This window comes from Ammospiza caudacuta, chromosome 3, assembly GCF_027887145.1.
Source record: "Ammospiza caudacuta isolate bAmmCau1 chromosome 3, bAmmCau1.pri, whole genome shotgun sequence".
NCBI classification, from domain to species: Eukaryota; Metazoa; Chordata; class Aves; order Passeriformes; family Passerellidae; genus Ammospiza; species Ammospiza caudacuta.
Window position 1 is genome coordinate 71165460 of NC_080595.1, and position 144179 is coordinate 71309638.

Below are 144179 nucleotides of genomic sequence, written 5' to 3' on the forward strand. Positions count from 1 at the left end.
TGAAAGTTTAAAACCCAGTTGTTTATATTTTGCTTGCTTTTTTTCTTCTGTCAAAAGCAGTAACTTTAGGTTGCCACAAGCAAATCCAGGTAAGTCTAAATTCACCATTAACCAACAACAGGTGGGCAACAAGACAGAGGTTCCAGAGCTGAACTTTCAGCACTAATGCACAAGCCCAAAAACTGTGAAATCTAGCCTAAGGCATACAGCCTCAAAATGTAACCCCAAAAATTGGACATCTCATGCCAGATAATGGCAGTCAAAACTTCCAGCTCTTGAAATCTTTATTTAAACTTTCTGGTTTTGCTGCATCAAAGAAAGCAACTAAGGGAATATCTGAGCACAGAATAACATCCTCAGATCAAAGCAGTCACATGGTGATCCAGGAGAGGGTGTGAACCACTGACATAATAAGAAGGTAAAAGAATCAAAAAGGAAAGGATATCTTGTATGATGAACAATGTTAAAATCAACTGCTCTGAGAGAGGACTCAGGCTGGAGTGTCTCATGGAAACTGGCAAACAAAAAACTTTTAGATATCTTGACTTGACCCACAGGAAAACCTGCTCTGTCCCAGCAAGCACTGAGAAACCACTGTATGAGGCTCACAGCAATTACTTTTGCCTTTCTGCAAATGCAGTCAAAATGGGAAGTTTCCTTTGTTAAATTTGATGGCCTGTATGAACAATCCACTCTTTCATGCAAATCATAGGATTTGCATGAAAACACAGAGTCCATTTCCAACGTAGCCAAGTGTGATGTGTGCTGCTATGGATACAATAACTGCAGCCACTTCAGCAGCCATGAATATTCCTGTCACACCAGTAAAATTTAAGAAACCACTCTATTGTCTGGTTCAAGCACTTGCAAACCCTGACAAGGTCTGAACCTAGAGCTAGATCATGAGAGACTTTCACAGAAACAGAAAGCAAAAAGCTGTAGCTGTGCTCATCAACTAAAAAAAAAAAAAGAGAAAAGGAAATAGAAGCTTAAAGACAGCTTTTTGCACCCACAAGTAAGAATAAAACCAGAATAGTAATAAAGAAAACTTTTTTGGCAGCTAGAAGTAATTTCTCAGCTGTGGAAACTAATGATAGTCACTAAAGAAAGTGTTGGTTTCCATGAAAAGCACAATGGGAATGGCATCAAAGTGCTAGTGGGTTTAGTGTTGTCTCTAAACCAGGAATTTGGACAAGTGTATTAGATTTTTTGTAAGAAAAATAAATATTGTTTTCTATTCTGTAGCTTCATCAGGAGTTATCAGAATGATGCTGGCTACACAAACCTCGTCTGAACTTCCCATCAATTATGAGGATAATGGCTGATGTTATGGAGACCCAGAATGTGCGATGGAATGATCCAGTAGACTCTGAATCAGGAGGACTAGGACACATCTACTCGTGCTGCTTTTAAAATCAATACAGAACCTGAGAAGTCGGGCTAGACCTCATAGTGTAGAATTGAATCACAGGTGAAATCACTTCATTCTATGTGAGTGAAGACACACTTCTGCTCCACTCTACAGATGGCAGCTTGACTGGATTGCTCCGTTCACTCAGCACATGGCAAAGAGCTCTGTGGGGAGCAGAAGCGGAGCACTGAAACTGGAATGCAAGTGGCATCCATCCACACTCTTCACAGGTTAAAGGCTGTTATTTCAGCTGGTCTGATAGCCTGCAGTTGCAGACTGGTTTACAGTACAGACCCATACAGACAAGGATGACCCATTTAGTAAGGCTGTTAAAACACTTTCAGCTCAGAAATCAGGTCTTTTCACACGCTTCACCTTAATTATGAAGAGCAATTTCTCAAAAAGGTGTTGTCAGCCCAGGCCAGGAGAATCACCTGAGCTCAATGCAAAGCTTAGAGAAACCCAAAGAAATATTTTCAAAGGTATCTAAACAGTCCAATGTTTCTCAAAATGTCAGGTATGTAGCTGTGAGACCTTCCCAGCACGCCTAAACTTCCAATGCACAACTGAGGAGACATAAAAGGGCAGTTTCCCCCAAAAAATGTCATTTGTACCTTCATCAGTGTGTAGCAGATTTGCCTTAAAACTCACCACATCATGTTTGTGATCACCCTGGTTCAAGTTAATAACTTTCTGCTACTTAGAAAAAGCCACCAAGTAAAGCATCTGATTTTTTGCGAAAGGCAAATGACTTATCCTGTTACAGAGAACGTCTGCCTAAGACACCAGAGGAGAATCAGCTGCCCCTGGTCATGCACACAGCCTGTGTACCTAAGGGCAGCTCCCTTGCAGCACTGATCTGCTTGGAGGTTTACACAATGCCTGTCTACATGCATGTGCATTCAGAGCTCCAACAGCTTAATAAAAGTGGACAAAGCAACATGGATTTCCTCACAGCTATGGAAGCAAGTGTCTAAAACTGAAGGGACTTGCTTAATCTTGGAGCTGCCTGACTGCATAGCTAATAGCTTGGCAATTAGGGAGCTACCAGGATTCATTTGTACGTGTGGGTAAGCAACTAAATCAGCCAATTTTCAACATGCATGCACACTGCTCTGTCTGTTGGCTCCATCGTGGCTGGCTGCTGTCATAGCAAAACATTCTGTGCCAGCTGAAAGATGCTGGTGTCTCCTAAACCCTTTTTCATTCTGCTTTACCAGAAAATGCAGCTTTGGTTTATGCAGATTTGTATAATGGCACCAAGTGTGACCCACACATTTGAAAGAAACTTTCTGTGGTACTGGATCTCTCTCAAAACAGCCGACATCCCGAAGCTGCTGTTCTTTTTCCTCAGATCTGGACAGATCTGGGTAGCACTTACGCAATTCATTAGCCATCAAAACTTGCTGTGGAGCCAGTGAGCAGCTGAAATGGTGTAGCTGTTGCTGTCAGCATTTCCTGGCAGTGGGACAGGGGACAGCTGCTCAGCCAGCTCTGCTGCTAACAGACAAGTTGAGGGAGCCGCTATTGTGCCTCCTGTCAAAGAGAATTGTTTTGCTATTCTATTGAATTTGTCACTTGGCCAGGGTGAAAATAACAATAAAATACAAAAAAAGTTTTTAAAAAAATCTGGAAAACAGTGTTTACTGTACATGAAAATAACTTCCATCACCTTTGCTTTTAAGAGAAAATATGAAATTCCTGCAAAACAGTGTGAGAATTTTTGGGGGGTTTTATTGTAGGTCATAGTTTCAAACAAATACTTTTAGCTTATTATGCAAATTAAAACTGTTTTTGATTGCAGTGAAATCAGCAGTACAGTTATGTTCACTTGTGTTTGAGACTTAAATGTCAAGGCCAAATGGGAAGTATAATAAACACAACCATTTTAAAAAAATCTAATTAACTGCCTTCATTCTTTGCCTTTCTCATGTAGAGAGCTTCTATTATTCTGATGCCATTGATTAAGCTCTTTCAGAAAAACTGAGGGAGCTCCAGCTGTCCATCATAATCGGTGAGCTCAGCTAATTGCATCATACTAGCCAGTGCCCTTCATCAGATAGTCAAGACTTTCATGAGCATTCATTTAGTGCCTGCAGACTTGACATTAACAAATTAAGCTGTTCAGGAGTACAGGTGGCAGACTGCAATCAAAATTTATTCCTCCTCCTTGCTTACTGGGCCATTCAGGGGAACTAATTTTAGCATCTAAAACCAATAATCTAAGACAAAGCACCTTCACAGGTCTCTCCACTTAAAAAAAAAAAAATCAGAACTAGAGAAACCAAGCATTTTAAAATATCCCCATCAGATTATATTGACAGGTAATAGGTGTGATACAAAAATCAAGACATGTAAGTCTGGATCTGCCTTGCTGAACTGTTTGTGTTATAGGGAAACATTTCCTTTTCCCATCATAGTAGAAAAGGTTTTTACTGCATTTTAGGCTTGCTATGCAAGGAAACTAAAGCTGACTTTCAAGCACTGCTGGCACAGAGCAATTTTAAAACTGGTGCAATGCTTAAAAAGGGAATAACTGAGCAAAGAGAGCTGGCTGGTGTTGGGATGCCCTCCTATGAGACATGCTAGGTTGGAAAAGAATGTTCTTGCAAGTCTGCTATCTCTACGCTACATCTAGCACAAAGGGACATGTCAGGGGAAGTTCAGTATTTTAAGGAGGCTTTAAACCCCACCAAACTTGCCAGAAAACAAGCTACACCAAGAGCTTTGCTGCCCTAGCTAAACTGTTCTTGATCTCAGTATTGCTTCAGCTCTCTGTTAGATCTCATTTTTGCTGTCAGCTGCAGGCAGCATATTCCTTTTTAGCCACCAGCATATCCTTGGAGGGGATAACTCCAATGGAGTTAAACTTGAAGGGAACTGAGACAATTTCTTCTTTGTGCTGACCTAGGAGGATCCATGGGAAGTATTTTGGCAGTGATCCAGCATATGTACTTTTATATGACTTTATATCCAAGGCTAAGTTAAGCACTGTTGGATTTGGGAGAGTTGTTAGCCAGTTTTCCAGGATCTGGGCTCTTGGGTGTGGCTTTTTTTTCAGTTTTGAAAAGCATTTTTATGGGCATTTCTACAGGGGTTGTAAAGTTCAGTGTGGATTTTTATGCAACGATTTTCTTTTGCCAGTGTTCCATTATTATGATCAAACAACCGATGAGGAAGGGTGGGGAAGCTTCCCAGGAGGGAGAATGAATTTCAAAAAAAAAAAAAGAAAAAATCAGCGATATGCAGCTTGAATTAGACAAACAATTTGGGAGAGAAAGGGAAATGTCTAAAGACTCCAGACAGAGAGGAAAGAGGCCAGCTTAGGTCAAAGGATAATGCATGGGGAAATGCTGCACTGTGGAGGAGTGCACTGTGGCAGTTAATCAGAGCATGAGTACCACAAACAAGTTGAGAATATCTGCTGTAAGTAAGAGTATATAAAGTAAGTATTTTTTTCTTTAATCTTCTTTGGTCTTGTTGTTGTTAGAGTAAACCCTTCCTGTCTTGCCTAGGAAGAGCAGCTAGCCCCTTGTGTCCAAGGTTTCAGAGAAGGAGACAAGATACAGTCAGCAGGAGGAATCGTTCAACTAAGGAATCTCAAAAAGGAACTGCTGTAGATTTGGGGACTCTCCAATAAATCCTCACAGGCAGTGAGGGCACAAGTGACATTATGAAGAATTAAAAAGAAGTACCTTTCTGAAGACTTGGAGAAGATTTACAAAGAAAAGAGCAAAAGGAAAAAATATAAGAAAATCTGAGTTTGGGACAGGTCTTCACTTTAAGAGAACAATTTATCTTATCAGGATCATTGTTAGTCAGGGCCACCTATTCTCTTCTGTGTGACTTAATGTGTTGCTTTTACCTATAAAATCTGTCAACTACTCAAATAAGCTACAAGCTATGCTAAAATGCCACCTCTTTCTCCATCAATGTATCTACTGATACTGATACTGATATTTATACTGATACTAAGCACTGTCATTATCTACAGGCAAAACTTGTCCTATTCCTCCTAATCAAATTCCCTCCAGACTCATACAAACCTACAAGCATATTTGATAAAACTAGGGACAATTCCATTGTAAAAACATTTTTTTAAAATACAACTCTCACATAACATTTTGGTTTGTTCTACCAAAGGTGTCACTTTACTGGCTATAACAGACTGAATTGATTTGTCTTGGCTAATTTTATCTTAACAGATAAGCAGACACACACAGAACTTATATGAGAGACCATCTGGAAATATTAGGTTGTAGATGTGCAAGCCAAAATATCAGAGCAAAACACTGGGTCAAGAAACTGAATGGAATATTACAATGGTTCTCTTGCCACTGCAAGATGGCGTGGGAATTGCAAGAGGAAATGAAAAGATTCAACTGTTTATCCTCAAAAGACTGAAACATGGCTTCCATCCCTGCAAATACCACCTTCATCTCACCAGCCTCACCTCTTCTAGTTCACTTTTTAGCATCTGAGTGTCTTTGCTATTTGTGCAATGCTACATATGATGGTGGTTTCTTTTCTCATACACCCTTCTACATTTGAAGTTAGGCTAGCAGCTCTTACTCACCTCTAAGCAATTTGCTAGAAAAGCTGTATCAGAAGTATACAGAATATTAGAATTCATAAGGAATTAAGTAGATATTATCATTAATGGTAGCATAGCACATCTATAGTTCAGGCCATTCAACAGGAATAATGATATAGCAAGATTATCAGAAGGTTCAGAAAAGACTGTTAAAAATTACCAGAAGTACTAAAAGACTTTCATATTGAAAAACTGTAAAAATATTATTATTACTTATTGGTTGACTCTAGGGAGAGGACACTTGATTGGGAAAGCACTACTCTAAACCTGACTGATTTCTAGCAACCACTGTAGGTTGGGTTTTTCAAGTTATCCAGTATTAGATATGTTGTGGTTCATTCCTAATCTTGCAAGGTCCATACAGTTCCCAATGAGAAGGCTTTTAGCAAGAGAGAGAGAAACACTCGAGATGGAAACCTTCAGACATCCTTCTTGGTAAATAAGGTTGTTTTTAATACTGTAGTAGTAAGGAATTTAGTACTACATTTCCATCAGATTAGCAAGATTTTGGCATGTTTAATTGAAGATTTACAGTGGAGAAATTGGGCAGTGACAAGCATCATTGCACAGAAATACTATGAGGCTGGTCGTAAGCAACATGGAATGAGCCAGATCCCAGTGTTGCCAATAACTAATTACATGAGGGATGAGAACTGTTGGCTTTAAAATGCCTTCATGTGGGAAAATAATTAGCTGATGCCCCTAAATAGTATGGCAAAGAAACAAAGAACATGCTTACATCTCTCTGCAGGGGTACAATTTAAAGTCTGACAGTATGACATCCTTGAACTCTACAGCATAAATTCTACCTTCCACCTGCCAACTGAGATTTCTCCTTGTATGACATAATCCAAAACACATGAAGTAAGTTTTAAAAAGTGACGTTTTGTTTGCATAAGTACAATTCTATTAGCATCTCTCTCTGGCACTAATTGTGGCAGAGAAATTCTTGCTTGATGGATTTGATTGCCGCAGGTTTTTGACTGTAGATAATTCATTTGATGATACAAAGACATGCTGCCAATGTCTTCTAACCTTTAGAAAGTCACTTTGAACACTGGTTCTGAAATATTTTGGATGGCAACATCAGTCAACAGTCAACATTTCCATTGGACCACCATGCAACATTCTCAAATGCTCAACTGGTAACATTTGGCGCTAGAGCTCAACAGGCTGCTTGCAGATGTCCCACTGGGAACTGACAAACCACCAGTGGCCCACACACAAAAGCTTGAGATTGGTTAATTTGGAATATGTTATTTGTAATAAGCCTTCCGCTGGATTCTTCCTGTTGTCTTTCACCAGTTCCACTGTCTATCATAGCCAATCAAAACCAAATGTTAAAGATGGGGGAAAGAACTCGTAAAAAGAACAGAGGATGATACAGTGAAAACAGAAGGAGAAACTCCTGTTTCTGCACTCTGCCATATTGAAGAAGTCCTGTTCCAAGTCTCAGGCTGCTTACACAGCCACATCATCTCAGCCACAGATTAAGAAACTGGAAGTCTATCACAGCATAAATTTAGATTTAAAGGTTTATATTTCATAAGCACTCTATGCATATTTTTAATTTTTTTTCAATTTTTACACAAATCTGCACTTCTTTTAAGAGGAATACAGTCTTTTAAAGTATTTAAAATTAAATGCAGAAAACTGCTTTTTAAGCAGTTAGTTTTTAGCAAGCTATTCCACTGTATAGTGATTTTTAGGGGAATATGTAATATTTTCTGCTAAAAAGTCTTTGGTCATATTTTTTCTTGTATGGGACTAATATATTTGGGGAGACAGATCTTGTGAGCTGTGTTCTATTTCTTATATTTCTTTAGAATAACATATTCACCACTTAATAATTCCACCATTTGAAGATACCTGTATTTCTTTTGTTATATAGAATCACAACATGAAATTTTTCAAAATTTTAATGCCTTAGGCCAGTCTGGGATTTTAAAAAGCTATTAAGCAGACATCTTCCTCCTTTTAGGATTTTGATCCTGAGAATAATTACAGCCTTTCCTCTTTTAAACTGCTGTAAATTAGCGTGGTGAACTCTTCTACAAGGATACAAATATCTTTGTTCTGATTTTACATAAAGAAATAAAACGTATAACAATTTTTTTTCACTTGGTAACTTTTGCCCATTTCAAGAATATATTTTCTCTTTTCTCTAAATGTGTTTCAGGAATTTTGTATTATTATTAACCTACTAGACCAGACACCTTCATCATACTCTGAAGTTCATTTGGTTACTTGCTACGTATATGTAAAAGACACCAGACTTTACTCAAAGAACTTGTAATCTTAGCATCCTTAATGACATTTCTGATGGTATTTCTTGCTCTGGTGAAGCAGATGAATACAGATGCAGATGATGAGGAGTGCCCCTCAATGGAATATGCAGGGTGCAGATGGTCAGTTGTCTGCACAGAGAAAGGCCCAGGATGCTGCTTCCTCCTGACCAGGTGGCCTCTAGAAAACACCCTCAACAGTGCCACCCAAATAAATTCCTACTCATAAGCTCTTGATTCATGCTTCCTCCACCCCTGTGCAGAGCTGCATCCATTCGATTTGCTCTCTCACTTAAAAAGCACCCCCACCACCTCACCTTGCAGGCCTGTGTTTCATTAAATACATGTTCAGCCATGACAGCACCCCAGTCATGCAAGCTATCCCACCACATCTCTAACTGCACCGAAGTCATGGCCCTGTGAGTGTCACGGACCTCTAATTCCTCGTGCTTACTCCCCATGCTGTGTGCCTTGGAGCACAGGCATTTCAGAGGGGTAATGGAGCATGCCAGTTTCTCAGGAGAGGGAGCACAGGAGGTATACACACATTTCAAGCGGTTGGCCTTCTGGTTCTCAGCTTGAGAGGCAACTGAGGAACATTTGCCACTGCTGTGGCTGGCCTGCTTATCCCCACCTGGATGAGATGCTGTGAGCACTGCCACTTTGGGCACCATTCCCCAGGTCTTTCAGTTTAAAGCCTGTCTTATCAAGCTGGCCAGCCAAATGCCTGGGAGCAGACATAGAAGATTGGTTGGTGGTAGGTTTTTCAAAAAACAAAAAACATCCAAAAAATTTTCTCACACATTTTGTGGCAATTTGCTCCACAATTCACTGGGTAGTTAAAAATTTCCACTACCACCATGGGAATTGTGATTCTAACATTTACTTTCAAGATGTTTTGTTCTCTTTCTTAGCCCTGCTTTAATGTCATCTTTACTAATCGAGGTTGCCCCTGTGGCAGAAGGCCTAATGGGATGGTCATGGACTCCTTGCCTGAAGACTCCCTGGTCTTCTGCTTCGTGCTTCAGACCTATTACAGGCCATTTCCAGGACTGCCATTACCGGAAAGAATTAGGGAAGTCCTGGCAGCCGTGACATCTCACCCTTGGGCTCTGGGAGGACTGTGTGCTTGCAATCAGGTCAGGTTCAACTAGCAGAGAGATGCTCTATTCCTCTCAGAATGGAATAACCCTCAGTTACCATTTATATCTTTTATTTCCTGCTCCTAACCTTGGTCTTGAACCTCATACCCTCATGTCACACAGCATCTTCTTTTCTGCTGGGGGAGTACTTTGCCCCACAAGCTTGAGTGGCCTTGCCTGCTCAGCTGTGCCATTTCTGAATCAGGCAGAATTTCTTCACAGTGAACTGCCTTATGTCCCTCTGTACAGAATTTATGGGTCCAAAACTGTGTCTACAGGTGTATGGAAGTTAACAGAGCACCAAAGTCTTCATTTTAGCCTTAAATCTCTACTGGCTGCTTCTTTGGTTGATAATATCTTCAACCAGAAAGGAAAGGTTGAAGGGAGGGAAAAAGAAGAAATCCACTCTGAAGATGAAGCCTCGTGAGCCAATTTCCGCAAAGATTTAAGAAAGAAGCCTGACTGGCCAATGGTGCTACTACTCCCTGCATTCAGGACCACTGATGGACAAGGTGCTGACCTCTTGGCTGGAGCAGTGCACGTTAGTATAATTATACCCTGACTTCATCCCAAAACCTAGCAAGGATTCCTGTCTTGTCTTTTTGAGATCATAGTCACAAAATGAAGTGAGCTGTGGGCAACATATTCAGCTCGCTTCCACATACACACTGCAAGCCTTGTTACCAGGGCCTCACAAAGCATCTCTTGAAAAAGGAATACAAGATGCTCTTTGTAAATAAAAGTTCATGAGTCTGAGGAATGAAGTCATTTTCCAAAATCGCAGTGAACGATATTCTTTTTCATGAGCCAGCGAGAAGCTGAGAGCTGGGCTTGAGGGAAAGGAACTGAATGAAGCATGTTAGAGAAACCACTTAGCCCTCTTAGCCCATGGCACAGCCAGGCTGTCTCCCTCCTCCTCTTCCTCCTCCTCCCGCCCACAGCCTCCCCTCCCCCATGACATAAGAAATGGCTAGTCTAGCGGGTTTTTATTTAATAAATTTGGCACCTTTCTGCCTTCTGCTGAATAAACTGGAGATGTTAAAAAATAAACAGTCAGGAGAGTTAGTGATTTGTTTGGAGCAGTCCGATGGAGTTGTGGGGGGTTGGCGTGGCGAGGAAGGAAAGGGTGATCTCACTTTCTGAACAGTAAAGTTTGAGTGGGAGGGTCTCCACACGAAAGGTAAAAGAGGGAATGATGTGAACATGTGAAGGAAGCCAGAGCACTGAACGGAGCGTCAGTCTTTATCCTGACAGGGGGAGATAAGGTGGCTGGAGAGCTAGCGGTGCTTTCCTGGAATACAATCTCTGTTTGACACTCTCTGCTTAAGCACTGCCCATCTGTATGTTATTGTGCTGGAGCCTCTGGGGAAAAAGAGGAGCCACAGGCACGGAGAGAGAACGAGGGAGGCAGCAAAAGCGTTTTTCTTCCCTTCTTTTCCTTTTATTTTTTTCCTTTTTTTTTTCTTTTTTTTTTTTTCCCTCTTTTAAATCGGGATCCGGTTAGACTGCCTTGAAGTGCCACATCTGGAAACTGAATGCTGAAAGAAAGTTAAAATAACTGAGGCACCACTAAGCCAAGGGGGGCTGATTGCAGAAGAGGGTAAACAATTACTGAGACGCTAGAAGACCACTGCTGGATGTAAGGGGAGGAAATGGCTTTGATCTCCGCCTGGCCCCTCATTTCTCCTGTATTTTTCTTTTTGAGATGCTTCTCCTCCAGCACAGCCTCGAGTGAGGGAAGCGTTTTTCAGTTTGACATTGAAGGTAGCTCAGCGGTCAGCACGCAAGAAGCCACTGTTATCAGAGGGCAGCAGCAGGCAGTAGCTACTGGAAGTTGGGTGCCTTTTGCTGAGGTACAGTAATTCCCTTCTCTCTCTCAGTGTCTGCAATTTTCTGTTTTCACCTGTCTGTGTCAAAGCTCCCATCTGGTAAACGTTAGCTTAATCATTTGAGCCTTAAAGCGATACAGGAGGATTTGGGGGTGAGGGGGGAGGTGGTCTGAGACGCTGCGTTTCGAGACTGCGGAGATACAGCTCAGACTTCCAAATGTACACATGCCCTGCCTGCTGTGAGCAGACAGCTGCTGTACTTTGCAGTGGAGCTGGCTTAGCATGTCTCTGACTTTCCTGCCAACATAACTAAACAGGCCTGTCCAAACAGAGCTATTTTACAAGAGTTAATTGTCACAACACTTTTCTGCTTGCCTTGTAATTCCTGCAATTGTAATTCACTGAAATTTCCCAAAATAGTCTTTCTTTTGATGGCAAACTGTCCTGTAGGAATTTCTGGTTTTGCCTCTGAGTGCCATTCACCTCCAAAATCTGAAGTTTGTTCTCACAGTGAAAGCAGGGGATGATAAATCAAATGCATCTAGGAAACTGCCTGCAGAGAACACACCTGCAGAGATTTCAACTTCCAAAAATTATGTGGTTGGGATTAGTGACAAATTAAATTAGAGAGATCTGAGAAGCAATTTGACAATGCAAAATTTTTTCCTGTTATTTTGGGATTGATTTATACTCTATTTTAGCAACACTGCAAGGGGAATGGGCTACTCAAAAATACATCTTGAGGAAATAATAAATTACTCCAGCATACACAGCAGGGTGGGATAAGGTTGAAAGTAGAGCAGTGGACACAACACAGTAATATCTCATGCATGGTAGATGCAGAGTAGGAGGCTAATTGAGTTCCATAAGGTCATGGGAAGGGAAAGGGTAGCTCTTCTAGCATAACTTCCAAAAATGAGGTGAGATTAGCACAGCTGTGTCACTGTGACAATATCAAGATTGCAATCTCCAATATCACACGGTTGATTTTCCACCTATCCTCCACTTGCCAGAATTAACAGCCATGGAAATAAGTGCATAAAGCCTTCAGACAGGGTTGCTGCTGCAGGGCAGGGCAGAGCTCATTCCCCTGCTCCAAGCAGCTGGACAGCCTCAGGAAACGCCTGCCCACCCTGCCAGAGAGTCCTCATGAAACATGACCTGTGTGAGAAAACTGAAGGTTAAACCCTGCTTTGCTCAGCATAAGGACTCTCAGGAGCCATCCCAGTTTTTGGACAGGCTTCATGGTGTGGGATGTACAGATTTTCTCCTCTGGCCTTGGATCAGCCCAGAGAAGCTGCATTGCCACCTGTTGCTTGCAACATGGAAAGTCCCTCAATGAAATGCCTGACTTAAGAGCTGGATGGGTTTTGTAGCTGCTTTTCATGGGATAATGAGCGTAAGTGATTGTTAGTCTTTCTTGTTATGATAGCATAGTATGGTTTTCCCAAAGATACATTTCACATTTTTTCATGTACATCTATGAGATTTTATCTTGGGAAAGCACTGTGAGATATATTGGATGCTTACAGGGGAATGACATTTTAATTTCCTTCAACCATTTCAATCCTTTCTAAATTTTTGCTCAGGCCAACATAATAGACTCAATAACTGGTGCTTCCTCTGGTAGGTCACTTCAGCCCACGCAATGGCAGCACTTAGACTCTGGATCCCATCTTACCACTGGATGACTGTGCCTGGCATCATCATGCCAAGGCCCTTGGCTGCAGAACACTTTAGTTTCATGAGGAAGAAGCAGGGACTTCAGGACCCCTTGCTGCCTGTATATTTCAGGCCTCACCTCCACGGAAATTTCCAAGGACACCAGGCCCAGTAGGATGCTTTTTTTGGGATAGGACAGATGCCTCTCTAACAGTGAAAACCCACTTACTCATTGATCCATGTGTGTGGTTGGTAACAGGATTTGAGGGATGGGCTTTAAACCTGGAGGTTGATGTAGGGGCCAGACAATGGTGGTTTGGTAACCTCTCATCCGAGGAAGGAGCATTACTTTTGGTCCTCAAAGAGCTTCTCCCTCCCACAGCTCACCTCCCCTTCCTCAGCCTCAGGAACAGGGTTATCCCAGCAGGTTTGGATTTGAATTAGCCTCTCTGGAAGCACGAGTGCTTAACCCAGAGCTCACAGTGAACCGCAGAGTAAACTCCCTTACACAGCGCGGTTTGATTCAGCTCCTTTGTCTAAATATTGACTCAGGCCTACAGCTCCCCCGAGCAGACAGAGGCTGTTAGTCATGTCAAATAGTGCCAAATTATACAAAGGGGGCAGTTTCATAGGGCAGAGTTTCAAAGCCACAGATGGGGCTTCACTGTGGTCTGTGGTGACAGTCAGCTGCAACGTGGAACGTGCCAGTGGGAGTTTCCAAGATGTAACTGGTGGGATGCTCTTAAATCCCAGTAAGAGTTTGACATTATGAACCTATAGAAGAACAGGAGATCTCAATTAATGTAAATATGTATTAGTGAATGTTTCTCAGCTTTCCAATCCTCTTCCTTTACCATGTGTGGCAACCCTAAACTGGGAGGAACTGGGAGAAGCAGTTTAAAAAATCAGAATTAAAGTTCATGAAGAGCTTTGCCTTTTTTGATTTTTGTCACCTGGGATTAGGATGAAAATCTCTTAAGAGAAGAGAACTAGCTACATTCTTAATCCTGATATGGTGTATCCATGCACAGAGAATACTATGAGTCTGAACTGGACTTCAGGCAACATCAGCTACCTTGGTGCCCTCATTCTTAATCGTTATGTGATCCAGAACACTAAATTAGGCACATAAATTGTTTCTAGATGTTTCAAACAGAATCATGGACTGTCTTCAGGTACAAATCCAAATTCCCCATACATTAGTGAAGACAGCAGAATTTTTAAGCCTCTAATTTATAGCAGTGTTCCCTGGAAATGCTCAAAGGAGTCTCTTCCTCTTTAAAAACTTTGTTGGATTCTGGCTTCAGGACAGCTTTATGAAGCAGCTAAAGTAGATGTTTAAATTAGCCAGACTACATTCCACACAATGAAATGTTGTGTTCCCTACATAAGGAGTAGTGACCACAGTGAAATAAGATATCTGCCTCTTATTAAAAAAAAAAAAAATTGCTTATAAATTAATTGAAATTATTCAGAAAAGTATCATGACAAGAAATATCTGCCTCCTATTTAAAAAAAAAACAATTGCTTATAAATTGATTAAAATTATCCAGAAAAGTATCATGACAAGGATTACAGTGTTAGGAATTTAAAGATAGCTGAGAGATTCTGCACTCCAATTTGCCAACTTAGAGGGAGGTTAAGAAAAAAATTTGAATTTACTGTGTAAGTACATACACAAGAAAAAAATAGGCTTGTTGGTCTAATAAATTAAGGTATTGGTATATGCAACAATTGGAAACTGAAGATGACTATGTTGAAAATACAAGTTAAAAATTTTATTTTCAGAAGTGATTAAGCACAGGAGATTTTATTCAGTTGTGTTGGTTTGTCCATGAAGAAGCAGATCAATATGAAAAGCACTCTTAAGTACTCAGAGTACTTGTGTGCTATTCAGGAAAATTAAGTTCCTTGGCTCATCAAGATAATATGAGGAGGTGGGGAGACAGAGAGAAAAAGAGTGAGTGCAGAGCATTGGATCCAGCTCATCAGTGCAACCCAACAGCAGTTGGTGGCGTGAAGTCAGAGATTGGTTTTTCCAAACAAGGACAGATTAAAATATTTTATAAGGAAGATTTGTGAGACATGGAAGCAAAGAACTTAAAACAGGCAGATATCAAATGAAAGCAGATAAGCAAGTGGCAAACATCAGAGCTGTTTGTTTTAGTGTTCCACTCACTAGCTTGGACACAGCAGAAGGAAAGGGAATGGTGAGACACTTCCAGGTTTGGTGAGGCACAGCAGTAAAATTGAAAATCAGAAGTTGTGAGAACAGTTATGTCCCACTCAAATACATGCCTCTAAACTAAAAGGCAGGTCATCCATTACCATTTGGGTCTGAAGCCTGCTACTGTCAACATTTGCGCTTTTAAATTCCACTGATATAATAGTTTTAATTATATAGGCGTGGATTTTGTTCCCCATTAGGAAGAAAGCTCCTTACAGAGTCTAAGGTGAGAGTAAAACATGGTACAAGACTTCAAATACTTGAGAGTATCACAAATGGTTCTCTGTGATTCACATTCTGCTGTCACTCTTCTTAATGTAAAATGAATGTAAGGTGACATCCAGTAAAATGTTCGTTTCATTCTGACATAAATGACTACAAGAGGCCAGAGACCAAGGCTAACACAAATGACTACAGAGGCCAGTATAGGAGATGAGTGTGGGAAGGATTAGGAAAAGAAAGGGAAGACAGACGTTCTGTGGAGACATCTGCCAAGCCAAAAAAAAAGATTATCTCAAATGTCCTCCATGGAAAGAAGTGAAGTAAATAGTGGGAAAGGAAGTAAATTAAAGCAGGAAGACAAAGGAGAGGAAAAAATTAGAGCAAGAATGAGATAATCAAGAGTCTTAAGAGTAAAGGAAAAAAAGAAGTTGGGACAGGGCAGGAAGCCAATTCCCAGACTGAAGGAAGGCATGATATTGTTGGACAGATGGAAGAGGAAAACTGTTTCTAACATCAGTGTTTTTGACTCAGGGGAAAGGCAGAGATGCAAAAGTCCTTTAAAGGAAACAATTATCACAATCAAGTCAAAATTAGCCATTTACTATAAGAGAAAGTAAGAGGCAGAAGTTATCTGATTGAGCTGGTGTGTTAAAAGGAGGTGTTTGACAGTCATTTTTTCCCACCTGACTTTTACCAGCAGCTGCTGATAAAACACAAGAAGCATTATTTGAGAAGCTTGCCTTCTGGTTCTGTAAAGCGATAAGCAGTGATTGGCATGGGACTTGTAACAAACTCACCTCTCTAAAATGGCTCACATTAAATATATAAACTGACAGCAACCATAAGTCCCAGCCACTTGTTAACAAAAACTCAAAATATCTCCAAGTCATCTTCACTCCTTTTCCCCAAAATGGCTGAAACAGAAAATCTTGCAAACTGTTGAGAGAAACCACAATTTGACCCTTACTTGTAGAATTAATCTGTTCAAAACAAGCTAGTACTACAAGAAGCAGCAGAAGACCTAATCCTGACGTGTGAGCCAAAAAGGGTTTTAGCTTGACAGGAACCTTTATATTCTTTAAAGCTAATGTGAACTGCATACACTTTTAAAAGCAGATCTTTAGATTAATTCACTTCAGACCCTTGAGGTTATGTAAGGTTAACTCCTATAATGGGAAATTTGGATTTCTAGCTGCTGTTTTTTTCTCATACAACAAGGTTATGTTCTGAGAAACATCTATTAGTGGGGAGGAAGTTTTACTGCAGATGTTTGTGATTCCAACTTAAGTTTCTCATCAAAACTTTAATGAAAATCAGCTGCTTGGAGTAGTGCCACCAGTCTCCAAACCTTTTGAATCATAGGAGGCTGAAGTAAATGGAAGCACAAAACACAGCAGATGCTCTGTTGGAAGTTTTCTCCAAGAAGATGTGTAAAACACCCACCAGAAAACAAAATTCAAATTCCACTGCAGTGTATTCCCATAAAGTTTTGGGCAAGTGGCCTAAGGCTTATTCTGGGCTGTGAAAACCAATAAAAGGCATTTTATGTCCACTCTTATTCACAACATGGGAAGCAAGGAAGGAATTAAAAGTCCAGTTTTTCCAGGGGGCATGAGAAGAAATGAAAGAACTGCTTTCTGAAGGAAAACTTGGCCTGATTTAAACTGATATCAATTAGAGCTTCTAGTGTTCAAGAGCTGTGTAAAAGAGGTCTAGTTTTTGAGTAACGTATAAGCTGCCACTGATCATTTACAACTTGCTTCTGGACTTCTATTTCAAACACCAAAATATAGACCCTTCAGGTTTTATATTTTAATTGGTACTCTTGAATGTTTGGATCTCATCCCAGTCCATTTTCACACAGCACCATGAGCTGGGGATGTTTGGGTTATGCATCCTAATGCAAGATTCAACAACTGATGAATAACATTATACACAAAGCTGTTAGAGCTCCAAAGTTTTTGAAATCTAATTCTTTGTCATTAAAATCTCAAAGAGATTTTCCTAACTGTCAGTCAGGATACATAAAGTGTGTATTTGATAATGAAAACAGATTGACTAAAATATAGTAAATATGATCTAGCTTTCTAATTCCTTTTTAGCTGTATATTGCAATTCTTTATATAGTTATTTCCTTGAAATAAATACTTCATGAATACTAGAACTCTTTTTTTTTTCTCTTGTGAGAAACCAACAAGAAACAGTGCTAAACCCCACAGCATTCAAGAGTCAAAGAATGAGAGAGGGCTCTGAAAATTATTTTAGAAATTACGATTCCAACATTACAAGACTGTAAGAACAACTATGATGTTAATATTTAGGTCATGGCATGTGGAAGACAGAGAGTATGAGAGGAACTGGCACACCTTAATGACTTTGAAACATAAGCTAATAATTACAAGAAAAAAATACTCTAACTGTATTAACAGCTTTCAATATGTTCTGTAAAAATAGACTTTTTAACTAAAACTGTAATACTCAGGACCACTGTTTGACTCTGCCTACCCAAGAAAATGAATAAAAATTAGTTCATTCAATCTTTGACCATTGCTGCCAGTCTAACTACAGGAAAAGTAGCTGCATAGAACCAGCACCTAAACCAGATAATTTCTGAGCTCTGTTACCAGTTCCCACCCTACAATGGATCTTTTACTCTTTTATGAAAGACCTTCCAAGTGGCAAGAGATTAGCAGACCTTTCTGCCAAGGCTAATGCAAGGCCAGTATGTCCTAGGGTTTCCTTCTGTGGTTTTCCACCTCTGAGCCTGGATGCTAGCCCACAGAGAGCGCAGAGAGCCTGCCATTCACGACTCCCTTATGCTGTGCTCCCCACTCCTGGCTCCAGGGACCCTTCCTCAAAAGCACTTTGTGAAAGGAAGCATTTATCCAGATCCAGTATCCAAAAAAAGAAAATAATAAAAACAAAATCTGGCAGCACAAAATATAACATAACCCTCCCTACCCTTACTATTAGAATCCTTCATGGCCCAGAAAGGCTAACACAGCCTGGTCCATTGAGGGTTGGCAAGGTCTCCAGAGCATCAGTACCTGGCACAGATCCATTCAGGGGGATGTGAGCAGGTATTAGAGGTGTAGACATGGTGTGAGGTCAGGGAATTAGCATACCCTGCCCGGCCTTTTGCAAGTTTGTGGTTTTCTGTGGCTCTCTGCTTCCAGCCAATGGCAAGGATAGTCTGCAGAGGTTCAACAGGGTATCTAAGGCACCAGGTAATTCAGGGTGTTTGGTGATAGATTTCTGTGAGGGGTGAGAAAAGAAATTGTTTTTCTCTTGATACATTAATTCTTCCCTCTCTTTGAGCCAACAGAAAATTTATTTCTTCATTATCAGACTATGTCTATGATGAAACAAGCCCAGACGCATTGAGATATAGAGGCAGGTTACCTCTTCTCCCCATCCCTGGCTCTTCCCCTCTCCTTTCAGAGCACAGCCTCTGCCCAGCTTCATCCTGAATGTATGGCATGCAGTACAAAATTAACCATGCTGGGCTGTCTTACTCCCCTCCCACACATTTGCAAAGTGCTAAAGCAATCCAGGGGGAAAGCCTTATATCTGAGAACTGCCCAGAAACATGGGATTTTCCCATCCCCAGCAGCTGTCTGCCTTGTCCATAGCTGGGCTACCCTTGGGAGGCAGAGAAGGATGAAAGCTATTTCTCTTCATCTTTCAAGATTGTCACATTGGCTTGGGTTTCTTTCTAACAGGCTTTTAATTGATGCCATGGCTATTGGTCAAGCAGATCACTGCTCCTCTCTGCTGTGATTCCAACATTTCAAAGAGATGCAAAATCAAACCAGGAAATACTAGAAATCTGGAAGGGGGGAATTGAAGCTTGAGATTTACCCTCTCAGTATTAACAGTGTCCCACAAGCACATTAGTACTTGCTTTAAAGCCCACTTTTCTTTTTCATCCCTTGAAAATTTTTGTCTCTATCTGTAAATCTCTCAGGGAGTACTGTGGTTTGTCAACTGATTATGTCTCACTTATCTGAGAGACTCAATGACTCAGAATGTACATTTCATGTAAGTGTGGACTGGGTGGAGGGTGGTTAATGAGGAAATAACATAGGTTTATCCCTTTTCCTGTAAATTGAATAAACTTGGCATTTTTTTGAAAGAGGAAAATCAACCAGCTACCATTTCAAGTGCAGATTTTCTATTTCCAACAGCAAACATCTTCTAAGTTTTTCACTCAGTGGCAGTACTAATAAGTAAATTCAAGACTGGTAGTAATATCTGATTCTTAGCCAGGTTCCAGACAGCTAAAACACTTCAGCCCTCCCCCTTTTGAGAGAATGCCTTTTAAGCAGAAGCTTTGTCTTTCCCACTGTATATGGAAAAAATGACTGTGCAGTTCTATGGAGAATGCCTAGCTGAGATATGTTTATGTTGGATCCAACCCCATCTCTGTTGCTGAATGCCAGTTTGTTTTCCACTTGAACTGGGGAAGGGATAACAGTCTGGAAACTTTTTCAACACAGGAAATTTTTTAAAAATTTAATACAATTACTTAGTCAAGGTAAAAGATAATGTTGTTGTTCTGCATAAAGCCATCTGGCTTTCAGCTGTTTCTTGTTTTTGGGAGTCCCCATCAGTCTGTCACTGCTGCAATGGAGGCTCACACAAGCCCACCCAAGGAATCAGAATACAGAGTGACAGTGGGCTGGGGAAAGGGTTCCTTGTCATTTTTTTCTGTGTGCCAAGCTCTGCTTTGCTTACTGGTTTGGAGGTTACCCATGTGCAATTAGCCACACTCACTGTCTCTCTGACTGCCAGCTCTACCATGCCATGGGGAGAAATGGAGGTAAGATTTTTTTTTCTGTGACCTCCTGCTAGCCAGATTTTATCTACTACTAACTACTTTCAGTCTTGCAAGTTTTAGTTTTAGTTTTAGTGATCTGATTTTTGCACCTAAAACTTTGAGAAGAAGGTTTCCACCAGCTTCATAACCTGTCCTTTATTATCATCTGAAATAAACTTCTCTTTTGGAAGCTGATGAGTTGATAACTCATCAGGTAATACATAAATAATCCAAATTGTCATGGATAAGTCAGCAAGTGAAGTTTTCAAGTTAAAAATTTTGAAGTTAGTGTCTTGTCCTGTGTCCCTTAAGGCAACCACAACTTTTCCAGTAAATTCTGAGGAGGGCTCAACCCCTCTGTATATATAAACGATGGAGAACTTCTAGTGTTTAGTCGCTGTTTAAGACAGCAACAATTGGAAAACCAGACTAAATTCAATAGTCAGATGCACTCTTCAGCAGCTGCAGACTGGCCAGACATGGTGTGCCTGGCTCCAGACCAGCCCTGTGCTCTCAGGTGGGAGCATCACTGGGAATGCTGGAAAAAAAGAACAATATTGAGATCTATGCACAGGGGATGACAGAAAGGACACTGGTAACAGAAAATAATGCTTCATTTGTTTCACCACTTGTTAAGCAGTTCATTTACTGAAAAATGTTGTATTTTCACAACCAGTGTCTCTGCTTTATTTGTTGTTCTTTTGGTGTTTGAAGATTCAAATTACTCAGATTCACAAAAATACACTGCTGCACATTTAATGATCATTTCATATCACTTATCCAGAACACTCCAATAACTTGCCCAGATCTATGACAAATGCACTCATTGAGGTTTTTTATCAAAGCTATCTCATGTGAGAATTTCATTTAAAAATAACAATATGCAAAAATATTGGAGGGCTCAACTGAATGACAATTTAAGCAGGAAAGAATTTGCTTTAACATTTGTAATTTAAATAACAAAACACAAACCTTGTTAGTGTGCAATTATTACCTTAGCTTGCAGTCTCATTAAATGCAATTAGAACAGCGATACCTTTCAAGATAAGTGGATAAAAAAAGATTACCAGCATTGTGCCCAAATCTCTTCACCAACTTCTGGTTAATTTCTAATTTACAACATCAGTGGAACACAGGAACTAATAAATATTTCACAGTTAACAGTGTCAGAAATTTAAAAGAAAAATATAGGGATTTAATGGACTACACCAGGGTGCTTATTATAAAACTATCATAAATATTGATTTGGAGACTAAGCTAAAAAATGTGTTCCTCTCAGGAATGTTTAAAGTTTTAAAAATAAATTTGAAATTGCAAATGGCTAATTTGCATGAGGTTTCTGCCTTTGAAATGGTAAATACTACAGAGTGGCTTTTTGCATGCAGACAGTTCCCTAACAGCTGTAGTGTCCTATTGAATGGAGTAATTAACTGTCTAGCTGTGATGTCACACACTGAATTCATTTCTTCAGTAATAATAGTTAGAATGTGACCTTTCTTCAGAAGAAGAATTTGATACAGTAGACCAGAGGTAATGAAGGCTTATAGAAATTATAAATAGAGCTTGGAGGCCTAGGGGAAGCTGGTGTACAAGCTTGTTTGTTTTTAATTCTCTATTTTGCAAGGCTTCAAAGCTCAGATAAATTTAGCAAAAACTCAACAGAGAATAAATAAAATTGCAGAGCAGATGTCCCCTTTTGCCTGCACATTTTGGGGTACTTCATGGTGGAGAGCAGAACTTCTGTCTCTCTCTCTTTGTGACCACTTTGATGGTAGAACTTTGGCCAACAGGTCAGTTATTCACTTCTGAGGGCCTCATTCTCCAGAGGAAGACAAAGATCCTTCTGAAATGTCACTCCATAGGGATTTATATGTTCAAGTACAAAGGCAATCTTGAATTTATTACTCACGGTCTGGGAATTTAAAGTCCATTTATTTCTTCAAATGATAACTTAGAGTGAAGCATGACAACTCTGTGAAAGGGCACCATGAGGGCATTTTATTTTTAAAATTAGTTATAGTTTACCTCAGTGGTTGGAAAAATTCACAGAAATCTCCTCCTTAGCCAAGGCCTGGTCTAGGAAGATGCATGGAATAAATTAAGAGAAAATAATAGGACAGATAAAGGGGAAATTACCAGCAGAATTAATGTTCTTTGTACCTTAAATAAGAGCTCCTACTCTTAATTTGGTTTTTTTTTGATAAGAGAAAAATGCTTTCATCATTGTATTTAACAGAAACAAATACCACAGATGATATTTTAAAAAAACAACTATATCAAATATTTTTCCATATTCATGTTTCCTTCCTTGTATGAAAAAAAAAAACATATTTTCCTTAAATATCTGAAAAGCTTCCTTACATAGTTAGTTTGAAGCTTTCATGGGACATTTTATCACTGAAATGTAGTTCTTTCTCTCTATACTCTTTGACTAATCCTTTTCCTATATCTGGTAAGCTCTGGCAGTAAATCATTGCAAGTTACTCATAAAAGTCACCCTCAAATGCAAGACTGAGGTCTAGCCCTAAGAAAGAATGGTGGGAAAAATGGGGAAGGCAGCACAATGCCAAGCAGTGCTGTCCACATATCAAAATGTCTTCAAACTATGGCTGTTTAGCTGAAGGCCAAAAACATTCTTTCAGCACGGCATTAAGAAATTCTTGGGTCCAGAAACAGCTGTATATTCACTGCAGACATCTGGAATAAGCAAAACACAGCTACCCAAAACGTCTGGTCACATGGGAATATTCAGTATTCCTGGTGGTTCTGACCAATTCTCTTAAAGGACGTGAAGCTTCGGAGGAGTGTCCCTTTGGGTACACTGGGTACATCTGGGACACTGGGATCACACTGTGTGCTCTGCCATGGGTTGCACTGGGTACATCTGGATACAGTCCCAGATAATCAGCTCAAGGCAACCCTGCTTGGACCAGCCGACCTCCAGAAGTCCCTTCCAGCCTCTTCTGTGATTCTGCATGGCTGTGGTCATTATTCCATTTTACTGACTGAGGAACAGAATGAAAGAGTAATGTTCATTTTCACACAAGACATGGGCAGAAGAATGTATTTTCTTGAGTCCCAGTATTCTTATGAGCATAATTAGAGAGAGAGAGCAGCTCCTGCATGGAAACAAGGTGATGAGTTTCTTTGATGTTCAGTGAGAAGGAATATTTTATGTTATGTTAACTTCAAACAGTATAATGAAACTATTGCGGTGGAGGTGTTGTAGATTAGAGGTGAAGCCTATGTAATAAAGTGGATGAGTGGCTGGGACCAGGTGCAGGGATAGGCAGGGATAGCAAAGATAGGAGAAGAGGAGTAGGAGGACAAATGGAAAGCAGAACAGGGAGGACACAAGCATGAATAGAGAATAAGGCCACAACAGAATGGCTGTGGGAGCCAACAGGGGCAGGTGGAGATCCAAACCCTTCAGTGTAATGTTCAGTTGCTCCATTAATAGATACAGCCCAGGAGAAGCACCGAGGCCTCCCCCAAGAAGGGCCAATGAACAATCATCTCATCTGGTTGGCATTTACTGTAAGACTGTTTAAACGATATTCAAGCCTCATTGCCAACAAGAGAGACATATAATATAGACAAGACTAAAAGGTAACCTATAAATAAAAGCTAGGGTGAGCTATAAATACAAACTGAGGAGCCATGGATTTGATCAATGCCTCACAACATACAAACAGACTTCTTGGAAAATACTCTCTGCAGCAAACCCCTCATTGCTACAAGTACTCACTGTGCTTCTGAGGAAATTGTGACTGCCCAAATATACTTTGGCAAATTCAAGTCCACACAAATTTTGGGAACACAAGGTCTAGAAGAAATTAATAAACAAATGATTCACAACTACATAGTTACTATTGTAAAAATGTGGCAGCAGCATGAATGACAGTCAAAACAATATCAGAGCTGTCATCAAGTACTTGTATATAAAGAGGCCAAGGACACCTTCTAGAAATGCTTTCTCCCTTGTGTCTCAAAAAAACAGAACACAACAAAGCAGAGAAAATTTAATTACACAAATTCTACCCCGAGTCATACACTTCAGGATCCCTCAGATCATAGAGTCATGGAATGTGAAGAGTTTGAAGGGACCTTCAAGATCATGTAATCCCAACCCCCCTGCCATGGTTAGCATTGTTGGAGGAGCAATAAAAATCAAAGTGTTTCAATACAGCCATCTGTTATCTCAAACTTTTCAGCCGTTGAGAGGTAAAGACCACCATGTCAAGCCTCTTTCTTACAAGGTATTATGTGAAAAAATGCAGAGTTGTACTTTGCATTTTTTGATTGCACTTTGCTGATGAGCTCATGAACAGTCTGGTGTTCACGTGTCAAACAGATGAGAGTAAAAACTGTGAAGAAGAGGAGCAATGCCAAACAATATTCAAAATAGAAAATAATACTATGAGCACTGTTTTCATGCAGTTATCTCTCATGGGCCTAGTCTTTTGGAAAACAGGAATCAGGAGCCATGCAGAGGCAGCTGGAAGCATCTGGTGGTGGGTTCAGTGATTTGTTATCTCCTAGTCAAGAAATATGGCAAGTCAGCCTTTCATGGTTAGCTAGGCCAAATTAGAAAGATGGATTGCCTGCTGAGGCACACTGCTCAGGTATCATACATGTACCTGTAAAATATATACTGTCTCCTGGGCACACATAAAAACAGCAGAGTTCTAACTTTAAATGCATCCCAAAATTTTCTTAGCAGTGTTTCTCAGCTATAGTCAATATTTTGTCCCAAAGCATTTGCAGCAAGAACCAGTGAGCTGGCACCACTGGGATCCTCATCCAAAAATGTGGAAAAGTCTAGGTATAAAGAGCACCAAAGTGCATTAATTAATAAACACTTTATCAGTCCAGTAAAGTCAATCTATGATGGACTCAGGTTTTTCCTCTCTGCTGACCCTATGCAGTAAGTGCAGTTCATTTGTTTTCTAGTGAACATGTAAGTCTGTCCAATCCTCTGGGACCAGGGCAAAAACCAACATGTCTCAGACAGCAGCAGAGCCCTGCAGAGCAGATATAGGTATATCCTGTTCTCCCTTGTCCATCCCATTGTACCCATACACTTCTGAAACCCCACACAGTGAAAAGATATTCCTAAAAACTACGCATACTGAATTCTCAACTCGAAATTTAGCCTCCAGCAGTTAAGCACCTTTTCTGTGATCAATAAAGTGCATGTTGGCTGTGTAAGGCAGCCAGGCCTCCTGAATGTGCTGCACACCAGTACAGAGGCTGACACCAAGCTAGAGTTGCACACAGTGCTTTCTGTCCATCTGCTGGGTTTTATATTTTGGCAACAAATGGAGAGAGGTTTCTTCTGCAGGTCACCAAAGGCAGGAGGGTCAGGAGAGTGGGATACAGTGTTATCACAGCTCTTTTTGTTTGCATAAAGTTTCTCAGCAGGCTGAAGAAGAACTAAATCTTTGTGTCTATGCTTATGAATACCACATCTTTGACCTAAGGAATTTGAAATGTCTATTAGTTTGCTCCCAGGAAGCAAGAAGCAGTCAAATGACCATCAATCTACAGCTGGAAGACTGGATTTGAGAAATCCATGCTTAAATGCACTGGAAGTCAATTATGTCCCAAGCTGAAAAGCAGATGGGAAAGTCACATTGCTGTCCTCAGTATCTTTTAATGAATGAAATACCAGAAGTATATTTGTATATCCATCCAAGGTAAAGAAGACAGTTTTTTAGTTAATGATTTCCAAGCATGATAAGCCATAGATTTTGTGCCTGCCCAGAGTGGTTTTAAGACAGGATGTCCATGGATTCAAACACTTTGTATATTTACATCCAAATTTGGCTAAGCATTATTTTTAGCATGCCTTTTGGAAGGACCCAGAAAGCGTCCTTAGAATGGGGTCATTCTTCTTTCTAGGCTAGATCTTCCCTGCACTTATGTAGAGAATTGTTTGGATCTGTCAGACATCAAGATTTTCTTCGTATCTGTCCACTATCTCTACCTGAACATACTGACTTGTGAAACAGACTCTGAGGAGACTTTGCACTTCTCCAAGGACACAGCACTTTGGCCAGATCTGTGGCATAGCTGTTGCAGCCTGGACACTTCTGTAATCCACAGCATATCTGACATGTGCAATAGGCTTCATCCCACGGAGTTTGTATACAGGGCTGGCACCTACACATGAGCCACCCTGCACGTCCCTCTACGCTGTTAGGAGAGAGCAGCAGGCCCAGCTGACCGAATTTAGATACATTTCCGTATACAAGAAATCAAACCACACCACGGGTGTCCAGCTGGCTTCTGGCCACATGGCATCCCATGTGGAAGTCTCCCTGTGGATGAGTCCCAGCTTGCTGTGGTTTAGCCTCCCTGCACAGGCACGCAGCTGCCAAGGCCGGCTCACCCTCACACCAGCGCGGCCCCAGCTGCGTTAGCTCAGCGCTGCGCCGGGGCACAGAGCTCCTCAGGGCCTCAGCCTGGGACTGCCTGCAGGGCTCACACAGACCTGCTGAGTGCCGAATGCTTGGCAAGGTTTCTGTGAGCTCTTGGCTGGGGATTGAAAGTGGAGTCCCTGTTATAGGTGATCAAAACCAGCAATCTCTTTGGAAAAGAGTCCCGCCTGTTCTGAGGAAGCCAGAGAAACTGAAATAACATCAAATGTACAGTAGAGGACTGCTTTCTCAGGCTTGTTTCTCTAATGTTCCTATTTCTAATAAACAATTGCATAAATGAAAGTACTGGGAGATATTCAAGCAGGAAAACATCTTTATTTTTAGGAAGGCCAATAGGCTATTTATCTCAAGTTGGCCTAAGCAAACAAACTTCAAAAAGGCCTCAGAACTGTAGCTGCCAGTTTCAAATAGTGCTTATAAAGACAAATAAACAAAAGCAAGCATGCTTGGGTTGGGTTGGGAAATGTCCTCAAGGAGCAGAGGACTGATGTTTCCATGGTAATGCCATGTACTTCTAGCAGACTGGTCTCTGCTCTAGAGACAAAGACTGTAAAATGAATGGAGGTGGTTTCAAGTATTCACTCATCTCTACATAGCAAAAGATATAGAGTTTCAGAGATTTGATATAACTTTGAGTCCAAAACCTGTTTTTCTAAACTGTTCCTTCCATATGTATAAACATTACACATTGATCTGAAGCTGCCAAGAGGGGACATTGCTCCACTCAATTTGTCTGATTGATTTCATCAATGCATTGAAAATATGGACTTAAATTATCCATGTGTCCTACTTTTACAGGTGTCTGTGGCTGATATGATGCCTGTTATATCAGAGGAGCAACACTTTTCTGTTTTCTTTTCCCTGTGTTCTGATTATGAAGAAAAGCTTCATAATGTTCAAGTAGAATTTTTTTCTTTTCTTCTTCATTCTTTTCTTTCATTCCATAAGAGACAATGGGGACCTCTAAGGGTCCTACAGTTCCAAAATTATTACTCAATCTATGTCAAGTGATAAACATTATTATTCAAATAATTTACAATATGTGTCACAGTTCTCCATAAATGTTTTGACTGAGAGATAGCCTCTCAGGCTGGATTTCACACTCCTCAAACTATGACTTCCTTAGGTTTATATCTTTTTATAATATTTTTACTACCTTTACAGAAGAGATCAGATGGCAGAAAAATGAAAACTGGAATCCACAAATATATTTTCAAGATTAAACTACGTGGCAAATTCAATTTCATCAAGATAAAGAAAGTAAACAAACTCTGGTATGTCAGCTTGACCAGAGATAGCTATGTATGTACTTGGCCAAAATCAGATGACAGGTAATGAGAATTAATTATATTCTCTTCCACTGAAGGCTAAAAGAACATGATCAGTAACAGTTTCTAAGACTTGAATAGCATATCATTAATGATGCTAGAGTATTTAATCTAACCCCTATGAAGAAGGGGTTAAATTATATGAAGAAGTAATGTGTCGAGGCTTCCAGAAACTAAGATAATGTGCATTTTCTCCTCTTGCCATCAAAAATCACCCTTCTACACAAAACACAGTGTTTGCAATACAGGATAGATCTTATTTGTATTTTTGCAGCTAGATCTAGGACATTATGTTAATTAAGTTAGTTTTCATTTCATCATGAGCCCATGAGTTCATCAGGCTCTGCTGTGCCCAGACTGCATTGACTTTTAATATCCTGACCAGACCTTTCTCTCCAGTAGTGAGACTCTACCAAGTAATACCATAATGTTTGACCTTTGCCTCATGCCTGAGCATCCATGTAGCTCCCTGAGGATCTTTCTGAGACCTGGAAGGAAGCACACCTTTGGACACTCTCTAGCAGCAAAGACCATAACACTGCTGAGAGCTACAAACGAGGCTTTACTGGCACTGAACTTAGAAGCGACTTGGCAGCTGATGTGCAATGGCAACTACTTTGAGCGCTGTTCCTTAGATTCAGTTCCCCACGTGCACCTCTTTCACAACGGTCCTGGAGGACAGCACCATCTTTTTCTTCTGGGGTTTATTTTTTGGACCAGATGTGATGGGATTTCTGGTCCAAGACTGAAAATAGCATCATGGATGTAACACAAGCTGAAATGTCCATTAAATGTCTATAAATGCAGACCATTTAACCCTGAATACACACGCTCTTGTGTACCTCAGCACTTGGGAGGAAACTCTGTAAATAACAAGCACTGGTGCGGATCCAAGGGAGCCTTTTATTGTGGAAGAGAGCTTTTGTGTGTTTACATACTCACAAGTCACAATTTCCAGTACTAACTAAAGATACATGCCATGTTTTCTTACCATTAGATGAGAGAGTCAATAGCTACATCTGAAGTACAGAATAAAGCAGTTTTGGGACCTCCTAGTCAAACAGAATAACACACCCTGTGTCCATGTGCTGAAACACCCCCTGTGCTTGCCCAGAGAAGGGTAGTCCTGTAAAAACTGAATCCTGGGAGCATATCCTAACAGATGCCATGCCCTGAGCTGGCATGGTCATTGGGAGGAAAATCAGAGTCTGTCAAGGAGCAAGGTCAAGGCCTGAAACCACACCTTGCCTTTCTTCAGCTGGCCAGTGCAGATGTGACCACAGAGAATGCTCTGCGTGTGTTACCAGCACAACATTCTTCTTTTGGGGAAAGCAAACCAGAAGAGGCAGGTTCAGAGCAAACACCCACCCCAGCACAGCTGCACCACTCCTGAGCTGGCAGCAAGGAAGGAATGGGGGATCTGGCTCTGCCCTCAGTTTGCAGGTGCAGATCAGGAACAGCTACAATGAAATTGATGGAACTGCTTGAATATAATATGGGAGTAAATTCATTCTCTGTGTATGTGAATTGTCTTCCATCTTCAGTCCCATATTGCACCCAGACCAGCAGAAAGGTCTGAAGAAGCAGAAAATTGCTACAGGCTCCCCAGCACTTTCAGCATGCAGCTGGTTCTTGTTTTTAAGTAATGCAATCATTCAACCCAGATGCAGGGCGGGAGCAGGGGGATAAATGCCCCACGGGTGCAGAGATTTTTCAGGAGATCAGCAAGGCCAAGATTTGACCGGACTTTTCAACTTGAACTGGAACAAACTTTTTCCCTCAGGGAAAAAAATATCTAATAATTGTGAAGACATAATTGCTAAAGCAGACCTAAGATTTTGGCCTTCTAATTGTCTTCACCATTCAGAAACAGACAGTGGACGGAAATGTTCCTCACTCAATTGCCTACATAACTATTTTACAGGGAGGGTATTTCCATTTTGTTCCAGTCCTGTTTCTGCTTTGTGTGCAATAATTTTGTGCTTCCAGAACATTCAGCAATTTGAATCCCTCAATTAGCTCAACACTCTGACACTTCTTTTTATAAATATGACGTTGGCTCAAGCTCTGGAACAACCAACCAATCACTCCATTATCACTAGTAGAGCAAGGAGCAACAAAAATATATCAGAATAATTGAGAATGCCTGAGAAAACTTCAGAGCCCAAAGGAAGTCTGGATCCCATTTTCCCTTCATTCCCCTGTCCCTCATACCATTGATTGTCAATATCTCATTTCTGGTTTACATTGATGCATCTTATGGTTTTAAATTACTGTTTTAAAATAGTGAGCATCAGCACCTTCCAAGTTTTTGTGATTAATTGAATAACATGGGGGGGAAAGGCTATGAAAAAAATACCCAGATGACTTCCCCACATCTCATTTTGAAGTGGGGCTCTGACAATGAAAATAGAGGGACCCAGACTTGAGGCAGATGTCCTAAGGAACTCAGAAGTGTGCCTGCTAATAGTAGGAGGTAAACTGCTTCCCAGTGGACCTTAGCAAAGTCTGTTCAGCCCTTGCCCTTAATGCTAAAACCAACAATGTAGTACTGACCTGCACCAACTTCTTACTGCTGGGTGTGTGGACAGGATGGAAGCTCTCTCGTGGCTGCCGTGCAGGCACACCATCAGTTGAAGTATAAATGAGATTATCATTATGGCAGACTAAAGGATTTTCATAGACACCTTTACAAGCATTCCAACATTTCCATTGTCCATATGGACTATCATAAGTAAAAATCATTTTGCTTAGAGCTGCAAAACCAAGAAAGCTTTTGGGCTAGAGGAGCGCAGCTAGGACCACCCACCAGCTCTGTTCATCAGAGAATATAACAAGCTTTAGATCTGTATGGGTGGAAAGAAATATTGCAAAGGCAGACATTGCGACAAGAGTCTGTTTTCAATTTAGAAACTAACTGTCTCCCTTCCACAGTGTGTGGTGTAATCATTGAGCTGCAATCCTTAGTCTGGCGGGAGCCAGTCCTACCGCTGTGCAAAGACTAAACAACTGAAAGAAACAAGCTGTAGAAATAGACAGTATTTCTGCTGTCCCAAAGAGTCTGTGGTCTGAAGACTTTGCCTCCTAGGAGTTATTATCAAAAAAGTGTTTCCAAAACAAACCAGATAAAATTCTGTGCACAAGAATGGTAAAGGCAACTGAGTTTTCCATTTATGTTCATCTCCACTTCTCAGAGCTCTCTGGGATAAGATGGGACCAGTGATTAATTTCTAAACCTCATTTTTAAAGCCTGCTGTTAGTCATCTCCTAAGATGTTGTTTTCTAAGCAAGCAGCCTGTCTGGCTGGACCTATCCACACTTGGGAATGGAAGTTAACACGCAGCCAAGACTCAGGATTGCTGGCTCTTGCTACCCAGAGCTCCCCAGCTGTAACTGCAGCCCAATGCAGACATGTGAGTGCAGGTCCCAGGAGTGACGAGGTCACAGCATGGTGCCAGGGCTGGCTAGCCCCAGCCACCAGCAGGGACATTTGGCACTGCTGCTCACAGGCCAGTTTCTGCAGGTAGGAAGGTATCACTGTGAGGGTCTGCGTTTGGTACTGCTTACCTGCCGTTCTGCCATAGCTTACCTGGGCATGAGAAACTACAGGTGCTAAACTATTTTTCTACACAGTGCAGAAAAATACCTCATCCTTGATTTGAGGGCAACCCAGGAAAGTAAGGAATAGGAAGATACAAAGGAAGCCTCTTAGCTCATACAAATGCAAGACACACACCCTTCTGAGTTATTTGAACTTTACACTTTTCCCACTTTTTCCAAGGGTAGGTAACCTCAAGAGCCACAGAATAAAAAAAGTTCTGTACAGAGAGCCACGAAAAATATTACAGGAAAGTCTGGCATACCTTAAGCTCTAACAGCCACCTCAGGGATGCTGTTTGCAAGTGATAGCAGAAACATCACTGTTGGCAAATCACTGGTGTGGCAAATAATTTTCAGAGCACTAAATGACATGCCAGTGTCTTTACATCAGCTCTGCAACAATATTGCAAGACTTACACAAGAGTGAGAAATTTAGGATCCAAAAATTCATTAATCTAGCATAATACATGTGACACAGAGAGACTGAACAGGGCAAGCAGGGTGACACACGGTACCTGAGCTAACAGAGATTATTGATGAGATCAGCCTGTGTACATTTCACCAGCTCTGCATAATGAGGGAGAAGTTCTTCAGCAAAGAACAAGAATTTATACTCAACACAAGAAAAACTATCCACTTTAATTTTCTTTTTATTTTTCAGTCTTTGAAGGGTATCTTAATAGTTTTGTGTTTCTGATTCCTTATATTATTGCTGTAATTATTATTCAAAAGAAGGTGATCCAGATGTTTAAAATTTCTTTTTCATTTTGGTTAGCTCTGGTAAATTATCAAAATTACTAAATTATATAAACAGGCAAAGCCACACATTTATTCAAAAGGGCATTGATCTTTGTAAGTATGTTTGTTTCCCATAGGTTATTCATCCAAATCTAATCAAAACTTTGATGTAAAGTACATTTTCTAAAGCTTTTGTCCTTTCCTTTTCTTTTTTCTTTTCTTTTCTTTTCTTTTCTTTTCTTTTCTTTTCTTTTCTTTTCTTTTCTTTTCTTTTCTTTTCTTTTCTTTTCTCTTTTCTTTTCTTTTCTTTTCTTTTCTTTTCTTTTCTTTTCTTTTCTTTTCTTTTCTTTTCTTTTCTTTTCTTTTCTTTTCTTTTCCTTCAGTAAAAGCTATTCCTTTTCTATAAATACACCTTCTTTACCAAATAAGGATTATGGTTTTTGGTTAACTCATCCTCTAGTACAACATGCAGTAAGAATCTGCCAGCTCCACACCCAGAGCTTGTCAGGGACAGGACACAGGCAGGAATGCTGACAGCTTTAACACTCTGAGGCAAAAAACCAAGCACCAGGACAGAGTGAAAGAACAGAGTCAAGTTCAGCAGTGTGTGTGTGTGGTCTGCTATGGAGGGGTTGTGCACTGTGCTCTGGGGAGACCTGATGGCTGTAGCCTTGCTTTCCTCTCCTCTCAAGAAACCTAATTCTCCAGCCACATATGCATAGGAAACACTTTTTTTTCTCTCATTGCAGGGATGCCAAGAAGGATTTTATCGTACCAGCTCAGGAAAATGCTCCCCTTGCAACTGTAATGGTAATGCAAACAGATGCCTTGATGGATCTGGAATCTGTGTGGTAAGGAATTCCTCTGTTCTCTGTCTGACTTTTCATACCAATGCTCAGTTTCAATATAATGCAAAAGCAGTGTCTGTACCACAGGAGCTTTTTGCTGAAGAAAGATCATAAGTAGGGCCAAGATCAATACCGTAATAAATTGTCCTGGCTAAAATTAATTCTCACTTAAATTATCTCTGCAGATTCAAAACACTTCCCTCATGCAGTATTTGTGACAGTTAGCATGTGGAAAATTTTTAGTCCATCAGAAATATGGAAAGAGTTTTGTATACCTCTGAGAAAATAAATGTATAAATTCAAACACATTCCTTTCTCCCCTTTATGAATACAGTGCTGTGTATAATATAAACAATTTACAGTGGTGAGTGACCCCTGTGAGTGTATATACATGTGTTACCCAGAGCAATTCAAATGCCAAGGAACAACATGAGAAGGTTGAAACAAAACACCAGGGGAATAGTGTGTTGAATTCCAAGGTATTGTTACAATTTCCCATATGTTCAATCTGACTCAGAATCACCTCATACAGAAAGCTGTGTGTTAGTAATAGCAGTCAAACATTTGTAGCTCCAGAGCAAAAATCAGCCCAGTAAAACTAATCCCAACTACTAGTGGGCAATTAGGGCACTAACTCACTAAAAAATGATGGAAGCTAATACTGTTTAAACCACATAGCAAGAGTTAGGCACTAGTACACTCTTTGCAGGCTCGTAAAGAGTATAGCTTGTAAGAGCCCAGAACCCCTTGCTCTGCCATGTGTTACTTTTGACAAGTCATAAACCTTTGCCCTCAGTTTATCTCTTCATAAAATGAACTCATAATATTCACATACTTTGCTTTGTTGCAACCACTATCAAGTTTTCAGTTATTCAAATACATCAATTCAAGTTCCATGGCATATTTCCTACCATTTTTATTTCTGTGGGAAGAAGACTGTGCAGCTGTTCAGGACAAGAAAAATTGCTATGGCTTGGCCATTGTAATGTGCTTAGAATTGGCTGGTTTCTGCAGAACACATATTGGCTTACTTTTTATGATTAAATTTTCAAAAGTGGTTTCAGACTCCCAGGCATTCCCAGCTTTTCTCTTTCACATGCACAAGGCTTTTGGCTCATGGGATCATGGTCCCCTTCATGACAATGTCAAGTGACAGTGATGCCAAGGGGAAACTTCTGATGGATGACTTGGGAACCAGATAGCTGGTCACACGTCTGCTTCTGATGGCTCTGGTCACCAGAGAGCTTCTGGAGTAGAGTATATGAGTTAAGAAATTATTATATTCTCAGGTTACAAACACAACAGAAGACCTGTTTCCTGTCTTCTACAAAAATATGGCTGAAGTCAAGGGTTCCAGACAAACAAACAAACAAAACCAGAAAATTTACAGTATCAGGAAGAAATGATCTGAAAGTAAATGTACATTCCTGATTGGTGTTTCATCTCTTGGAACCAGCTAGGTAGTAAGGAGTAAAACAAAAAGCTAAACCTTAATTTACTGTTTGAGTTCAAATTGCCTTTTGATAGCTTGTCTGAAGGATTTTAAAAGCCACCAAGCTCAGATCATTTACTTCTGAATAAAAAGTGAAAAGGCTTAAGTGAAATAAAAGTGAAAGGTAGAGGAAAAGTGCAGAATGAAAAGGAGGTTTAAAGGTTTGATAGCATAAACCAGAACCAGAGATGCCCATGGAGACGGCAGTAACAGGACCTTCAGGAAGAGTCAGAAATTTCCAGAGAAGTTTGGAAGACTAATGAAATTGGTAAACAGCAAAACATGACTGAGAAAGCCTGGGAGAAGAAAAGTTTAGAGAGAGAAAGACATAACTTGAATTACAGCAGGAAGAAGCACATTAGATTAATGAATTAATTCAATTTAGGAAAAGGTGACTTGATGGTTGGTAATGTGACTTGTATTAGAATCAGTGGACAAAGCAACCTTCCCCAAGAGTAGGAGAAGGACATGTGCGTATCTGGGCAAAGCCTGCTGAGGCAGAAATGAGTCAATACCTCTATATCTGGGAGTTCCCGTGAAGAGATAGGACCATGTGGTATGGAGAACTCACCATTCTCCCTATTCTCGAATTTTAAGGCCATTTACTCCAATAAGTCTTGCAGTGGAAACCACCACACGTGACAGTTAGACAAAAATTCCTGCATTCAATTAGTTTTTAATGAGCTGTGGCATAAATCTGTATTTATCCCACATTATTATTGTAGTCATCCTCTATTTCCATGATTATGAACTTGCTATCTCCCTGCTTCCATGATGCAACAGCATTCTGAAGTTTCATCACATTTGGACTCTCCACCATAACCACATCTTACCTTAACCCTGAGCCATAGATTCAAACCATCTTTAGCAGCAGATCTTTAGAAGAACAGATATTCCCCAAAGTTAAAGTTTTCTATATCTCCATATTTATCAACATAAGGAAATGAGTTGAACATTAAAAAAAAATCACTTTTTAAAGTTAACTCTGCTAACAATGCTGGAAGCTATGATAACATGGAAGCAATAATAACACTGTGTTTGGTTGGTAGATATTTTTTATAGTCTAAGTAATAACTAAGCTGTAAGACATGAATAAATAAACAAGGCAGTATGAAAAGGAAAAAGTACTCTGCTTCAAAAGGGATGAAAATCAAGGTTTGGGCCCCATATGATGCTCTGAGGCCATCATATTATGCAAATCCCTCAAATCAATTTGGCAAATGTAGTTCCCACAGCATACAAATTAATGAAATTTTCATTGGCCTGTGCCCTAAATTCAAAATCAAATAAAATTACCCCTTTTTAATGATGCCTTAAGGTAGAGTGCTCATATCTTTAATTTCTGCTGACATATATATCTTGAGGTTCTGTTTCAGAACTTCTCTCAGCTTATTCATAGAGTGCAAATCACATCCACGAGTCATTAAAAGCTTATTGAATGAAACAGTCAATGAATCAACAATCTCCTTAGGTAACCAGACAGAAGAAATTATTGCAGACAGGGCCTTCCTTGCATAGATGTCCACATAAAAACAGTACAGAAATCAGTCATGTGACCCTGGGACTAAAATTGAAGAGACACAGAGTCCATTTTGTTAGGATAGAAAATCACCCAAGTGTTACAAGAAGAATAGCCAACACAGCATAAGCTCTACTAATGATATATTAAAAGAGAGATGTCAAATAATGCTTCATTTCAAGGAACGCTATCTGGTGATGCATGTAAGGCCAGTAGGGGAAGAAACTTGCATAGGATTGTGCAAGTAGTACAATTCACAGGGCTTTACCATACTTAAAAATTTGATTGCACAGTCTAGGGAAGCAAGTTGCTTGAGGTTACTGCAATATTATGGCAATGACTCCAAAAGAACATGACAAAATGAATGGAAAGGCAGAAAGTTCTTTAAAAATGCCGAGCTGTTTATCCAGGCAAAAATTTTGTAAGACTGAGTTATCAGTGTCTTACATGAGGTGTCTATTGTTAATGGAGATTAGATCTTCTTTGATGCATGAAAACACAGAACAAAAGAAGTAAGTCTGGAGAAAGCATTACAGCAGAAGGTGAAGGTAAATTTCTTGCTGTCTCCCTAGAAACCTTTAAGTGGCTTGTTATCACTTCAGTTCCATGTATTTGGCTGGTCTTTATGTAAGGCATCCAAATACTCATAAGGAAATAAATAAATAAATGTGACCATTTTGGAACAGGAAAGACCAAATGATCCTAACAGTGGAGAGGATAAATCCACCAGTATCCTTTCCAGCCTTTTATGGATTTTTTTACAATAGAGCATATTGTTGTGTAAGTGATTTGTGTTTAAGCATTTGGGTTTACAGCTGAGTGGAAAGGTTGGAACAGATTTGGCAGCTCTGCCCAAGAGGATAATATGTTCCACATGGTTGCCAAGGCTGGTCTGGAGAACTGCCAGTGGATCTACAACCATCCATCAGGCATGAGCAAAAAGCAGTAGGGAGCTAGCAAAACTCCCCAGCTCGTTAGGTACTTCTGCCTTCACAAGGAGCCTTGCTGCTTATAGCTCACTGCAGAGATGGGCTGCAGATATCTACACAGCACTGGTGACATATGTTTGAAAATCTGACCAGAATGCAGTGTTGGTATGCAGTGATTGCCAAAAACATTAGTGTTAGTCAACATATTTTCTCAGGTATAGATATTTCCCTCTCTCTTAGCTAAGTTTAAAGTTAGTATTTGTTATCCCTCCCAGTTCACTGTTGAAAACATGCGACAGTGATCCGCAATGTGTGAGCATTTGTTTCCACTCCTGCACAGCCAGTGCAAGAGGCATGAAGGAAATCAGGCCCGGACTGCGAGGAGGGGCTGCTGCTGCTCTCCCACCTGCTCAGCCACATTTGTCACAGTTAGCTACACCAGGTGATGGGTTGAGAAAGCAGTGGGCCAGGTGCTTTGGCAAGGCATCAGCTCCCACTTCACTAATACAGGACAAGGTCTATAAATCAAAACTTTGACATAGAGGGGGTATTTTGACCCAAACCACATCAGAAAATTAGTTATATAGCTATTCTCTTTTTTTTTTTTTTTTTTTTTTACTTAGGTGTCTCTACTCTAGTGAAAAATTGCACAATACTTTGTGTTTACTTTAAGTGCCTCATCTCCTTCTTCCATATGAAATTCTGAAAACTAATACTGCATCTCACCCACAATGGCTGGAGAGAGAAAGCTTGAAACCCTAAACCTCAGAGATGGAAAAGATAAAACATGTACAACTCTTGGCTTTCAAGTCATTATGATACACCCTGGTTTTATTACTATTATTTTGGAATAGCAACAAATTCTGGTGTGCTAGCGGGGGCCATGCTATGCAGTTCTGTAACCTCAGATGTGAGAGCATATTTAAGGGGAAGTCTAAATCTACCTCCAAATGCAGACTGCACAGCCATGTAAGCCACCTGCATCTCTTTATCTATACAATTTATTTATCCTTGTGCAATCTCCTGCATTAACAGTTGGTAAAAGACTATCTCTCAGAAGGACAAGCAATAAGGAAGAAAAAAGGTAAACAAACAGACAATTCCTAATACATTGCAACAATAACTGTTTCCATCTCCAAAGTAGTAAGATTGTCAAAGTTGGAGGACCCTTCCAGATTTCACAGACAATATTTAAGACTCTGTTATTCTAGGGGATTTTATTTGAGGTTTTGGAGAGGTGGGGGAGTTGTTGTTGTACTAACTTACGAGAGGCAGGCCTGAGTATTAACTTTTGATTGCCCCTGGAGTGCTTCCATGCCATCCAGCATCAGGTGTCTAATAGGTGCTCTGCACCACTCTGTGGCAGGTCCTGTCTTTCTTCAACTTTAGAGGGTACACAGAAAACACAATCTGGTACACAGAAAATACTATCTGCTACCTATTTCCTATGGAGAAGGCCCAGATTGCCTAAATTGTACATTGTTATCCCTCAGATGAAGTAATTTCACTAAAACTGCATAAGTGGCAGATTTAATGAAGTTGGTGCCTTTGAACACCATCAGAATGAACGCTTTTCTTGCAAGTTCAGGTTCCTAAGTGAAACTGGGGCAGATTCATGCCTCAATTTTTCAGTTATATTAATTGACACAAGCACGCTTGTCTTGTGCTGGGAAATTTGTCCTAGTACTATTGCCTGAAGAGAAACAACAAACTTTTCATTATTATTCCTGCACAAATGTATGTACTGAGAAGAACTGCATCACATGAAGTGTTCTGTGGTAGTTCCAGCTTTACTTCCTATCAAATGGGTCTAGGAGCTCAGCATTGACAATCATTTCCAAGTAACACCACACACCCCCCACACTCACTCATAGCACCAGTCCATGTTCTTTTCATGTGTGCACTAATAGTTACAGTAAGAGCCAGGTGAAAATGCTCACACTGATCATTGGCACTCAGTGAGAGTGCCAGAGAGGAGTACCAGGACCAGCTAAGACATTTTCTTGCACAGGCAAATACAATCCAGCTGCTCTGTCATCAGAGAAGCTGCTGGTGTACTGAAGGATGAGTGATTTCATGCTGTAGACTCATCTAGAAGCCTTTAGAAGCCAGGCTGCTGCTGATCATCCGCTCAAAATGATCCCCAGAGAAGCAAAACACTTTTCTCAAACTAGCACACCAGTGTCATCCAGTGCTGAGAATCACCCATTAGCTGCAGGGAGGGCGTTCTCCCTGCTCTCTTGGGCTTAATGCACTCAGCAGTTTAGTTGTAGATGCAAAATAATGGAACATAAAATATTAGGACACTTTTTCTATCACTGTAAAAATGTGGCTCTAAATACACACAGAAGATCTGTCTTGCTAAATAAGATAAAGTCATTTTTACTTGATCACTAACCAGATAATGGGGTATCTGTGGTAAGAGAGACCTTTTCACTTCCCTTCAGTTTAGATACAAAAGTGCAGATTTGAGGAGCAACATTTGCTGTCTTGCTCTGTTCATTGCAGTCATATTTGAGCTTTGGAAAGCAGGAGCAGATTTACTCTGTTAATACCCATGTGCTGTGAGCTGAGGACAAACAAGGTGAAGTGAATTGATCAAACACAGTGAAGGCCACACCAAACACATCCAAGGCCTCTGCCAGTGCTTCAGACAAGGGTGGCTCAAGCACTTCAAGTGCTCAGTGCCCACGCTCTCCCGTCTCTCTGGTGGTACATTAACATCATTTTTTCATTGGATAATGACAAATGAAAAATATCTTTAAAATTGTATTAGCCTTCTGGCTCTCCCCACGTGCCCCATGGTTAGTGCACTTCTTTCCTCCTCCTCCCCTTCCTCCTATTCAAACTTTCTCCTATTATTCTCCCATTTTAGAGCCTCTTAATTAAAATAACCTTCTGGTTTTCCATGCACTAAATATTTTATTCCTTACAGCAAATACGACTAAGTAAAACCACCTTTAGCTCTAAAACTACTATTGACTAATCTAGTTAAAGATCTGTGAAATAAAAATTGACTTTTTTTCCTTTTTCTCATCACATTCTACTTGCTGTAGAGTTCTCTGGCCAAATGACAGCCTTGCACAAAGAATAATTTCTGGGAAATGTGTTCTCCAAGACTATAAAGCATGCAGGAAGCAAGACAAGCAAAGTCTTTCAGAATCAAAATGGATCTGAGCCCTAATTGGGGATCCTTTATGGAATTCAAATAAGGAATATTGGGTAAAAAAAAAAAATATGTGTTTTCACAAGCAAAACCAAAAACATCAATGTTGCCAGGACAAAATTCTGCTACTAAATCAAAGTCACAGCATGAGGATACAAAACTAATTTAGGAATGCCTGTGCAAGTGAAGCTTGACTATTTATTTTCATTACATGTCTTCCCTAATCACATTCCTCTCTTCTCATACTCTTTCTCCAAAGAACACACCATGTTTGGAGAAGAAAGTGATTGTCAAATCTGCAGGTGAACAGTTGGTTGGCTGGGCTCCCTTACCCCACCCCAGGGCTGCTGAAGATATTCCAGCCACAGAGACACCAAGGTGCCCCTTGCCCCAGGCTAAGGAGCTCCCTGCCCTTTGGAGCACTCCAAGGAATCCCTTTTTGTCCCTGCAAGTACTCTCACCTCCTGGCAAAAAGTAGCAGCAGTCTATGTTCTGTGTAGGGAAGCACCTTTTTAAATCAGTGTCCTCAATTCTTGTATTGTAGAATTTGGGTGAACTATTGTATTGCATTCAGCTTATTTGCAAACTTTTGAATTATACATAACCCAAACACACCCTCCTGCCTTTCTGTCCCAGCTGAACAGCCCTACATTTTCTATCTCTTTAAAACACTGGTGAATACTGAACAAAATTCATATCAGCACCAAGGCTTAGGTGGTGATCTGAACAGTGACTCTTCCCACACTGAAAATTTACTGTTATATCCTACCCTAATTTCCTACCCTCTGTCAGCTTTCCTTTTGCAAAAGAAACTTTTTTTCAAGTATCCTGTCAACTTAGTTGATCTTTTATGGGAGTCATGATAGATTACATCCTCTGATTCCCCTTGCTTAATTGCACCATTATTCAGTAGATAGTGAAACAGGAATTCCTGAATCAGTTGATGCTTATTCATATACTCAGAGGTCTTTTTCTTTATTATAGACATTGTCATTTTCTCAGGGATGGAAATCCAATCTGTCAGTATGCATTTTCCATGATCCTTGGTATTAGCTCAGAAGAGGAAAGAATCAAGGAAGCTCGGCCAAACCTACAGCAAACATGCACTGATAGAGTATTTCTCCACATGTGTCTGCCATGGATCTATTTCCTTGCTGTCTTAAGCCTGCCATAGCTGCTCACATCTGTACTGTGTCCATACAAATTTCTGTAATGGGAGAGTTCTGATTCAGGGACACAAAAACTCCTTGCACAGTTGCAAGAGTGGAAACCCTCACTGTATCCTTCCTACTCTTCTAAAGTAGCTTGGTGAGACAGCTGCCTGTGCTCTTTTCCAGAAGCAGTTTTGCTGAAGCCTGTGTCTTGGCTCAGGTTTATTGACAATATTTATCAGCTGATACCTTTTATTTGGTTTTGGAGTCATTAAAGGGGTTTTTTCCTTTTTGGCACATGCAGTTCAAAACAGGGTTGGCAGCTACACCTGAGTACCTCTGACACTTCTGCACCAGCACCTTCCAGCCTCGTATGTCTGTTTTGTCCTGTACAGCACCTTGTCAACCCTTGCTGCTGGTCACTGTAATCATTTATAGGATTTTTATTTGCAGCTGTGTTAGCTTGTTTGCCCAAATCAGTCAATACCTTGCAAGGTCAAGGTGTGGCATCAGCCACTCCTCTGCTTGGCCAGGTCTTAGCTAAGTGATCTTTTTCTGAATTAGGCAGCACCTCCATTTAACTTTCCCCGCTCTGTCTCCTTGCCCTGCAGGACTGCCAGAGGAACACAACAGGGCAGCACTGCGAGCAGTGTCCCGATGGCTTCATTGGCGACGTTGTCAGGGGAGTGCCCACCTTCTGCCAGCCCTGCCCCTGCCCCCTGCCAGCACTGGCCAAGTATGTAAAGACTCTCTGCTTCTCTTCCATTTGGCTTGAATTTGGCCTTTTCCAAGGTGGGGCCAGCATCCCTTCCTGAATGCAGGAGACAAAGTTTGCTGCCCTTGGCAAACACAGGGGTAATGAGAGGACTACCATCTGCTCATGTTTACAACCACAGGAAACAGCATTTCATTTAGAAAGTGTAAAATATTTTTAAATGCTCATAACAATTCTTACCAAGAGAAAGTTCAAGTTCACCCTTTTATGTAAAGAGATTATTCTGTTGTGTGGTTGCTTTTTAAAATCCCATAAAGAACAATTCTCAAGAAAGGCAGCATCAGAGATTTATGTGGTTGAGACAGAAAAAAAAAGACAGACAGAAAGTTCAATCCATGTCACCTGAAGGGTAAAACCAAACACAAAAAAGCCTGAGTTTGCAGTCCCCTGAATCTACAGCAGCTGGATCTGGTTAGCACACTAACAGTTCAAAGGAAAGTGCTGGAGCATCCTGTGATAGAATGCCCCTTCAGCTAATGCCCAGCTACTTTTGGGTAAGAAATTATGAAGCCTGACAGAAAACCAAGACCAAGTCAAAGAACTCCAAATGTTGTGTGCTTTGTGGGAAGAAGAAAAGAAAAGAAAAGAAAAGAAGAAAAGAAAAGAAAAGAAAAGAAAAGAAAAGAAAAGAAAAGAAAAGAAAAGAAAAGAAAAGAAAAGAAAAGAAAAGAAAAGAAAAGAAAAGAAAAGAAAAGAAAAGAAAAGAAAAGAAAAGAAAAGAAAAGAAAGAAAAGAAAAGGGACTACAAGCCACAGCCAGCCATTAGAAACAATTAGTGGCATGTCAGTAATGCAGCTGAAAGAAATTATCAGCTTCCTCTTGCTCAGATTCATGCTCTGGGAGAGAGGTATCTATGTGAATCCCACCACAGGGAGATGCTAGTAAGTAGATGCCAAGAGGCTGATGCTGGTTTTCAGGGAGCTAGCTATTAGTGTTGTTTCCCATCCTGCTTTCATCAGGACGTCACAGCAAAGGGAATTTCATCCTTACTGTATTTGTTTGCTGTTGCTATAGGATCACTCACATGACCTTAAGGTGGGATGAGCTCCATTTTGCTCATCTTCTCAGGGCTCAAACTGGCAAAGGAACAAAATCATTCCTGCCAAATTCCCGCAGATCCCTTCTTGGCTTTTGTGGTGGGCTGCAGACATGTGAGAAGGGCCATGGGTTCTCTCATATTGTTGAAAAACTTCAGCTTTGCCTGGATTACAGAGAAAATCCTCCAGAGACAGTGGAAGAACCTGGTTTTGCTGACATGTAGAAAGGCTTAGGAGTGAGCAAGCTCACAGATGAAGCCAACTATTCCTTCCAGTTTCAGTAGCAGCTGTAATGCCTGAAAAATTAGAAATACAACAATCAGGAGCAGTGCTTTTTTCCTTGGCAAAGTGGGTTTTTGTAACCTGTTGGGCACAGAGCAGCCACTTTGGTGTAAGAAGCTGTTCTCTGAGCCACAACCTGGGCTGCACATGCCTGAGGCACTTCCACATGAGCCTCAGGCTCTACCAAGCCAGGTCAGTCAGGCAAGGTCTGGTCTGTGCTCCCTAGAGCTCCATTTGACAAGGGTGGCTGGGTCTGCACTCACCCAGACCGTGCCCCATGCTGCAGCCCAAAGGCTCTGCAGAGGTGCTCCCTGACAGCAGGGAGCTGCATGGACCAGCAGGCCACTGAGCAGGCCTCAGTGCAGTGGGGCCAGCAGGGACTGTGGCTACAGCTTTTCTCTGCCAGCGCTGTGGGAGATGGCAGCTGAGGCCAAGGAGCATTCCCAATTCCTTAACTAGCAATATTATGCCTCTCCAGTTCCAGACCACAATGGAGAAGAAAACCCCAAACCCAAAACTCAGCAGCATGGGGTTGGGAAGGGAGAACAAATGTTGAAAGAAACCTGACTGCGGATGCCTCAATATTAGCAGCAATACATGGCTTGGACTTGCTGAGCCTCAAGGGTCCCTTCATCTCAGAATATTCAATGTTCCATGAATTGTCTCCCCTTTGAAACTACATCAGTGAAAATTCACTGTGCTTCCTTGGTTCCCCTCAGAAATGTCCTGAAGGTAGTAATTAAAGGAATGTCCCATCCCAAGTTGCCTCATACCCCTGTTTAAATAATGTGCAGAAATTGCCTGTTCAGCTTCTTGCATGAGACAGACCTGACCACAGAAATAGTCTTCAGCTGGGGCTGGGGCTGGAACAGGCAAAAAAAAAAAAAAACAATTGAGCAACATTAAGCTTTACCAAAGCTTAACTAAATTCAAAGAAAAAATGTTCTTTATTCGTTGGAATTTTTTTTCAATTTTCCTTCATTAATCCTACTACATATAAAGAATAAGGCAAAACAATAACTCTACCAGAAGCAGAGAAGCATTAAATGGCTTAAAAACATTCAAAGGATGTTGCTTTCTAGCCTGTTTTACTTTGGAAATAGAATACCAAATCTGTAAACTGACAGACTCACCAGATAAGTATTTTTTCCAGGAATTCAGCAGTGTCTCTTGATTTTCTGACCAAGCTGTCCTCATATCTTCTATCCTAGGAAATTTTGGAGTAACTTTTGGACATTACACATGAAGTGTAATGTCATCTCTTTGGAACAAAAAAAAGGAGGATGGAGGTTGTTTCACAGTCCAGGAGATGTTACTTCTTTTCAAACCCAAGGAATTATAAAGCTTTTTTTTCCCCCTAAAAGTTCACAAAAAGTATAAAACTTGAGGAAGATTTCGGTCCTACTTCATAACTTAGATCCACAATGTGGTTTTTGCAACTACGTGAAGGAATTAGACTTGGTTAAAGAAGAGGAAGCCTGCCAAACTATTGTGACTTTCTCAACATGTTCTTGTAAAAGCCACATAGCAGTTAATTTGTAAATTCTGTGAGAAAAATCTCATTTTATGTTCTCTCTGGTTATACCAAATATTTTGAGACAACAGAGATCCAGACAGATTTTTTGCCTCTGGTTGTCCAGCCAGTTGAGAAACACTGGCAGGAACTGAAATTATGTGGGAATTCTCATCAGCTTTCAATGCTGTTTGTTCCTGGAACAAGCAGTGCATGGATTATGCACTTTCCCACTGCTCTGAGTCTTTTGTCCTGTGTGAAATGGATGCAACCCAACCACAGCCGCCCAGCACCATATGACTGAGGAGCTATGTTTTAGCAATCATGGGCCTGCAGCTGGAAACTGCTGCTACTCACTGCTCTGGTTGCATTCTAGTGCTGGCAGAAATTTATTCACACATATTGCAAACTAACTAGAAACATCTTAGGACTGTATTTCTTTTTTCCTATAAATGTATTTAAGCCAAGCCCATCACCGTTTTTGAAATACACATAAAATTTACACTTTTCACATCTGGCTACTGCTCTTTCTTGGGTCTCATATTTATTTGAATATTTGTTAAATCCTAAAAACATGAGAAAACAAAGCAATCCATGATTAGGAATAAGAGCAGTAGAAATTACAGCCCAAGCCATTACTGCAGTCAGCATCACTACTTGGCATGTTGGTCTCAGAAGAGGCTGCAGACTCTTTCCAGCTTACTTGGAAAGATGGTGGAGCAGCTCTGGTTACTGTACACTCAGTTCCTCTGGATGAGGACAGCATTACTGAGGTCAGTCTTCATCACTAGGAACTTCCAGACTGGAATTTGAGAAAAACTGTGGGATTTGCATAGGAAACTGCTGCACCCGTTCCAAAATCTCAGTTCTTGAATTGACACTGCAGTGTCTTCCACAAACAATATTTTATCCATTAGGATAGTAGACAGGAAACAATTAGGTTCATATGACATACACATTTGTGTTAAGTCCCTTGTCTAAAGTGTGTGTATCAAAACCTGCAGATGTGTCTGATCTGCACTGCAAGATGACTTTCATACCTATACATCTGTATTTATGTAGCTCCATAGTTCTATACACTAAATAGTGCTTCCTAAACTAATTTAAAGTCTAAACAAGGGGTATAACATAAATTATGTAAAGAGCTTAACACTCATTCAGCAATGAACAACCAAGAGCCAGAGTTCACATTGAGACATGTCCATACTGTAACAAAGAAGCATTCCCACGTGTCTGTCATTGCCTGGTATTCTAACTATTCATCCTGATGAAATTCCAGCTTTGCGGTCTCCTGTCACAGAAAAAGTGGAAGTGTGCGTTGTGTCTGCAAGGAAAACTATGCAGGACCCAACTGTGAAAGGTAAGGAACTCATAGGATGACTTGCTGGTCAGCAATACTGAAGTCCAGAATTTTTTTCAGAGAATCTTGCCATACTGGGGAGAAATCTTATGCACGTGTGTTCATCAGGAAGAATTGTGTCTGTTAAAAGATCTTGTTAATTTCCTATTAAAAAGCACTTAAATTTGCTGTGGAGAAGTGTTAGCATAAGACAGACATTTACATATTATGTATTTTGATCTAGCTCTTGCACTTTGTGTACCTTCAAGTGGTGATCTGCCTAAACGGAATGCAATTTAAAAGTAAAAAATACAAATCAGAAACAGCAGCTGAAGTGAAAAATATCCACCACATTGATTCTTCCTGCAATTTACCCCCTAAAATATGTAGCAGGTTTCTACCAAACAATTTTTACAAAATCAAAGGAGAAAATCCACTGTTGAGTCAAATTCTTAAAGCAGATGCAGCTTTTTTCATTGCATTTTAAATGCACTTCACAGGCATAATTCAATAAAGTCAAGCAAACAATTATAGGCCAGTGCTGCTTTTCAAATTTCCCTTATGTCCATAAACAATTTCCAGTAAATATTCCCTAAATAACCAAGGACACAAATAAATTGAATTATACAGCAGAAATATAACTTCACAAGTAAGAAAGCCTGTAAGAGGCTTTCTTACTTGTTATGAACACACATGGTTGATGTTTCAATGAATGTCAAGGGCCTGATTATAATTCAGAAATTGTCCTCGAGCAGTCAATAAATTAAAACAGCTCTAGCACAAAGACTGAGGGATATAGGATGGCTCAGACAATGGCTTCCTGAACATTTCCTTTTGTTTTCCCTTAAAGCCCCTGAAGTATTTAAGTCTTTAGTCATCTGTCAACAATGGGCAAGCCTGGAATTCAAATGATACTTAATGTAACTGTCAGAGAAGGGAGAAAAGGGATGCTTAAGATGCAAAGACAAATCAAAATGAAAAAGGTAAGATGAACAATGAACATCATCCTTACAGATGATGCAAAATCATCAGTCAATTACCTCCACATCACTAACATCATGACAGCAACAGTGAAAGCAGATGGCACAAAAATAAAAAGCCCACCCTTGTTTACAGGCCCACGGCTGTATTCTTTTGTTCCTTCAAAATGTCAGGTTTATACACAAAGGATAATGCAGACAATTAAAAGGTCATTGAGGTTCCTTAATGGTTATTAAAATGTCAACCCAGACTACAAGCAATACAAATCCTATTAAATGGGCAGCAGTAACACAGAAACAGCAGAAAATAACATCAGCTTTGTTTTCTAAGGGCCACTCCCCAGCCTGACACAGTGCATCTGTCTCAAGGAAGGCAAAGCTGTGTAGAAAAAGCTACAGAAAGGAATCAGCCTGTCCTGGTCACTATGTTAAGAGCTTGGCTGATGGCTGGGGTAAGGTGCAAGCAGTGACAGGCAGGACTTGCCTTCTGGTCCTACTCCCATTTGTATCAGAAATGTCCAAAAGTGTTTCAAATCTGGATGATGCAGTGCTTGCCCCTGCTCACTTGCTAAAGAGCAGGTCCCTACTTGAAATTTAGGAATTAATCATTTTTCTCCTGGACTTCAGCAGTAAGGCATCAGGGTGGTAACTGATGCCATGCAGGTTTTGTTAATGCACAAATGTCAAAAAGAACAACTGAACAAATTACAATTTACCATCCAAAGCAAATAGATGAAAAAGGTTCTTTTGGCATTGCCAGAGAAGAGGAAGTTGATTTCTTACTCACTTATAATTACAGGAAGCAGTTATGGCTGCAGAATGAAACAAAGACAACTTTGCAGTTTTATAATGGGAGAGGAAATATTCTTTTTTAGCAAAAAAGAGTCATTTATTGATACAATCTAGGAAAAGACATTTACTCCAGGCCTCTGAACTTTTTCAGGCCGTAAAGTGAAGAGATGGAGCAGAACACTTCCAGTCTGCTCTTCTCACATCCTACCCACAATTCAAAAGAGGTTAAATGCCTCAGTACTATGAAACGTACTGAGTGGCAAAGAGAAGAGTGAAGGTAAAACATTTATTTTCAGCTCTGAAAGTTTCTTTTTGCTCTAAACAGCTGCTCCAGATGAGAAGTTATGGCTAATAACAGTGAGTCATAGAAGAGTTCAGGATGGGAGGGACCTTAAAAGTCATCTGGTTCCAACCCCCTGCCATGGGTGGGGACACCTTCCACTAGAGCAGGTTGCTCCATCCAGCCTGGCCCTGAATGCTCCCAGGGATGGGGCATCCTCAGCTTCTCTGGGCAACCTGTTCTGGTGCCTCAGGTGGTCATAAAAAACAGCACTTGTAAAATGTATCTGTGGGGAAATGTCCTCTACATTCCCGGCAAGTGAACTGAACAGTTTATTTCGGAAAAGAAGGGGGAATGGCCTTGTCCTGATGAGGACAGGACAGACATGGCAGGGCTGGTGGGGATAGCACGCTGTTGTTGGTAGATGTGAGCAGCAGTGAGCAAAAGGCTGGTCTGACCCCAGCCCTACTCAGTGGCCTCTGTGCATGAAGATGGTGGCCATGTTAGACAGATGATCATTTGGAAAATACCTGACTACAGAAAACAAAAAACTGAAATTTTAGACAATTGCAGCAAGACTTCTGGCATGACTGACTAGCAGGTTTACCCATCACTGCCTGCTCTAACTCCCACAGGAACAGGGAATGATTCGACCAAATCATAATCATAAAGGACACTCTGCAGTCAGTGTTGCACTCACAGTTCTTCAGGGGGTGCACAGAACTCCTGGCCACACTTTAATTCTTTACATCTGGGTCACCCAAATGATAAAATCTGCACCAAAGATTCTGGCAGTGCTGCAAAGAGACAAAAAGAGCCTTTGTCATTGACAAAAGCAGTGTTTGAGGCAGCCAAGTGGTTTATATTAAGATGCTTTAAATTTTATGTGTTTCTACTGTGAGGATTCAGGACTGGAACATGAACAAAGCAGTGTTGAGGAAATTACTCTATCCAAAAAAAAATAAAATAAAATAAAATTAAAAAAAAAAAAAAAAAAAAACAGAAAATATAGGAACAGATCAAAATGTGAAGCTTTTATCAGATCTCACACATTTTCAGGGTTCAGACATGGCAGAACCTGAATTTGACTGTGTTCAGATTTTAGAAGACAACTGACCTTGATTAAGGTACCGAGCCAGAATCTGGGAAAATTAATCTGAACTGCCTGTAGTGCTCACCCTCCCTGCTTACCAACAGCAGACAGAAAAAACAGCATCTTAAACAGGAATTTGGATGGGAGACAAGGATAACATGGTGATAAAACAGAATTAACTACAATAAATACTTCTTACCTAAATCATTGAAGCAACTATTCAATCCTCCAGTTCCTTCAGCCAGCAATTGTTACACCAGCCAGTTATTCCCTTCCTGTCAGGAATTCTTCATTTCCAGTTTTGGGGTATGAGTCCCTGATCTCTGAGCTCCAGGCTTCTGCATCATGGGCATTAGTACTCCATGCCCACCCCATTACTAGTTCTCCTTGTGTCAATGGTTGTTTTGCAAAAGCTCCCCTTGCTTGTAGGATTAAGCACATTCCCTGATATCAGCAGAAACATCTTTAACTGAGACTATTTCCTTTCCAAATAACCAAATCTGTTACAACCTCTTTGCTTAGGGCCACTGATCCATCCAGGAGTGTTGCATTGCTGGTGTCTCTGTACTCTGAAAAACCACCATAATATCAACATGTGTCTCATTTTAAGATGTAGAAATTTCTCAACTGAAATGCTTCCCAAACATAAAAAGACATGATAAGAAATTTGGACCTATTTCAGGCCTTCACTGGGGTGCCTGGTACCCACCTCCCTCTCTCCCTCTGCAGACCAAGAGAGGAATCCTCCCTGGTGACTGCTCTCAGCCTTTTACCCTCATCCAACAGGATAACATCAAACAGATCTGAAAAACAGAGTCTGGTTCAGGGCCTATTCTGTTTTGTAAAAACCAGAAGCCACCCCAATACCTCACCATAGAAATATTTCTAGAAACCTTTCCTGGGCAGTACTTTTTATGTACATTTATAATAGAAATAAAGTCTGAACTTCCTCTGAGTTTCAGCATCCTGAAATGTGGCCTCTTACCCCAGTTTCTTATATAACACAATATAGTTGGTGAGATACAGAGCTGAAAGAGATCAAAACAAACACTGTAGAGCTGCCTTGCTGCCAAGGCAATTCTGTCACAGATTTTAAAACAATAGGGAGAAAATAATTTCACTGCCAAAGGAAGACAGAAAAAATAAATTAATGCAGACTGGTATGCTTGAGATACCGGGGATGTTCCAGAAGGGGAAAATATATACCAGTACAGATTGAGATTAGAGAACAAAATAGCCTTGTAGGAGTAAAGCTCCTAATTAGCTCTCTGTCTATTAGAAGCTGCAGATAATGATTAATTCCTGGTAACACAAATAAGGTCAGAGAAAAAAAGGTGTCACAGATTGGAATGTCATTGTTCGTCATTGCCGGTGCTGCTCTTCCTTTCAGGTGTGCCCCTGGTTACTATGGAAACCCTTTGCTAATTGGAAGCACTTGTAAAAAATGTGACTGCAATGGCAACTCAGACCCAAATCTGATTTTTGAAGACTGTGATGAAGTGACCGGCCAGTGCCGCAACTGCCTGCACCACACCAGCGGCTTCAACTGCGAACGGTGCGCGCCGGGCTACTACGGGGACGCCAGATTGGCTAAAAACTGCACAGGTACTGTCTGCAGTCTGGTACCACAGAGCTGAGCAGCACAGCACGGCTGTGGGTGATCTCCCAGAAATCAGAGATGCCTGATACCTGGGTTGTCAGATACCTGGGGCTCTGGGAGGCAGGTGATGGGATAATTTGGATGCCTGTTCAGTTGAATCATCCCAGGCACCAGAGAAATATCTCTTTCCATCTCCCATGACCAAGTCTCAGACTCCAGACTCCAACATCTCTAGTGCCTGAAAAGGTTTAATGGAGGCACTGTTGTGTTCTCCTGAATCTTGTTTTACATAAGGTCCTCTAGGAGTTCTTTGGGCAAAGTCCTCATCTTTGTGCTTGTCCACACCATGACCATTCAGACTGATGGTGCTGAAAGACTTGAAAGTATTTTTTATGGGAACAGGATCATCCTTCCTGTCCTGACCCAATACCCACTCACTTTCTGCTGTTTTCCACATTCTGCATTTCCTACAAGTCTGTGTAATCTTGCTCATTGCTGTATTTTCACACAAGAGGTACTTTCAGGGTCTGGTAAAGTGCTACCCAGAGTGCCTCAGCCAAAGATACCTGCACAGAGGGGTCACAAAGTTTTGTGTCCTCTAATATTGTCTTAATTTACATGGAGTTCAATCCAAACAGGGCTTTTACCTCATACATTTTATCCTTGCTTTGGCTCTGGAAGTGAAGCTTACATCCTCTTTCAAAGCACTTTGGAACAGCCACTGCTAATGGCAAAATGCAGGTGCTCAGAGCAAGCACCTTGGGGCTCCCTCCCAAATTCTTCAGCAGGGGTCCCTCAAGGACCAGAACACAAAGGAGAGAGACAAAGTATTTCTACCTCAGCCTGACTCAAAAGTAAGACAGTTGAAGCACACACTCAACTTGGGCCTCAGAAGTGCTCCAGGGCCTCCAGGTACAGAGCTACAGGCCTCAGGGACTTAGCAATGTTTTGATCCTTCTTGCAACTCACTGTGTTCTTGGACTTTGTTTTTTACTTCCTTATTATAAAGTGTTTTGGGACACACAGGATGTGATGCGTCCCAAAACACTTTATAATAAGGATGCTGTGAGGATGCTGTGCAACCACATGCCCTTTGTGCTGCTATCTTCACTTGTAGGGGGCCATATATGATGCCATGATGCCACTACTGGTCCTTTCTGGTTTTATAGTCCAGTGACAGCTGAAATTTGAGTGTCCATCTCCAGGATGTAACTCACATCACAAAGTCACATGGTTGAATTCCATTTATGCTGAACAGGAAGAGATGATACTCATGCACAGTGATCCCAAAAGCCAAAGCCATGTATCCCAACCAGCTAAAAAGACATCAGCTGTGAGAAACAGCATGTCCCAAAACTCACCCCCTGCCTGGATTCAGGTAGCCAAGATGTTCATAAAATACAGCATGTCTGTGATTTTGAGGTGGCAAAAAAAAATCTTGTCTAAAAACTTCACTGCCTGAGATGACTTAACTGCAGATGTCCAGGAAGGAATGATAGGATCCAGTCTGTGGGTCCTGAATTCCATGAGGCAGAGGAAAACACCCAGCCCTTCAACTCTGCAAACCGCAGCAATTTTGCCCTGCCCATGGCCAAAAGCTTCGAACACCTAAGAGTAATTTTGCCAGAAGTCTGAGAGCCAAGGCATTCCAAGTGTCTGAGCAGGTTATGCAATAATGATTTTGGAAGGTACCTCTGAAAGTGCAGTTTCAAAACTCAAACTTTCATCACCTCAGTACAGTTTTTTTGTTTGCACCCTTAACGAGGTACACAGGAGTTCTCTGTACAGGCTGTTCACACAGACTTCAAATCAGTGTGGTAATTCTCTTCATTAGCAGATTTCCTTGCAGTGTTTCATCTTTGCTAGAAATAAAAAGTGCTTGGGTGCTAGAGTATGTTGTAAGAGGTACAGCTTTTCTCTTTTCAGAAGTGAATTTAATCTTGAAGTTCACTCTAGCAAATCCTGATTTTGCAGTATTATGTTTCAGAGAATTACACACTTCTTGTTTCATCTTCATTTCTGCTGAGCACCACAATGTGCTGTACTCGACAGTACTGTGAGATTGCAGTGCATCAATACATCCACAATATTCAAACTATTTCTCTAGTTCACAGGGAAAGCTTATCCTTTGTTTGGCTTTTTGGGAAAATTAGGAACTATTGCTTAGAATTTACTCTGAAATAAGTCAAATATCTTCTTTAAACTAAAAATAGAGAAACAAAATTATTGTATGAATCAAGCCAGTCTGCATATTTCCATAGAGCATCTCAAAGGGTATATAAAAAAAAAAGGCAAGACCACTAAATTGACAAACAGCTCTACCAGTTCAAATCTTTTTTTTTCCTTTTGAGTGGAAGACAAAAATCTGGGTAGCTGTGAATGGTAGCTTTAAGCAACTTTTTTTTTTAATCACAAATCCTTTAGCCATGGTTCAAAGCTCTCCACAAATGGCCCTCAGAAGTAAAGATAAGTTTAGAAGTTTTCCCCACCAGCAAACTATGGTATCATTGAAAGTCTTAATTCCCTATTAAAAATGTGGTACCTCTTAAACCAGTAGCTGAAAAATAGTCCAAACTACTTTTGAAATTAATTTGCTATAAGATTTAGAGTAGCAGACTCACAGGTATTCATTTAAATAAGAAGACACTATTTTATTATCTTGTGCACCAATCTCATTGAAATTTTAACCTTTTAAGTTTAATATTGATACCTGGCAATAGCCCAGTCCCCATGATATAGGTAGAGAAATCTCTACTTTCAACTGATACTTTTCTTAAAAAAAAGAAATAACAAATTAAAAGTAATCATAGATCCAAAAGCTGGAAGGCACAGATTGTGATAAGGTCAAAATGCTGACCAAAATGCTGAATTCTCATATCAGAGAATTCATAGCCAATTTCTGTTCTTACATTAGTACAAAAACTGTACTAAAACAGTACAAAACTACTGACAGTGTTTTACTAACACTGGTCCACTTACACAAAATTATTCTGACATCAGTGCAGGATGTTGTCTTTGAAGCTGTTTTACGTATTTTCTCTTGACAAATCCTTGAACGTGCAATGGGAAATGTAAATACAAGGGAAATTCATACATAACAATTAATGGGCTGCAATAAAATATTTTGTTATATGAGATTCTGCTGAAACCATTAATCACAAGACCAAAATAAATTCCAGATAGATTACTGCTGTTTTTATGTTCTGCTTGAGCTTTTGTTATTGTATTGAAGTGTTCCAAGAATATTTTAGTCTTTAAAATAATATATTTTAAAAGGCCAATTAAACCTTGAAAGAGGTTTAGAGATGTTAGATTAAAAATTGGGCTTTTTAAAAAGCCACTCGTGCTGGCAATAAAAGTGTTGCTTTCTCAAGTTTGAAAAAATATAAAACGTCATTTATTCTTCATTGTAAGTGGTAGGAGATATTTACTTTTTGATATGTTCAAGCTGACAGTGTAACTGGAGTCCACAATCAATTCCTGATAGCTGCAAAGCCTTTTTAGTGACAGCCTGACAGAGTGCTGAAAAATTCCACAGGGCTGTGGAGAGATTTGTAACTAATAATTAACTTTAGTTGCCCCACTGTTCTTAATACATCTCCTAAATGTCACACTCTCTAGACATTGATGTACAATGGCCCTTCTGGGCAGCTCTGGCCTCGCTGACTCATGAGCAAGCTTTGAACAAGTAATTTCAGCAGAGGTATTCTCACTCTTCTCTGGAAACAGGTGTTTCCACTTCATACTTTATTTGTTCAAATTTCACCAGTGCAAGAAATGCCTTTTCCAAGTACTGAAAGGAAAATCAGTCCAATAAGTTCTTCATATTGATTTGAATACCCACACACAATCCTAAGTATTATAATTTCTCTAGTCTTGGGAAGGGGAGTTGTACATTTTGAAGATTCTTCTTTCAAAAGTCCTTTCTTTTTCCCCAGCATGTAACTGTGGAGGCAGAATGTGTGACAGCCAGACTGGAGAGTGCCTCGCAGACAGTCCTGAAGTTTCTACTGACACAGACTGCCCGACCATCAGTAAGAACGTTATCATGAAAACACCAACAATTAATGCTGCTCTTGTATTTATAGCTTACAAATAGTAACTTAAGAGCTTGGTACTCCAGTGGGCTCAGGATTTTGATGGTGGTCCCACAGGGCATTAAGTGTGTGAATATACACAATGTCCTGCTGATTGAGTACTTCAGCATGTTCTCACACATCTGAGTACAGGCATATTTCCAACTCTGTTATGCAGACTACACACTCAGGTCCAAACTGCAGAGCATCAGGGAAGTATCACCAAAGCCACTTCCATAGACCTTGAGACACACTGCCTGAAAAATAATATTCTGGCCCTAAAAGCTGTCCTCACAACTTTAACTTTGACATCTTGCATATAATTTATGGTTTTCTAGTTGTGGTTTAACTCCATCAACAACACAGCCACACACTCCAACAGAAACAGGGAGAGAATCAGAAGGCTAAAAGCCAGAAAAATTGTGCACACACAAGCTACACACACTTTTGCAAACAAAGCAAAACAATTAATTCATTCACTAATTCTCATGGGCAGACAGGCATTCAGCCATCTCCAGGAGAGCTGGACCCCATCACTCATAATATTTACTTGGGAAGAAAAATGCTATCACTCCAAATGTCCCCCCTGCCTTCCTCCTTCTTTTCCCCACTGTATTTACTGAGCATGATATCACACAGTCTGGAATATCCCTTTGGTCAGCTGGGGTCACCTGTCCTGGCTGTGTCTCCTCCCAGTTTCCAGCACATCCCTAGTCTCATCACCAGCATGGCAGTACAAAAAGCAGAAAGGGTCTTGGTTCTGTGTAAACCCTGCTCAGCAACAACAAAAACATCTCCACATTATCAACTCTGTGTTCAGCACAAATCCAAAACATGGCCCCATACTAGCCACTGAAATTAACTGTGCAGAAAATTACCCCAGTCAAAGCCAGTACAACATCTAATATAGATTGCTGCTGTTGACAACTTGGCATTTATCCATCAGTCAGTTCCATGCCCGCTATCTCCCATACCCTAATGATGGGAAGCCTGGGGAGTTTCCAGGAGTACTATGTTGTAGCTATTGGTAACCACAGGTATTTTTTAAATGTTTGTGTATTTATACCTGTATATAATGCAGAGTGTGTAGCACACATGCATTCCTGAACGAGCTCCCAAGAAGAGGGGTCATGTGCCTGAAGAGCAACCAGAAGGAAAACATTTCTGGGATCTACTAAAATATCAAGCAAAAGTATCTGTAGGAATCTGTGTTTCACATTCACCTAAGTCTCTTGCATTCAGTGTTGGCACCAGTGTCACTATAAACAAGGTGGCACTGCAATCATTCAGCAGGAACAAGGATATAATTCTGCCAAAGCACTTTCCAAGCACATTATAACATTATAACTTTTAGAAGTTGTCCTCGTAACCAAGTAGGTGGTCAAGAGCCCATGTGCTGGACATCCTTATTTCTCATACCCTAAGTTTTAAATATCAAGTTTGAGGTTCTGACAAAATGCAGTTGGTTTTGTTTGGCCTTCATCTGTTGTCCTTCAGGCCACAAACATGTAGCGCCTAGGGAATAGCCAGGAAATACCTCTCCCTCGCTCCCAACTGATTACAGAATCCCTGTGTCAGCCTCTTTGAGCAGTCCCATCTGGTGCTGCTCAGCTACAAATGTCATAACTGTACTGTAGAAATAACCTTGGAAGTGGGAGGATGAAATTGAAAGAAAAGGGGTATCCACCAGCAAGCATCACTGACAAAGAGAGTGAACACCATGGGTCAAGAGCACTATTACATGAATTTTAGATACTTGCTGTAGCTGACACAAACACAAAAGAAAAATTATGCTATCTTATTTTCTTATCAGGCTGCGATAAATGCATTTGGGATTTGACAGATGACATCCGGTTGTCAGTTCTGACGATCGACGAAAGCAAATCCACTTTGCTGAGCATTTCTACAGGTGTTGCAGCTCAAAGGCGTTTGAATGACCTGAACCTCACTACCACTCATCTCCAGGTACAAACATTGATGATTTTTCATTTTTTTCATGTAGTTTGAATCTTTGAATTTCCACTCCATTCCTGTAAATTTCAATCTCTGCCTTCACTAGAGAAGGAGTTTGTTTTCAGATGCCCTGACTTTTTTTCTCACATACAGGAGGCAATATCCAAAAAGAAGAATCATGCTACCCTTTGGACCATCCAGGTTGATGATGCTGCAGATGAGATGAATGATCTTGTCAGAGAAGCAGAAACACTTGATGAACAGGTTTGTTTACAGCCTTCTGCCAAAGATCTGAGGGTTTGCACTTGTCATATTCACCTGTTGGCATAAGAGGCAAGTACAGAATAGTCCCAGTTGGAAGAGACCTAAAATGATCATCTGGTCCAACTGTCTGAGCAATACAGGACCCACCAAAAGTTAAAGCATCTTATTAAGAGCATTGTTCAAATGCCTCTTAAATCCTGACAGACGTGGGGCATCAATCATCTTTCTAGGAAACCTGGCCCAGAGTTTGACTCCTCTTCATATAAAAACATTTCTTAACATTTACTCTGACACTTTAGGTTCACCAAACAAGAGTGGGTGTGCCCTGACAGCTGGAAGAACCTTCTATTTCTATTTCTATTTCTATTTCTATTTTTTAAATTTCTACTTTAAATATGAATTAAAAGCATAAATGAATTATCGAGTCTTCTTTGCAGAAAAGGAAGGAGGTAAAAAGTGTGTTGAGTATGGTTGGAGGTTTGTCACCACTCACAAAAATCTTCCCCTCAGGATCTGAGTTCCCATCTATCCCCTACACAACATGTTTGATCTGAGATAGACACATTGCCTTTCTCATTCACATTTTGATTTCTAAGTGAAGTAACCAACATTAAACTAATGCAGATTGATTTTGGGAGCATTTGTACTATATTTTTTTTACTTGCATGCTCTCTTAAATTTAAATTAGTCCCAGTTGGACATTTCAAAATATGTTTCAAAACTCCCAGTTTAAAAGATTTTTCATGTACCCACTGAGATGGGAGCTTGATCAGCACTCAAGATATTTTTAATACAATTACAATCATAAATGTTGCATCCGCATTCAGCTGCCAGGCTATAAAATTAAGTTTATCAGCTCTCATCTCCCACAACGCTTTCATTGCATCCTAGAAGAATACTATATATGCTATGATATATTTAAAGAGAAGAAATAGGGTCTAAAATTGCTTATCCTCTATTTTAAAAAGCTAATATTAAACATCTTTCTGTTGCTGCAACATACGTATATTAGTAAAATACATCACTCCAAGTTATTATCAAAGATAGCTGCAGCTGCCATATAACTAGATTATATTTCATGCTTATTGCAAAGTGCCAGACCTCATATTCCCTTTACCAATTCCTTCACAAGACAAATTAAAATTGCACCTTAAACTAAAACTCAAATATAGGAGCAGGCAGGGGGCAAAAAAAGCAACACAAAGGAAAGGGGAAGAGAAAATTTAGGTTTGTGTGTTTTTAATCAACATTTACGTAGCAGAAAGGGCTAAGTAAGTGTTGGTTAAAAACACATATAAGATTTATACAGACTATGCCTATGTTCAAGAGAGCTTTTATTAAACCAACTCACAGTCTCAGCTCCGTACCTGTGAATATCTGTCTGAGCTGACATGCCTCAGTGTCTCTCTCTGTAGCTGGCAGGCAGACTGATTAAGGCATTTGGTTTTCTATGAATATTTAGTGAGTTTGGATAATAACATTTCATTTGCAGTACTATCTGGGGATTTCTTTCCTCATTCCTCAGTTTTACTGTCCCTGAGCAAATAAATTCAGCATTTCCTCTGGTCTGTTCTTCCTGGTTACTGTTAATGCTAGTTCCACATCAATACTTGTAGTTGCTTGTAGGGCAAGGAAATAATGACCCCAGACTCTGACAGTGGAAGACCACAATACTAACTCTGCATATATTGAGCTTTTGCTATTTCAGAGTACATTTATGGAAAATGGGTGCTAGGGCTTAAGTGGGTTTTGCCAAGTCACCCAGCATTTTCTGTTCAGAGCATCTTATGTGCATGTCCCTACATCTAGGGGATGGGTTGCTGCAGATTCTGATCTAAAACACAAAGGCAGGGTGAATGGACCAACGGTAGGCAAATCGTCCAGCTAAATATAGCTCCTGTAACTCCCAGTCCGCATGGGATGAGCTTTGAGTAAAACAGCACATAGCTTGATCCTGAATATTTGGAAGATGGGAACCAGGAACATTTCTACTAACCGTTACACTTATTTTATCAGTCTCATAACCCTTATAATTTGTTTTATCATTATGCTCATCCCTTTTAGTGGTGCTGCCCACCCTGGCCCTGCCTTCAAATGCCACCTGGGGCCTCCACAAACCCTGAGTAAGGGAACACAATACAGAGTGCAGCCCCCAACACAATGCAGTACAGGATCGTGTCTGTGCTATTCAGAGTATTTTCAATCCTTGGGCTTTTCCTTTTCTTTAACAAGTTGCAGGGCTGGGGACCTCGCTTGAGGGAGACACAGATCTAAAAAGAGTTGAGAGCTTGACACCTTTTGCCTCATTCTATTTGCTTACTCAGAAAATGCCATACCCAGCAACAAAATGAGCCAGCTCCACTGAATGCCTCAGGAGACTCAGTAGATGGAGTTTTACAACTGAACATAATTTATGGAAGTTTTATTGCAGCAAACGATGGATAAATATGAAACAGGATTTAATCTGTCACTCTGAAATTCTGAAAACACTGACAAGACAGATCTTCACTTTGAACACCTTTAAATACTACTTTATATGATAAAAAGGACTTCCACATGCTCACCAGGAGAAAGCAAAATGTGTGTTTATACTGCCCATCCTCACATCTGAAAAGAAATCTAATGTTCACCTCTCATGGTTTATTCATAGGGAAATGAAGCATCCAGCAAAGGACGCCTGGTACAGAAGGAAACCACGGAGATCAACAGCCGTGCTTCCCAGCTTGTGCAGCAGCTCAATGATATAAGAGATAACATTGAAGGTAAACAGATTCATTCCTGGTTCATTTCAGTGTCAAGAATGCATTAATGAAACCTTCATGTATTAATGGATCAAGAATTTTTACTGTCCTATATATCAAAGGAAAATCTGATATATTGGACAATACGTAATTTATGGCAACAGTGAACACCCTCTCAAGCAGAACTGCACTCAAAAAAGATTTCCTAGTCAGAGATAATCATCTTCATCTGGAATATCTGTGACATACCATTACCATCCTGAAATATAAAAATGAGATTGAACCAGCTGCAGCCTCTTCTTCAGTACCTGCAGAAAGCAATGAAATCAATGTACTCAAAAACATCCCTGTCCCCTGTACACCTGTGACATGAAAGCCTCCATCCTGCTGCAGAACAGATTTTCCCCAGTCTTCAGCAAAGCCAACTGTAGGCAAAAGCAGTCCATGGCACCAGAATAGAAATGCTGACTGGTAGCTGAGGTTAAACAGCCCTTTTCCAATTGAAAATATTTGATTAATAGACCTGATTAGTTCTATCTTGGCAGTTATTGCAAGCCATCTGGCAGCTTGTGTAAGGAAGAGTGGTTACATATCAACTGTTATCCCTGCTTATCCTTACCTCCACAGGTGCTCCATTAATTTCTCTCAGGAAACATGGTTAATATGTCCTATCACAAAAAAGAGCCAGGCTAAGACCATGTAGTATGCTTTATTTGTACTGTCTTTTTACACCTCTGATGCTAAAAAAACATTAACTGTCTGGCCATCTATCACATTTTATTTCTACAATTTGTGAGTAAAAGTGTCAGCATGAGCCTCACTGCACGTCACTAACAATCATGGGTGGTGTCTGTAGATCATCCTTTTGTATGAATTGGTTTGGAACAGGACATAAGGGAGATATGTATCTAATTTGGCACACAAATAGCACAATTGCATTAAGCTGTTATAGAAGAAAAACTGTTAATGGCTGTGAATAGAATGAAAACAGTTGGAAACAAGTAGATGAAAATCATTTCCACCATGCTCAAAACTGTTCTTCTACTGAGGCACAACCCATGTGCACACACACACATGTGCCAGCATAAGGAAATAGAAATCCATGGTCATCATCAGTTTCTGCTCAGTATGAGCCCTTAAATCTCCTCTAATGAGCTCAGGGTCCAGAAAGAGCAGACATACAGACACTCTGCCAAAAAACCAGTGGTGCCACAATTACCCACCTATTTTTTATTAAAATCTTCCATAAGAATAATGCTGGTTTTGCCAACTTTGTTTACCCACAAAGCTAGTGACAAACGCTAGCGAAAGGCACACACGTCACAGGACATAGAAGAGGAGGTGATTGGTATTCAAGGCCAGGGAGTGAGAGGTGAGTAAACTTTGTAATGATTACAATGGGAATGGGTAAACTCAATTTCAGCTGCAGGGGTAAAACAATGTTTTTTGAACTGAGGCCAAAACCTTAAAATAGTATCTATCTCCAAACCAGCTAGGCCAGAAGCCATATGTTACCTCCTTAGGGTGCCTCAAACTTCTGCAGATGGAAAATGAGGTTACTTCAGTCTCCTTAGCATTGTTATTATCTTATAAACAGCAGCACTTGAAAACCATGATCCCAGATGAAATCCCCAGCCTGCTACATGCCACAGAATCCAAAATAAAATTATTATCTCAGCCTATAAGAAATGTCAAGACAAATAATGCACACAACCCACATCTGCTTAATCCCATCCTCTTCTGTTGAGACCTCCACATGTGACAGAATATGTGAATTATTTACAGGTTTAATATTAAGATTGGATTAAACATAATGATTATCTACTATGGAGTTGAAGATAATTAAAACTTTGTTTTGCCATCAGTATCATAATTCACAAAAGTAAAAGTAGTCCACAGTATTTATTTCTCTGTAGTCATACTGAATCGACCATCTGCTCCCTTTTCCCCCTAGAAATCAGCAGCAAGTCAAAATACTATGCAATTCAACAAGAGCTGAGCCCTGAAGAAATTGCCCAGAAGCGCAGCGTGGCTGAGGAGATGTTGAAGGAGATCAAACGCCGAAAGCCTTTCACTAATCAGAGGCAACTTGCAGATGAGGAGGAAAAGGCAGCAGAGGAGTGTGAGTTTTAAGTCAGGTTTCCATTCAGCCACGTGCTGATGCTCAGCTGGCAGGTGTTGGGCAGCTCTGGGTGTACTGCTGAGCCCTGGGGAGGACCAGCAGGCACTTGGCAAGCACCAGCTGGAGATGCTGCTGCTCCCAAATTCCTGCCCCAAGTCCCTGCTCGTGCTTGGTGCTCCTCACAGCAGAACGGGGAGGAAAAGGTCTGTGTGTCTGTGTGTGCCCGTGCACTGCAGCACCTCAACAACAGCTGCTCAGGAAGGTTCATGGCAGGGCTGGCATTGCTCATGTGAGCATCATCCCCCCTGCCAGCTCTGCTATGGGGGCAGCAAACACCAGCAGAGAGGGAAAAGCTGCTAACATGGGAAAAAGTGGCAGCCCAATTCTCACAGCTCAGTGAATATGAGTCAGAATATGAGGCATAAAGACTGTCTTCTCCAGAACAGGCTGCCTAGGTTTAACAATGAAAAACAAATTAAAAGCAGGCAAAGACAGACCTGGTTTCTTTTAATAAAATATATTTCAGAGGGGAAGTAATAGGATTAAAATGAAATAGTGAAATGAGAGGCATCTTTCCTTCTCAAAAGACAAAGGAAAATTATAATCTAGGTATATAATCTTTCAAGTGAACTTTACAAAATGTGTTTCACTGTCGCCTTAGTAACAGCAAAGAAATTGCTGTACAGGTAAGTTCTGTCAGAAATGCAAGCTTTGGATTTATTGGCCTCCTATTTTTCTCCCAGTGCTACAGCAAATGGAAGCATTTCACGAGAAGCACAATGACACCAGATCCCTGGTAACTGATGTGCTGGAGCAGCTCAGCGAACAGGACGTGAAGCTGTCAGACCTGGAGGAGGCATTAGGCGAGGCGCTTGGCTATGTTACGCAAACAGAGGATATAAACAGGGAAAACACAGCCAGGCTCCAAAGGCAGGAGGTACTGTGCACCACATTTATCATAAGTGTTGGCTGTGAACACTCCACCTCTGCCACTGCTTCAAACAGTAGATTGCACACAATTTAGATTCAGGAATCACCACAGCAAAAAAGAATTTCTTGGAGCACTCAGCAGGATAAGTTTGACTCTTCAGTTCTAAGAAACAGCTTGCAGAAGTGCAAGGTACTATTATCTATTTGTGGAGTGGCAATAAATGAGAAGCTTTGGCAGGTCATGCCTCATGAGACCGAGGAAGAGATGGATATTTATGCCTAGACTAGAAAGGCATGTTACAGTAAAACTCAAGCAGCTTGAAATTTCAGGTAGCATGGCTGCTACAAATATTGTGTCCTGACTTATAATGTGGGTGGGCCTCATGTTCACAAAACTAATTCTGTTCTAAGAAAATAATTACTTATAAAGACTCTGCCCTGGACTGAGTGCATCCATGCTGTCTGATCCAAACTTCCTCTAAACCACTTTAAACAAAATATATCCCCACTTTTTCAGGAGGAGTTGACAGTTGCCCTTGAATCTTCAAGCCCAAATCCATTGTCTAACTGCTCCACAATAGGTACCTTGAAATTTGGTTTCCTACTTGCTAGGTGAACTTGCTAGCTTAGCTATAAGCCTACAACAGTTTTCCCCTGTTCCCTGTCCAAATTAACAGTTTCAGGGTTTTGAACAAAGTAGAGCTTCAGCTCAGAGGTGACCTGTCCCCTTCTCTTCAGAGCAGTTCTGTGATTCTTTCCCTGTTTTCATAAATTTCATTTAAGGAATTCAAAACCATAATATCCCACCTAAAACTTTAAATTTATTTTTTCAGCAAGGAAAAAAAAATTACAAAAAGAACAATTTGGGGCCATTCAAATCAAACTGTTTTCATTTCAAAGGCTGAAATTGTTTGTGTTCTGGAGAAGAGGGCATTAGTGAGCAATTTTGTGATTTGAAGAAGGATCCTACAAATTCAGGCCAACCTCTGTGTTTCATAGCATCAGTGGCAGAGTTTGACTTCTTGAAATTTGCAGTGCTAGAAGTTCATGCTGATATGGAAGGTGTAAAAATTCAATAGAGAAATCAGGAGTGCTCTTCTAGTGAATCCTTTCACAAGAGATTGAGATCCTTAAGTACAAAACCTCTTCTGTTCCTCCATTGTTCCATAATTACAGTGCCAAGCTGCAGCTTGTCTCACAGTTATGAAGCAAAGCCTGAAGTGTGTAGATGTATTTGTTCACTGTTCTTAACCATTTGGATCTCCATTATTCCTCACAATGAAGGCAGATGCTGTACAAAAGAGATTGTTCACACTGGCTTTACTACGGACAAGGATAAGAGATCTCTGTACTGTAGATTTAAAAAAAACTCCAGAAAAATTTAGTCTCCAGATGACTATGAAAAATCCATGTTTAATTTGTCTCTGCTGTGCACTGAATAGTGCTTCATTCCAATAGCTTCTTAGGCTGTAACATAAAATGAAATTAATATTTTTTTTCAAATCATCCAACATTTTTTTCACAAAACAAACAAACAAAAAGTAATTCACATCATAATATGTAGCAATTAGACCTGTCTTGGAAAATCCGACTTCTGATATGTCTAAAATCTATTTAGCTCACCGCTACCTTTGAATTAACTCCAGCACATTTAACAAAAATGATTAGCACACATCAAAGCACAAATGGTATTGGACACAATTTATGTTTTGAGCTTTCTTTTTAGAAACAACATGAGAAGACAAAAGAGCAAATGGATGAAGTGAACAGCATTCTGCTCAGTGCCACAACTATTTTGGAAGAACCACAGAAGGTCAATTCTGAGTTAAGTGAAGTAATAAAGGTAAGTGCTTCAGTGGCTGGTTTAAATGATACATCCAGATTTTTTGAAGTCATGTTTAGATCACTAATGGAAAAGCTCTTCTTCTTCATACTGCTTCAGTGAAACACTGGTTAATATTCCCTGAAAAAGTAGATGGTTTTCTTGGATGAAAAGCTCTGTTATTACAATTTACTGTAAAAAAAAATAATTCTAATATAAGGACACATTACTGTAGGCAAAGCATAATGAAAGATTATGATGTAGAGTTCTCAATTATTTCATTCATAGGCAGCTGCCTAAAGATGTTCTGGTAAAATACTGCATTATATGCTAAATTCCTTTTCTAGTGCCTATGAGTGATCATGGAGGAACACTAAAGATCCAGATACCAGAATTAGAACAACGCACTGTGTCAAACATATAAAACCAGATTGTTGTATAGAAATCCTTTTCTGGAGCCTTAGACTACTATTCAGTGTTTTAAATCAGACATGGTGCTGAAGGAAATGTGTAGATATTTTCGGCGTTTGGCTTTTCTAAGAGAAAATAAAGAAAATAAAAATAGGAATTTGCTAAGTAAAATATTTACCAAAACTGCTTTCTTTCTTCATGACTTACGTTAAAATTTTGAAATAGCTGAAGAAAAAATAAAATCTTCCACAAGCATTCATTTTGGTCATAGTTGCCCACTTCTTGACACAAAAGCATTTATCAAAATTAATTAATTTTTCTTTGAAAAAAATAATTTGAGAAAACAGAAAGACAACTTACTTTGCAATCATCCCTGTGTTCAAGAAGTACATTGGAGTTTTCCTCTGGTGTTGTTTTGTCCAAAACAAATTGCTGCAGTTTATCATTTTGGGTTCCCCATTGAGGATGTTCACACTGCAGGGAAGGAAGTAAAAACATTATACATTGTCCATCCTCATCAGCAACAAGTATTTTCATATTTCACCCATTCACCCTTTTTCCCTCCCTCAGTTTCATTCTTTTTCATGTATTTTGTATTTATAATCACATGTTGCCACATTTTTAATATTCAAATACATCAGCAAGCTTGTGTACTGGAGAGAAGGTGAATCTGGTCTTTCCACAAGTACTTCATAAAAGGAAGAAACATGGCTAAGGCAAAGGGATTCCACTTCTCTTTGCCTATACATACATAGGTAGCATTTAGGTGGACTGATTTGCAAATTAGACTAATCCAAGATGTCTTAGCATGAGGAATGTCTCTGTGCAAGAAGGCAGAAAGGGGACTTCACTCTAAAAGACTTGTCATTGGCACAATTCTGGAGCAAATGTACAAGACATTTGTAGTAAGACATACAGTAAGACATATAGTAAGACTTTTACCACTTTTCTTTTTTATTTTATGCATCTCTCTCCAATGTCTTCCTAAGTGATTTCTGGAATTTTTGTTGATTTTTATCTTCCTGCATTTGTCTCCATACTTGCACTCACCATTAGATCTTTCCCTTTTTTCTTTTAAAGATGTAAAATAAAACAACTCTACCAGAAATAAAGGAACATTGTAATAACATAAAGGGTGAAAAAACCCTTAATAATTAAAATGCAGACTTGATTTTTACAGCTTTCATCTTCTCTCCTCCCTTCCCCGTTTTGTTCAGAATGCATCAGGGTTCTACGCAGAAATAGATGGAGCAAAAAAGGAACTGCAAGAAAAAATAGCCAACCTGTCCCTGTTTGATGATGAACTGGTAGAGAACGCTATGCATCATGCACAAAACCTAAGAAGACTTGCTGATGAGCTGGATGGGTAAAATTTAACTTCAGCAGATTCTGTTCATACAAGTGCCACTTTCTGAACAGCTGAAGAGACAAGCAGAAGCACAGTGACAATGAACAGGCACTAAACAAATCAGTGTTAAGTCTTGTGTGGAAGGACTTGTCATGGTCCACAGAGAACAGCTGAAGTTGAACTAGGCAAAATCTATGGAATTTTTTAAAGAACAAGAATATATCTTGCATGACATTCTCTCTAGTCTAAATGGGCATGTTCTCCTCTTCCTATAGCAAAATAAGAAAGGTGGACTAGTGAAAAATAGCATAATACAAGCAAGATTAAATGGGGTCTGCAGAAACTGCTCATGCCAGTAAGTTCATTTACATTAAAAAGATGCTTAGCGTTACAGGGTACAAAATGAGCTTTGAGATAATTTTATTCCAAGAACAGTTTTACAGATGGAGCAGTTCTGATGCTTAGTAGGTTCTGCCCCAATGAAACTGGCTCACAACAATATCAAAAACTTACTGTATGTCATTATATTTTGCTGGAAGATACTAAATGCATCAACATTGCACCAATTTACTAAAAAATCACTTGTAGGTAAATTTAATTTTTTTTTTTTTTGCAATTGGGACTATCCATGAAAAAAATCACTGCTGTAAATGAATTCTTAAATAAAATATGTCACCAAATTCTACCTTAAGTAATATCATAGGCATATGCTTTTGGAAGATAAGCTTACAACTACTCTTCAAGTATATTATCTAAATACCAGTTGTTTCTTAATATTCGTATGCCCTAGATAGGAGATTAAAATAGAGAAAAAAAACCACCAGATGGTCTTCTTTTATGCAATTGTTTAAAGCTGACATCTGAAACTGTTCTATAATATCACAGAAACTACAGAAACATAAAAACCAAACAATATGTTCAGTCTGAGATCAGCTAACTGAGGACAGCAGACTAACCAGAAAAAAATACCCCATATAGCTACCCTTCCTCCCTTACCAAAATAATTTAAAAATTATTAACAAGTCCAACACATTAGGAATTTCACAAAAAGCAAACAAAAGTAATTATAAAATACCCATATGGAATAATGCTGACTCCATTGTTTGTTGAGAAGATTGTCCTGCAGTGAAACTTTAATCCTTTAAAACATTTAGCCTGTCTTCAAAACATCTTGGTTTTATAGGTTTGCTTTATTAGCCTGTTAGGCTTTTATTTGATAGAGTTTATTGTTTTGCCTTAAGGGACTTTAGCAGAAAATTCTTTAAATAATGCTGAATCTGGAAATTTAATAATCTCTCAGTGTGCAAACACTTTGAAGTGAATGCACACATGTGCAAATACATCTATATTTAGAATCTATTTCTAAAATATTCTTTGAAATCTGCTTATCACCAGAACATAAAAAAATAATATCTGTTCAAAATTGTTAACAGATTAATGTTGAGTCCTGAATTATCTTCTGTTTGGAATCTCCCCTGAAGATCAGTTATCACCTAATACGCAGATCAAAACCATGACATGAAAGGTTTCTTTCAGTCTAGCTTCCTGCAAATTCTCATGGCTAGGGGTAGTTCTTCATCTGATTCTCCCCCTTTTCCCACTTACCTTTGGAATATATAGACAGGACAGTGACACAGCTATCCTGGTCACTGGAACACATAGGTCTTTCCATTCATGGATAGGAATTATTCCTGAAGAAGGATTACTGATAGACCTGTTATTCTGTTAATTTATGGGATATCTAATCTAGAAGAAAAAAAAAAGTAAAAGCTGAGTAGTCATTTGTTGCTGCTCACATAAATGTTAAGGACAAAATTCTCAGAGTTAAGTGGCAGGGAAGACTCTTCTATCCACACAGTTTTCACCTGCTTCAGATTGGTCAGACCCAACAAAGAGAATACCAGTTAGACCAAGCACATTTATGTGTGTGATTATGTAGTCAGAAACTACTTTGATTCAGTTTGGTTTCTTTCACCTTTTGCTCTCTTTTTAACAGGAATTTGTACGGTGTTGATTCAAATGGTTTGGTACAAAGGGCAATCAATGCTTCAAATGTGTATGAAAACATTGCTGGTTATATTGAAGAAGCCAATGAAGTTGCATTGTTGGCACTGAACACAACAAACCGCGTCAAGGATGTAAGTAATTTTCATACCAGTTTTTACTTTACAATGTTTCAGAGACTCCAGGCACCTAAGTATAAAGAAAAAACAATTTATCTTAACTGGCAGTATTGAACTTCTCACTGCACAGTTTTTTCCTTTATTATTTCCTGAATTAAATCCCATGTAGTTAATTATTCTTCCAGTCTGAAGTCCCCTGGTATTTAAAAGACACAATAGGATCTTCTGTCCCTGTCCCATAGGGTGATGCTGCTCTGTGTTGTCACTCACACTGAGACATTTCTGTGAAATTACAGACAACTTCCTGCTCCTGCAGGAACCTGAGCTGGCATTTAGTGCTGGAGTCCTCCTGCTTCACTCAGTGCCATGTGGCAGGAAATGTGGTCAAGTCATCACTGCACCTCGTAGAAAATCAGGCTGAAATGGGACAAAGCCCACTCATGCACTCAGTGTAAGGAGTAGGATGCTAATTTTTTCTCTGGTCTTTCTATTCAAAAATACTTTCTACAACTACAAACATATTTTTTGTATGCCTGTAGTTACCAACCCGTATACATGTTATTTACCAGCAATTTATTAGTAGGACAGTGAGAGGATTTGGGTAGATTGAAGGGGTCTGCACCCCAGAGCGCTGAGGGATTTCAAGTCCAGCCCTCTGTTTCCAGCATACTGCTACAGACTGCAAGGCAGCTCCCCATGAAGTGAAAGCATTAATCACCTATCTGAGATGACAGTAGAAATTAACAGTCACAGAGCCTAAATAACATGCAGCATTTAGTCACATGGACTAAACTGGAGCTGATAAATTACAAAGATTTTCTCCATCTTTGCTACTCAATACTGTTGTTTAGAAAACCATACATTTCTCTAAACTTTCTTGAAACAGAAAACTTTGCTTTTCAGACTTTTTCTCCAATCCAACTGCCAATCTTAAATGTTAACAAAGCAAAGAAACTCAGTGACTTTTCAGTTGCATTTATATGCAGGTAAAATATTGTCCACAATTAATCACAATAAAGTGGAATATTTGATAAGGATTATTCTGACTTTCTTTTTTGGAACATGCTTGTAGGCTGCAGTTGGAATTGATACTCAGGTCATTTACCATAAAGGTAAAAGTGAAGAACTTCTCATCCGAGCCATGCAGCTACAACGGACAGCACATGACAGTAAATATACATCCTTTCTACTTTCCCAATCCGCATATAGCCATTAAAATAAATTTCAGAAGCACATCACTAAGCAGAATTACTGCTGCAACAGAATAGGTTATTGATTGAATTTACCCCACAAAGTACTTGAAATGGCCTTGGGCACAGTTTGAGTAGCTCATGTTTTCTCATCCTACTAGATACTGATAGTTTATTTCATTCATGAAAAGTCCATTTCAGATACAACTACCATTTTAAATGTGACCCTGCAAACTGTTGTTCACTGGTAAATATACTCAATTAAGTAGTTTAATTAAAATCAAATCACAGCAGCTTAAATGTTCAGAAAGCTGGATTTCACCAGTGGAGGGTAATAATAAATGTTAAAGTAGTTTGGCCTTTCTTCACTGTAAATGAAAGAAATATCTAGAATTACAGAATTGCTTTTTAAAATTTTGAGGACAATTTGAGACTATTCCTGTGTAACAGTTGCAGCTATTCTCAGCACTTCTGGTAAAGCAAGGACAAAGAGTACTGACTGCAACACAGCTCTCCAGGATTTTGGAAGACACCCTGTGGCAAGCAGGGGTGCTGCAGGGCTGGTTTTCCCTTTAGATTATGTAAAGTCAGGAGTGCAAGTAGGTCATAAATTAAAAGAGGCCATGCTATACTGTCCATGGCATAGTAAATGCCTAAGGACATACCTCCCAGGACTGAATTTACCTTTTCAGACACCACTTGGACGCCCCTCAGCTGTACCTCCCTTCTGTCCCCACAGGCAGCGGTTACACCATTGCAGACACCAGCTGGCAAGTCAATGGCACTTTTGCCAGAATGAACGCCCTGCGGAGCCAGCTGATGAGAGCCATCGCAAAAATGCAGTCAGCAGAGACAGGTTGGAAGAGGAACTTCATCTCTGCGATGTCTTATCTTCATACATTCATCTCTGTGATGCTTTATCTTCATACATTCAAGAGCAAATTTTTATCTTCGAATGTGGATGTGAAGTTGCTACTAAGAGTTCGGCACTGTGGGCACTTAAAAGAGTTTGGCTGAAACTACTAGACCTAGATATCAAATATCCAGCCTTAACACTTTCATAATGACATTAAATGCTTTGTCACTGAAATTATTACCATTCTACTTGTGCTGGTCCTGGCTGCAGTAGAGTTAATTTTCTTCACAGTGGCTAGCATGGGGCTGTGTTTTGGATTTTTGTTGAACACAGAGTTGATATTACAGAGGTGTTTTTGTTGCTACTGAGCAGGGCTTACACAGAGCCAAGGCCTTTTCTACTTTTCATGCTGGTGAGGATACTGGGGATGCATGGGAGGCTAAGAAGGAGCACAGTCAGGACATCTGACCCCAACTGACCAAAAGAATATTCCATTCAATACAGCATCATGCTCAGTGTATATAAACAGAAGGGAAGAAGAGAAAAGGGAAGGGGAAGACAGAGAGTGGGAAGGCATGGGACACACAACACACTTGAATATTTGAAAGAGCTCATTTCCTATCCTTCCCTATTTGTTCTGTAGAGGAGACCAGAGAGCGTTTGGAGCAAGCTCAGCTGAAGACTGCAGAGGCTGTAAGTGCTGCCACGACAGTGACACAGGCTACCACCCCCATGGATGAGAACGTGAGGCTGTGGTCCCAAAACCTGCAAGACTTCCAGCACAATTCACAGGCATACGACAGTGCTGTGCATTCAGCTGGGGATGCAGGTAGGGTGACCTGAAGTTTGCCATTCCTCAGTGTTAAAAAGTCAGGAAATCACTGCAATAACATGTTGTATGAATTGTTTACGTTGCACATTCATCGTGTATAATCTTCTACCATTTGGCCTCCATGAAAATTTTCACAAATTAGCAGTTGTCTAGGTCTTGACTATATTTTAAGAACACTGGATCCTCAGGGACGTCCAAAAATTGTTTAAACACTTAAGTGCTGAAGACTTGCTGAATTCTCGTTCATTTTTATCAGGGTACCAAGGTCACACTGAATGGTAAACAGCTTGTTTAAACACTTCTTCCTATTATGGTTGGTGAATTAGGGGTTTTTATTTGTTTGCTTTTTAACATTGAGAAGCATTTGAAAACAGAGCCCTTTTGTCTTCAGGAGTACAAACATGGAGAAGAAATGGTCCCTCACTTGATGAGCTTGTAGTCTAAACAAAGGGGTCAAAGAGGATAAAAGAGGAAATAAAATATTTAAGCAGGGTGATTTCTGGAGAAGCTTGTAAACATCACATTAATTCCACTTTTATTATTGGAAACACTGGAAAACGTATTATGAAAAAAAATTAAGGGAACTAAAAAGACAAAAGAAAAGCTAAGGCAGACAACAAAATTAAAATGAAGATGATAGGCAAGAGTAGAAAAAGAGATGTGAAAATGAAGCTGAAATGAAGTGACTGCAGAAAGAAGGAAAAGAATAATTGGGGAAGAAAATATACAATTTAGAAATTAAAATATTTTTAATAAAAAAAATTGATTACAGCACCACTATTTATTGCTCCATGTATCCTTGACTCTGCTCAGGAGGCTCACTAATTCTAAGATATTTATGGCTAGGGCGGTTGGAAGTCCAGAACAAGTCATTTCCTTCACGCTTTTGGTGATACCATCACCTGCAAACTTGTTCAGTGATGTCTTTCCTCCTACCATCACCTGCAAACTTGTTCAGTGATGTCTTTCCTCCTAAAAGTGCCCCAGAGAAATTCCATAACCTCATTGACTCTGACTCCAGACAGTCTGAATCTCAGCTCTACTGCCCTAAATCCTTTCCCCTTCTGTCAGGAAGTTTGCAACTCAAGTGTCATTTTACTGCAAATAGTGTTATGAATATCAAACTCAACATTGTTTCTAGTGTTCCAAAGTCACAGTCTTCCCTCTCAGCTGGGGAATCCCAAGAGTCATTATTTTCAGAATTCCCTGACCCATAAGACCCTTACCCCTAGTATTTTTGGTTAAGTGAGTGCTACCAAGAACTGGTATAGAGTGATTCCCTTTACAAGAAGAAATTCAGTGCTATTCAATATCCCAATTTCTGGCTCCAGAACTGGAGGAAACTCAGATTTCTCTGAGCTTTTCATCAAAAGGAAACAGTGAACCTGTCCCTCTGGGAATGAGTAAGCTCACTGCTAGTCACTGCACAGAGCTCCACAAGAGTGTAGTTAATATAACAGCACTTGGATTGCATTCCTGTAAAATGTTTTTGATCGCCATAGAGTAGTTTAGGCTATGAGCTCTAATTACCATGTAAAATCATGCAAATGTGGATATGATTGGCCTCCCAGGAGGGAATGGTACAATGAAAAATTTCCAAGAGAAACAGCTGTAGCTTACACATGAGGCTGTTTTTATTCACCTTTACACTTGATTTACATTTAACATTTTCCCTTCCCAGCTTAGTGGGTAGAGCAGCAACACAGACTGCATTTGGCTCTTCATGCTCAAAATGTCAGCAGACATACAGGATTCAAAAAAATCTGCTCATACTAGCTCTTGTACTGGAGGAAATATTTCCAGCATCATTTGAGGGGCTCTGTAAGAGTGAACAGAGTTAAAATGGCTAGCTCTCCCTTGGTTATGTTCCTAAAAAGGAACAAGAACAGCTCCTAGGTGACGTGCTGGGAAAAAATGTCTTCTCTGTGATGGTGGGTTTGCAGGTCAGGAGTCACCTTGAAAATATTTGTTCCTATCTGAGCTCCTGGAGGGCCTGCTGACCACAAACTAACTGTTGTAGAGATGCCAATATCCAAACTACAGCAAAGTGTGCCCCAGTACATTTGTGGAGGAAGCTTTCCCATGGCACTTTTGCTCTGAAGGCATTTGATTTGTTTGTTTAAAGCTATGATGAGATGTTTTTGCCAGAAAAATCAGTTGGAAATATCTGAGAATAGAGATCAGTGCCACACAGGAGGCTGGCACAGGTAGAGCTCCAGACAGATGTGATTGTGATTCATAGCCCAGGAAGACAGATGCAGACGTGACAGGCACGGTGGAGCATTCCCAGATCAGCTGTGTATTCTGCCAGGAGAGGTTGATCTGACTGGAGGAATGTCCATCCGAGTCCAAAGGAAAGTCACAACAAATGTTCAGACAGGTGCCTGGAATACCAAAACACCTGATCTTGATGCCAATATCAGTACCAGAGCAGCTGAAGCCTCTAAGCTGGCATGTCTGCACTGCCGTTGAATAAAGCTTTCACTTGGTGTTTGGAAGGGTGAGAGCATATCTTGGCTGTGCAGTTTGTCTGAGAACAGTGCATCTCGCCATTGTGCAGGGAACTGGTGGCCTTCAGCAGAGAGGATGGCAGACAGTTTGGGAAGGAAAAAGTAAAAGGGGAAAATGTCTGGAAGGTTGCAGTCAGGGTATTTCCTCCTTGACAATTTCCCTTCTATTCTTTTTTATATTTTATCACTGTGTAAGTCTAGTTTTCTTTTCCACTCTCACCTTCATCTCAAAGACAAAAATCAAAATCAATGTTCTTCTGCGTTGAAGAACGTCATTATAAAGACCAAGAGGAAGAGATTTATACTGAGATTTTGCAATAGTTCTAGTAGTTACAGATGTCAGTTTTGTGTTTTCTTGTTATAGCAGCATTTCAAGTTTAATACATCAAATTTCAAACAGAAAAGCCAGGTTTTAAGACAATGAATCAAACACAATTCCAAGTGAGTTACAGATTATTAAAAACAAAAAAGTAGATGCAATTTGCTAAATTATTTTCTGAGATTGCAGTATTTTTGCCTTAAAAATGGAAAAAGGGAAAAAAAAACTTCCTGTAAGTTGATTTGGGTTTTGTTGGGGATTTTTAAATGGAAAATTTAACACATTTTGGGATCACCAAAATTTACTGTAATTATTAGATTCATTAAAATAATGATATTTTAATGTACAGTTCTTTATATAGAACAGCTGATTACTAAGTCCTAATACGTAAGGCCTTTCAGGACTAAATGGAAAAAAATTGAGGGTCCAAAGTTCTATATGGCCCACTCCTAGACTGAACTTTGTAAAACACAAATGAAAACAGCCAAGCAGAGACAGAACAGGACTGACAAATACAGATTTTTCACTCTATCCAAAAACAAGCAGACTTGTAGGACTCCATGTTGATATGAACAAGGCTGAGGCTTATTCAAGGCAGACTGGAAGCAGAGAAAAGTGATTGGAGTCTGCTCCTCCTCCCTTGCTTTTTATACAGTCTCCTATATCTGATGATGAGCCCCTTTGCCTGCCTCTCTGCAGTCTTCCAGAAATATTCAAAATCCAGAAATATTCAAAGCCAGGCTGGGTGGGGCTCTCCGCAATGTGATCCAGTGCAAGGTGTCCCTGCCCACAGCAGGGGAGTTGGAAATAGGGGATCTTTAAGGTCCCTTCCGACACAAGCCCTTCTGAGAGTCTCAGATGAAGGTAAAAATATGACAAGAAGAACACAAGAGCAGGTGGATGTAAGTTGGCAACCCCTAAAATATAATTTTAAACCCTACAAATCTGGTCTTAACCTTTACAGTGAATCCATTTCATTAAAATTAACTCTCAATGCTGGATTTTTCTTATATGCACGTAGCTCACAGCTAAAATCGCATTTCATTATACTCAGCTTCTTGTACCTACATTTAATTAAAGATGAAAAATGATGTGATGTGTAAATATCCTTCAAAGGGCAGCATGTCATTGGAATCTGATGTGATAAAATTGGATTATAATTAAGGGTAGTTATTTTTCCTTCTTGATAATTTTTCTGCTTATCTTCCTGGGAAAGGACTTCTCTGACTTTGAACAGGACAGAGCCCCTGCATGTCCCTTCCATAACAATGACATTTGCACAGGAACCACCTGAGGACACAGCAGTGACAGACTCTAATTCATGACCCCTGGCAAATGCAGGCAGGGAAGTTAGGGGAGGTTTCCAATCACAAGGGCTAGGACAGGTACTAAGCCCGGTTTAGGTGCACTTGCATCATCATCATCATCGGCCTTCAATTGTTGTACACCACAGGATGAAATAAGCAGTGTTTCTGTCATGAGAGCAGACTGTGAGCCACAAGCAAACACATCTCCTGTGCAGCCACTGCTGCTGTCTGGATGGTGACCTCTGGGAGGCACACATAGCTGAAAACAGACTGTACATCTCCCTCACAGTGAATTTGAAGAGTTCATGAACCATAACTCTTGGATGCAGCTCCCAGGTCAGCCTCAGATACCCAATGCTGAACAAATAATCCTTCTGCTCCAGTTGCCACAGATGTAAAATTAGGCTTAACATTCATTTGTCTTGAAGGAAGATTAAAAGGTTAAAACTATTAATGTTTGCAGAGTTCCGGGAGGAAAGTAGTACAGAGGTAATAACACAGCACAGTACTACCTATAGTCTGAAGAAAACATAGTGTCCTTTGTGCAAACTTATTTCCAAAACCTTTAGCAATACCAGATTCTTAGAAGTCATTACCCTTTCTGTAATCACTGCATCTCACACATCATGATTGTGACTTGGTCAGAAAGCAGAAAGAGACAGGTAAGCTAACCTAAGAGGATAGGGTGGAATATTCCTGATGCAAAACCAGTCTTTCAAAGAGGAAAAAAAATCTGTCTCTTCTTTTCTAACTGCAGTGAAGAAACTTACAGAAGTTTTCCCTCAGCTCCTGGACAAGATGCGCAGAGTAGAACAGAAGGCACCAGCAAACAATATTTCTTCCAGCATTCAGCGGATCAGAGAGTTAATTGCTCAAACCAGGAGTGTAGCAAGCAAGGTAAAACTTTTGGACTTTTGGGTAATAGTGCTAATAATCAAATCTTACTATAACCTCCATTTTCTTGGGCTATGCTAGAAGCCCAAACCTGAACATTGTCACCTCCCCAAAACTGGAGGAACAAAGCACATTGGAGGTCATTAAAATCTTTACAGTTACTATTTGCAAGCCTTTGACATTATCATAGTATTCACGGTAGACTATTGTTACTGCAGTAGCAACTTGACAATAAAGGTTTGGGCACAATGTATAAGATGGCCAGAACAACAAAACCTAATTACCTATAATTTGCAGGCAAATTGCCTACAAAGCTAATTACCATGAGTAATAATTACAGCAATTTAATGTAAGCTTTTCTGAGATGAGAGCATTTTTTTCCCCTTTCTTTTGAATTAATTTTCTGCAGGGTAAGAGAATCCTTGGCTCACACATATTTAATAGAGAAAAATCCACTTTCATTACCATACATAAATAATGAGGTTTTTTTCTCTAACAAGAAAACCAAGGTCAAGTATATTTGAATCCATTCAGAGAAATAAAAAAATTCAGTGCATTACTGTATGTTCACAGCGCTGGAATATAACTTGGAAAAATCAGTTTGTGTGTTGTGCTTGACTGTTCTTTAAAATGTATTTTGTGATTCAGGTATACTGTGTTTAAACTTGAAAACATTACTTCAGTTATGTTGAAAGCATTTTGAACTAAAATGAACAGTTTTCCAATTTTTTTTAGCATCTCATAAATATCACTGTAGATTCAATAACAGGATTACTCATGAGCAGAAAATGGTTGTACTACTTCCAAAGCAAAGAAATAAATTATGGGCAGAAGTTTTATAGCTCTGTAAGAATTTCATTATGTGGCATACATAGTAATGTAGCCCGATTCAACTAAGCACACATCTATCTCCCACTGAAATGTAATTTACTTTATGAATATGCCTAAGCAGAGTTCATTAGGACCTTTAATCAATTTTCAGATAACTTTCTCCATAATCTGTACAGCGTCTTTCAGGAAAGATTGTTACAAACATACAATTTACATGCCAATATATAGGTGCCAACTCCACTCTTGCAGTAAGCAAGGCAGCTGGCACAGTATTGTTACACACTTACCTTAAGTAATGACCCCAGGCAACAGCACCTGGCTCACTTTGCCCATTTGCAATCGCAGGTCCAAGTCTCCATGATGTTTGAAGGCCAATCTGCTGTTGAAGTCAATCCAAAGGTCAACGTGGAAGAACTGAAATCTTTCACTTCCATGAGCTTGTACATAAAGCTCCACAAAGACAACCCACAGCTGGCAGCCTCTCCGGACAGATTCATTTTGTACCTCGGAAACAAGAATGTAAGAGAATAGCCCAGTTAACTTTTATGCATAGATTTTTTTAAAAAATACATCAGTTTGAAATTTATTTTCCTTCAGTTTTTCCTCTCACTTTTTCTTCGTGTTTCAGAACTAAAGGTGTCTATTCTGTGACCATCATTGATTTTGTGACAAGCAAAGAGCAAGGGTTCCTGAGACCCCTGTCCTTGAGACTTGTCACCCCAAACAATGAAGGATTCTTTCTAAAAAGCAAATTAGACTGCCTGGCAGTGTACTGCTTTGATTGTCACTGCTGCGAGCCACACTTGCTATCTCCTCTGCCAATACCAAGGCGCTCTGAAGCAGTTAATGTCACCTGCCTGGCTTCTGTGAGATATGCTTCAATCAGTTTATGCTGCTGACAGTGTCAATTCCAAATCTCTGAGGTCACAGGCCCACAAGATAAGCAGGTTTCTTTATCTGTGGCTTGTGCTGCTGTTGTACACTCTGTACACTCTCGATCACTACTTTGAAATAGCTGTTCTTTAAACTGTGGTTCTGAAAGGAAAAAAATCACTACTCACAAGCCAGGTATCATTCTGGCAACCCATTTCTTGGGAAGGTAAAGAGCCAGGCTTTCATTTTTAAGCTTTCCTAAAAAGAATGTCTACTGAATATAAATCAAGTGAAACGCCTCTTGGCAGAATATTTAATTACAGCATAATACTCAGGCTTTAGACTATTTCCTGCACATGGCGCTGCACACTAAATAATGATGAACAGCTTCCCATTGAACATGACTAATTCATGGTCAGCAGAGATCTCATGACCTTGAATTTACCTCAGTCAAAATGGATAGAAAGTAAAATATCAGAGGTTTTTGTTCTGTACAGTTTTATGCGGTGAAAGCAACCAATTAGAGAATGAAGGTTTTGTTTCTATTTAAATAGCTTTCAGTAATATTTAAAGGTGTCATTCAATTTATCAAAGCTTACCTTTACTTATGTCCTGCATTAAATCTCTTTCAATGTTTTATCTCTAACGTCCTTCTCCATTGGTGTTTTAGGCAAAACATTACATTGGTCTTGCAATTAAAAATGACAACCTTGTGTACATTTATAATCTGGGGGGCCAAGATGTGGAGATACCTCTGGATGCCAAGCCAGTCAGCACCTGGCCTTCTTACTTCAGCATCATCAAAATTGAGAGGTAAAGTGATAACATGAATTTCCCCAAAATCAAACAGGTCATGGGAAAAATCAAGAAGAAAAGGCTGTGTTAGAACTGCTGATCAGGAATTTTCAGTGCCTAGTTCTACTCCTACTGAAATAAATGGAAATTCTTCCTGATTTTGAAGAGCCAAGACCCAAGGGGCCACAGGGAGGAAGAGACAGTGTCTGTGGTCCCTCCCTTTTTTACCTCCTGATTACTAGTCCTTGCTAAGGAATAAAAACCCTTCCAGTTTTCACTTACTCCTGAGATGGGGGCTTGTTTGTTCTTTTGTAAGTCTGGCCAACATGAAATTCTCTTCTCTTACAATTCTTTTCTGCAGGATCGGAAGACATGGCAAAATGTTTTTAACTGTGCCCAGTCTTAGCAGCACTGCTGAAGAAAAGTTCATCAAAAAGGGAGAGGTTCTTGGTCCTGGCTCCCTTCTTAATTTGGAACCTGAAAATGCTGTTTTCTATGTTGGTGGAGTGCCTCCAGACTTCAAGGTTGGTCAGATAAATATTCTGTATTCAAAATTAAATATTGCAAACTAACCTTGCTGGACTTCCATTTAAACACAGAAATGGAAGATTTAAAAAAAAAAAAAAAACCTTATTTAGTCATTTATCATCTTAGAACTCTATCTTTTAGCCGTGGTGAAGAAGTTTTGCCTAGCATATTTTGTCATGCAAGTATGACGATCAGGTGTCTGTGAGCTGCTGTTCAGGTTTCCTGAAAAGTACTAAAAGGAAGGCTTGCTAGCTGTTAAATAGCATGCATAAACAAAGGTCTATTAGTCCAACCTAACTTGCAGGCTACCACTATTTTTCAATGCTAATGAGTTCTTGGTACTTAGAATTTCTCTTTTGCAACTGTCATAAAAATGTATTGCTAATATTAGGATCTTGTGGCAAAGCAGCAATACAGTCATTTGTTTGAATTTAAATTATCACTGATTCAAATCCAGACTTATAACAGCATGAAAAGTAACCTGTGCAAAATATGTCCGAAGACCCGTGTGAGACAGTGGCATCAGTCTAGTTCTTAATAGTCAGCATAAATTAGCACCTCACTTACCTGCTTTTGTGAACATACCAGTTCCTCTTTTGGAATTTAAAAATTTCTATGAATAATCTTGGCTGTGAAAATTGCATGGCTGAATAAAAACACACCTAGAAAGACTTAAAAGAATCCTAAATTCTTTAAGCTAACTGTAGTAGGCTCTAAAAAGATCCAAATACTGATCCACAAGCATCTCTCCTAAAAACATAAAAACAAAGAAAGAGTAACTCGATATGTATGCATTCCTGAGTTTGGCATTGTTATGACTTATAGGTACATGCCATGGCAGGAATTTTGGATTACTGAGCCCTGGGTGCAAACTGCCTGGGAATAGGACTGAAGACAGAATAAGTCTCATACACACATGCACATACAAAAAGTCATCCAGCAAATGAACCCTCCAAGTCTGTTCCAGAGCACAGCAGAGGAAAAAGAAAAGAGGAGAGTGAAGTGGAAAGGGAAATAGGAAGAAAAGGATTCATGGTATTATTTGATAGGCATCTGGGTCCCTCCCCCTTAGAAAAGGACACCTCACACTTTTATTTAACATAATGCCTGATTTGTTAAAAGCCTTTTGCTTTCCTGTTACATACTTTGCAAATATGAAATGCACCACTTAACCACTAGAACTCCCATGCTTAACATAATTTCAAAGACTAGAAAAAACAAAAGAAAAAAAAAAAAAAGATCATTTACCAAATGTATGTGCTGCAGATAAGAATGTAATTTTCTTTTACAGCTACTTATATTCTGTATTGCTGTATTACCATTACTATTGTATCATAAGAAAGTGAAAATAATGAGAAAAAGGAAGAAAAGCTACACACAGTGATCAAACTCTGAAGTACAAGAGGTGTTATTATCACACCTGTTCCACAAGGCAAAATATTTTAATATAAAAAGAATAGTCTAAGTCTGTTAGCTTTATTCTTTTATATTTTTCCCCTCACCAGTGTGGCTGTTTAAATTCCATTTGCAGTGACCTCTGTTAAAAGAAGAAGTCTCTACATCCTGCTAGCTGTTCAAAATAATACCTACTGAGGATTACCCACTGGCACAGATTTTGAATCCCTGTCTCCTGGGTTTAAAGAGCTCTCTCATTTCTCTCTCTTTAATTATGGTATGCAGTTATTTTTCTGGCTGTGAAGGATATCTATGCATTAGATATGAAATATTCACTGAGTTATTCAAAGACATTGAGTAAGCTCTCTTATTAGTCAAATCTTAACCTTTTTCCCTGTTTCCAAGCATGCTCCCACCAAAACCACAGAAAAAGTTTTTGTTTGCAGTTGCCCTACCCGGCCTAATTCTCTCACTGTAAGACCTTTTATGTGCTCCCTTTTCACTTACAGCCCAAAGGCCATATCATACGAAGACTATTCTCAGCAGCATCAACCTTTTCTTTTGAAAATACGAATTGCACAGGGACAAAACAGATCCCAGGCACAAATGCTCTCACAACACCCAACTAAAGAGGGCCACCTTTCTCCTTTTAACTCTTTCTTGTCCTCTGCACAGCTCCCTCCTAGCCTAAACCTACCCGGCTTCATCGGCTGCCTGGAGCTGGCCACCCTGAACGACGATGTGATCAGCCTGTACAACTTCAAGCGCGTCTACAACATCGACACCGCCACATCGCCACCTTGTGCCAGGTAGGGGACAGTCTTACAAGTGCCGGTCCTGATGGCTCATTCCTGCTTCAAATTAAAAAAGTGAAGGTGGTATTGAGTCGTCCCAGAAGGAAGTTGGTGGCTCTTAGGCATGGACAAGTTTAATTTTTTTTTATTTATTTATAAATCTATGTATGTATGGAAGTTGGGCTGTTTATGAGTCACTTTTAGCGTGAGATATTCTATGGTTTTCCTGCTCTCTCCACTAGCTAGCTCACAATCTTGTTCATGTCTTCATAAAGGAAAGTGCCACATTAGCTGGGGCTTGTTCCAGGCTCCCTCCTTACCCCACTGCTTGCCTAGGACAGAGCTTCTCCTGACTCAAATCACTTGCTCCAAGTGATACTGACACAGGCAGTCAGGTCTACTAGGCCAGATAACCTTGAGGGAAGTACAGCTAGGAAGGCTTGTACAAAACTTTACTGCTGCCATACACTTAAAGCCACCACACATATTCCTTAGATGAGGCTTTCACAAACTGGGAAATGCAGCTCCTAAAGTAGAAGTGAACATCAGCTGCAGCATTCATTTAGCACAGACACAGCAGGCATTTTGCTCACCCTACAGGCAGCAACAGCAGAACCTCTCCCTGGAAAGAAAAGGAGAGTAATTTGCAGCATGCACTGGAAAGAAATGCAGGAAGTGTTGGGATAGAGAAAATGAGCTTCCCACACCATTCCCACAGGGAGTGCAAGCTGCTGCTCTCCAGAACAGAGCATACCAGAGTCAGCTAAAGTTCTTGGAGAATTCAAATGGATTTCTGCACAAACTGGGAAAGCTCTTAATAGACATATCTGTGCATCCTTATAACGAGGAAGTGCTGTGGGCCTATCACTTTACAAGGATGAGTAAAGAATTTTCCCGTCCTCTACGTATAGCACAGGATAAAAGCATGCTATAATGATGAAGGAGTTAGATGCCCCTTCAAAGCTACACATTATTTCTCAGGAAAAAAAATTCCCAGAAAAAAATTGCAAGGAAGTCACCAGTCTCACTATTGCCAGACAGAACAGAACTTCAGAACAATTATGTCAATAAAGTACGTAAAAGGCATTTAAGTTCCCCTAAATTAAAATGGGGGACCAAAAATGGGGCCAACTAATTCTTCCCTGCTTGTTTTTTCCATAGAGATAAGTTGGCTTTCACTCAGAGCAGGGCTGTGAGCTATTTCTTTGATGGCTCTGGCTATGCCTTGGCCAGAAACATTGAGAGGAGGGGAAAATTCAGCCAGGTGACGCGATTTGACATTGAAGTTCGAACGCCTACAGACAATGGATTGATCCTGCTGATGATTAATGGGGTGAGTACCAAGTTCCTGCTACTACCCTTTATCCATTGGCACCACAAGTCCCTCTGTACCTAGAACATCTTGGAAAATGCAAAATGTATATGTCCTCACATTTAACTTCTGGGAAGAGGAAACACTTTGTATTTGTCTGGTGCATGTATACATTAGGAGGGAACTGGAAATTGCTCTGCAAAGGCCTCAGGAAGCCAAAGCCCTGAGCTGGACTCTGCTTTTATCCAGAGACAGTCAGGACTTCAAACTGGTCAGATGCTCGTGATGATACTTCAAGACAGACTCCAGTTAAGCCCAGTTGTTGTGTCTCTATTTAAATGTGAATGCTCAATCAAAGTTATAGGAAATTTCTGTGAAGTAACTCCCAAAAAGCAGCCACTTCATGGTAGCTGCCACTTTATAACTGTGCCTCAGGCTGTACTAGATTTAAATATTTAAGTTACTGAAAATAGAAAGCAGTCCAAATAAAAAGGCTTGATCCAAATGTCAGGAGCTTTTCTGAAGTGTGAGACTGATGCAATCTCTGTAAGAGTTTGAAGACATGAAAATATCTTCTGAAGACAAACATGGGGTTTTGGGGTTTTTTTTTGTCTTTGGGCATTTCCATATCAAGCTCAGGATTACAGAAAAGACTAGAAAAGCCACAGAAAATATTTTTCTATGCAGATGCAATCCACAGACAGACACTTGTGTAGACACCTACATGTAACATTGCTTTAAGCATTTAGAAAAAAAAAAAAATCCACTCTTATTAGAAGAGCTACTCTGTAGTGTTTGCCTTTAGAGTAACTTCCAGAGGAGGGTGGTGGGAAGCAATTTGCTCTGCAGCATAGCATGCTGCCACTAACCTTTATTCTTAGGAAGTTTTGACTAAGCAGTTGCTGTTAAAAGTTGCAGAGCACTCATTTTTCTTCACAGCAAAAGCACCTAGACATTTCTTGGAGATGTATGCATTTTGTATTTGTCATTTGAAACTGTAATCAAGTTGGATATCAGCTGTGGGAGACCTTGCCTGCTCACAAGCACTTTTAGAAAGTCTGTGTAAGGTAGTCCAGCTCATAAATATTCTTAATGTAATCCTTGTTTAATTTTCAAGTTTATGCTGTTCAGAACAAACCCAAGCCACAGTTTCATTTAAAAGTGCTAGATTAAAACCTACTCCTTTAGAGTCAGAAGGTGGACTCATTTATGTCAAAGACAGCAATTCTTAGTTTGCAGTAGTGAATTGAGAATTATTGTTCCCATGTTTCCATTAGCCATGAACACCAGGAGAGAAGACAAAACATTGAAAGCATTAACCCAGATGCACATTTGCTGAAAATTTTGTTTCTGTTTCTTTATGTTTAGTTTTGGAACAAGACCAATTCTAGGGTGATCTTCATTTCAAGCACTCCCTAAAGATTTTCTAAAGTACAGCTCCTGCTTATAAAATTTAGGTCACCCAGCCACAAAACAGAAACTGAATCATAAAGTAGGAGCAGTCAGGAATTCTAGAAACCAAATACATAGTAAATACACTCCAGCTATTGCCATCATTTCAGTAAATACATCAGTGCTGATTAGGGCTGTGAAAAGACAAAATCCTGAGCAATTACAGACATCGTGATAGAACTTCATAATGCAGACACGGCCATGTGAGCACAACATTGCTTTCACCAGTCCAATATCTTTCATTTAGGGCATGTGGTATTATTTCAACAGTGAATAGGTGTGTTCACATCAGGAATACCTTGCTGGTAGAGAATAGTGACATCACTGTACTACCAAATACTATTTCTATAAGGAAACAATTCCAAGTGTTCCAAGAAAGCGACACTTATAAAACAATTTTATGTTCATGTGCATACATAAACATATATTACAAATATAAAAATGTAGAAAATGTGTTAGACTTCCACAAATAAAAACTTATTTCCCAGCATACTTTTCCCAATGTCAATCTTATAACTCTATTTATAAATTTTTTTTAATTGCTGCCACACAGTCCTTTTCTGACTGCTGTTTTGTTTTCACACAGAGCATGTTCTTCAGCCTAGAGATGCAGAACGGTTTCTTGTACCTCCGCTATGACTTTGGTTTCAGCAGCGGCCCCGTGCTTCTCGAGGACTCCATGAGGAAGGCTAGGATTAACGATGCTAAATTTCATGAGGTACAGATGTGGTCACTATCACAGCTGTTTGGCCAATTATCCCAGAGGCTCCAAGCAGAAATAATTGCTCCAATGGCCATGAAAGGTGCCAAAGGACGAGGGGCAGGCAGTGATATGGTAGAACAGGCAGAAGAGCAGAGGGCATGCAAGTCCCACCAGTTCCAAGCAGAGGAAAGGGAAGGCTGTCCCTGCCTCCTCATAAATCAGTGCTTGTAGACAGATTGTGTGTATTACTAGCCAAGGACAGGACCATTCACATGGGAGAAAGTTTTATTAATTCCATATGAAATTATATCAAGGACAGTCCTCGATATCAAATATAAAACTTTCCTCAAGTAAAACCATGTCATTATGATAACTTGATCACCTTAGTTATTATGCTTTGCATTACAAGAATTACAGCATTTACTATTTCCTTTGAAAAGAGAGTTGATTTGGTAGCAACCTTTTATATACGCACAGTATTTTAGGGACTTTGGCAGATGTAAAATATCTACTTGCATTTAGTTTCAGGGAATTTGCTGTAAGCCAATGTAACTGTGACAGCAATAAATTCCCCCCATAGTGAGTTGCTTCTCCTGCCCTTTACTTGATGTCAATTCAAAGTCTGGTTCGTGACCAAAACTACGGCTATAGATCTGTTCACGTTTAAGCAAAGAACAATTTAACTTTTTATGCTTTGACAATAAAATAACTTTTTAAAAGTATGCCTTAACTGTTGGATAAATCAAGAAAGCATTCTGAAGTTTACAGAACTTCTGTTTGCCACACTGTAGAATTTGATACCTTTTCTTTATTCTTAATTGAAATATCCTGAGGATTCAGTCATCAGAAAAATAGTGACATCAAAACAAACTTCCTACTAGTAATCACTGTCAGCCTCTCCCGATTTACAACCAAATTCTCTGTTAAATGGGAGGAACTTTTCAAACAGAAGGTGCAAAGATGCAATCAATTTTGCAAGATCACCATAACAGCTAATAAAAGATTACACTTCTAAGCACATGCTTTTCTTTTCAGATTTCTATTATATATCACAATTCCAAGAAGATGATCTTGGTAGTAGACAGAAGACACATAAAAAGTGTGGACAATGAAAGAACAGCAATGCCCTTCACAGACATTTACATTGGAGGAGCACCTACTGAGATCTTGCACTCCAGGTTGGTTTACAAATGAGATTAAATCAGTATTTTCAATTAATCACCATATGTAAAGTTGTATGGCCTGTCCTTAAGGAGTAAGAATGAAACAATTTCTTTGGCATCAACCTTATGTAAAACAACCCTTCAGACACTCTTTTAAGTGTGTCTCAGAACTCTTAAGTACTCAAGACAAGGCTTGATCCAGCACAATTAAATTTTACTGACACTGGCCCTATTTTAGAAAGGGTAACAGGAACAGTTGTGTTCTTCAAACAAAAAGGCTTTTTCAGAAAACATGTTAACATATAAAATTGGTATTGCTTCTTGCTCAGCAAAAAGTGACCAAAACTCTCTACCAGCCACATTTTCAATCTAAAGATGATCTTTTTCCCACTAAGCATTTCAGTTCTGATTTGTCTCAGGTTCTCTTTGGATCGAAGTCAGTTGTCTCTGTGTAGGCGTGGGAAGAAAAGGTCTCATTTTCCTATTGTACCATTTGACAGAAATGCAGTTTAATCTCAGTAGACTGTGCAACTCTCATTTCCTGCCACAGGAATCTGCTGGACCCCAGGGTCACGCCCTGAGAGCAGACTGGCTACTTGAAGAAGAATATTCTCTTCTGATAGGCAGTATGCATTCCCAGGGTCAGACAGCAAGGCCAGAATTTTCAAAAAGGCTCCAGCTGCTGTTTCAAGTGTCATAACTGCTAACAGGAATACCCTCCATGTTAAAAAAAAAAAAAAAAAAAAAAAAAAAAAAAAAAAAAAAAAAAAAAAAGAGCAAATGTTGAGCAACAGCTTCTGGGACTTAGTGGTAAATCTTGTGACATTTTATTCTTTATTTTGTTGTCAGAATTAACTGCTGACTTGAAAAATAATATCTGAGATACAAAGTGTTTAATCTTTAAGCTTTTAAGACAGTGATAAACTTCATGTAAAGAAAAATTATGCCTTTCAATCTCCTGTAGTTATTTGAACGTGCAGGCAAGTGGTGGGCAAGGGAGAAACAGAGTATAACCCTAACTGTCCTTTCAAATAGTTCTTTTCAAAGGTCTTTCATAAAGGGCTATTAAGATAGCTAGTGGAGTGGAGACAGAAAATGCTGCAGTGGATTGGAAAGCAGCTGGGAAAGAGAAAATAGGACATAGTAGTAACTTTTCAATTTTCACAGTATAAAAAGTCTACAGCACATCCTCAAAGGATCTCTCTCAGGGCTGGTATTAAATACATTAATGATTTAGAAAGAAAGTACAGAAGGATGGTGAAAATTACTCTCATTAATCAAGGCTAAAGAACACAGAAAAAAGCCCAGAAGGACCTAGAAATCTAGGCAATTGAGCAGCTCAATGGCAGATGAGACTTGTTCACAAATATAGGACAAATGATGAATCACATGAATTATGCCTGCAGTTTTCCAAGCAGATTGTGGTTATTCTGAAAAACACCTGGAAGGTACTGTCAAAGCAGGAAAAATAGCATCTCAATTAATAGGCAGTATCAGATAAAAAATACCGTAGGCATTGTAAAAATATTATCAATTATAATGTTAAAAAATATGTACAGAAATTATTTAAGCAGAGGTGCAGCTTTGTCTCTGATATTATACTCAGCTTTCATTCTCTTTACAAGAGTAGTCAGCAAAAAGTACAGACCAAACGTGGTGGCATCATTCTATTTTTATAGGAGCATAAGTTAGTATCCTACTGATGATGTACTACTCTCTCTACTGCTGCTGCTATCTACTACTGATATTTATGCTTCCTCTTTGCAGACAGACTCACATTTAACCAACTCTGCAGGGCAGCAGCAGCGTGGGGAAACTAGCTCTAGTCTTATAGTAGTCTAATATTCTCCTGAAGCAACATAATTTTCTCTCTTCAAACGCATTTTTCTCTGTCAATTGCCTTTTTTCTCCAAATAAATGAATCTGGAAGTACCACCATACATTATTTTATCCCACCTCACTCACTGCATAAAGCAGAAAGCTAAAGGTAGGTAGGAGCACTGGGTACTTAACTCTTAACTGAATGAAGAAATTACCTCAGAAGCCTTTCTTCTATAGCTTGTTTCTAGAAAATGTTGTGGCATTTGACAGAAAGACATATTTGTCACATCCAATCAGAGTAAAGATTATAGTGGTTAATTGATACCCCACAATTTGATCCAAATCCCAGTAAGGATGGCAGAAGCCTTCCTGCTGGTTTTGCCTTCCTGCTGCTTTCACTGTGGAGCAAAGGAACTCACAGACAACAAGTGCAGGTAGCAATGTCAACAGTATCACGTCACACGAGGTGAAGAGAGTCCCACTGCTAAGGCACATCTTATTTAAAGGACAAAGACTGCTTCCAGGCAGCCAGGTCAGAACTCTGGATTTCACACCCACTCCTTCAGGGTATTTGCTCCCTCACTATCTCCTGGACTGGTACGCAGCAGCTCCCATGTAATTTTCTTACCCCTATCACAGACTCACTGTGATTTTATGCAAATGATTTCTTCATGCACCTTGAGATTTGTGAGGATAAATTCAATTATAATCATCCTGTGCTGTAATATTGTGCTGGTATGTTGGAAATGTGTGGAGTTGAAAAACTAAGAGTTATGAGTAGGAGCAATTGGGATTCACTGCTGTGCTATCTACCTCAAATCTGACATAAAAATGATCCTGGAAGCCCACCCACTACTCTCATTTAAAATTATGTAAACCCACACATCAGCAAGTAGAACTTACTCTTACTTCCCTGACCTTTGTTAGTATTTTTCATAAGAAATAGAGACCCATTTGTTGTCATCTTATTGCAAAAAGTTCCATACCTTCTAAGTGATTTCTCATGAGCAGATCCTCACAGCACTGACTCCTTCTTCTTCACAGCTCAGCCAACAAACTCCAACTCTCTTCTCACCCAGCTGACCCACTCTTTGGTAGCACCCTTCTTCTTATTGGACACAGCTGTGGCCTATTAGGGACAGGCCTGTTCTTAGTCTTTGGTGATTAGTACAGCTGCAACTCCTCAGGTGTGAAACTACCTTCTGCACTATCTTTATTTTCTTACATTCTATCGCTCCACACCCATTTGCTTGCAAAGCCAAGAATGGAGCTTGCTAGTAAAAGCAAGACAGGAAACCTAAATCAGAACTTCTCTTCAAAGCTAAAAAAATTGAGATAAAAATATATTTATTTTTACTGTAAGTAGTTATAAATACATTATTTTTATCATAATTGGTGCATCTTGACTTTTCAAAACATAGAATGTGGCTCATTAGTTGTTTTACATAAAGATACAAGAATTGTGCACTAGTGAGGCAAATAACTGAAGCTCTTCCAAAATTCTTTAGAACATCTTGGCAACAAAATCCTGTTCAGGAAGGCAAGAGCTATCTAACTGCAGTTTGTTTGGCATTGTTGTCCAACAGCATTAGTTCACATCTGGCAGGAAGTATCAGCTTTAAAGGCTGCATGAAGGGTTTCCAGTTCCAAAAGAAGGATTTCAACTTGTTGGAAGAACCAGGAACCCTGGGAATCAGCTATGGGTGCCCAGAGGATTCACTGGTAAGCATAACACCATTTGTGACATAACAGCAATTTTGACAATGGGTATAGCTGGGAGCTTGAGTTTTACTGCAAACAATGGAAAGACAGTCTTCCACCAAGGAAATGACTGTGCACTCATTGACTGGCAGAGGTGGTGGGTTTGTGTGTGTCTGTTAAGTCTGCTGACATAATACCCAGTTTTCACTCTGAACTATAGCACAAGGTGTTTCACTTAAAATTCTTCTCATATGTGAAACTGCAATGTGAAAACTCAATAAATTATGTATTGCATTCTGAATGGAAATATTCCAGTGTAATTCATTTTTTTCTTAAAGATATGAGAAGAATCATCCTTACATGCATCCTAATACAGATGTGTGAAATGGAAAAGACAGCAAAAAATTCACCCTTCAAATGAGTTCTCCCTTTAAGCCAGATCAGCTCTTCCTCTGTGATACACACACCAACTGCACCAGCATTAGCTCTGAGAAAATTGCCATTTAGCTTCTGGTTCTTTCTATCATTCACCATTTGTCCAGTACAATGCAAGGCTGGCAAATCCAGATAGTGTTTGGCGTCTTCCTCCTGTGGCCATGTCTATCAAAAGCCATGCTGCAAACCTGTGAAGAGGAAGGATTGCTTGTAGAACTCATCACACCACCTCACCCTTTGTCAACATGGAAGATATCTGCAATTTGTCCTGCCTTGGACCTAGCCTTGCTCGTGAGACTCAGAGGGTTATAGACCACCCTACCCCAGTAGCCAGCACAGCGCACAAAGTAACATGTCACATGTTGGAACTGTGGTACAGTGCCACACAGCTCAGACAGGCGCATGAGCACCTCTGCCTCTACTTGTCATGCTCTTTAACATCAGCAGACTTAGGATGGGACCAAGATCCCAGGAAGTTGGGAATAATTTGACTTAGTCTAAAATTGCTACACTTTCTCAAGATTTTCCCATTATGTGAGAGAAAGCCTATATAAATTAGGGTAAGATATGCAGGAAAAATTGGTTTTTAGAACTGAACTGGATGCAACTGTTTAAAAAAAAAAAAAAGAAAATAAAGAAATAGCCTCATTCTTTGTATTATTGGAATGTTTTTTGAGCTGTACTTCTAATTTAGTTTTATTCAATACACAGATGTCCCGCAACGCATATTTCAATGGTGAGAGCTTCATCGCATCAAGCCAAAAAGTGTCCCTCTTTACTGAGTTTGAAGGAGGCTTTAATTTCCGGACCTTGCAGCCCAGTGGGCTGTTGTTTTACTATTCTGAAGGAGTAAGTATCTTTTTTTTTTTTACTGTTTGTTTTATTTTACCTTTTAATTTTTTTCCCAGGAGAATACTAAGGGAATAATACAATTTCTCACTTTATGGTTTCAAGATAAAGCAGTCCGCAATATAGAAGCATTCACTGGTGACCTCATTTTTACAGTTTGCATTTGATCTATAGATGAAAACCAGTAATGCTTCGATGTTATTTTGATGCTGAGAAGATAACAGGATCATATGCCCAGAATTAACATGCATCCACTTGTGCTCGCTGAAGTCCTTAGGGCAGAAAAGCACAGAGCATCTTGCTGTGCTCAGCAGCACTGCAATCCCTATTTGGACCTGCAGGTGCTACCAAAGTACAAATAATATTTAGGACCTGACATTTGCCATCCAGACAATCACCGAGAAGCAAAGTTTGTTTGAATTAGTGGCACGGCATTTTGAGCATTGCTGAGCTGACAGAAATCAGTCACAAAGCTGCCTGTATTCCCAGATGGCACTCAGACCTCCATGTGTGACTGGAAAAGCTGCACTTGAGAACGGCTCCTTGCAGCTCTGGGAAGCCAGGCTGCTCTGCATACCCCCTCAGAAGTGTGATCCGGGCACAAATATGGACTTGCACCCACAAAATGTTGTGTGAGACAAAGCGATCCCAAGACGCTGTAGGCTCAGACTGACATCTGCAGCGAGCATGAGCTCAGATGCCAGAACATTTGCAACCACCCCCAAATGTCTGTTCTGCGATGCTTGCAGAATATCATCAGCAGTGCAGCAGGGGAGGCTGCGTGGCACCGATAACCACTTCAAACTTTCCCGTGTTGCAGCCTGGAGAATTACCTTCAATTGAAATCAGTAACCGTGTGAGCTCCCCACACCTTTTGCATAAATGAGGCCTCGCACACACCACTTCATGTTTTTAACTCAACAGCTCTAATCCTGAGGTGCCAAGTGCCCTACTTAACAAGCAGAAGTTCAGCTATTTAGCGCAGAATGAGGCAGAACGATTCCTACCAGTGCACAGCGGCAGAATTTGCTCTAATGGAACTGAGAGGATTCTGCTAGTGGCACAGTGATCCCAAACTCCTGACCCAGATAGCGCATCTTATCTCTGAGATAATTTTGAGTGATTGAACGGGTCTGATCAGAGGGAATTAGAAAAAGAAAGAAGATGTCTTGTTCTTATGACAGCAGGAATCTCGCAGTAGCAGCTGCTCAATACAATACCAGAAACACAAATGAAATGTGAACATCATACATTTGTGCTACATGGAGGGAGCTCATGTGACAGGTACATGAAACATAATCAGCAGCAGAATTCCCAGAATTCAGACTTTAAAACTGGCAATATAAATTCTAATGATGTCATCTCTTGTTTTGCTTCTCAGAGTATAACTTTTTGCAAATTAAGCACAAATGGGGAACATAGAGAGAAGAAAAATAAAAACAACAGAAAAATTCACAGAACTGTTATTTTTTTTTCTGTGTAATACTTGCTTATGAAGGTGTTTTTGTCTGTATTTCAGTCAGATGTATTATCCATCTCTATGGAGAGAGGTTCTGTGGTTTTAAATGCAAGTGGAACCAAAATTCAGTCACCACAACGAAATTACAATGATGGAAAAACCCATTTCATCATTACCTCTGTCACCCCAGAAAGGTAAAGCTGTACAGCATCTTTTATTCCCTACCTTTAGAGCATAAATATTTCTTGTAAAGCACATTATCATTTAGCACTTACTTTTAAATACTTGAGTGGGGCTTTCTTTAAATGACTGATTTTAAAATGACTGACAAACTTGGGCCTGAGTTCAAGATGATGGGAATTTTTATTAAAATGAAAATAGTTTTTTCTGAAAGCTTAGTCCTTTTTTCATTCTCAGGTAAGAAAACAGTTTAATAACATTTAAGGTTAGCAAGAGATTAATTTTTTAACAGGATTAATTCTTTTAATTTGTTAAAACAATTCCCAGTTTAGCCTATAGTGATTGAGGCATCTTCACATAAAGCATTCATCTGGGATGTACACAGTGAAACATGTTAAAAATATTTTTAGCACTGGCAGCCACAAACATGACTAAATACAGCAGTAGGAAATAAGTCTCTCTCTGTGCTCTTTGTAACTCTTGAAAGCTTTGGTTTATTGGTATGTTTTACTATTGTTTATATGTTTAATTTTTTTTAGAAGGTCACATGCTCAAAGCAACTTTCTTTAAGAATCTTGAGATTCTTATCTTGAGATATCTCTACCTATGAGATACAAGCATTCTTACTTTCCTAATGGAAATGAAGGTTTGTACCTATGACTTCTGGCATCCAAGAATCACAGTTTGAAAAGCTGAAGGCGTGAAAAGGTGCCTTGGGGATTATGTTTCCCTGCGTTTGCAAAACAAAATCAATGTCTAATGCTTTAGTATAATCAGTTTCTTTATAAAGCTAGAGAATCATCCCTGACTATTGCAACAATTTGTAAGTTGCAAAATCAGATTAGGTAAAAAGAATTGTAAAAGCTCAAACACTGCACTGTGATGAAAGAGAAAGGGAGAGGATCATAAACAATTAGCATGTGCTTGGATCTTATGTTACCCCAAAGGTGGCTCCATCCCTTCATCAGCAACCCCCTAGTTTGTCTTTCTTCACTGTGCAATTTTAGACTTGACAATTCACTGCAGGGTAATATTCAATCCACGGGCCTGTGTACACAGTTTTGCCAATGCACTGCACTGCACAGCTGAAATCAAGGTCCTCTCGTGCCTTTGAGCAGCACCACTGAGTGTGTATGCACTGAGTGGAGCATTTTGGGTGCATGTACTGTGCTGTCTGACCACTGGCACCGACGTTTCCAAAGCTAGCCTGCAAAATGGATGCTTTGCTCTGCAGGTATGAGCTGACTGTTGATGACAAGAAACAGAGCAAGAAGAACCCAGCAAAGGACAGAGCAGGGAAAAGCCCAGACAGCATCAAGAAGTTTTATTTTGGTGGCTCTCCCCTCAGAACACAGCAAGCCAACTTCACTGGCTGCATAAGCAATGCCTACTTCACTAGGTGAGTAACATCCTCCCAAACACATTAACAGGCAGTCACTGCCCTGCCTGACAGCTTGAATAGTAGCTCATGAGAAATGATTTATCATCACAATAAAAATTCCTCTCTCATTTTGTGAGGCTAGACCGCATGTGTGAATAAGATTCTTACCTTATTTGCCATGTAATCTGTTGGCACAGATCTGCTAGGTTAAGATATTGTTAAGGTGGGAATAACTTGATGAAATATGCTTTCGGTACTGCACCTGCTAATGCTGCTGGTGCAATGAATAATTTGCATAGCTGTAATTTACATCTATATTATGTAGCTCTCAGGTCTGCCTTTGAAACAAAATTGTATTAAGACATCTTGCAGAAGCTGGGGAGGTTAGGACTTTGGTCATGTAAAAATGGTCAGAATGTGTTGATCTTAATTGTTTTATGAAATATTCTTATATAAATTTTAAAGTTGAATTTGATGCTGCAGATTAGCACTCTGTTTATGCCAGCATGTATACAAAAGGCAGATGTAGTATGGGTTGTCCTCGTTACCCATACATTGACTGATCAATATGTACTTTCATCCATGATCCAAGAAGGAACCATTCAAATATAATTTAATATAATATTTAAATATAATTTAAACCCATTCAAATATAATTTAAACTATAAATGTAAAATTCTGAGATTTTTATGCAGACAATTCTAACACTTGAGAAAAAAAAGCTGTTCTTGTCATCTCCTCTTTGAAACACAGGTTGGATCAAGAGGTTGAAGTGGAGGATTTCCAGAAGTACTCTGAGAAAGTTCAGGCATCTTTGTATGGATGCCCTGTTGAATCTCCTCCAGTTGCTCTTCTCCATAAGAAAGGAAAAAACTCATCAAAAGCCAAAGGAAACCGTAATAAAAAGGTCTGCTATAAACTGCTCCAGTACCACCACTCTAAAGTTTTCCAAAATTCTCCAAATTATGGATCAAAAATGCATAAAGGCAATGCCAAATATATGAACAGGATCCTGTTCCTTTACATATTCCATCACTGGAAATGATTGCCCTGACCCAATCTATCTACACTTGCATCATTCTCTTTTGCTAGAATTATAAAATAAAATACCTGACCTCTACAAAACAGTGCTTCAGAAACAATCCTTTCTGATTTCTTCTGTATTCTAAAGGCAAAAAGCTTGCTTCTGTTCTCATCTGCTTCTGTATGGCTCTCTACTGGGTACAATTAGCACATATTAATATAAATGGGGAAAAACCTTCCTCCAGCATGCAGACTTTTTAGTCCAAGCATATCTTCTCGTGCCTATAATATAGCTGATATCACCAGAAGCAGAGAGAAAAAGATTTGATTAGGAAAACTGCAAAAATAATAATTGTAATTATGTTAGCTGCACAAGTACTTTGTTTATCCTTTGTTCTGTCCTAATCAGCATTTACAGTAGATCTGTTCTAGGAAAATTTGACTCAGAAACAACCCTGGTATTTATGTAGGGAAACAATATATTACTAGTTTACATATATAAATTATACTGCTCTTTTATTATGTCCAATCTTAGCTAAAAATTCTGGTTAATAGTTCTTTTTCTATGAAGGTGGGAAGAGATAAAGACAAGATTGCACAGCCTTCATCTGGCCTCAAAAAACTCTATCAAGTGAATTTGCAAAAAGAGCCTCAGTGCCACCTGCCCATGAATCCCAAGGCAACTGAACATGCCTATCAATTTGGAGGAACAGCAAACAGCCGGCAAGAATTTGACCACATACCAAAGGATTTCAGTCAAAGGTAAAGTGACTTTAGAAATAAAAATGAAATATGCTGGGGAGGAGAATGATGTATTTCAAGTTATTTTTTAAGGGACACATTTCTACTGTTATCCTGGCTTTGTTCCTTTATATCTTAGGCTAAATTTTGTGTTGAGCCTGCTGTTAGGTTATATTAAAAGGTGCTTCAGTTGAGTAAGAGAAAAGCATAGATTGTGTTTCCAGTTACATCCCTCTTGTGGAAGCTTCATGCGCATTGCATTTTAACAAAATGTGTCTCCTTGCCTATTTGTGTGAAGATTTTAAGAATGTTAGTTCTATACAAGCATTGCACAATAATCAGTCTCTTTACACAAGAAGTAAAGGCATTAAAGCAGAAAGGAAGCAGTAATATGCTGAGTGGACCTTGCCACTATTTTAATCTTCACAGTGCAGCAAGACAAAAAGCCATGAAAACCTGGTCCAACTCAAGCCATAATGGAAATCTAAGTAATAATGAGTCCAGATACTGTTGAAATTTAATATTCATGTTCCCACAAAATATCTCATGCAATATTCAAAATCCAATAAGGATTTTGGTTTAATACTTTCCATTAAAGACTATAAATTCAACAGCACAGCACTTCCTGGAAGCATACCAGACCACTAACTCAGAAAAAAAGAGTGTTCTTTCCTGATTTAAATTAGAAAGTCATTATGTTCATTTTAATTCAATACATTTAACTTCGGGCAATTCTGATGGCACCCATATGAAGGCAAACCCAAACTCTAATACCTTCATCCCCCCTTCATTCCTAAAGCATATATTAATTTGCCAAATTTTATTAAAGCTTCATTTTAGTAATGTTCATTTTTAAAAAGTAATGAGTTGTGTCATTTTAAAACAATATTGGCAAGGGACTGAGTGTCTGTGGAATGTACACAGAGGCCATTAGTAATGTATAGATGCTTGACACAATATGAAAAATAGAAACTAGGTTAGACCTGACATCAGAAGAAGGAGGAACCAGTTCTGGCACTGTCCTACACCAATACAGCTTTGCCATGCTTTAGACCATAAGTAATAATAGCAATCACTCAAGAAATTTTCACTGTGACAGTGTCAAACCAACAGTGGCATGACTTCCTATGCTTTGTTGGACTTCACAAGGAACTACGAGGAAGGAGAAGCTTCAATCGAGTCTGGTATAACAGACAGGCCTTAAACATCAGGCCTCCGTGCCATTACACTTAAAAATCCCCTCAGCCCTGCTGTTTAACATAAAAGGAAATGTACTGTCAGATTTTGGTGGTCTGCATTGAACTTATTCCCTCTAGAGATTTTAATTTTTGAAAAAATGTTCTTCACCAGGAAGCTTTTTCTCCAGCTTTGACTTCTGCTCAAAAAACCAGCACAGAATGTTTCTCAGAAACACTACTTCCATAAAGCAGATGAATATCTTTTTGGATGAAAGGAAAATTTCAATCTTCCTCTGCCTGACATTTGATTTAAATCAAAAGTATCTGCTTTAATGTGAATATTGTGTTTTTATGTGCCAGAGCTCAGTTCTCTATCAGTCTGAAAACTCACTCATCTCACGGAATGATTTGCTACGTTTCGGATCAAAAAGAGACCAACTTCCTGGCCCTTTTTGTTGCTCATGGCCGACTCATTTTTATGTTTAACGCCGGTCACCAGAAGATAAGGATTAAGAGCCAAGAGAAATACAATGATGGTCTGTGGCACAATGTAAGTAAAACAAAGAAATCATGATGGCACATGCTGTCAAGGCTACAGTAAAGACACTGCTCATGTGACAGCTCAGGGAGTTTTCATTCATGTATTCATAAACATGCCTATATGTTGAGAAACTTCCATAAATATTTTTAGCTCTTCCTCGCAGCATTTTATTAAGTCATTAACTAGGGACAGGAAAGTGAGTCAGTTATAAAAATTCAGCAATTCCCAACACTAACAGCTGAACAGAAATGAAGGAAGCAAGCAGAGCAGTAAGGCAATTAAGAGTTAAATGAGTTATTAAAGGAAAGACTAGAATAATTTTGTTCAGCAAATGTCTTTGAAGTGCCTAAGAAAGGAGCACAGCTGTCTTAGGCTGCCTCAGTAGTCTATGAAAATAAAAAGACAATTTTAGGAGTCAAGGTGAATTTCCCTCTGTAGGTATTTCCTCATTAACTACAGAGGAAGTCTACAGCTACTAAACTACTGACTTGGGCATTTAAGTGTTTAAAGGAGGTTGGATGAATTCATACCATAAAACTAATGATGACCGTGAAAATGCTAAATGCAGCGATAGGTAGATCTCAGTAGACCTTATGACACCTTAATTATCTCTGCCTTGTAGTACACCAGAATGTAAGAAGGGCAGCAGTTTTACTATCTAGCCTTCATATGCATGTGAAAAATGAGGGTTGTCCAGCAAAGAATACTGGCAGTTAGCAAAATAGCCTTGTAGAGCATCACTCATGCACTTTTCTTCTCAAATGTCTCATCTTCTTCTAATGCACAGTAGTGATCCATTAACAGATTAAAGTAATCTTCCACATTTTTTTTCCCTTCCTAGGTGATATTTATTAGAGGCAAAAATATCGGTCGCTTGATAATCGATGGTCTCCGAGTGCTAGAAGAATCTTTTGATGGGAATGTGAATGGTTGGCAAGTCACTGAACCACTCTATATTGGAGGTGTAGCTCCTGGAAAAGCTGTGAAAAACATCCAGGTAAAGCAGATCTCCATGTACAGACCCCATTCCTCTGTGTAAAGTTAAAACAAAAGCTGACTGTAGGGATGAGATCAGACAAAATCTGACTAAGATCTTGACCCTCGTCCTGCTAAGGAGCAGACAGCTCAGCTCATGTATAGAGCATTCCACAGGGCTGGGCTGGTGGTAGCTGGGTAAGGCTTCCACAGCCTTGCAGCAGCAGCTGGGAAACCAAGGGTCCATAAGGAACAGAAAAATCCTAGTGACATCCAAAATTAGATGAGACAAGTAATGTTAGGCAAAATCAATTTCACCCTGAGGTCTGAGATACAGAATGAGTTTTGGAGACATTTTGATGTTCTCACAGTACCTCTGTTTTAATTAAGACGATACCTAGAGGTCAGGATTCTGTTCTACAGCTCGGTACTGAAGTATACGGAAAGGAGTGTTGAACCAACAATGAACATTATATTCTCTTTCAAGGTAATCGTTAGTGTTATATGCCTAACAAGATTGATAAACTACTCTGAAAAAGTAGACCATCTTGCCTTGAGGCTATGAGGTATGTGTATAGCACTGCCTCACCCTACTTGTGTTTTGTTTCTCACGGTTCAGTAAGGACTGAGAAACAACACAAGCTGGAATTACCTTGAAGTCATCAAAAAGACATGAGAGGCTATGAGAACCATTTTTCCTCCTTCCCTTCTCTGGAAATTGTTTTTTTAGTTCAAAACTGATGTGCAGACAATCACAGCCTTACAGCTTATAAACAAGTAAAACTAAGGGCAGAAGAATCTTTTTCCTTCCACAAGCAGTTTATTTACTAATCAAGGCTTTTTTTACCCCTCAGATTAACTCTGTCTACAGCTTTAGTGGCTGTCTCAGCAACCTCCAGCTCAATGGAAGACCACTTACTTCAGCTTCACAGACATTTAGTGTAACACCTTGCTTTGAAGGCCCATCAGAAGCAGGAACATACTTTTCATCAGGAGGAGGATATGTCGTCCTTGGTAATATACTCCTAACCAAATGTATCCCCAAATAGGACTGTGGTATTCACTGTGCTTCAGAATGGCATTTTTCACTAAAGAGTGTGGTAATTTCCAAGGCTGTGAGCTGTAAGGATTATCAGAAACAGATCGCTATTGTGCTAAGCAGATGATATTGACAGGTCACAATGTCACTGTGAAACTTAACATTGTTAAATAAACACATCTGTATGTATGTATGTATGTATGTGTTTCAAATAATAATTTAATAAGGGAATAATTTTAGTGAGGGAACAGACCATAATATGTTAAAAATTAGCATAGAAGTCAACATGGCAAAGACCAAGTACACCATCAAATGGTCATCCCTTATTTTTTTAATTAACATGTAAATAAAAAATCCTGCAGAAAGGCTTTCGGCACGTCTTGATACAGAACAGCATGACAGAACATATCTTTTCTGTCATTTTGGCCTTCTGTGTTCCAGGAAGAGTTTTAGGAGGGTGTTTCAGTCACATAGGCTCTGATCTGAACAGGAAAGGAAACTGCAAAACCCTATTCACTGGCAGCACCAAGAAGAATCAGACTAGTGTTTCTAATTTGCTCTCTGGCCTGTCACCAGTTTGAAAAAGGGAGTTTCTCCGACTGAATCATCAAAGCTCAAGTGAACTCCCACTCATTCAATAATGACTTCTGAGTGTCTAGGAAATTGCACAATAAGAAACTGCCAAAAATACAAATAATTTACTTTCTGCTGTCCATTTTATTGCTAAGAAACATTTTTAAACAAAATACATTTTCTAAATAATGAGAAAAGTAAATAAACCTTTATTAGTACTCCAATCAAAATAAGAGTTGAAATGGGTCATTGACAGCACATCATGCTATCTCATATTTCAATAGTTTGAAGAACAAATAAAATCCACCCTCTGATGTTCTACTTTGACTTTGAATAAATGTCCAATTTCATCACTAACTCAGATGACAAAAAGAACAAAAAAGTTATTCTTTTTACTTCACAGATGAATCCTTCAGTTTAGGCCTGAAATTTGAAGTTGTTTTTGAAATACGTCCTCGAAGCAGCTCAGGAATCCTACTGCATGGTCACAGCGTGAATGGAGAGTACCTGAATATGCACATGAGAAATGGACAGGTATAAACAAGGTCACATCTCCTCCACTGCCTTGACTGGTTTCTCTTCCACTTACTTGGGCTTTGCTACATGTAGATTTTGTCTTACAAATTTGCCATTAACTGATTCTTATTTCTCCCCTAAATATGATAACATCTTAGATTAACCAAACAAAATATTTACTTTAAAATACTAAAAATAACACCTGTGGCAAGTTCAGATCACTTTACTAATACAAGGCATAAATATTTTGTTGTGAGCTGAAAAGAAGCAAAAGCACTGACTCTTTGGCACTGCTCTTTCACCCACACATTAAAAATGTATCATGGTTACAAGTAACCATCAATAATTTTTTTTTTCTTATTTCTTAAACGATAAGTCTGAGTTACACTCAGTCTCTTCTTTCTTTATCAGATATATGTGTGATGGAAAGAGTGAGGGAAAGGAAAAGTTCTGATTTTCTGTTGGCCTGGTTTCTACAGGCTCTGGATTTCAAATGAAGGAGAGAGGTTAGAAATTAACACACCAGACAGTTGTTGCTATTTTTTATTGTGTTTATTGATAAAATCTGGATGTCTTCATGCTAGGCATTGCACATCTACAGTAATACATTTCAGTCTTAAGTGAACAACACAAGCAAAGATTTAGACCACCTAACTTTTGACAGCTCATTAAGTAAGATGTAGCCCATTCTTACCCGTGTATCTAGGGAATTAAAAGAGAAATTCTTAAGTACATTGTGCTGATGTGTACCATGCCACACCTAAATGCTGAGTCTGCATAGAACCAGTCCAGTATAGCACTTCTTATGTCAAGTCCTAACCGAAGTTCTGCATGCCCAATAATTTGTCTGGTTTTCCCGACTGTACCAGCTGGTCTAACAAAGGGTGCTGCTTCACTTACTGCTTCACACCTCCCTTCCTGTATAATGGAAATGCAATTCATAAACAAAATTCACCCTGGAAAAGCAGCTTTTCCCTTCTTGTCACTGCAGCAGTTCAGTACCTTCTTAGTAAGGATCTGTGTGTCTTTAGCATTAACTATCTGCTCTCTTTGAATGCATTACAAAAGACCTGTTTTGTGAAAACCATTTTGCTGAACGAACAAGATCAGCAACTATAATTAATTTTTAAAATGTACACATCTCTACCAGTACAGCTTGTCTGAGTGATTTACTAAGGAGTCACTTTATTCTGTGATTCTTTATTTGCTTCAGTCGATACATTTTGCCTAAGAATGGATAAAACAGAGCATGAGGATCATTTTAATTGTGTTTGTTGGTGCCCTGCTAGAAAATATAATAATATTTTTTGGTTACAACTGCATCAAAACCCTCTAGAATTAACTATAAGTTTATTCTTTGTGAGAGACTACTTACAAGGGCATGTAGTGACAGGACAAGGAGGAATGGCTTCAAACTGACAGTAAATTTAGATTAGATATTAGGAGGAAATTCTTTGCTGTGAGGGTGGTGAGGCTGGAACAGGTTGCCCAGAAAACGTGTAGATGCCCCATCACATTAAATGTTGAAGGCGAGGTTTGATGTGACTGAGCCATCCGATCTTAAGAAAGGTGTTCCTGTCCACGCCGGGGGGGTTGGAACAAGATGATTTTTAAGGCCCCTTCCAATCCAAACCATTCTATGATTATGTGATTTCCAGTCAGCATAGAGTCAGCATAATCAGGAACAACTTCAACATTTGAAAAGCCTGAGTGGTTGGGCTCAGAGTTTGCAGTTCTCTGGCAATCACCACCAGGAATTTCATGTCTCACAACAAGGCCCCAACACTGTTTTGCTGCTGCTGCACCATTTCCATGAAAAAAGATATTAATCCATTAACTAAAATGGAGGTGCAAAATTCAGAATTATGTTCACCTTCTAGCTCTGCCAGAGATTTACTTGTAAGCTTGAACAAGTAACTTTAAAGTAATTTTTAATTTTGCTGTCCATTCCTTTCTCATATCTTTTCTGCTTGTTTATACTTGGGTTTTCATGACTGTTTTCCTTACTAAGTGGCTAGCAAGATGCCAAAAACATCATCTGATGCCTGTAAACACTAATTTATCACACAGGAAATTATAGAGTAGAGGTACTAGTAAATGAGTGAAATTAGCTCTTATTTTTAAATCTTTTCTTGAACTCTTCCTTGAGATAATTAGGAATGTCTCTGAACTATTGAATCTGAACAGTTAAACAAAAAAAAAAAAAAAAAAAAAAAAAAAAACACAAAAAAAAACCCACAAAAAACCCCAAAAACAAACAAAAAAAAAAACCCACCCTAAATTTTATTTAAAATTTTATTTATTTTGAAGAATTTAATGAAGCCATGTTTTCCTTTCTCTCGGATACTTGACATGTTTTGAGCGAGGAATACAACATTACTACAACAGAAGGTAAAAAGAGAAAAGGAGGGGGTTTACAGTGATGATTATATTCTTTTCCCTCAGGTTACTGTGAAACTGAATAATGGAATCAGGGATTTTTCAACTTCAGTGACACTGAAACAGAGTCTCTGCGACGGCAGGTGGCATCGAATTGCAGGTCAGTAAAAGGTGATTGTTCCCTAATTAAGGTAACAAAGCCCGTCTCTTGCTCCCCAGATTTCCATCTCCATGGGCTAGAGCACTGGCAATGCAGAAGTATTTTCAGTTCTTTTTCACCTGCCAAGACCCAAGTTTGTGTGAAAGACACAGTCTTAGTCATCCCTCAGACACAGAACTGTAGGGCTTCCTGGGAAGACAAGCACTGGTTCCTACAATGATAGGGAAAGCAAACAAAGATGGAAGCCCCCTGTTCAAAGAACAGGAAGCAGCCCATCTGAAATTCTGGCTACCTTTCCTAATTCATATACCAGATTATAGTCTTCCTTTCCCTATTAGAGGTTAAATAAATTGATAGAATGCAGTAGGTAAAAGTATATGCTGCCATTAAAAGTCAAATAACAAGACAGATGTGGGGAACCTTTTGCTCATGATAGAGAGATGTCTGCAGCTGGGATTTTGCCTCTGTGCCAGACAGTCATCCTTCTTTCCTGGTTTTGAAAGTCAAAAAGCATTTCCTGGGTGCTTTGAACCACCTCATCTTCCTGTCTAGATGTGGACTTAGAATGTCTTCCACTATCACTGCAGAAGCGATCTGAGTCTGCACACCCTTTCCACAAGCATTCTGTTTCCCTTCTGAAGGAAATCCAGGCACTCAAGCAAGGGAGAAGTCTCACTGCATTCCAATATATCCCTAAATGGGAGTGATTGGGCAACAGTTTTTTTAAGCCACAAGCCATTGTATGCTCATAACCTGGAGCCTAAACACTGCCACCAGGGATCAAGAGCCCCACTCAAAAGCACCCTTGCTCCCACTGATTCTACCATCGGTCCTGCTCTACCCAGAATCCACTCACAAACTGTCACTGATGCCTCACACCCAATCTAGCAAACACTAAATCAAATACTCACACCAAAGAGATGACTCCTGTCTGTCATAAAAGACTCATGTCACACTTCTTGCTGATCTCTGTTCCTTCTCCTTTCAGTTATTAGAGATGCAAATGTGGTGCAGCTGGACGTAGACTCTGAAGTCAACCATGTGGTAGGGCCGCTAAATCCAAAGGCAATGGACCACAGGGAGCCGGTGTTTATTGGAGGTGTACCAGGTAGGTTTTTGGTATCTTTGTGGTACATTGTTCTGAGATTTCAGCCCTGTTTCTAGAGAAAGCATAAAGACTAAGTTTTCATCTCAAAAAAGAACAAAATATGTGAGCAACCTGGTAAAATTCAAAGGCTCAAGAGCTGATCATAAATGTTCTGCCTCAAGTTCTCAAAGAAAAAGATGTGCTGCTTCATTGAAATGAAAACATTTACAGCTGCTGGAGGGCAAGGTATGGATACACTAGAGAAGTCAGCCAACAACAAACAAAATTTCTTTTTTTTCTGTTTTTCCTTCCCATGTGGGCTAACTCTTTTTTAAGAAGGGATTTATCTATTTATGGGATTGGAAAGTCGTTGTCACTGTAACTGAGTTCCAAGGTTTAGTTGCTGGTAGGCTTCTTTCCTCTTCTTCAAGCAATGGCATCTTTGAACACAAGATAAAATGGAGATTCTTTTTCTTACAAGGGGTTTCTGTTAGACAGATTTCTGCTCCTGTGTATTTGTGACTCACAGACCATCTGTGAGGCATGGGCCAAGATTACTACATTTCCTTCCCTTATTCAACAAACAGAGCTACTGTGTTGGGGTTCATATACAAACTGTAATCAACACTACGTGATCCAATTTTTAAGTCAACTCCCATACATTTCTCAGTGAAAACATGCAGCATTATTTCTCTGAGCCTTGCATGTCAATCATTAACAGTTCTAACTACAAAATTCATTATAATGCTTATCTTGGATTACTGGCTTGAATGCGTGGTGTTCACATCCATCCCACACTACCAGGAGGTAAAATGAGCCTAAAGGGAATAATAAAATCTATGCACAGATGCCTGCTCACTCTTTAAATCCAAAATGGAATTTTATTAGGACAGAACTCTTCCCAGAGAGGTAATATAAAGGGGTAATTGCAAATGCTGTTCTGCTTCATAATAGAGCCTTCTATTTCTACATTAATTATAGAATACTAAAGCAATGCCATACACTGGCTCTATAATGCTATTATCAGCCTGGCACAGGAAACTCTTACACAGAAGTTCACAACAACAAATGAGATACAATACTAAATAATGCCATGCAGATACAGCCAACTGAAGGCAAACTAACAAATCAGACACAGATTACAATACATGTGACGTTAAATTTTAAAAACAGACACTGGGACTCATCTACTCTGTTACTTAAAAGAAAATGTAGTTGTCAAAAAATGCAAAATTGTGTCTCTATTGATAATATAGTATCAAGAGTTTCACTTAACTGTAGATAACTAACCATACTTTAATGGCCTCTAGGACACTGGCAGTAGGCCAAACATTTTAAAACAAGATTCAGAAGAGCTGCACTTAGTAGCAAAGTTCTGCTACCAAATTGATTATTTTGCCCATCATGAGCTCTAAACTTTTATTTATTTAATTTTTTTGATCTTCTTTTTCCAGAGTCTCTGCTAACATCAAGCCTGACTACACGCAATTCCTTCATTGGCTGCATTCGTAACTTCATGATTGATGAAAAGCCAGTGAGTTTTAGTAAAGCAGCTTTAGTTAGTGGTGCTGTAAGCATTAATACCTGTCCAGCAGCCTGAGAGTGCACTGCATCAATTCTGAAAAGTTTCTTAGACCACAGAAATAAAATAGAACAAAAGAAACCATGTCCAGCGAGACAAGAAGAATGAAAATATCACAGCCACATCTACAGAAAGCAGGAAGGGGGGTCACTTCTAATATTTACATGCAAACAAAAATCACTGAAGAATAAAAGCTGTTGCTTCTGCACTTCTCTTAACATACCACAAGAGTGAGCTTTACCATTTCTTATACTATATGTGTGGCCAGTCTTTTACATGAAAATATGAGATTATAAAATAAATTAAAATTATATTAAATATGTTACTTTCAAAATAGATCCTCTACATAATCACATTCCATATCTTAGTCATCCTTTGTTCCACAGAAAAAGATCTGCTAATGCACATTAAAGAATAAAGCTAGATAATAGATTTACATCGCAAATACTGTATAAAGATCTTACTGTATATTTTTAATTTTCCATTCAACTCATTTATATTCCTCAAATAAAATGGGGGGAAGAGAGTATACTAATTATGTAAGCTTACAAATAATGAAAAATTAAAATTTTTATTCCACTTCTAGACTTCATGGATATGTTCTAGCACAATATGAAGAGAGGATGTATATCTTTTAAGACAGATGCTTTATATATAGACTCATTTACCTAAACTAGGTAATTTTAGAATAATGCTTGCGTTAGAGACAATTTTAAATTTCAAGTTTTTTCTCTGAATTTTAAAATGCACTTAGATACAAACACAGCACTAAATTCACAATCTCATTGTGATCTCATTTGCACTAACATTACACAAGTAAAAATGAAGCGTAGAAAGCAGAATCACAGACACAGTTTCAGGTGACTCCCTTATCATACAAAAACATCACTTCCTAGTGAGACTCCTGCAGGACTTCAGTCTACCGCAGAAATCCCCAAACAAGGAGCAGGTTCCTTCAGAAGATATGCTGCTGCAGAGGAACCAAGAGTGAAGCAGGAAGATGTAAACAGAAGGCAAAGGGCTGCAAATGTGAGCTGTGCTATAACCATAGAAGGTAGATGAAGTTAATGGTAGGGTTCAACTCACAGTAGGCTTGCACTCCAAATAGATACAAATCACTTGCAAAACTTAGTCCCTTCAATCATCACCTACAAGGAATCAAAGCCATCTAGCTTTCTTCTCTTTGAAGTATAAAGTAATGCAATAAAGATTAAAGTAATGAAAGTTTTATGGTTGTTGAGCAAATTATTGTTGGAACCAACTCAAAACATGACCAGCTGCAAAGCAAGAAACTATGAAATGCAAAAATAAAGGACAACACCCTAGAGACTGAAAATTAATAAGAATTCATCTGGAAAACACACAAATGAAAACTGGAATCCAAAGGTCTTGAAAGCATGGAAGGATGGAAGAACCACCAGAATAAGATACATATGTAAGCACTAATCAGCAGCTTCCCTACTACTCCCAGTAGGGTGAAAAAAGGGTTTTGACACACTGCAGCAGATTTGGCTTACTCTGGAGAAAGAACTGCAACCTCTGGCTACACAGGCACAGGAACTCTTCAGCAGCTGGGACCCCATCACAGACTCTCCACTTGCCTCTGGAGTCTAGTGTTGGGTTAAGGGAACAACACAGTGTGGCTCCGGTAGCCACTGCCCCTCCTTTCACCAGCTTCATCAGCTCTGCTCACACTTTCAGCACCATTCCTCTTCTGCTTGTGTTCTCCTGAACACATCCCCTTTTCCCTTCCCTGCTGCTCTCAGGTACTATGCTCCAAGGACTGATTCCATTTCCAACTCCAAGCTTACAGATACCCACCCCCTTCACAGGGGAGTGACCCTTCTTTTCCTCACTCCAAAGCCCATTGCTCACACTTGAGAAGCAAGCATGAACAGTAGCCCTCTGCAGTACCTCTGGTTCAGGCATGGATCCTTCAATCCAGTAGCCTTCCAATGCCATCTTTGTCTCAGGCAAAGCCAGTATGCTTGCTCAGCTTTTTCTGCTCCCAGCTACTACCCAGAAATGGAACAGAAAATTTAGGGCTTTTGCTTCAGGAATATTTTATTATTGGTGTTGAGGGTGAATATCCTCAGAGCAGTGAGCTGGGTTCCCAGTGGTTACAGAGGCCATGTGTGATGTCAGAGCTGTACAGCTGGGAGCAGGGGTAAAAAAGGAAGTCTCTCTCCTCCCAGCGCCAGTGAGTTGTTAGATTGGCTCAAAAAAGCTCATGACACCACAACATGAGCTAAGCTTCCTCAGGCCCTGGTCTCCAGGACCCTGTTGCGGGAGAGAAAAGAACAGCAGATTCCCTGCTTAGATATGTTGGTTACAAGGATTACTGAAATTCTTTTTGAGTTGCCTGCAGCTGCTCAGCAGAGATAGCCAGGAATAGCAAATGCTTGTGGCCCCTAAGAGCAACAGAGTTTAGTGAATGCTGGTATTAAGTGGAGCATTGTATGTTAACTGGTACACACATACTAAGAATGTTTTTCTGTCTCACACCTACTTCAAACCAAAGCATATTCTCTCATATCCACATCCCAGCTCTGTGAATAAACAATATTTCTCTTAGTCATATTTGCTGCAATGTGATTTGGTTTCTTTCTGTGGATTTATGTTTAAGAATGAGTTTTCTGATTTAATCAGTCCTTTGCATACTTTATATATGGAAAACTAAAAATACACTAAAACAGTATGTGAATAAAAACCAATTAAAATTCATAAACTGCTACTATTCAATTTACTTCTCTTTACTATCTCACCAGCTAATCAAACACAGCACTATTTTGGAGGGTGTCTTCATCAATTTTCCCTTGTAGGCTTCAGAGGTGTGGGTTTTCCCTCAGCAGAACAGGGTTTGCAAAGAAAAACACAATAAACCAGAGGATACTTGCAGACTCAGGAGAGAGCAAAAAATAATGTAAATTTCCCTGCCCCCAACATCCACATAGACCTTTAACACTACCATTTCATATGTGCCAAAGAAAGCCAGTCTGTGATGCATTATATTGCACATACCTTTGCACTCATTTTAAGGGCTGCTAGAGTTTAAGAGAGGGCAACTGTCTAAAGATACATCCTCCCAGAATTCAATTTGTCTCCTGTATCTATCTTAAAAATTATACCTTCAAAGTACAAAAGCCTTCATCTACAAAGATTTGGGAAAAACCTTCAAGTTCTGAGTTACATTGTCAGATTGTCCATTTCCATTTTTAACATAACTATCTAAATTCTGCAGAAAGCCTACAAGAAATGAGCACTGACTCTAAATAGATTACAACTTTTCCCTGGCACCTTCAAGGTTTTAATAAGTGTTGTTATAGCCATTATCTAAATCAGGGCTGCAACTACACTGTTACTGTATCTCAAAATATTCTGAAATTGGACATTTGCATGACTATGTAATAAAGAAACCAATTTCAAGATCAAATGCTCAAATGCTCAGGAAACTGCTCCAAAATAGAGGATTTAAATGAGATCTCAGCCCCCTCTATCTCTTACACCTCAAGATTTGTAGAGAATACCCTTCTCCTCAAGAACCCAGTGTATGGACAACAACCTGAACAGAAAATTGAAAGATGAAGTGTTACAAGCCTGACAGTAATTTCCCAAAATACAACAATTCTAAATTTAAAAAGACTCGAACAAACAAAAAATAGACCAAAAAAAAAATCAAAATTACAAACCAACAAACCTTCATATGTGAACTAAGTCACAATGTAAGTCAAAGGATAACATTAGTTCAAATTCCAGTGTATTCTCCCTACAGCAGCATGTGGCCTAAATAGTCAAATGACTTATTAAAAGATGCTGAAAGCATAGCACACATATTTAACTTGTGATGCATTTTTGGCTCTTGTTACAGTGTGGGATTTAAGGGTTATTCACAGATTCACTGTGGAGATTCAATTCCACTAAAAAGCACAGTAAGTTATTTATACAATTATCCAATTTGTGTCCCAAAGCTGTGGAACACCATTCCTGTATAACACATCAGCAAAATGCTACTGAGAAATTAAGGATAAGAAACACATATTACTATAAGTCTGTTGTCAATTCACAATTCTTGGTGTTTCCAAGCTCAAAGAGAATAATCACGTTATATTTGCCTTCACAGACCACTTAAAGAACACTGGAAGCCAAAGCTCAGTGTGTCTTGTTGCAACATCACAATCAATAGAGTGAATCCAACTAAGCTGAATCTTCATGGGACATAGACACAAAAGATACAACTAATTCTAAAATAAAGTAGAAAGTGGAGCAAATTACATAAGAAGAAAGAAAATCAGATACAGTAATATCAAGAGATTCTGTAGAATTTAAATTAAGCATTAGAATGCTTACAAGCAATGTTGTACGGCTTTTAACCTTAATTAAGGCTGAGAAGACTTGTGAAGAGAAGACTTTAAGGACATGACAGTAGGCAAGAAATATAGAAGCAATTTGACATCTAATAACATGAACAGAGCACAGCCTATGAGTTTGGACCACTTAAAAAAAACCCACAGGGAACAAAACTAAGTTATAGTTACATCTAATCTGTCCAGAGAGAAAGGACTACCTACTTTCCTGTTTAATATTCATGTACTTTTACACTGGTGATTAGTTTATAGAAAAGACATGTTTGAAGCAGTAGTACTGTATTCATGCTAAACATGCCTATAACACTGAAGCCATTGGTCCTTTTCACACATTTCATACATGACACTTGCGTAAACTTGGGCCACCCAGTACTTTTTCTTAAGACCAACATGATTTCAATTAAGTTTCACAAATTTACTCTGTGTATCTATTTCTAGTATATAACGCATACTGTACAATATTCTATTTGCTGCAATATATACATAATCTTTCCAGGAATGTCTGGAAAGATTTTTTTTTTTAATAGTCATTTGCTACAAATTTATTTTTCTGTAGACCTACAATTAATCTCTACCATGTCATGTCTAGGAGCAAAAAAAAGGATTAAAAATTTTATTTAACACGTTTTTTTGTACACCAGCATTACAAATAATCTATTTTGAATAAGAGTATTTTGTTGGAAGGTTTTAGCCATAAAACTTAATGGACTGGGTTGCATGGAATCGCTTTTGTCCTCCCACAGGAAGCAGAAATGCCATCTGTGTCACAAGACAGCTTTCTGCAGGCTTTGCATGTCCCACATTCTTTACTGTTTTAGTCCTGGACTTGGCAGTGCTGGATTAACAGTCGGACTTGATGGTCTTAAAGGTCTTTTCCAAACTAAAGGATTTTATGATTTTGCAGCTGTTTTGCCAAGCTGTGTTGCGGACCAGTCTTGCCATGCTGAGACAACAGCATCTCTACACTCCTTGTTTTTTCACTGTGAACAATTATGTGCACAATATGAAACTGAGCTTAATGTGCAAGCCTGGTGGGAGGGTACATTACAGCATTTCCAAATGGCCGCTTTTTCATTTAATTTTTAGTTTGTATTTTCATACGGTTTCACACATTTCACGCCATCTCTCTGAATAATGTATTTGGGGAAAATAAAGCGCTTTATTATTGCAACATTTTATCCATAAAGGATAATGAACTGTAGCGCATGGAAATACTTTTGTTCTCTTGTACAGAGACTTTATTTTGGGTTTTTGTCAGGCCTCCTGTATCTGGGCCTCAGCCGAGACCCCGCAGCCCCTCTCACGTCCCCCTCAGACCCTCCGAGTGTATGAAAACCTCACCACACCCCCGTGCTGTCCCCCCGCTCCCTAATGGCACGTTCCACTCGCGGCCGGCAGCCGGCGAGCGCCCGCAGCTGAAGCGCCGGTTGGGACGTTCCACCGCAGGAACTTTGGGGGCGCGACTTCCGGGCGCCGATTTCGAAAGCGGCCTGCGCCGGCGGCTGTGCCATGACCCAGTCGGTGGTGGTGCAGGGTAAGGGGGTTGTGGCGCCCGGGCCTCCCGCCGGCCCCTCCCTGTGCCTGAGCCGTGTCTCTCCCCTTTGCAGTGGGACAGTGCGGGAACCAGGTGGGATGCCGTTTCTGGGACCTGGCGCTGCGGGAACACGCCGCCGTCAACAAGGTAAGGGCGCCGCTGCCCCGCCGGCCCGGGCGAGCCGCCCTCGCTGCCGCCCGCCTCCGTCGCTGTGGCTGCAGAGCGCTGGGTTTGTTTGCTTAAACCAAGGGCGCTTCACTGTGGGCACAACCACCCCCGGCTTCTTGTGCCGTTTCACTAATCATGAAAACAAAACGTAAGGTTAGCTCTTAACTCTCAAGGGACCCCGTTAAATCCGGGTGGGCAGTCACCCAGCCGTGAGAAGTTTAACGGGGATTAGCGCATCCTGCATCTGTGATGGGATAACGCTGGATGTACGGACAGACTGGAGAATGAGAGGCTGGGAAGCAGTGCTGTGGAAAGGGACCTGGGGATCCTGGTCAATGGCAAGTGGAACATGAGTCAGCAGTGCCCTGGCAGCCAGGAGGGCCAGCCCTGTCCTGGGGGCATCAGGCTCAGCAGGGCCAGCCGGGCAAGGGAGGGGATTGTCCCGCTCTGCTCTGAGCTGGGGCGGCCTCACCTCCAGTGCTGGGGGCAGTTTTGGGTGCCATAATGTAAAAACCACATCAACTGTTGGAGAACGTCCAGAGAAGGACCACGAGGATAGTGAAATGTCTTAAGGTGAAGCCATATGAGGAGCAGCTGAGGTCACTTGGTCTGTTCAGCCTGGGGGAGACTGAGGGTCTCATGGCAGTCTGCAATGTTCTCCTGACAGGAAGAGGAGGGACAGACACTGATCTCTGTCATGACCAGTGACAGGACCCGAAGGAATGGCCTGAAGTTGTGTCAGGGAACATTTAAGTTACATATTAGAAAAAGGTTCTTCACCCAGGGAGTGGTTGGCCACTGGAGCAGACTCCCCGGCACCAAGACTGTCAGAGCCCAAAAAGCATTTGGACAACACTGTCAGGCACATGGTGTGACTCTTGGGGTGTCTTTTGAAGGGCTGAGTTGGACTGTGTGTTCCTTCTGGATCCCTTCCAACTCAGAATATTCTGTGATCACTAATTCTGGCCAGCTTTCTTCAGCATTTGCACCCTGAAAGCTCAGTGTGTCTGCCTACAGCCAGGCATTAGCAGGTCTGAGGCTGTTAACAACACGGTGAGGGCTGTTCAGTGCTGCTACTTTGCCACTGGCAGTAAAGCAAAAGAGGACACCCCCAAAGCCCACCATTGTTTTCCATGTTGGCTTATGCCATGGCTTGCTGTACAGTTTTACTGACCAAAATAGCAACATGAGGAGGGCATGGGATTGTGCTGAGTACCCTGAACAAAATCACACTCTTCTTGCTGTGACTATAAAGCACTTAAGGTATTTAAACTTGTCAGATCTCTTTAGTTTTATGTTGGGGTAAGTAATTGCCATTCAACCCTTTGAACCCTTGGCAGGGAGTTCAGGAATCATTGTGATTGGGCTGTCCTCTTTGCAGGACTCCATGGGCATTGGTATCACAGGCTTGGAACTCAGGATGAACTGAGAGTTGTATCAGTGATGAACTGAGTCAGCTGAAGAGCAGCTCTTCAATTTAATCATTGCATTGGGATCTTCAGTAGACTACTACAGTTGCTTAATCTTGTGCTGAAAAATTAATTTCTTAGTTATATTCTCTCAGTTTTTAATAACAAGCTGATATTTCAATGAAATGTTCTTTTTGGAGATGACTAGAACTAGCTGGGTTCTACAGAGATGTTCACTCAGTTCCAAGTTGTGAAGTTTGACAGGTATCTTTCAGAGGTCCCTGCCAACTTAAATTATTCCATGAAAAAACACTGAGAATTTTTGACATTACACATTTTGTGTTGTTTCCTTTCAGAAAGGAATTTATGATGAAGCCTTAAGCAGTTTCTTTAGGAATGTAGATACAAGGTAAGTGTTTATCAACCAGTTCATGAGATTACATGGTAGATCAGAAAAATAAACATTGTTTTGGGGTTGGTTTTCTTTCCTCTTTGAATTGTGTTAGTCCCTGAAGAGAAATTCTCTAGGAGGATTTACTGGTGCTATAGTGTCCTGCAGGTGTTGTGTAGGCTAGAGGAATCACATCGGTATTGGAGGCTGCTGAGAGCTGCTCACATAGAGACCATGTTTGAGTGACAAATTGGAAAATTCTTGACTAATCTAGTGCAGCCCTGTACTCTCTTCCCCTTGTCCTTGATGGGACTCAGTAGGCTCAGAACATCGGTGCTGAATTTTAGCTGATGTTTTGTGACTATAATGGTGGCTAAATGTAGTATGGTCTTAAGAGATACTTTAAATTTAGCCTTGGCCAGCTCCCAGATTAGGTAAGTAATGGAAGAGGAAATAAGATCAGTGTTCCAGTATCCCTGCATTTTTTCCTCTCCTTGTGCTGAATATAGTTTGGCCAGACCAAACTATACTGTCTCATCATTTGAGTGGGAAAATTGTAACATCATGTATAGTCTGCTATGTTGGCTCAGTACAACCAATCCTGGGAAAGAAGGAGGATTTAGCTATGTTACCAGCAGGATTTCTGAACTGGTAAATCATAATAAGCAGAATAAGTCAAGCCCAGCACTGTGCTGGTGCAGTTACAGAGCTTTCACACCTGGAGCACAAGCACAGTGTTGTACCTCTCCCACTGAAAAGCTCAGGGGTAGCTTTTTTCCATTGTTTGATGTGGATACAGGTATCACATGCTGATAAAAGAGAATCCTTTCCAGTTCTGGCAGTGCTTGTAGCATTGCTACTAAGCAGAGGCTGTATCTGAGAGTAAACTTCTATGCTTATCTTTCAGCTTCTTGAAGTAATGTTTAGGATAACTCTGGTTGAGTTCATGTCCTGTAATTGCATTACTTTCAGGAATTATAAGCTATTAGCAGCATGTTCAGGGTGTTTCTGTTTGTTTGCATTGTCATAGTCCTCCAAACACAATATATAAGCGATAAAATTTTATTGTAGTATATATTTTATCCTGCAAATATGATCTTTGATTTTTCTGGGTTTTTTTATTTTCAGAAGTGGTGATAATGGTCCTGATATTTACAGAGGAAAAATCTGCTCTTTAAAAGCACGAGTAAGGCAATCTATAAAGGTCACTGTTTTTACTTTGAATATTTATGCCCAACTGTGTGGGAATTCTCATGAAGTTCTTAAAATTGCATGCAGGTATAAGTATTGCTTTGAAAGTTAGATTTCTAATATTAACTTTTATTAATGCAGTAAGTACAGTTTGCTGCCAGTCTTGTTGAGTAACTCATATTGGAATTTTAATAAAATTATTGCAGATATTATTAACTAAGGGTTGGGTTTCTTTGAGCCACTTTAAATGATTAAGAAGCAAGGAAACTTGAAACATAAAAATGTTTTAATTTTTTTATTCCTAAGCAGTGGGACAAAACATTATAAAATTTTAACAAAATTTTATCTGAAATGCAGTCCTATCAAACAACTAGCAAATCAGCTAAGGTGAGTCTAGTTGGTCTCCTAGTTAACAACTAGGGTGGGAAAAGGTTTCTGTGGAGCAGAATGAAAACAGAATTCCTTTGGTATTGTCAATAATTTCATATTTCTTTGTGTGATTATTTTAAGGGTGGTTTGCTTACTGACTGAATTTAAATTCTTTCCATTCTTGAAGGCGCTGTTGATTGACATGGAGGAGGGTGTGGTAAATGAAATTCTACAGGGACCATTGAGGGATGTGTTTGATAGCAAGCAGCTTATCACAGATGTTTCTGGTTCAGGAAACAACTGGTGAGAACCTCTTTAGAACACATTTCTTAGCAACTAATTAGATGGCATTTGAAAGGGGGAATGAAAACCGTAGCTTTCGTTCTGCACCTGGAGAGCTGCAGCATTTTACCAGCAAACTTGGAGTCACTCTTGCCTGGAGGAGGGCTTTGAAAATGCTTTTACAGAAGAATAATTCTGCTGATATATCAGTTTTTCTCTTTTTTCTTCTTCTTTTTTTATTTTCTTTACAAAAGAGCATGCTTTTTATATTTGTTTCTTTGGCATTCAGCTGCTTTCATTGCTTAGTCGAAGCTATAATCTAACTTGAGACTGTGCAGCTACTGTGGAAATGAGATATCTGAACAAATGTACTTCTGATTTCTAAGCGGAGTCTGACTTCCTGCATATAAACTACATTACCAAAAGAAAAATTCTGAAAAAGATTGGTTAACATAATGAATTCCAAATTTTCACAGAGACCTTAAGGTGCTCTAATAATGTTCAGTGCACTACAGATTGGAAAGTGAATCACCAGCAAATGTACCAAAAAAGAGTGCAATATGGAGAGTAAAGCAATCTTTACTATATACCAACTTTACCATCTAGCAGACAAGTGTGTTGAAAATGAGCTGTTTGAGGTTTTTTGTTACTAGTAGCAACTGACTTGCATAGTACTCGAAAGATTATCTGTACATTTCTTACATAGGGATATCTTTATTGTTAAGGACTACGTAGCTTTCATTACTACTATTGGATTATCCAGCATGGGAGTTCATTTCCTTTTCAGTACAGAATAATAAGTGTATACTCCAAAGTTGTGAACTTAGACCTGTTTGCATCCTCCAGTTTAAGACCGTGTCCTGACTCCCATATGCTCATATGTAGTCACAACTTAGAAACTCTCACAGATGAGGTGTTGCACCCAGCTTTGGACCCTAAACTCTAAAATGTCACATAAAAGAATTTAAAATTTAAAGTTTGATTTTTTAGGGGGAGGTTTTAAAGTACTTTTCATATCCTTAGGGCTGTGGGTCATAAGATATATGGCTGTCAGTACCGGGAAAGCATAATGGAAAAGCTGAGAAAAACTGCTGAACATTGTGACTGTCTACAGTGTTTCTTTATAATTCATTCCATGGGAGGTGGTAAGTAATCTTTTTATGGGGAGTATGACTACAGTAGCCACAAATGAAAAAAGAAAATACATGGATCTTGAAAATAAAATCAGTATAGTAATCTACATCATTCAGAATGAAGATTTAAAAAATTAACATAGTACAATTAAGTGGACCTGTAATTATTTATCACTAGTTATATTAGAGCATTGAGGAGCTCTGATGTGCTACCCAGAACAAAAATGCAGCTAAAATTCTAAACATGAGGCAGTGAGTAGGTCAAGACAGGTACCAAAGACAAACACTGAGGTATTACTGATCAGAAGAAGGGTCAGTGACCTCTGAACACTGACAGCATTGTCATAATCGTTTTAATTGTGGGGAAAGAGTTTTCCAAAAGGCTTTGAAGGAGACTTCTAATGTTGCTTAACTTTGGAAAAACTTTGTTTTTCTGTTTTCCTCCTCATAATTTTCTTGAATCTGATCTAGTTAGTTAATAAGCCAAAAGGAAGAATCCTTTTTGGTATAAGTTTTGTCATTATTGCATTGCCATTAAGCCTTCCTACCCCAGAAATCTGAGAGTAGCATGTATTACAACTGGTTATGATGTGGAAAAAGACACAGAAAATAGCTCTAAATATGAAGCAAGGATTTTGTCAAAGGCCTTTTTTGTGGCTTAATTTCGGATACCCTGGAGGTACTGTTTCTGTTATTCTGAAAACTGCTGTCTTGTTCATAGATTAAATTGTCTGTCACTGAGAATGTAGCTGAATATTCAGAAACAGACGACAGTTCAGTTCTGTTTTGAACTCAGGGCTGTGTGCTTAGTGTTAATGAGGAAAAAAGCCTGTCTGCTGGGGGGAAGAGGCAGTTCTGTTTTTACTGAAGAATGAGAAAATTTCATAAAGAAACCCTAAAATGAAAATAGTATTGTTTGGGGCAGTTCAATGCTTTTAAGCAAACGTTGTGTTTCATAATTCAAATTAAAGAATTCAAAATAAGAAGTAGAAATACTAGGTCAGAAAAGTGTTTGTTACATCATAGGGCATTTTGGCTTGCAGAAATTTTTGAGACTGTATTCTTCATTCTGACTGACATACTGTGGAAAATAATTTTATTACATAATTAATTTCCTGTCTGGGACAAACCTTCCTGCCTTAATTACATTTGAGTACCCTCTACTGTCTGCCAAATGCTTCAGAAAATATTCATTAATATATATAATTGAAAAGTTGTATGTTTCCTACATTAGTCGTAGAGCCAAAGATAATGTGGGGAACCTGTCTTCTCTCATTCTGTCTTCATTCATAATTAGGGACAGGATCTGGTCTTGGAACTTTTGTACTAAACTTGCTTGAGGAGGAATTCCCAGAAGTATATAGATTTGTTACTTCAGTTTATCCCTCTGGTGAAGATGATGTTATTACTTCTCCATATAACAGTGTTCTGGCTATGAAGGAACTTAATGAACATGCAGACTGTGTGCTACCAATAGAGAATGAAGTAAGAAATAATATACTATTTATGTAATTTTTTTTATTAGAATGTGGAAATGTCTCTTCCATTTCAGTACTGATTTGCGTACAAAATATCTGAAAGCATAATTTCAGTTTTTAAGTAATCATGTAACTTCTAAGTCACTTGCAAGCTTTTGAAATGAACATGGGTATCACTAAAAAGTTGCTCTGCTCCTTCAAACTAAGGTAGAGTAAATTTTATCATGTCTATTTCAAGATAAACAGTGAAAAGCTTCTATTTACTGAGATAGCGTCTTCAATTCTTGTAACAATCAATTTGTGCATGGTATTAGTATGGTGCTTCAAGGACCTCTGATCTCTCCAGATTCCAACAAGCTTAACTGTGCTGATTAGTGATATGGGCATCATAGATATACGTGACCTTGCAAAGTGCTAGACTCATTTGAATCTAGCTTCAGTGGCTGTCTTGCTGTTTGTTTATGAAAAAACAACAGAAAATGAAATTTAGTTAGAAACTACATTTTTTGCTTCACAGGTGTTCTCTTCTAAAACTGCTTTTTAAATTTTCATAAGCATTTTGAATAATTGAATAAAATTCAAACTTCTGAGTCAAGCTGTGTATATATTTGTGATATGTAAGGCACAGACTTAGAAACAATTCAATCAACTGGAATTGCTCAAAAGTTGGACTTAGATGTATCAAGGTATAATCTTTAACCTAACATTACAGTGTCTGAGCTTTCAAGATTATTAGAAATGAAATGTGTGGTACTGAATTTCAAAGTTCTGTACTCAAGACTACTTCTGTGGTTTTTTTTTTCCTCTCTTTTAAAGTCTCTGTTTGAGATAGTTAATAAAATTCATCAGATGATCAATTCTGGGAAGTTAGGATCAGCTGTGAAGCAAAACAGCTTGGTAACATCAAGTGCAGGCAGTGCAAAAAGAGTACCTGAGAAGCCATTCGATGCAATGAATAACATCGTAGCCAACTTGCTGCTGAACCTGACCAGGTAAAGTTACAGGTTATTCCTCTGTAGCAAAGTAGGATTGCTGGAGGTGCTGGGTGCTGTAAATATGCAGGCCTGCATCAACTTGAGTAGTATTAATTACATTCATTACTCATATTACAATATGAGTCTTCTCTTTATAAGTGGTTACTGAATGCTAAAGTACTTGGAAGTATTCAGATTGTAGTGGTGCTGCTTTAGCCATGGTAATCTTAAACCTGAGGTAAGTTTATGGGCAGAAGGAAATTGTCTTTTACAAGTGCCTAATGTAACCCACAGAGGTTTGCCTTTCTAGGCATTATTTTGTAAATATTGTCGGATCATTTGTGCTCATAAACTGTCTATTGCTGCCAGAAATATACTTTATACTTCTGGTTGGTCTGTTTTTCTTTTAAACAGCTTGTCAGGAATGCTAAGTCACATGTGTTTTACTGTGGCCTGTTTAGTAAAAGTGGTAATAATTCACTGGTATTAACCAGCTGGTATTAATTAACCAGTATTAAGTGGTATTAAACATTATTAATGATAATAAATCAATGTTAAAGACTCCAATTGGGAAAGAAGGAATCACTCTTGGTAACTTACTCTTCTTTAATGAGAAGTAGAAGTAAGACATAGCACTGTTACTGACAGATGTGCAAGTTTTGTGATAATACTCAAACACTTGCTTGAATGCTGTGTTGTTTTACAGTTTTATTGTATAGAACAGCTGGAAAATAGATTTCACTTTGTTATAGAAGTGATGCACTTAGTTTGTATCAGTTTCATAGCAATTTGTTAATTTTTCAGCTCTGCTAGATTTGAAGGTTCCCTAAACACGGATCTTAATGAAATCAGCATGAATTTGGTTCCATTTCCTCGACTTCATTATTTGGTTTCAAGCTTGACTCCTCTGTATACGCTGGCAGATGTTAATGTTCCATCTAGAAGGTAAGAAAAAATATTATTGGAGTTTCACATTTAAACCTTAATTTCTGATTTTTTTCATACTTTTCATCTAAAAATTCTATTCTGTAGCCAAACTAAGGGTGGAAGTTCTGAAACTTGTATATCTGCCACATTTTCAAATTTGTCCCGCTGATTTATGGAACATCTGCTGTCCCTTTTTTATGTAATGGTTGAGCCAGTAAACTTGACATGCTTTTAATCTCTGCTGGAAGTGTTTCTGTTGGGAAAATGTATTACTTAGAACCCACACCACAAGTTTTTTTGAGTAACAGCTTGCAGTTGACTGACAAAATACTCTAAAGACAAACAAGGGATTAACTAGGCTCTTTGGGGAAATACTTCAGTATTTATCTTACTTCAGTCTGGAGATGCAGTGAGGGCAGTGGGCCTATTTAACATCTTGTTGTAATGATAAGCTGATGTGTCAAATTTTGTGAGATATTTATCCCATTGACATAGCAGAAAAATTACAAGTAAAAATAGATTTTACTGGGTTTGGTGGATTGTGTTCAGTCAGCAAGAGTGAGATAGAGACAAATAGTGGTAGAGACAGCTAAGGGTAAGTGATGGAATTATGCAAAGTGGAGAAGAGGGCAGGACCACACTTATTTTCCAAGTTGTGACAGTCAGATCTGTTGAGAACATACACTGAGGATATGGTATAGGGCTGGGGGGAAGGTAGCTGACTATGAGGAGGTGGTCAAAGATGTTTCAGAATGAAGTGGGAACAGACAATATTTTTGTCCCATTTATTTTTTTTGTAATCAGCAGGTTGTGGCAGAGATGATATAAGAAAAAAAGAAATAGAGATTATAAATGTACAGTATTTGGAACAAGTGGAAAGAATAGCTTAGATGTTGTGAGTCCACAGAACACCATCTTTGGTATCCCACCGTACAGTGAAACTTGGTTACGGAAGTAAAGAATGAAAGAATATGATCTGCAGTGTCATCTTTTAAAGTAGTCATGTGTGATAAAATTAGAATAAGTAGACTAGGCAAGTAGATATAGCCTGTCTTTTCCCAAATCATTAATCAAAATTAATACAGTTCTATGACTCATTGATCCTTTTAAATAATGAAGTGTAACAGGCAGATAATCAGTTCTGTAAGGGTCAGCACTTTGATATCCCTTGTCAGATCCTTCCCAGTGAGATTGTCCACTCAAATTGCCACATAACCAGAACCCCAAGTAGTTAAATCTCTTTACATAATTTTTAGACTTTGTAACCATTGGCCTCAAATTGCCTTTATAAAGGCAGCTTCTCTGTTTCAACAGCAGCTTGTAACTTGTGGTTGAGGAAAAAACGGATCTAGTGTGTTTTTAAAAACTCTATCACCAACATATGTACATTTAAAGGTTTGAATCTTTCCTATCATTTATGATTGTGGGTTAAATGTACCTTTATCCAGGATTTTATGAACTTTTAAACCCTGAAGGGGGGCATTCTGAAGAACCTTTGTATCCTACTTTAGTAAGAGTAGATAACTGTTTTCTTTTCACCCAGGTTGGATCAGATGTTCTCAGATGCGTTTAGCAGAGATCATCAACTAATACAAGCAGATCCAAAGCACAGCCTCTACCTGGCCTGTGCACTTCTTGTTCGAGGAAATGTGCAGGTTTCAGACCTTCGCAGAAATATTGAAAGGTTTGTAATGCCACACAGAGTAGTCATGGGATTTGTACAGAAATTGGCAGTTGTCCAGAGCATTCCAGCTTTTCATTTGAACAGTTTCAATACCAAATCAGTTTACTCCGACTTCCTTTTCTTAATTTTAGAAAGGTGTCACCAACATTTTTTCATAAAAATGCTTTCTTTGGGATTTTTCCTCTTCTGGGAAGCTGAGGCCCCAGAAGAGGAATGTAAACAATTGTTATCTGCTGCTGTGGAATGTAGCAGGTGCACCTGTGATTGGCCCATGTAAACATGGAACAATTAACGTTCAATCAGGGCCAAGCTCTCTGGGACAGATTCACAGAGAGCTCCCTTGTATTCTATTCCTATTCTATTCTTAGCTTAGCAGCTTCTGAACTTTTCTCTTTATTCCTATTAGTATAGTCATAATGTATTATATATCATAAATTAATAAATCCAGCCTTCTGATCATGAAGGAAGATTCTCATCTATCTCTCTCACCCTGAAGACCCTTGCAAAGCCATGTAACAGAAGGGAAGAAAACATAACTAACTTATGTAATGTGTGAAAAAAAGTTATTCCTGGATTTTCAAATAAAGGGAGCTGCTACTCCTGTCTTCCTCAAAATTGCAAAAAAAAGCAAAGTCCACCCTTTCAGGGGTCTCCCAACAGCAAAGGATGTTGGAGTAATGAGTTGTGTAGTAGAAGTTTGTTTTTGCTGAACAGAAGGCCCTTCTCTTTCCATGGTTACTTTCACATAGGTAGGAAATAATCTTTATTTTAACAACTCTGTGTTGTGTTAACACCCATTTTCTTTAACAGTATTGAGCTACATAGATGTAACAGGAAAGGCAGGCAAAATGGAATTTATAGGCAGACAGGGGTGCATGGGGAAAATTTCTGGGAATCTAAAGTATTTTACTTGTTTCAAAACTACAGGTAGACTGATTACCCTCTATTAATCTGCCCCTTTATTAAATCTCAGAGTGCTTCCAATCCCTTTTATAGAAACAGGTACTTGTAACTTCACTTTTCAAATCCTGATGCATTAAATTAACATAACACAATTGATGTTTTCAATTTAAATTTAACATAGAGACAAAGTGGTTTAGTCTGAAGTCTAAAATATCTTATTCACAGTGATAGTTAAAACTGTCCTCCTTAATCCTGAGTGCTTAAGTGTTAATCTTTCAGACTGTTAGTTGAAACTGTTAATTGTTAGCTTTTGTGTTCTTTATATTTCTTAGTTAATGACATTTTTTTATCACAGGTTGAAGCCTTCTCTGCACTTTGTCTCCTGGAATCAAGAGGGCTGGAAAACTGGTTTGTGTTCAGTACCTCCTGTGGGTCATTCCCATTCCCTTCTGGCTTTAGCAAACAACACCTGTGTAAAACCGACTTTCATTGAACTCAAAGACAGATTTATGAAGCTCTACAAGAAAAAGGTACAATTCTTATCATTATAATGTCCATAGTCACTAATCACTAGCATCTTGCATTATTGAAACCCAGATCTTAGTGTTGTGAACAGGCTGTTTGTAATTAACAGCCCAAGGGTTTTATTTGTGTGACCAGGTGACTCAAAGCCCCATCCAACCTGGCCAAGAACACTTGCAGGGATGGAGCATCCACAGGTTCTTTGGGCAACTTGTTCCAGTGCACAGTAAAGAATTTCTTCCAAATATCTAATCTAAACCTTGTAGTCCACCGAGCTTTCTCTCACTTCAGTTCCTTAGCAGGACAGGAGAAAAGTACAGTGAAAAACTGGTGGGTCAAGATCAAGACAGGGAGAACAACCACCAGTTATTGTCATGGGCTAAACAGACTTGGCGTTTGGAAAATTAGTTTAATTTATTGCCAATAAAAGTAGAGTAGGATGGCAAAAAATAAAAAAAAAAAAAATGAAAACACCTTCACCCCCACTCCACTACCTTCTTCCCAGCCTCAGAATTCTGTTCCTTTTTTGCTGATCTTAGTGTCTGCAGGACTGTTTCTCTCACATTTTATTGAGTCTTCTGTCACAGCTGTTGTGCAGCATTTTTACCCCCCCAGCTGTCACAGAGGCATTGCCAGCATCACTAGTGGGCTCAGCTGTGGCCAGTGGCAGGTCCACAGTGGAGCTGGCTGGGATGCTTCTGTTCAGCATGGGGGCAGCTCCTGTTATCTTTTCATAAAAGCCACCCCTGCAGCCCTGCACTCCCCTGCTGCCAAAACCCTGCCATGTAAACCCAATCCACGGCTGGTCTGGTGTACCCAAGAACACAATATGAAAAGATGGATTTTAGGAAGTCAGTAATATCGACTGTGATTCACTAGGGGATTGTTACCAAACTTGCAGAGTGTTTTAAACAAGGGATGTCGTGATATAAATTTCTAAGTGCCATTTCAACACTGCTTGCACTCCCCCCCCCCCCCCCTTCAGTACAGGCTAACTGGTATTTACTGAGCCAAAGCAATCAAATACCAAGAAAAGGATAACACTGATTTTTTTTTTTTTTTTTCTAATCCTCTTAGGCTCACCTTCACCATTATCTGCAAATAGATGGGATGGAGCAAAGCTGTTTTTCAGAAGCTGTATCCTCTTTGTCTGACCTAATAGAAGAGTACAATGAATTGGATGCTACAAAGGGTGGGCCTAGAATAGATGCTTCAAGACTGAAGATAGCTGTTTAAAGAAGGAAGAACTGATTTTAAAAACAATAACAACAAACAAGCACTTTCCCTAAACATCCAGCCACTTCAGTTAACCAGAATGACTTCCAACATGCCTGGCTATTGTAATTCCAAAGTGGGACCAGCAGAACAGCTTCCTTTCCTCAAGAGTGGTCATTAAGTGGCGAGCCATGCCTGTGAGAAAGATTTGAAGGCACCTAATTGTGGCTGGTATCAGTAAGGACACTAATCCTAACTGTGGAGTAAATTGACACACAATATACTGTGAAGAATAGGAGGAGAGGTTGCATGTAGCAGCCAAAAATGTAATTATTTTCTCAGACTTTCAACTTCCAGTAAACTAAAGGTTGGTGTTGCTTCAAGGAAGGATTACCATTGCTAGATTTAGTTTTTAACAAGCAACTACGAAGAGAAGAAAAGCCCATGTAGTCTTTTCAAAGGTGAAAGCAAGTCTCTAATGAAACTGCTTTCTTACACTTTGCAGCAGACATTTCAGAATGCTCTAAGCTATGTTTCTCATTTTGGTATTTCTGCTCCTGTGTTGTAGTTAACTATATTAGAGGATTCTCAGTTAATACCAAAATCAGCAATAACAGAAAATTTTAAAAAATAAATTTTGTTTCAAGTATTATGCTTGGAATATTAATTCATATTTTAATGATTCATATTAATGAATGCTGAGTTGCACTTGATAATGAGATAATACAGAATACCTCTGAGCAAAACATGCACTTATGATGAAGTTAATACCATTTGGAGAAAAACACTTATAGCCTTGAAAGAATGCAAGTAAAATACATGTTTTAATATTTATAATTATTGGGGTATCAAGCAGCTTTTTATATTACAGTGAGAATTTTTCCAAAATAGAATGTACAGCTATTTCCAGTTGCTTGCTAGTGAGCTGGTACAGATCAGAATGGATTGATTTCTTGAAATTTGAAGTCCTTCTAGTGCAGTTGGAGTGGATATGTAAGTAAGCACAATTTTGAATGTGTAAGCCCAGAAGTATTCAATAAAGTATTGTGATAACATTTGTTGAGAGCATTTTTAAGAAAATGTACTGAAACTATAAATTTTCTTAAGTCTTGCGTCTGTTATCTGCAGTTGCCCACTTACTTGTTCCTTTGCACATCCAGCATTTATATCCATGACACTAGAGAAAGACTGTCTGTTGCAAAAAGCAGTCTGAGATTGAAGTTGGCAACTTCTGTTTCAATGTTTCAGCATTGATGTGTTTTACTATTTCAGATGTATAGCAGAAAATATTAATTTAAGAATGAAGAATGATAGATGAAGTATTACAGGGCAATTTTTTCCCAAGAGGTTGGAGCATCTATTTGTATTTGTAGGCAAAAGCTTGTTACAGTGGGGTATGAAGCCCTCTTGCTGTACCTTTCACCGTCACCAAGAGTTCTTGTTTGAGCACTGCTAGTGTCAGATACATCCTCAGGAATGTATCTCCTCATGTAAAAACAGTTACATTTAAAAAGATGCCCTCTGGTGTTTTACAGGTGCTATTTAATAAATGAGTGAATATTCACTTCTGTAGTTTCATGATAAACACTGCTGTGGCAGGGAGTTGTGCTGACTCTTCAGGGTGTGAATGTTGCACTCCTTGTGTTGAAGTCAATGGTGTAATTTGTCATAGGAGTTTGAGTTGGGAAAATATATCTCCTGGAGCACTGCAAATCCTCTGGCACACACACGATGTTATCCACATCATCTTCCACCTGAAGAAGCCTTCGTTGGGACACTCAAACTGTACAGTGATCATTTTGGACTTATTAGGGATGCAGCACCTCTTGTCCAAACACACTCCACAGAAAGTCAGTTTATATCTTTGAGTGGTTGAGCATCCAGAAAAAACTAGCTTCTCTGCTGTTGGAAGCTGGAAAGTTGGTTGGCATGTTTTTCCCTTTGGAATCTTTAATATTAAAACAAAGAAAACCCTGAACATTAATTGCAGATCATGTAAGAAAAAGTTGCAACATTTACTTAGAAATATCTTGGAAGTTACTCAGTCTGAAAGCTGTCTGTTTTTTCCTTTGTCAGTCAACAAACAGGAGATACTTTCAGAGTGACTGTGCATCAGTATAGCATTAGCAGCACTTATATTTCAGGACATTACATTCTTTTGTTTGAAATTGCACATCTATAGTTTGCTATTGAAACACGAACATTAATGGTAGAAAACATAGAAGAGTTATTTTAGAACCCATAAAAAAGAAAGAAGTTAATGTTTTATTAGTACTTGCTAATGCATCCATTTTTCCATTAGTTCCAATATTTTCATTTTCTATTAGGAACTAATTTTATGCTAGAAAATACCTTTATTTTCTTCAACATATTGGTCAAACAAGGCTGGATGAAGCATAATCTCTTTTCTTTCTTCATTTCACATTTTCTGTTGTCGTTGGTCACTCTGCTGGATATGCCTATGCCACAGGTCCTGGAACAGGGTGTCCAGGGAGTTGCCTGTATGAGGCACTTTTTCTTCAAAACTAGTGGTAAGCTTCTGTAAGCTAAGACAGCAATATTTTATTTATGCAGCCCCAAAAGTTTGAATTGAAAATACAAGGATAACAATTTGATTTCTGTTCATGAAGGTACTTCTGTAGGTAAACCTAGAAATGAGACATAAATAACATTTATACAAAATTCAGCTGAGCTGCAGTTACACTTTGGTGATACTGGATACTCAGATCCTACCAAAGACTATGAAATTGCATGTATTATATGACCTTCCAGTTTCATGTGATGGAAATGTTGTGTGAAAAGAGCTAATTGTGGAATTCTTATGAAATGTCCACATTTTTCTTTTATTTTAGGCCAAGCATAGTTTATAAAGGCTGCTGAGAACATTAATATTTGTGTCTTTGTAGATATTAATAAGACTTTAGGTTTTGTATTGAAGAATAAAATTATCCAATCACTTTTTGATACCACTAAAAAGCCCGAGGGCTGGATTAGGTGGAGTATACTTTAAAATGAAACAAAATTGCAATGGAAAAATTCTACAGAAAATCTGTGTGGAATCTGTGCATTTGTATAAGGGCACATGCAGAATTACCTGGAATTACCAGAACTGCTGTCTACTTAGAAAGTAGACAGCAATTTAAAGATTTCATTGAAGTAAGCATTTTAAAAGCCTGTCACAGATCTGCAACAAATAAAAGGAAGTTAAATGGTTGTTTATACTTGTTACATTTTTTAAAGTATGACCTAGTTACTTCTCTGTGTATCTGAATTAGGTAAATCAAATTGAATAGAAAGCCAGAAAACAAAGCAAGAGGAGTAAAATGAAACTTAGCACTTACTATCCAGTCTAACAGAAAAGGGACTTTTCAAAATACATATTAGCCCATTGAGCCATCCATTAAATTTATGGACAAGTTGACAAGATAATTCTGCTGGACTGGGAGGGGGAAGACTTTACTTGGAAAAAAATTTCCTGGTGTTTTTCTTCAGAAGGCTCCCAAAGAGCAGCATCGTACAGCCACCACAGGGACAGGGTGTTGGGTCCCTGAACTGAGCCCAACAGAAAGTGTGCTTTGCCAGCTGGGTGTCTGCTCTGAAGACTATGCTGTACAGCTGATCCAAATTCCAGAATCATGATTTGAAGTAAGGTTGATTTTTTTTTTTATTTGCCTTACTTGTGTGACCACTGCTTACATGTGAGAAGTTGTCCAAACTGGACTTCATTTTGTAAGCAGGTCTATTTACCTGCAGATTGATTGATGTGCATCTACTCAGCAGCCTTTGATAAAGTTTTTCTGATAAGTGTTGCAATCCTTTTATTTCATTGATCCATGATGCTGATTCAGTCTGCCACCAAATAAATGGCTCTGCTTTCTGGTACCTGCATTAGCTGTAACAAAGATGACTCTCACCATGGAAAGTTGCACATGCCCAGGGAAGGAGATGGCACAAGCATAGCAGCTGTGGCCAGGGAAGGGCTGGCATAGCTGCTTCTGGCAATGGCGCTGCCTTAGAGGGCAAAAGAGAACTAGTGCTAGCTGCAGAGCAAGAATGGACTTAATGGGAATATCCACTGACCCTGGCAGAGCTGCAGGGACAAGCTGATGAATGCTTTTGATCAGACTGAATAAAGAACTGGGGCGGGTATTGTTCTTGCAGTGACCAAAATTTGTGAATGCAGGAAAGGCACTAAGGCAATTTTTATCATTTTCTGCTTTCTATTGAAAGAAGAGACCTGTGTTTTGTTAATATATGTATGTGAAAGCCAAGAGTGGCTGACACCACAAAGTAGGAAAAAGTGGGGCAGTTCCCAGGCTGCAAAATGGCTGTCCAGCAGCATCCCTAATTGGGCTGATCCGATGAGCTGCAGACCTCTGCAGAAAGATGCTTTGGCCAATTCCCTGGTGACAGAAGCCAAAAGCCTTTCTGCCTTTCACATTTATTAGGTTTAGAGAAATGAGTCTGTGACCTGAGAGTAAGAGGGGTAAGTGGGACACAACAGTCACTCTTGCAAAAGCCTTGAGCAAGAATTGGGCAAGCGCCAGTGTGCTGCCTGCCTGGCTGCTGGAGCCAGGGACACTAAAGGCAGAAAGGCTCATGTGCAGAAAAGTTTACCAGTGTAGTCAGGCTCACCTGACATCAGCCTGTAGTTGGTTGATTGAAGTTGCTTGTGCTGTCCCAGGCCACAGCTGGATTGTCCTGGCTTCCTTCTGCCTGGTACCCTGGCGCAGGGGCTTCCTGCTAATCTTGGTGTGAATGCAGGGGTACATCCGATCGTACCACCGACACACAGGCACTTGTAAAGCCGGTTGGGCTGAAAGGTCTGCCCGTTGGTGTAATAAACTCCATTGAGCTCACATCCTACAGCTACCAGATCTGCAAATGGTGAACAGCAGTTACTAACATGGGAAGAGCATGTGGGTCTTGCTAAACAGGGTGCTAAAATGTGGTCAGTCTTTATGACATCCACAGCTTTGTAAATCGGACATCAATATGCCTGCCAATAACAGGCTTGTGCGCAATGACCTGGTTTCACTAATGCAGGTAAGTTGAAACACAGTCCCAGCCCTACTCTCAGATTCTCTGACTGAGCAGTTGGAGGACTAAATTAGGATGAATTCTTTAGCACAGAGCTATGCAGCACCTGCAAGCAGAGTTTTCCTCCAAAACCATTCACCTGGTGATCCCCACCCTCTTGGATTTCAAGAAGGGAACATGAAGGAGCAACTTACATGCACACACGCCTGTTTCATACCTAGGCTCGTCTTCCGAGTAGTCACAGTAGAGCCCTTTGTGGGGATCACAGACATCTGCTTCATTGCAGGGCTCTCCTGCCTGCTTGGCACAGACCTTACAGCAGCCACAGCCGTCCTTCACCAGGCTGACCCCGGGGGTGCAGGCTGGCACCGGCGGGCAGCGGCACGGCCAGCGGCAAACCTCCTTACGCTGGGCTTCACCCGTTTCTGAAGGTTTATCTCCAGGCTGCTCTGGTGGGCTGTGGAAAAACTTACACAGAGTGGGCTATTTTGAGCACTGAATGCAGTATCTGTAGCTGGAATAGCATAAAATGAAGTCAAGATGGAAAAAACTGACTAGTTGCATGAAAATGCTCAACATTTCTCATTTCACAAGATCAAAGGGTGAGAGAGGCTATGAGGTATAGGTAGAAGGCAGAGGACCATTTTCATCAGTGTGGTACACTGAGGTGTTCCACCAGTGAGCCTGGCCTACTGCTTGTACAAAACACAGTTCACTGGTTTTTCCTTTGCCTTCTATAGAGCAAAACTGAACAGAAGTTTTTTAAAAAGTATTCTAAAGTAGATGGTGGTTTTAGTGGTTAAGTATTTCTTCCTAGAAACCTTCTATCAAATTAATTAGCTTTTGATTCCTCACAGTGTTTTATAGCCAGCCACAGTCCTGTGTGCCAGTTCTGATGGCAAGACCCCTATAAAAAAGGGAACCTCTTTTCAATGTTACTTTTGCTCCAAAATTTGAGTAGATGCTTGGGAAGGAGCATTATAATATTTACAAATGCTCTTGTGCTAGATGCAAAAAATTAATCCTAGTAAGGTAGGCAAGTAGCTGTACTGAGTTTAATAGGTCACTTTCTAAGAGTGCATTTATTTGCATGACTAAGCCTTCATTGAATCCAGAGCTTACAGAGCAAAAACACATCTCATTAAAGAGATTTGTATCAGCAGCAGGAAGCTAAGATCTAGCCAGAATTTACTGGTTTACACATTCTGTCTCAGAATTCATGTCTTTTTCTCTTTTTTTCTTTTTTTATTCTTTTCTTTTAAGTAAAGGAAGGACAAACTAATTCTTGATGGGCTTATTTTTGTGAGGTATTGGGGCAGATTAAGTTAGCACAGTGTGAAAGGATCTATTTGAGATAGCTATAGTCTATCTGCATTTTTTAAGAACTACAACCTAAAACCTAGCAGTTTAGATCTTAGCATTCAATGTTTTCATGCTGCTGATTTCAGCAGAAATGCAGATTGTGGTATAGTTACTCTCCATGGATGACCGGTTCTGTAGTTAAGTGGGGGCTTGCACAGCACTTGGCCACTAAACAGCACAGGGCCTGGAAACCACTCTCATCACACAGCTCTGACTGCCCAAAGAGCAAAAGGGAAAGAAGACCAAGCCCCTCATCAGGTGCCAGTATCACCATCAAGCTTGCAAAAAAATGCCCAGAACATATATCCTATATTTTTTTTCTGGGCATGTGAAGTCCAGCCTATCAGTTTCTGTCTGTTCCTGCAAACTGCAAGGGTCTACTGGTGTAGAAATCACCTCCAGCAGAGATGCTGAGGGAAAGGGTTCATTCAGCTGGGGTTCCTTGCTGCTTAATTTCCAAACTGGAAGTCTCTGCAGAATTCAGCATTTCATATGTCATAGCCCAGGAAAGCTCTTGCTGCATAATTGAGCTGGCTTAATTGAATGCAGTAGTAAATGACCTTTTAAAAGCCTTTTTTCTACCCCTAATTTCCATTTTTCATGGTCATTTACAACTATACTTATGATATCTTAATCTGCAGCCACTAATGAAGCTCCAAAATAGTAGCTTTCAAGTTCCTTTGGCTGAATGATTTTTAAGCTAGATATTAATTTACATAAGCAATTCACATAGTAGATGGATGTTAAACAATGTCATGGGGTATTTCATGCAGTATGAAGAAGATAGTTTCATAAATGTGTCATTTGTTAAAGGATTTCTTCTAATCCTTTCTACCTAAATTCAGCAATAATACAGAAACAATTAACTCAAGTACACTTTTTAGGGCAGCTAAGCCTTTCTTATAAACCATAATGTTAATTTGATGAATGTGTGCATTGGAATATAAGGGTTCTTAAAGAATTGTTCTGGAAACAAGACAAGCAGGTTTCTGTACATTTAGCAGTGTTTAAGACAATGCATTTGCTTTAGGAAACAGTTCCTTGCTGCTTCTTTCTTTAGAAGAAGAATATTATTGTTATTATTTTTGTTATTATTATAATCAGGAATTTGGCCATATGCCAGCAATATGAGGTTATGTGGCTTGAACCAGGTATCATGTTTCAAAATGGGTATGTGTAGCAGGAAGTAATCTTATGAGCTTCAACCAATATGTTTAATTTGTTAAATTGAAACATGCTTTAAACCTACTGACTTCTACTTAGGGGAGTTTTCTCTCCTTTTTTTAGGGAGAGATGTCTGCTGAAAGGTGGGAGACAAAAAAGTCCTTAGAAAGTAAGAAAAACACCATCAGGTGAATATCTGACAGTTTTAACTGTGGAATTACTGAGAACTTCAGCTGACGTGAAAAATCTTCACATATCTATTAAGTTACAATGAAAATGTAAAGTTTGCTTGTACAGTTTACAAATTAAATATTTTTCTAATTTGTGCTTACCCAGGTTTCTATACCAAAGCTATTCACATCACACAAACCCCTTGCAAACTTTTCCTGATCCTATAGGCAGATCAGAAAATGAGACCACTGTGTAAGAACCCTTCATGTTTTGTTTGTTTTCCCATGTTTTAAAGATTGAACAAGGTTCAGTATGGCATAAATAAGCAAATATCAAAATAGGCAATGTATTATCACTAATGTTTGATTATCTTAGACTAGCTTTAAATAGGCAGAAAGGGGAGGCAGACAGCCATTTGAAAATTCTGTTGACATTTATCTTAATTGTAAAGGAAAAACACACTGTATACACATAAAGTAGATTTTCAAAATTAGGTAAGTAAGTAATGAAATTGGCCTTTGACACAAATACCTTTAGAAAAAGCTATCAGTGACAATTTAAGCTTCCCTAACACTTTTTTCTTCCCACTAAGGCATACCAATGCACAGAGAGAAAAAAAATTACCAAAACATAACCAATGCAGCAAATAAGCTGCAAATGAAATTTACTGAGGAGTAGGGAATGGCTCCTTATTCTTTATGAGGAATTTACTTCTCTGAAATTTAATTTGTCATAAAGCAAATAAAAACTTTTAACCGGGACAAGGTGAGGAAAGGGAAAAATCTTTTTCTTTTTTTTAATGGACTTACCTGTTGAGTATAAGGGATGATGAAGATGGTGGGAACAAGGAGCCACCGCATGTTCCTGCACATTCAGAAGTGAAACTGGGAGATAGGGAACAGGCTGAGCTGTGTCAGAGGAAGCACTGAACACAAAGCTCTCCTCTGTCTCCCTTGCCAAGCCAACTTTCCCCAGCACATGCAGGAACACATACAGGCATTCACACTTGAAATTCTCCTCTTCATACTGAACCAGCTTCACACTGAAATTTCCAACTGGCCTTCGTTTCTCTGCCCACTGCTAGAATACAGATTTTCACACCCTGCTTGATCCCATCCAGCTGATTCAGCCAGACTTAATTGAGGTCGGGTAGGGTGACATCTGATTCTTAAAGTCTTGCTGCTGGAAATGCAGTGTTATTTTTAACTTGTCTTTAAATCTATATTGCAGGAATTTCTGAAATCTGAAGGGCAGAGCCCCAAATACATGTATTTTCTGAGATGGAGAAAGCAGAGTTCTTCAAAATTTCTAATGCATTTTGCCTAGAAAATCATTGCATGAAAAATTCACAATCACTACCTGCACTCTAAAGAGGGAAGGAGATGCTATAAAGTGCTAAAATGCTGCTACATATTCAGCACTCTTTCTTTCCATGGGAAAGCCCAAACTATAATGTACTTTTCCCTGAAGTATGCACCTTGTCTTATTGCTGTGTCATGGCATTTAAGGACAAGATAGTTCAAATCTCCAAATTCCCTCCCCCTTAATAGTATCAAGGGGATGTGTTTGATTTTTAAGCTAACAAGTGAGGGTCTCCAGGGTAAGACAAAAGCTCCAGAGCTGCAGCAGTGGTGTTGGTGGTGCCCTGGTAAGTGTTTTTCTTTCCCATTTGTCCTTGCTCAGGCACGTCCTGAAGCCCAAGAGCTACTAGGGGAGGCTGCCAAAGACCACACTGACACTGCAGCCACGCGTGGCCTGAAGCAGCAGTGGGAGTAGGGAATCAAATCCAGTCCAAGCATTTCTGTTTGGCTCCCGGACTTGGAGCACCACGTGCCCTCGGTGGTTACAAATGCAGCCAGAACTGCCCCTCCAAATTCTTGAGCATTTATATGTAAAACACTGAAAAACCGCTTTACTTTAGCACAATCACTTTGTCACATACCTCAAGATGAAGGTCAGGCAGTACCTGGGTGACAAGTGGATGCAGCAGACCATTTCATTATGTTACTCTGCTGCGTGGCAGGGCAGACTGAAGCTTGTGTTTCCCCTTGAAATCTTATGAACATAGCACACAGGTTTCTCTGAAGTCTCTTCTGTATCCCATCAAAACATAGTTTCTTTCACAGAATCAGAAGGTAGCTGAGGCTGGAAGAGGGCCCAGGAGGTCTCTAGTCCAAGCCCAGCTCATGCAGGGTTCCTTCTGAGATCATTTACTCATGGCTCTGTCTGTTTGGATCTGGAAAACCTCCAAGGGTGGAGGCTGCTAAACCTCTCCTGGCAGCCTTTCAGAGGGATAATAATGAGCAGTGCCGGCTGTCTGAGGCCATTCCAGGGTCAGTTTTCTCTTGCAGCCCAAAGACACCCCATTCCCTCTCCAGCCTGTAAGAAGTGAGGAAGTCCAGAGGACTAGCACATCCATTCTTCTTCTGGTACTGCAAGGGGAACACACAGCATTCATTTGAAATGTGCCTTTTCTCTTCACATTGCAGAGATAAAAAATGTGACCAGTGCAGGACTGGGAATGCTGTGTGTGAGCTGGCAAAGACTGGTCTGATGTTAATAATGGTCCCCAGTCTTGGGAAATAGGAGAGACATACTTCTGCAGGATTACCCATTGGTTTTATATGGTGTATTTTGTTGGAATCACCTGGAGAACATAATCTGAGCTTTAGAGAACGAAACTTCAAAATTGTGGTTAGAGTATAATTAAGCTGATTGATAAAAAATGTTGGGTTTGGAAGGAGTGGGAGGAATGTTCCTCCCTGAGGAAGACATTCTGGTGATATAACACATGAAAATGTCATTTTAGGTGGCTGGACGACTGCTCACATGTGTGCAAATCAATCAGCACACCTCTTCAGCCTGAGAAGGGCCTGCTGCTAGGAGCACCACTCCTGCTGGAGTAGGACTCAGTTCTCCAGGACAACAATGTGCCTTCACTGCCTTTCCCTAAAAAATTCACTTAAGTGAGGCTAGACCTTGCACTGCAGCACTGATCCCTGCATGCATAAGTAGCCATAAGACCACAAAGACAGCAGCACTAACTCCTATGCATAAATAGGAGTTTTGACTACTGAGTACGGGAGTCTGTGTCTCTGCTAGTACTGGCTCTGATTTCAATAAATAGAGGTGATCTGCCCTTTTCCTCTCCTGCTGGTTTTTAGTGATCCTCTACAACTTGAGAACCAACGTTTTTAATGCCATGTCCAGACTCAGCAATAGTTTGTCTGTATGCATCCTCCTTGCCAAATCTCCCTTGCAGATTTGATTACATAAAGCATCATTCATTTTCTGAACTAAACCTGCTCTGCTATCTGGTGCCATTCTAATACCACCCTGAACGGAAATGTAATTTAGTTGTATATTCAGTGACCTCTACATACTGCACACATCTCTTTGGTGAGAAAAATCATCTTCCTGTCTGTGAAATATGCCATGTAAATCCATTGTCTTAAGAGATGGAAAAGTATGAGTTATAAACCCATAAATTGATATAACCATGCATTCTAACTGGATACAAGGTCTTAGACAAAATGTCAGAGTTACTAGTTACTGATGCTTGTTTTGGGCCAGGATTCTCAATACTCCCTACTGGGCTTGGTGGAGTTACTGCAATAAAATCCATCAAAGCCAGGGTTGGGTTTTGGTCATTCCTAGTAATTGGGTTTTAGTTCCAGATCCACATCAGATCTGGGAGTTCACCTTTTGGCAGGAAGATTTTTGCACATTGTCCTGTTTCATTGTTCTTTGGACATGGACGTTGCAGAGAGGACTCCTCTGTTTCAGTCAAACTTACAGTTTGTGTCTCTTCATTCAAATAAATAAATAGATGGGTAAAAAGAATAGGAATATTATATGACAACATATTGCCCTTGGCTCACCCTGTCTCAGATGCTGTTTTCTCACTTGGGTTTTGGAAGGAAGCTGCCTTCTTCAAAACAACAGTGCTCCAAAAACACTGATGGATTTTGCTTGGAGCTCTGTTTGCTATTGCTGGCAACTCGGGCACACTGAGGCACAGACATCTCCCTGCTGGGAGTGGCAGGCAGCATGGCATGCACAGGTCCTGGGATTAGCCATGCTCAAAGGTGTGGTGAAGTTCCCAGCTGGAAGCCTGAGGCCAGGAGCTGTGACAGTCCTTGCAGAGGAACCACCCACCCACCACCAATGCAGTCTTGTGAGGTTCCTCTCTTCTCTGCTGGTCAGCTGCTCAGCTATTGCAAATTTGGGACATTTTTGCTTCTCTTCAAATTGATTTTCAGACAAAAGTGGCACTCAAAAATGTTCCTCCTGGAGCACCACCAGCAACAGCACATTCTCAAAAAACTAAGGAACCTCTCCCAGGATGATGGAGGTATTTCCAATGAGACAGAAGTTCATCTTGTCCTGCATACTCACTTCAGTAATAGCACATGCAACACTGAGGTCACTGTTGGAAGGGCAGGAATGCTCTGTACAATGGCAGCTATACCATGTTCCCCACAGTGTGCCACTGTTTCTGTTTCAGCTGTGCTCTGCTTCCAAACTAACTCATAAAGTTTCTCTGAGCTATAATAGGAGACATCATATATGAAGAAATTTACATGCAGGTTTAAGACTAAGTCCCATTTTCAAAACTGATTAATGCAGGTAGTTGTCTCTATCTTATTTTCTTCTAACACGCCTTAAATACAGAAAAGATGCCATAAAATGCTTGTATTCCAAAGCACACATCTCTGAACTGTGAAACTAGGAATTCTCAGAATTTTTAAAGTTGAATATTTGTCATCAACAACAGCCTGAGTTTCCACATTTCTGGTTAACAGATCATTTAAAAATATCTGCACACACTGAACAGGTTCAGTCTGTGTTCTGCCTAGCTCTGTGGGGCAGGCTCTGTGCAATCAATCCAGAAAGGGACAGGCTGCAAAAAGCAGGCCAAAGTGAAGGAATAAAAATGAAGACAAATTGGGGGCCCACCGAGCAAGGCAAAGAAGCTCAACTGCACCGAGCTAACCTATTACATGCTGGAATTGGCTGATTCTGCACACAGTGCTGCAGCTATGCTCTTTTCAGTTTGATGCTGAATTCCCTGTGACAGAACAAACTCAGATCAGCCCAAACCATACTTGTAAATGAGCTTTTCTCCTCATGGCCCAGCTCTGTGGGCACCCCAGCGCTGGCAGCTCCAGCCTCTCCTCCCTTTCTCCCCCACAGCTGGGCTGCCTTGCAGAGCAGGCAGGCAGCTGCTCCTCAGGGAGAAGCGCTGTCAGGATAAATATTTGAGCAGGGCAGCTAATCCTGCATGTCAGGAGACATGTGAATGTCCGCTGACGCTTGTACAGTTCTCAAAGGGTTTCCATTGTTAGTTATAGGAGGAAATAGTAGAGCAGCTTCCCAAGCTCCTGAACTATTTACACATGTAGTTTGTGTGCCAGCTAAAAAACATTCCTGATGGAAATGAAAATAAGGTCCTAGTCAATGTCCTGCCCAAACCTTCCTTGAGGGTAAGGCATGGGAAAGACACAAAAAAAGAGTTGTATTTTTTTCCCAAGCCATCAGTGGGGGGTTTTTTGTATTTTATTTTATTCACAGTACATACTTTATTAACCTTAAAAAAAAAATCCCACATAAATACTAATGCATTCACATTGCTATCTCTGGATTTATTTTGGCACCGAAACACAAACTCATCTCTTTGGTCTCTACAGGAAAAGTATATGATGCTCTCTACAGACCCAGAAACACATGTGAATTGTAGGGCACTGGCCAGACCTGGTGCCCATTTTTCATGCCAAGTGTCTCAGGAAGTGAAACAGCTAGAAAGGGGAAGGGAGGCTATGCCTGCTCCTCTCCCTGCTGGTGGCATCATCTCTACTTCTTTCTCTTCATGAATGAAGAAGGTCACCACCACATCCCTCCTCCTGCACACAAGGAAGCTGCTCCGAGTTTCAGGGCTGAAAGGATTTATTCCTTCATTCAACAGGTACGTTAAAAATAGCAGAAGCTGGGGTACCAGTGGTGGAGAGTCCAAAGAGCAAATGCTGGGCAGGCACAGCAGATCTGGCCAGGGTCCAGGGTTCACAAAGATGGTAACAACAGCCCATGTTCAGGTGCTTGAATGGGAAGATTTTGGAAAGGGCATAAGAGAGTTCTTATCTCAGCCCTCAGGCTATGTCTTCCAGGGTCTACAAAACAATGAATTATCCAAGAGAAAAGAAGCCCACACCTGTTTATGACAAGGGTATGGAAATGACAGGTATGAAATTTCTTGATTTTTCTACTTTAGAATCTCACCTCAGCGTATTTGTATCAAAGTTAAAAACCTATGGGAAACTCAGCCTTCACACTTTTTTTTTTTTTTCATTTTCCTTTAGAGAAAAGGCATCAAAATCTACAAACATCCAATCAAAACTCCACATCAATTCAAAAGAGGGGTTGCAATCTTGCCCAGCTTGCAATAAAATGCAGCTGAGTTGTGTTGGGTTGACCCAACTACTATTCAGTTGTACAGTTATCCTTCCTCTTGCATGCCTACTGCAGAATTCCCTGTAAATCATCAGGGGAAAAGCAAACACCTCTGTTGCACAACTATGTCCATTTACTTTATCCAAATACTTTGGTCCAAATAATGTGTTCACCATCATGATGGAAGAGAAGGAATCAGCTGGTGACTTGTCCAAGTCTCATTTGCCATGTGGGTGGAAGGGTAAGGGTAGGAAAAAAAAACAGGAAGGGGTTAAGTCAGAAGTCTCCTGGTGAATGATTGCACCTGAATCAGACATTTCCGATGCAGAAAAGCCTACAGGACAGTTCAAACAAGAGTATAATGTGTCTGGGATCCAAGGTTTTCAGTACTGTTTTGCTTAAAGGGTTATTTCATTTGCATTTTCTATAAATCTGTCATGACCTATTGAGAGCTACAAAACTCTCCATATTTATTTTGCAAAAGTTGCACCTCAAAGATATCACCTTATGGATTATTGCCTCATTACAATTCTGTCTCCCCATGTGGTAGGGGACATGGTGCTGACTCCAAGTGGGACAATGCAGTGGCAGAAAGCAAAACCAAGGAAATCTAAATGGGAGAGAGAAACAGAAGGTTTAGTGCTGCTGGAGCCTGATCATTCATGAGGCAGGTGTTCCCTTGTAGGGGGATAGAGTATAAGAAAATAGATACTGTAGAAAGTAATCTTACCCCTAAGGAGTTGCAGCTGGGCCAATTATCAAAGTGCCCACTGAGTTTACCAGGCCACAGCTGTAACCGGTGAGAGGAAGAGTGCTATAAAAGAGTGGCTGGCTGGTTGAGAGGGGAACTGGAGTCAGTTGGCTGCTTTGTAAGGAAGAAAGAGTCAGTGCTCTGAAGAGTTGCCCATGAGAAAACATCAGGAAGGCATGAAACTTTTGTGATAAGAAGACAACAGTATGGAACCCCTGCAATAAGATGACAACATTGCCTCATCACTGCTCTGGCCTCCTGCCTAGGAGACCTCAGCTACAGCTGAGGGGTGCAGGCACTGCACCTAATACCTCATCCTGCCATTCCTGCTGACCAGTTACCAGAGGAAAGACACCCTGGAGTACCTGGGCAGACATCCAGGAGGCTTCTGAATAAACCAGGCATGGCTAATTAGGAAAAAGGAAGAAAACCTTCCCCATATAATTTAAAGCAAGAAAGCTATTAGGGTTTTCTTTTATATATTCTCAATAATGCATCTATCCCTCCACCCCTTGCCTTTGTAGATCTCTTTCAGACCACCTTAAATTCACTGGAGAAATGCTCAGTCTTGCATTAGGTACAGCCCTGCCATCTGTCAGATTTTTTTTCTTTAAACACTTGTTTAATATCAGGGGGAAAAATTGCAGCAGTGTCTTGGTTTTTTATTTCAGTCAAATACATGTTTGCTCTCCTAAATGAGTTCAGAAACAAGCAGTAACCCTGACATTTCCTGGGGAATCCAATTCATCTGGGATCTCATCCAGACATCCCAAAGGTTGGATTCCTGCCTCAGAGCCTGTCTCACCAAAACTGTAAACCAGCTTCAGTGACGGCAACATCCCCCTTCTGTGGGCATCTTCATGCATGAAAAGGCAAAGGTTCATTTTAAGGGAAAAACGTTGGGGTTTTTTCTCATAAGACTAACAGGTCACGCATGTTTATCTATACTCCAGACTCTCAGAGGGAAGGCTACCAAGGGAACAAGAGACCCTTTAACCAAAGAAAGAGAAGGGATAGGAAGACACAACAATGGGAACCTCAAGCCAGACAAATTCTTGTATTTAACAACATGAACTCCAACACAATATATGGAGGCATGTGGCAGTTCCCTGCCTTTGTTTTAGGTGAGATTCCCTTAAGTGTCCTCCAGTGGGGACAGGTACATGTAGCTAGGAACCCTTTCTGTTTCTGGAGAACCACAAGTACTTTCATGGTGCAGATAATTTCTTCTTACAGACACTTCCTCTTCAGGCTGAAATGAATTGCATCTGTTTGAGTATCTCTGTATCTTTTTGTCTCTGGTGACCATGCTGGGATCTTGGGGTGACATCTGATGGGCCAAGTGTGAGTTTTCTGTGTCGGAATTTCTCTGGCACAACTACTTGAATGAAACAAGTAATTGTTCCCAAAGCTTAGATGACCAGGTATGGTGTAAAACTTAATGCTTAGACATGCTCAGATGACCCCACAGTCCCTTCTGGCCTTCTCTCTGAGTTTCTGGGGCTGGCACCACAGCAGAGCCATTAGCATGGCATAGGCAGTCAGGACCAGCCCATGATCCAGATGCCTCTGAAAAGTGCCTTTGGTTCCCTGCATCATATTAGGGGCAATGAGAGAGGACAGCCCTTTGCCCCAGAGTCAAGTCACAGAAGAAATTCCCCACCAGCAACCATTGACTTGCCAGCTCTGCCCAGCACAGCACCCTCTACCAGCTTCTTCCTTTCAATATGAAGAGGGCTTCAACAAAAAAAAAAAAAAAAAATATAAATGAGACTCACTAGAGCACCTCTGAGCATGGAGAATTCATTCATTGTCTCTGTTCTGATTCACTGTTCTGAAGATGTTGAATATGCTCACATTACTCATTCACTCTGAACAGAAGAAATGAATGCTCTGGCTTCTGTTTCCAAACACTTAAGCTACATTCAACAGAAAAAAAGCCCCAGTTGGCTTTTGTTGAGAGACCCAGGTAAGGTTAAATAAACTGGCACCTGGATTTTTTTTCCTTATGAAACTATAATAACAACTAGGTTGTTGTCATTAAATTGCTGTCTCCTTAGTGCAAGAGTTTTGTACCTCCTTGATGTTTCTCATAGGCAGGTCCTTCAAGCACTGCCTCTTTCTTGTCCTCACAGCAGCCAACTGACTCCAGTTCCCACCAATCCACACTTTTATAACACTCTTCTTCTTATTGGCTACAGCTGTGGCCTGTTAAAGTCAGGCCTGCTCCTAATCTTTTATAATTAACCCAGCTACAACTCTTTAGGGGGTAAGATTACTTTCTATGCTACTTTTATTTACTTATATTCTATCCCCCTACAAAGGTGGTATTTAGAAACTGCTTATTTGAGGTGCTGTTGCAACTGTGGACAATGGCAGATGTTCCCTGAAGCATGCTGTTTGGAAGAAGGATATTTAGAACAGTTGCTATATTTATGGTGGGGAGCTTGCATTGTGCCTCCAATAGTCTTGTCCAGTTTCGTACAGTAACTCTTACTGCTGTGTCAAAACACAGGCAAATTTCCTCTCTGAAAGCCAGCAGGCAGATAAAGGAAACAACTGCAAATAATGCTGTGGAGTTTCTACACTGACACAGAAACAACAGGAAAAAGCTCATATCTAATCTGTACTTGTCAGGTTTTCCCGCCCTCCAGAAGTTCTTCCCCACAGTGGACTCAGACTAACTCAAAACCTTTCAGAGGACTTAGTCCTGCCCCAACTGCAGCTGGATCCTGACAAAAACAATGGAGAACCGAGGCAAGAAAGCTTCCCTGAGTCATGTATCTGATTCAAGGCAAGGTCACAGTGTGCTGGGAGGCAGCCCGGGGTGCACACGCATGGATGAGCGGCACTGCCGACACCCAGCCTGGCTTATGATGACAGCAGAGAGAAGGTGACATTAAATGGACTGCAGAACTCACGCTCCAGACCTTTGCCATGGGCAAATGCACTCCCACAGACATAGCCCAGAGGATGTAACTGCAGTGGTACAGAAGGGTAAAGCTCAGCTGTCAATTAAAATCTCAGCAAAGGTCTCACTCAGCACCCACGTTGCTCATACACACATACGGGCAGCCTGAACTTTGCCCAGACGGAGAGGAGGCTGGAGGGGAGGACAAAAAGACACCACTTCAGGCAGGGTGGCCACACCATCTCAATTTAGCAGCTCACATATGGATTGTAACACCTCAGCTCCGTGCATAGCCCATGTAGTCTTCAGGCATCTTCAGAGCAATGAACCAAGCTCAGCCTTTCCTCAGTGATGCTGAACCTCCAGCTGCTCACACTCTCCCAAGCAAACAGGGTCTGGCACCCTTTGCAGGAGTTAGGGTACAGACACAGATCCAGTTTTGGGGGGAAGTGAATTTACTAGTAGAGATATGAGCAGTGCTGTGCCTGCAGCCCTCAGGGCCAGGTAATGATCTCTGCTCTGTTTTATTATAGTGGGGAGGCAGCCTCTGGGTCTAAAATGTACCTGGTCGTTTTTTCCATGTACCTTCTTCTAACAGGATGCAGAGTGCAGTTGCCTATTATGCATTAAATCAGGAAATTACTATCATTAAAAATCACTTTATTCAATCAGTTTTATAGTCATCTGGCAGTTGCCAACTTTTGTTCTCAACTGCACACTGAGACTGTGTGACAACGTGACTGTCAGCCCTTTGTAGGTCTCTTGAAAATATCCAAGTACACCTTTAAAATATCTGCCTGGGGTCCTGCAAACAGAGTTGCCATGGCAGCATGAAAATCTGGCCCAGCAGAATATCTTTGCTTGCCTTTCCAAATGTGACAAACCATTCAGAGCATCCAATGGATACTTCTTTAAAACAAACTGGGCTTAAAGAAAACCTGGTTTGTCCCTCTCTCTTAAAACAACAACCTGAGACCTAAAATCAGTAGTCACATAAGAAAAGGGGGAGGCCAGTGGCGTGAGAGGCCTGATAGGATGTGAAACCTGCGTAAGCCTGTCCTGAGATCAGAGCAAGCCCCCAGCAATGAGAAGACAGACATGTTGCTGTTGGTGGCTAGAGCAGCCCTCAGCACAGCAGTGCCTCAGCTCTCCCCTTGCCTTCTGCAGATGTCTGTCACAGTAGCAATTACTGCTGTTGAAAATACCTGCCTTTATTCTCCTTCCTTCCTTCCTGGCTTTCCTTCTGACAGGATAAACTGCTGCGCTCGGAAAGTAAACAGCTTTTGCAGTTCTATCAGTGCTGCTATAAAACGTTTGGAAAAAATGCACACAATGCAGAAAATACTGAACAGCAGTTGTTATATTTTCATCATGCCATAGGGGTGCCCAATATTTAACTGGTGTTACAAGCTGAGAGTACCTTCCCTCCAGGACCCCAGGCCTCAGTCCTTCAAAGGCTTCAGGATGTGCTTTCATCCGACCAGTGCAGTTGCACTGAAGGACTATTTGATGTGCATAAAGGTTTGTGC

The 144179-nt window shown here is 39.8% G+C and overlaps 3 protein-coding genes across 3 annotated transcripts; 2 read left to right on the forward strand and 1 right to left on the reverse strand.

Moving 5' to 3' along the window:
• The first annotated feature begins 10936 nt into the window (after positions 1-10936).
• LAMA4 (laminin subunit alpha 4) lies at positions 10937-107484 on the forward strand. Its single transcript, XM_058800875.1, has 38 exons — positions 10937-11285; positions 33050-33151; positions 42017-42141; positions 46292-46372; positions 50887-51101; positions 55035-55130; positions 56986-57137; positions 57279-57389; positions 60040-60151; positions 62085-62252; positions 62996-63189; positions 64909-65025; positions 66633-66781; positions 68760-68901; positions 69959-70055; positions 70816-70932; positions 71576-71761; positions 76658-76797; positions 77971-78144; positions 79169-79311; positions 79655-79817; positions 81892-82025; positions 83172-83343; positions 85361-85492; positions 86513-86655; positions 90048-90183; positions 91309-91446; positions 92966-93099; positions 94320-94484; positions 95220-95373; positions 96061-96251; positions 97769-97958; positions 98791-98946; positions 99779-99938; positions 100940-101070; positions 103498-103591; positions 104580-104699; positions 106133-107484. The coding sequence occupies exons 1-38, from the start codon at positions 11085-11087 to the stop codon at positions 106276-106278; spliced, it is 5481 nt and encodes a 1826-aa protein (XP_058656858.1). The 5' UTR covers positions 10937-11084; the 3' UTR covers positions 106279-107484.
• Positions 107485-112133: 4649 nt separating this feature from the next.
• Positions 112134-126221, forward strand: TUBE1 (tubulin epsilon 1). The gene is made up of 12 exons (XM_058802176.1): positions 112134-112158; positions 112232-112305; positions 114092-114144; positions 115255-115312; positions 115874-115989; positions 116992-117113; positions 118399-118586; positions 119396-119571; positions 120358-120498; positions 122024-122164; positions 123423-123597; positions 124667-126221. The coding sequence occupies exons 1-12, from the start codon at positions 112134-112136 to the stop codon at positions 124823-124825; spliced, it is 1428 nt and encodes a 475-aa protein (XP_058658159.1). The 3' UTR covers positions 124826-126221.
• Positions 126222-126470: 249 nt separating this feature from the next.
• Positions 126471-133401, reverse strand: CCN6 (cellular communication network factor 6). The gene is made up of 6 exons (XM_058801494.1): positions 133351-133401; positions 131320-131420; positions 130039-130301; positions 129440-129682; positions 127157-127350; positions 126471-126752 (listed from the first exon to the last, which is right to left on the reverse strand). Exons 1-6 carry the CDS (start codon positions 133399-133401, stop codon positions 126471-126473), a joined length of 1134 nt encoding a protein of 377 aa, XP_058657477.1.
• Positions 133402-144179: the final 10778 nt, after the last annotated feature.

Coding starts and splice junctions, on each gene's coding strand:
- LAMA4 (XM_058800875.1), top strand. CDS start 11,085: ATGGCTTTGATCTCCGCCTGGCCCCTCATTTCTCCTGTATTTTTCTTT. Junction 55,131..56,985: donor CACAGACTGCCCGACCATCA/GTAAGAACGTTA, acceptor TTTTCTTATCAG/GCTGCGATAAATGCATTTGG. Junction 70,056..70,815: donor ACAACGGACAGCACATGACA/GTAAATATACAT, acceptor CTGTCCCCACAG/GCAGCGGTTACACCATTGCA.
- TUBE1 (XM_058802176.1), top strand. CDS start 112,134: ATGACCCAGTCGGTGGTGGTGCAGG. Junction 119,572..120,357: donor TTGCTGCTGAACCTGACCAG/GTAAAGTTACAG, acceptor TTAATTTTTCAG/CTCTGCTAGATTTGAAGGTT. Junction 120,499..122,023: donor GTTAATGTTCCATCTAGAAG/GTAAGAAAAAAT, acceptor CTTTTCACCCAG/GTTGGATCAGATGTTCTCAG.
- CCN6 (XM_058801494.1), bottom strand. CDS start 133,401: ATGCGGTGGCTCCTTGTTCCCACCATCTTCATCATCCCTTATACTCAA. Junction 131,421..133,350: donor TCATCCCTTATACTCAACAG/GTAAGTCCATTA, acceptor CTCTTTGGGCAG/TCAGAGCTGTGTGATGAGAG. Junction 129,683..130,038: donor TGAAACAGGCGTGTGTGCAT/GTAAGTTGCTCC, acceptor CACCATTTGCAG/ATCTGGTAGCTGTAGGATGT.